This window comes from Schistocerca cancellata, chromosome 2 (assembly GCF_023864275.1).
Source record: "Schistocerca cancellata isolate TAMUIC-IGC-003103 chromosome 2, iqSchCanc2.1, whole genome shotgun sequence".
Lineage (NCBI taxonomy): Eukaryota > Metazoa > Arthropoda > Insecta > Orthoptera > Acrididae > Schistocerca > Schistocerca cancellata.
In genome coordinates, this window is record NC_064627.1 from 303,137,029 (window position 1) to 303,281,207 (window position 144,179).

General features: G+C 43.3%; 1 pseudogene; it reads left to right on the forward strand.

Annotated features, from left to right (window-relative positions):
* Positions 1–107,487: 107,487 nt before the first annotated feature.
* LOC126164342 (5S ribosomal RNA) lies at positions 107,488–107,605 on the forward strand (annotated as a pseudogene).
* Positions 107,606–144,179: the final 36,574 nt, after the last annotated feature.

Below are 144,179 nucleotides of genomic sequence, written 5' to 3' on the forward strand. Positions count from 1 at the left end.
TGCAGTTTGTTTTGATCTTCTGATGACTTTATTAGTCGATAAACGACAGCGTCATCTGCAAACAACGGAAGACGGCTGCTCAGATTGTCTCCCAAATCGTTTATATAGATAAGCTACGGGAAAGGGCCTATAACACTACCTTGGGGAACGCCAGGAATCACTTCTGTTTTACACGATGACTTTCCATCAATTACTACGAACTATGACCTCTCTGACAGGAAATCACAAATCCAGTCACATAACTGAGACGATATTCCATAAGCACGCAATTTCACTACAAGCCGCTTGTGTGGTGTAGTGTCAAAAGCCTTCCGGAAATCCAGAAATACGAAATGGATCTGAAATCCCTTGTCAGTAGCACTCAACACTTCATGCGAATAAAGAGCTAATTGTGTTTCACAAGAAGGATGTTTTCTAAACCCATGTTGACTGTGTGTTAATAGGCTGTTTTCTTCGAGGTAATTGATAATGTTCGAACACAATATACGTTCCAGAATCCTGCTGCATATCGACGTTAATGATATAGGTCTGTAATTTAGTGGATTACTCCTACTACCTTTCTTGAATATTGGTGTAACCTGTGCAACTTTCCAATCTTTGGGTACGGATCTTTCGTCGAGCGAACGGTTGTATATGATTGTTATGTATGGAGTTAATGCATCAGCATACTCTGAAAGGAACCTAACTGGTATACAGTCTGGACCAGAAGACTTGTTTTTATTAAGTGATTTGAGTTGCTTCACTACTCCGAGGATATTTACTTCTACGTTACTCATGTTGGCAGCTGTTCTTCATTCGAATTCTGGAATATTTATCGTCTTCTTTTGTGAAGGCATATCCGGAGGCTGTGTTTAGTAACTCTGCTTTGGCAGCACTGTTTTCGATAGTATCTCCATCGCTATCGCGCAGGGAAGGCATTGATTGTTTCTTGCCGCTAACATACTTCACATACGACCAGAGTCTCTTCGGACTTTCTGCCAGGTTCCGAGGCAAAGTTTCGTTGTTAAAACTGTTATAAGCATCTCGCATTGAAGTCCGCGCTAAATTTCGAGCTTCTTGGAACGATCGCCAAACTTGGGGATTTTGCGTCTGTTTAAACTTGGCATGTTTGTTTCGTTGTTTCTGCAACAGTGTTCTGACCCGTTTTGTATACCAAGGAGGATCATCTGCGTCGTTTGATAATTTATTTGGTACCTAATCTCTCAATTGCTGCCGATACTATTTCTCTGAATTCAAGCTACATCTGGTCTACACTTACATTATTAATCTGTAAGGAGTGAAGATTGTCTCTCAGGAAGGCGTAAAGTGAATTTTTAATCTCCTTTTTTGAATAGGTATATTTTTCGTTTATTTTTGGAGTATTTGGGGACTACAATATTCAATCTCGCTACGAAAACCCTGTGTTCACTAATCCCTGTATCCGTGTTGATGCTCGTTATTAACTCAGTATTATTTGTTGCTAAAAGGTCAAGTGTGTTTTCACAACGTTTTCTATTCGCGTTGGCTCATGAACTAAATGATCGAAATAATTTTCAGAGAATAGATTTAGCACAGTTTCGGATGATGTTTTATGCGTACCTCCGGAATTAAACCTGTATTTTCACCAACATATCGAGGGTAAATTAAAGTCACCACCAACTATAATCGTATGAGTCGGGTAAGTGTTTGAAATCAAACTAAAGTTTTCTTTGAACCTTACAGCAACTGTATCATCTGAACGGGGAAGTCGGTAAAAGATCCAATTATTATTTTATTCCGGTTGCCAACAATGACCTCTGCCCATCCTAACTCACAGGAACTATCTACTTCAATTTCGCGACAAGATAATCTACTTCTAACAGCAACCGCCAACCGTGTTTAGCCTATTCTTTCGAAACACCGTTAGATTCTACACAAAAATTTCCGTTGAGCTTATCTCCGGCTTAAGCCAGCTTTCAGTGCCTATAACTACTGAGCATCAGTGCTTTCTATTGGCGCTTGTGGCTCTGGTACTTTCCCAACACAGCTACGACAATTTACAACTGTTATTCCAATGGTTCCTGTACTTGCGTTCTTCCTGTGTTCGGCCTACACCCTTCGTGACTGAAGCCCTTCTTGTGTTTTCCCGAGACCCTCTAACCTAAAAAACCGCCCAGTCCACGCAGTCCACGCCACACAGCCCCTGCTACCCGTGTAGCCGCCTTTTGCGTGTAGTGAACTCCTGACCTATTCAGCGGAACCAGAAACCCAACCACCCTTTGGCGCAAGTCGAGGAATCTGCAGCCTACACGGTCGCAGAACCGTCTGAGCCTCTGATTCAGTCCCTCCACTCGGCTCTGTACCAGAGGTCCGCAATCGGTCCTGTCTACTATGCTGCAAATGGTCAGCTCTGCTTTCATCTTGCAAGTAAGACTGGCAGCCTTTACCACTTCTGTTAGCCGCTCGAACCCAAAGAGAATCTCTTGTGATCCAAAGTGACACATATCGTTAGTAGCGAGGTGAGCAACCACCTGCAGTTGGCCGCACCCTGTGCTCTTCATGGCATCCAGGAGGACCCGTTCCACATCTGGAATGACTCCACCCGGTATGGACACGGAGTGCACATTGGTTTTCTTTCCCTTCTTGGCAGCCATGTCCATAAGGGCCCCCATAACGCGTCTAACATCGGAGCTCCCGACTATCAATAATCCCACCCTCTGCGACTGTCCGGATCTTGCAGGCTGAGAGGTTCGTTCGCCATAGAGGATGATCCAATTAAAGTGTAGGCAAAATGACTAAGGCTTGATTTACATGGTAAAGCACCACAAGGCACATGAATAATATTTTACCTGTGCTAGACAGCCCAAGTAGGGACCATAGCCAGAAGCAAATCGTCTGTAGAGCTGCAATTTATTACTTCCTTTTACATACGTCTTGCAAATGGAAAATCCAGGAAATTAGAACCAGTATGGAGGTTTACTGACAATCACTCTTTAGGTTCAATGCTGAGTTTTCTTAAATCTATGGATTAATCAGAGGTAGCGAATGTTAGTTTTGGTAGAGTAGTAAATTACGTGGAACACCTTATTTACGATTCGGCAACCAATTTATTGTGATTGGATTATTGCTAAGTTGACGATTGAACGATACAGGGAAACTTGTTTATTTATGGTAATTCACTAGAAACTACGGCTAGAAAAGGCTATACCTTCCCAGAGATTTTTGCTACTGGCACGTGCAACTGCCGTCAACAAAAATCATTTGCTGGTGGTAGGCATTCTAATCATACACCTATGCTAAGTGCATTTCAAACATGGGAAAATGCAGGGGCGAATGTTGATCTAGCTGAAACTGCTGTCTGCGAAGCTTGAATTACACAGGGAGTAGGCTTCTCTAAGCAGCCATTGGAACATTTCGCTAGTTAATCAATAATTCCTATGTGTGGGATCACGATCGTTGAAAACATTTAGTTTTTGCAGTATATATCGTTTTATTGTGTACGAATGCAACATACATCTCAAGCTACGACATAATACCTCTACATTTGCTCACTAGATGACAGCCACTGCATTAAAGACGTTCTGTGTAATGGGGAAGCTTTACTACTGCAAAAATTGGAGGGAGTATACTGTGGGCAGCATACTACTTCCTCGTACACATGTGTAGTGAAATGAGTACAACGAGAAATTATGGATGTTTACCAACGGCTATTCTTTCCATGTGAGCAGGATCGGTGCTAGATTACTTTTGCCATGGGCCGTAAGATGGTATGTAGGAGTGTTACGGACCTTATTTCTCAGTACAATCCCGAATGTTGTATAAGTTCGTTAAGAACATAAATTATGTAAACCACTCAGGCATCTACGGGGGCCGGATTTGCGCAGTGTGCGTATGGCGATGTGGCCTACACTCTACCGTCATCAAAATCTGGTCTCATACAGGTTCTGTACTTAGCATACTATAAATAAAATTAGAGGCTGGTTTGATCATTGCTCTGGAGAATCGTAAATCTCCCTCTGCCTATGTTCTCACCGTTAAAAAAACTGTTATCTTAGACATATACAGCATACTGCATATTCCCGATTTTGAAAACGCAGTTACTTTATTTTTATCAGCAGTTCTGATTTTGTAATTGTTACATCATAGTTTTAGCAGTCGTTCAAACGAGTTTGTTGATAGTATTACAAAACACATTTTTCCTATGTTATTTTAACTACTTACTTTGCAGACGCGTCGCTGGGAAGCCTTTACACATCCTCAGTTAAGCCCCAATCAATCACCAAGCGATTTCTGTATTTTTGGAGCTCTGAAGTATGACGTAGCCGTCGATTTACTTCGGACGAAGATGTGCACGCCTGAGTACAATCGTGGTTCCATGGCAACTGAAAACATTTTTCCATGTAGGTGTTGTCCGTCTTGTATCACAGTGAGATAAATGTGTTAACAGTTATTGTAATTACTTCTGAAATAATAAACAGTTTACGTACTTCTTTCCATCTGTCTCATTTTCATTTGACAGCCCGTTACATACACTTACGTGATCAACAAACATTACAGTTTTGGAAGAGTGTTCCAGGCCGGCCGGAGTGGCCGAGCGGTTCTAGGAACCGCTACGGTCGCAGGTTCGAAACCTGCCTCGGGCATGGATGTGTGTGATGTCCTTAGGTTAGTTAGGTTTAAGTAGTTCTAAGTTCTAGGGGACTGATGACCTCAGCAGTTAACTCCCATAGTGCGCAGAGCCATTTGAAGAGTGTTCCAACATTCCTGGCAGATCGTTTATAGAGCCCTTAAACATAAGGAAGACAAGCTCCAAATTTTGAGGCACACTATAATTTAATGTTTCTCCTCCCCTCTGAATCTCAAATTATTGCCAACTCAGCGAGTGGAAGGGGTATGCCTTTAATACCACAACTTTTAGTTTATCTATCAGAACTTTCTGATGTACATAGACAAAGGCATTGACAAGATCACATAAAACGCCAACAGTTTAGATTTTCTTGTTTACTTCTACTAGAATTGACTTCGTGAGATCATATACTGCATTCTCAGAAAAGAATCCTTTACACAAGCCAAATCTAGCTGCTGTTAAAGTGTTATTGTCACAAAGATGGTTCAGTATCGTGTTGTAAGCTACTTTCTCAAAAGTATCTGAGAACACGGCGAAGAGGGAGATCGATCTATCATTTGGGGTGAGTGTGCACTTTTGTGCATTGTTGTTACGCCTGCATGTTCAAGTGAATAGAGTCTGGTGACGTCCTAATAGGGCTATCCGTGGTATAATTCTCACTGCAACACATCACACAAATATTCGGTCATGTCATTGCAGAGGAAGCATTCCGGCTTTGCCTTAAGCGATTTAGCGAAATCATGTGAAACTTAAATCTGAATGCTTGGACGGTGACCCGAACCGCCGACCTCTCAAATGTTGGACCAGTGCATTACCACAACACAATATCGGTCAGACAGACGAAAGATGGCCCTAGGCCAAGTCGCGTGCTACCTTCTCTAAAACAGCAGTAAAGTTCCTGTGTGACATATAAAAGTTCCGAGAAATGAAGTTGTTTCAGTTTATGTTCTAAAAGTCGTAAAAAAAAGTGTTCAACGACACGTAGAAGACTATAAAGTACCACTCGAGACGTGAAGTTTAAACATATGGCTTTTCTTCGAAGGAGAGGAGGAGCAACACATGTTTTACTCACATTTATATTCGGAAACTCTCAAATGTCCTAACTCCATTCCGTGCCATAAGGTTTATTACGGTTTCGACATCGTGACTGCTTCTCGGAATGCCTGTGAGAGACTGGGTGTAACATACATCGCTGTTTTCCTCGATACTTAACTCACTTTTGTGCAAATTTTCTTTTGTCAGATGATAATGCATAGGATTTTGTCTGAAGATAGGAGTAGTATGCGGCAGGAGCTGTAGGTCTGAGAACTCCATATACACTCCTGGAAATTGAAATAAGAACACCGTGAATTCATTGTCCCAGGAAGGGGAAACTTTATTGACACATTCCTGGGGTCAGATACATCACATGATCACACTGACAGAACCACAGGCACATAGACACAGGCAACAGAGCATGTACAATGTCGGCACTAGTACAGTGTATATCCACCTTTCGCAACAATGCAGGCTGCTATTCTCCCATGGAGACGATCGTAGAGATGCTGGATGTAGTCCTGTGGAACGGCTTGCCATGCCATTTCCACCTGGCGCCTCAGTTGGACCAGCGTTCGTGCTGGACGTGCAGACCGCGTGAGACGACGCTTCATCCAGTCCCAAACATGCTCAATGGGGGACAGATCCGGAGATCTTGCTGGCCAGGGTAGTTGACTTACACCTTCTAGAGCACGTTGGGTGGCACGGGATACATGCGGACGTGCATTGTCCTGTTGGAACAGCAAGTTCCCTTGCCGGTCTAGGAATGGTAGAACGATGGGTTCGATGACGGTTTGGATGTACCGTGCACTATTCAGTGTCCCCTCGACGATCACCAGTGGTGTACGGCCAGTGTAGGAGATCGCTCCCCACACCATGATGCCGGGTGTTGGCCCTGTGTGCCTCGGTCGTATGCAGTCCTGATTGTGGCGCTCACCTGCACGGCGCCAAACACGCATACGACCATCATTGGTACCAAGGCAAAAGCGACTCTCATCGCTGAAGACGACACGTCTCCATTCGTCCCTCCATTCACGCCTGTCGCGACACCACTGGAGGCGGGCTGCACGATGTTGGGGCGTGAGCGGAAGACGGCCTAACGGTGTGCGGGACCGTAGCCCAGCTTCATGGAGACGGTTGCGAACGGTCCTCGCCGATACCCCAGGAGCAACAGTGTCCCTAATTTGCTGGGAAGTGGCGGTGCGGTCCCCTACGGCACTGCGTAGGATCCTACGGTCTTGGCGTGCATCCGTGCGTCGCTGCGGTCCGGTCCCAGGTCGACGGGCACGTGCACCTTCCGCCGACCACTGGCGACAACATCAATGTACTGTGGAGACCTCACGCCCCACGTGTTGAGCAATTCGGCGGTACGTTCACCCGGCCTCCCGCATGCCCACTATTCGCCCTCGCTCAAAGTCCGTCAACTGCACATACGGTTCACGTCAACGCTGTCGCGGCATGCTACCAGTGTTAAAGACTGCGATGGAGCTCCGTATGCCACGGCAAACTGGCTGACACTGACGGCGGCGGTGCACAAATGCTGCGCAGCTAGCGCCATTCGACGGCCAACACCGCGGTTCCTGGTGTGTCCGCTGTGCTGTGCGTGTGATCATTGCTTGTACAGTCTTCTCGCAGTGTCCGGAGCAAGTATGGTGGGTCTGACACACCGGTGTCAATGTGTTCTTTTTTCCATTTCCAGGAGTGTAGCATTTAAGTCAGACGTCCACTGACAGCGCGTTGTGACATACCTTCCAGCGGCAGCTATGTATAATGTTCACAATGTGCCCCTAACACATACTAATGCGAAAATATTTGGGCGTTTTATAACGTATTAAGTTATCTTTCGGCAAAACAGATGCTAATAATTTCATCGCAGTTGCAAATTCAAAGTAAAAACTGATGCTATGCGTCCTTTTTCTTCTCTGAAGTGAGAGTTTAGCAGCTGCTTATTCTATAATGGAATACAACTTTGAGAGGGATAACTTAATTGCGTATACCAAGACATGTTTCCGTACCTGTACGGTGGGGAACAGCGTAGCTGAGCTTGGGAAACAGTACTGCTATGCTCAGGACGCGGATTCTATTCCCGGTCCTTCCTGCGAATTTTCCTTGACAGGAGGACTGGAACGGGGTGCACTATGCCTCATGATTCCAGCTGAGGAACTGCTTGAATGAGAAGGGCTGTCTGAATTTAGGGCCGGTGAAATATTCACCGCTAGGGATAGGATGCAGGAGATTTGGAGCAATTTCAATTTGGTATACATTATTCTTACTAACTAGAAAAGAATGCCGTGTGTGTAAGAGTCTAAGAACCCCAAGCGATGGGGTCGGGATGAAAATGAAAACATATAAAAATAATGGAAAACGACTAATATAAATTCGAGTCCACAGGTTTCAAAATCCAATGAAGATTGGCGCCATCCCTAGTGACATCGTACGGGCGATATTGAGTGGATTTACGATCACTGATTCTTCTAAGACAACTTGCGACTTACTTGGTCAAGCCTAGGTTATCTCAAGAATTCGTTCGTTTAACAGGAATGGAAATTAAAGATAACCTTCAAGTTTTTTGTCAAATCGCTGTAACAGCGCTTTAACAAAAGAAAGTGCTTTGTACATTCATTACTCTGTTTGGACTTCTTAATATTACTTATTTTTTAGGAAGTGAGGTAGCGGGTGATACATTTTATCAGCAATAGCTTGCAGCATTTAGCCTTTTTAATAGTAGATGATGTAATTCAACAACATGTTTCAAGAGTCCATATTCCCCTAATCAGGTTGCTAATAACAAGTTTGTGGCATTCGTCAAATAAAATATGTTTTATTTTATTTTATTTAATGTACGCCAGGGACTGAGTATTCGCAACCTGATGATCAGATCATTTTCTATTGAAACACGTAGCTGAACTATATAACGTATTATTAAAGTGGTTGAATGTAAATAACCATGACTGATGAAACGAATAATTAAAATTGCTTTTACTCAATATTCAGTTTTGATACATTTTCTTGTCAAACAGAAAAATGTAGATAAGAAAGTAAGTGGACAGTGCTAGTACAACCGGCAAGTATAAAACAAAGAAACGTAGAAACACATTCTTTCTCGAGGCCTGATTTATCTGTATCACTCTAACTTGTTTCTCTCGTGATACAACGTCTCTGGAGTTTTCTAAGACACCAGACGTCTATGATCCTTGATCTGTTTTCGATTTTCCATAATGTTGATCCTTACACGTTTTTGACGAAGACAGTTTATTGCTACATCCACAACGGCATTGAAACCAGTATCATTCTTCGCTTAAAACCGTAGGCGTGCAAGCTTATCATCACTCCTAGCTATATCTCGTCTATTGATTACGGCACTGGGGGAAATATGACGCGTCGCTAATTTTGTCATACGTTGCATGTCAGTCAGTGCCGAATAAGAGTCTGCAGCAGTGGTCCCCACGCAAAAGTTGGCAGTGAAGAGATCTAAGGGGCCATTCCGGGTCCGTGAAAGATTTGGGACGACATTGGGGATCAACCGCAGCTCCACTGGACAATACTCGCAAGAATGCGCTGAAATGTTTCTTAACACTGAAATAATAGAACACATTTTTTCAAAACACAATTCTAAATATATTTTGAGGAAGATGAATCCTTATTGTAAGTAATTATTAGAACACCATACATGGTGAGTTACCAAGACATTGCACTGCAAATATTGCGGAAACGGAAAGTCGCAGTAATGTGCAGTTTTCACATAATGGACTGTTAGTCAGGGGCTCTTATTCTTAGATAATCAAGGAATTTGTAATAATACTTACAATATGTATTTTTGTGCAAACGTACACTTTTTAAATAAAATAATGCCAAATGTTATTAACAGAGTAAAAGTAGGGTAAATTAGAATGTCAGTGGTGTTTGTTGCAGGATTCTAGTGCGAGTCGTTTACTATATATCGTATTTTGACACCTGTACAACACCTGTGATACCACACACTACAGAACAACAAAAATGCGCATACTAGTTATGTGGATTCTGACCAGTAACGGGACAATTGTCCATCACAGGTCGTTCTGAATGATCGTAGGCAGTGACAATGTACGCTTCCAGTTTGGTACATCTACATCTACATCTACATCCAAACTCCGCAAGCCACCTGACGGTGTGTGGCGGAGGGTACCTTCAGTACCTCTATCGGTTCTCTCTTCTATTCCAGTCTCGTATTGTTCGTGGAAAGAAGGATTGTCGGTATGCCTCTGTGTGGGCTCTAATCTCTCTGATTTTATACTCATGGTCTCTTCGCGAGATATACGTAGGAGGGAGCAATATACTGCTTGACTCTTCGGTGAAGGTATGTTCTCGAAACTTTGACAAAAGCCCGTACCGAGCTACTGAGCGTCTCTCCTGCAGAGTCTTCCACTGGAGTTTATCTATCATCTCCGTAACGCTTTAGCGATTACTAAATGATCCTGTAACGAAGCGCGCTGCTCTCCGTTGGATCTTCTCTATGTCTTGTATCCACCCTATCTGGTACGGATCCCACACTGCTGAGCAGTATTCAAGCAGTGGGCGAACAAGCGTACTGTAACCTACTTCCTTTGTTTTCGGATTGCATTTCCTTAGGATTCTTCCAATGAATCTCAGTCTGGCATCTGCTTTACCGACAATCAACTTTATATGATCATTCCATTTTAAATCACTCCTAATGCGTACTCCCAGATAATGGCTGCAGTAATACGTCGTTGCATATCATCGGTTGTGATTGATATATCCTTGCAGACAGCGCCTTTCATCGTTTCCCACAGGAGAAAGTTTACAGTTGTCAAATCCGGGGAATGGGCCGAACAACGTACAGATCCCCTGCGTCCAATACAACGATTTGGGAACATTTCGTGAAGACATACCACAGTCCTTCGTGCGCTATGGGCTGTACAGCCATCATGTTGGTATCATAGGTTCTTCCTAGCCTGCACTGCAGAGGAATGTCTTCTAGCGTCCATCGTGGATAGTAAGTTAGGAGGCTGCAATACTTGTGAGCGTTCATTATTCCATCTATGAAAAACGGGGCTATAAGCTGATGGTTCACTATCCCACACCGCACGTTTACACTTCATGGATGCTGACGTTCCACCTGACAATGCCGGCGGGGATTACCAACAGGCCAGTAGCGCATGTTTCGGCGGTTTCCCTGGCCAAGATTGGTAAATGTGACTTCATCATTAAACAAGATACATGATACTTCTGTCTTAATGTCCATGTACAGAAGTTAACAAGATTCTTATAATGGTTTTCATGCAGCTCTTGACGGAGGGAGATGTGATACGTATGGAACCTTTGTCGATGGAGAATACGTAATACACTTGCCTGACTCATGCCACTTCCTCGTGCGACAGCGCGGGAGCTAACGTCAGGATCAACTGCCACAACAGTAAGAACATAAATTTCCCCGTCTTCTGTTGTCAATTGTTTTCTTCTGTTATGTTGTCTAGATATTGCACTACCACTTTTACGGAACTGGCTGAAGAGGTTGATAAATAACTGCCAAGATGTTTTGTAGGGCGGGCAACCACAGCCAAACTTCGACATTTTTCCGAAGAAAATTCCGCACTGGCTGTGTGAATGATTTTTATTAAATCTGCGTCCGGTTTCGCACCACTTATTGGTGCATCCTCAGGCAATATCCGCTATTTATAACATGGTAACGTTGAACAGTGTCCTGTAGCCACTCCCCACCATTCACGTCCAATATACCTTCATCTGGTGAAAGCGGTAGTTAAAATTTAAATCTTTTTTTAAATTTTTTTAAATGATGGGAGCGACGCGGCAGTGGACACGGCCTGACTGGCTGGCCGAAACCCGGGTTTCCTCTCGACGTGCGCGGTCATTGCCACTCCCATCATTATAAAATTTTTTTAAAAGATTTTTAAATTTTAACTGCCTCTTTCACCAGATGACGGTATATTGGACGTGAATGGTGGGGAGTGGCTAGAGGGCAATGTTCAACGTTACCATGTCATAAATAGCGTATATTGCCTGAGGATGCACCGATAAGTGGTGCGAAACCGGACGCAGATTTAATAAAAATCATTCATACAGCCAGTGCGGAATTTTCTTTGAAAAAACTGCCAAGATGGTTGATGTCTATTGGGATATTTTGCCGCCTACATTGTATAAGAACGAAGTGCATCGTTCTACACTCTCCATACACCATGAGCATGTTGGCTTTTTCTGCATTGCTAACTCCCATAGTCCACTCACTACCCACTGCTTGGACTGTCACACAGTAACTGGCTAGCAAGTCGCAATGTACTCAAGGAACAGAGAAGCACACTGTAAGCAAACATACATCTTATCTAGCAACACCGCTGGTCGAATACCAAAAACAGCTGTTGGGAAGGAAACTTTTTAAGAAATGATGTCTCGTAAACGACTTGCACTATAATCCTGCAATAAACACCACTGGCATTCTAATTTACCCTAATTTTAGTCTGTTAATGTCAATAGGCATTGTTCCATTTAAAAAAGCGTAAGTTTGCACAAAAATACACTTTCTAAGTATTATTACAATCCGATTGTTGGCTAACAACTTGAGCCCATGACTATCAATCCAGTCCGTGAAAAGTGCACATCCATAGCACTGTCCATTTACGCATATTTGCGATGCAAGTTTAAGGTGATTCACCCTGTTTTATCTGCTCCTAGGGTAGTTGAAAAGGTGACAAGCATAGCAAAAAGCAGTGGTTTAAGAAACCAAAAGAGTTAAAGATTTTTCACCAGTCATTTCACCATCCAACTGTTGCTGGTATAGTCTTAGCGGCATCAGAACAATACGAAAACGGCTTACGTGCCTCTTATATTTCTTACCTCTATGCCCGATTCTTTGCAAAATTGAACTCGCATCTATAAAATAGCTCCAAACATCTGATTATTTTAGAAACGAGTTAATGTGTGTTAAGTATTTGACATTACTCGTGAAAAATCCTTTATGATTGAAGATGCAAAAACCCCGTTATGCTGAGTTTGTTAGTTTAGTTTTATTCACCCGTAGACTAATGAAAAAATAAAACTATCCTAATGTTTATGCTGTCATATCTCTTTGCTGTGTGTCATACAAAGCTGTGCATCTGCAGGTACCTTATTATTTACCATTCTGATCATGTCATTGTTTTTGTGTAAATATATATGTCGCTAATAAATATTTTTGTAAAATAAGTCCACACCCGCACAACCCCAGCCCAGACTCTACTCCACCCAAATCCAGTGCTACAATTGGTAGCAGAGTGTCGTTGTGCGTTGTGCCACCATGGTGCCCACAGGCTTAGTCTGAGAACAGTACGTCTACATCAACATCATACTCAGCAAACCACCTAGTGGTGTGTAGAGGAGGGTACTTTCGGTACCACTATCTGATCCCTCCAACCTTGTTGCACTCGCGAATAGTGCGTAAGAAGAATGATTGTCGGTAAGCCTCTGTATTGGCCCTAATTTCTCGAATTTTCTCATGGTCAATACGCGAGATGTATGTGGGGGGAAGCAATATGTTGTCATTTCCCAAAAAGTCATAATTCTTGACCATAAAACATGTTCCATAATTCTACAACAGATTGACGTCAACGACATAGGTCTATAATTGTGTGGATCTGTCTTACGACCTTTCTTAAAAATTGGAATGACCTGCGCTTTTTTCAAGCCGTTAGGTACCTTTCGTTGCTCAAGCAATCTGAAGCTACGGTCGCACGTTCGAATCCTGTCTCGGGCATGGATGTGTGTGATGACCTTAGTTTGGTTAGGTTTAAGTAGTTCTAAGTTCTAGGGGACTGATGACCTCAGAAGTTAAGTCCCATAGTGCTCAGAGCCATTTGAACCATCATGGAGGTCGCATTAGTCCACAAATTTTTCGTAAGTGAGACACCGTCACTTGGGCAGCTGCGTTAGTTGAAAGCTTGTGCTAAGAATTCTGTCAGCAGGGTTATTCATTTGTTGTTGTTAGTGAAAGCAGGAGAAGAGAGGCAGGCGGTGAGTCAACTGCAAGATAAGACAGAGGAGATGGAAGTTGTAATCAGTTTTTTAGTTGTTTGGTTGTTTTTGTATCCTTGTTAATGTGCAAGAGGAACTGGTTGTTTTCTATGTTAGTAGACTGTTCAGTTATTGGCTGGCAGGAATTTTTTTCTTTGTTGGTCACTGCATGGGGTGTTTTCTGGTTGCTGTGCAGTACATGGAAGGCAAGATCAATTCCAGTTGTTTTTAATCACCACATTATTTTTGTGTGTGTGTTGGGATGTCGTGTCACTGCCATGGCTTGTCATGTTTGTCGGATATTCTTAGCGTTGTAACTGTAGCGTTGTTTCCAGTATGTCTCTTCACTCTTCTGCTGAGAGGTGACGACCTATTCAGTCGAAGGTGGGGAGGAGTGGAGGATGGACAGAGGAGTTGCGCATCAATTTGAAATTCGCAACATGTTATTCTTCCTGCCTTCCCAGCCATCCGTGACACAAATCCTCTGGCATCAGTAGTTTGGCCAGAAGGTGCGGTTGGTGGCATTTGAGCTGCAGCTAGCCCTGGTCTGAGACGAGCTGGTATGTCATGACACGGTGCAAGTCACCTTCTCCGCTTGGAACTGTGAACATATCCTGGGAGCCTGCAGTCCATCAGTGCTGGACAGGACTTGGGATGTTGGCTGAGATGGAAGCTGGCTGAACCTGGAGGGGGTAGACAGTAGACCAGAAGACGCGGCAATGCCAACTTCGGCCTTTACTGAAAGCCGCAGTGGCTACCGGCGGACGAGTCATGGGGCAGTGCTGGCCTTGTACAAGGTGCTGGCCTAAGTCATTTTGGATGAGATGCGCCAGGCCTAAGCTGTCGCAGTGATCTGCAGTGGAAGCTGGAGAAACTGGTTGGTGGCCAGCAACCAAAATGGCGTCGGCAGGGACCTGGTTTGCCATGGAGCTGAGCAATCTGTGGAATCAACAGTCGACTTGGCGTAGGGACGAACTTTTGTGGACATCGTTTACCTAGAGGTTCAAATGGTTCAAATGGCTCTGAGCACTATGGGACTTAACTACTGAGGTCATCAGTCCCCTAGACCTTAGAACTACTTAAACCTAACTAACCTAAGGACATCACACACATCCATGCTCGAGGCAGGATTCGAACCTGCGACCGTAGCGGTCACGCGGTTCCAAACTGAAGCGCTTAGAACCGCACGGCCACACCGGCCGGCTTACCTAGAGGGCAGTAATTGTCTTTTACCAGTAGCCAGAGGAGACAGAAACCACAGCTAGATACAGATAGGAGTGGCTTTGTGACTATTGTAAATATGGAACACTAAAAATGTGCCTTAGTGGCCGGCAGTGATTCACAGGCAGTTGACAAGTCGTCAGATTCAGAGTATTTTACGGCAGGTACTGTGTATAGTGAAGTGGCTGATGTATGTGTTTTCAGTATGACGTGTTTATTACACTCGCAATATTGCACAGCGTGGTCATGAGGGCAGAATGGCGCATTGCGATAGAGGGGCGAGCGCTACTGCTGTAAATAGAGTTCTGTACATTGTTTTTTATCGCGCTGAGTGTGTATCAAATACTGTATGTAACTATAATTTATTAGAATTTTGTTGCTGCTGTTGTTTGTTGGAGAGGCAGTTCGATATCTGTGTTGTCTGTAGTAGTAGTAGTAGTAGTAAGTAGCTGGTGGGCGCCCATGGTAGGACAGATAGATTCTATGGTGCTTTCACTCGTATATCGTACTATATTGAGTCAGTTGTAAAGTCGTGTGTGCCTGTAGGGCAGAAATTATGTACATTCCATTCATTTGTTATTCCGCCTTGGTACCCCCCTTCGTGTCACTGGGGCTGAATCAAAATTGAGTTGTGTTTACTATTTTTATTATAGTGTTTTTTACTTATTCTGTTATTGTCTGATGCCTAAATTACACACGAGTTAGCTCCGGGATGTATAACATTGATTTATTATTATTGTTTATGATTCTGTTCATCTAAATTTGTATGTTTTGTAACGGCTCCCAAACTCAAGGTCCTCGGCGGTAATTTTGGGGCAGCCACCACAAATTGTATAAAGTGTGGGTAGTGACCAGGATGTAGCTAGGTCTGTTGGCCGAAAAATAATTAATGACAAGAATTGCGCCAGCTAGAATGAAGAGATAACTTATCTTTATTTCTGACGAAACGTGCACCGGCAATACAAGTCCAAGTAATATCCAAGAGTAATCCGTGTACTGAGCCTAGTCGAATACAATAGCAAATATCACACTGCAGTGGCTCCGCTATAAACTCCACGAAAGGCTAGCAATAGACAATCGACAATAGACTGTCCGTCTCGGCAGAGGGCGCTGCGGACCCGAGCTCAGCCGTGGCGCGACCTCTTCCGTCGGCGGTAACGCCCTGAGACGCCGACGGCCGCGACAGGAACTGTGGCCAGCGATGTCACGGTCATGGCGCGCCTGCGCGAGTTGGTTGGTTGGTTGGTTGGATCCGTGGATACAACAGTATGGAAATATTTATGTCGTCAATAATTTCTTTAAAATAGACCCAAATCTGCGCAACCCCCAACTCAACGCACGTTACAATAGCCACAGTTACGGTATTTCTTTCTGATCTTAGGCCGGTTTAAACTACGAAATACGCACCATATTCCATTACCATTGTCAAAACTTCAATTAAGATCTTGACCGTGGTCTCAAATCGGCCAATGTCATGCGCCCCTTAAAGTGTGGCAACAGTTTTCCCATCACCTTCGCGTCCGCTGTACTCACCTTGACAGATTTTTTGAGGTACATACGATCCTCTATTCCAACGGAATTCGGGTGCCTTCCCCAGTTGCTTCCCTGAGAGAATTCTCACTGGTGATTTGTGGTAATATGCGAACAACGTTGGCATTATTTCTATGAGCAGCACAATCCAAGGCCGGTTGCTACCACATGTATTATAATAAAGTGTACCATTCGTAATCGTGCAACGGCCTGGCCACCTCTCATTGTTGTGTCTTCTGTTTAATATCCCTTAAGGATTCACCCTACTGCTGTTTGGCGCTCCCTTTAAATAGCGCCGGGAATCACGCAACGTAGAAATTATCCCTCGCGATTTATTACTCTTCTCACGTCCACTATCTCATTCTCTTCCGAATGAACATCTGACTCACACCGTCCACAACGACCTCGGACGTCCTGACGTGCTAAACCTCGAACTGAAAAGTCGAACTTCGTGTAGCGCACCTAGCAGTCCTGCTGAGCACCAAGGGTGTGCCAACACTCAACTCAACGGGTTTGTGCTCCAGGTTAAACCTGAATTTTTCAAAAGCAAACAAAATTGACACAGCATGAAGTTCATAAGCCGAATACTTCTTCTCCAATGGGGAGAACCCTCTTCAAACATATGAGTCTGGCGCCACCCCTCTGGCTACTCCTGAAACAGCACCACCGCAACTCCTGTCGTGGAAGCATTAGTTCTCACCATAAATTCCTTATCTAAGTCCGGTGTGGATAAGAGAGGAGGTCTGGCTAGCCTCCTTTAATCCTTCAAATGCTACTTGTATGGTTCTAACCCCATTAACATTTACAACCATTCTTACGTAATTCATATCGTGGTCTAGCCAACTGCGCGAAATTCGAAACAAATTTCCACAAAATATTAACCTCAGTATCTCCTTGGCGTTCCTTGCCGGCGGACAATCTCTAACAGCTTACGTAAGTCCAGGACCAGTCCTCACTTGTTCTGGAGAAACAAAATGTTCCAGAACCCAAATGCCAACAAACTGGATTTTTACGCTATCCGATTTAACCGTCAGTCCTACCTTCATAAGGCGCACGAAGACCCTTCTTAAGTGTCTCATATGTTACTCCCAGTCTCTATTAAAAATTATTATATCGCCCACGTAATGATACACAAACTCGAATTTAACACCACGAACCAACGCATATAAGACTACCTAGCCAGTTGCGAGATCAAACAGCACCCGATTTAATTGAAACAGGTTCCAATCTGTGACAAACACTGACATCTGCTTAGATCCTCCGTCTAACATAATTTTGTCGTCAACAATAGCAATTGTCCAATTGAGCAATGTCCGCTAGACAAACACGAGCTCCAGAGAGTCAACCGTGAGAAGGGATAGGGACTGTGACAGATGTAAAATTCTTTTGGTATAATAGAAGGACCGACATTAGAGAGGAAATCTGCTCTGATGTGAATCAGAGTAACCACGGATACTACTGTAGTTGGTATCAAAATCTGTGATTAGGGCCAGTACTGAGGATATTCTGGTAGCTATTGTTCTAGATACAGGAGCGACTGTCAATGTGATTTCGATCAGTTTTTTCAACAAAGTATTTGGAAAACCCATCTCCCTTTCCTGTACATAACTGAAAGGTTATTGGAGCCGTTGAGCCGTTTACATGAAAACGAGAAATGTAAGAATACAGGGATGGATGTTAGTGAAACTAGAAAACCTAGAGATACCATGCACCTGTCTAATAATTGAATGCTTGATTGTTGAATGTATTCTGGGCGTTTATCTGTGAGAAGGACACAAAGACTGGCTTCTCTACGGGCAAAGTTTCCTTCATGATCGGTGAGCTGTTACCATATTCTTTTTTTTTTTTATTCACCAAAAACAGTAACAAAAATGGCTACAATGAAATGACAAATAAGGTGACAGATAATTGCAGTCATAAATTACAGCATTCAAAAAATTTGTCTTTAGCAGTAGCACAATTTAGCACCTTCACTGTCACCTTCAACTGGTGGCAGATCAACATGCACATTTTCTTCTTCTGCAGCCGGTTCCTCATCATCATTTCCCAGACCCAATTTAATCATGGGCAGTAGCCACGGACAGTATAACCACGGACTGTACTGCCGAGGTTTTCGGGTAAACTTCATTATAAAGGAAAATCGCAGGACAAGAGCGCTTCTGGTTAAATCAATCCAAGTACTTGGTGTCACGCCAAAAGTAGAACAGAACCTTACTGGCGAGCAGAAAGAGCAGTTGTTCAACTTATTGAATCAATATGCGAAGGTGTATGAAGAAAAACCTTGAATAACACGATGATATGCATATCACTTTTATGTATTTCCGTACAAAACCATTTGCCATGGTTTGTATACTGTCCCGTAGCCACAACGGGCAGCAGTAGATGAAGAAATCAGAACGATGCTCGAGTGGGAGTTAATCGGACCAGTACAGAGGATGTTCCACGAGCTTAACCAGTTCGTAAGGATGTATCGTCGCCTTGAATATCACTATGGATTGACTATATAAACTTATTTGAAGATATAGTTAATCACCCGCCTCATTTATCGGCATAGTACACTAGGAAGGAGCAAATGTTTCGCAGGAGGCCAAGAAATGAATGGTTCGACAAGATTCCACCGATTCCCTATGACAGAAATCAGTGGAAGAAATGTTGGAAAAGGTGTCATCAATTTGACAGGCAAAACATTTAGAAGAAGGCATAATTTCGAGATGAAATTGGTAAATATCCAAAGGTATTAATCAGGTGAGAAAGTGGTAGTAAGAGGTCATTTACACTCATCACTCTTGGACGAAGGGAACAAAAAGTGGCTACAGTGGCATATGGGACGTTTTATCGTTTTAAGGATTTCCAATCCTGGCGTATGACTATTAGGGCACCCGGATAATCATCGATCTAAGTTCATCCTCATTAAGGCTTAAGGAAATGTTATTCTTAGTGGGATTAGTGTGCATTATTTTAAGAACATACTGTCAGTTTGAATGTTTGAGCTGAATATTTATATTGGTGTAATGCATAAATTAGTTTTCACTGATTTTCCAGTACGATTAACATGTATGTTCGGTTTTGAGATTATATGACACATATTTGAATATTGTTCTCTGCAGTAGTTAAGAATTATCCTTTGAAGTACCCAGAAGCTCATGAATGATCTTTGAATTTTAAGTAGATATGAGTATACTCATGGTCCTTTTTCATAGTGATTAGATCTCCTTACAACCGAAGCACATTGTTATTACAGTTTAGCGTAAGGGAAAGTTTTGTATTTATATAGATTGCACGATTCTCCCCTGATAATCTTAAGATTACTATTTTCTGGCCATATAAACAAGAGTAATGAACTCAGTAATCCACTCTTACTTGGAGTATATTTGGACGATGATAATTACTGGTTTAGAAGTCCGTCTAGCTTGCGTTTAAAGCTGCACCTAGCTTGGTACAGGTGGGACTTGTCATGGAGGTTGCTGTGATGTGTTGTACACTCTTAAGTCCGATCCTTCTTCAGAGTCCCATACTTCGTTTCTGACTATCAGTGTTGGATCTGGTGCTCAATATATTTTGCATTGACTGCCACTGAGCTACTTGCTCCAAATATCAGGTCACTGAACCGAATTCGTGAGGACTCTGGGGTGCTTGGTTCAGTTGTTGCAGTTGTCATGACTTACGGAACTTTTAAATCAGAACTTCCATGAGAGGCAGATTAACCTAAACAAGTAGAGCAACGAACTTCAAGTTGAAGTCTTGTTGATTTTTGTGTGATAAAATGTGGATAGAATCGTGATCATACGCGAGTGCAGTGTCATGAAGAAGGATAAACACTCTGGTGCGCACGAAGTGAAACGAGTGACAGCCAATTGTGGTGTCACCGCCAGACACCACACTTGCTAGGTGGTAGCCTTTAAATCGGCCGCGGTCCGCTAGTATACGTCGGACCCGCATGTCGCCACTGTCAGTGATTGCAGACCGAGCGCCGCCACACGGCAGGTCTAGAGAGACTTCCTAGCACTCGCCCCAGTTGTACAGCCGACTTTGCTACAGATGGTTCACTGACAAATTACGCTCATTTGCCGAGACGATAGTTAGCATAGCCTTCAGCTACATCATTTGCTACGACCTAGCAAGGCGCCATTATCAACTGCTATTTATCTTGTGATGCCTGTACCGTCACACCGATGTTCACCAATTATAGATTAAAGTTAAGTATTCCAGCAGCTACGTATTATTTTTACTAGACTCAACTCCTTTAACTGTTCCAGACCTCACGCCAGCCTGCGTGAGCTTAAACGCATGCCTTTCGCCTACCGGTCATAGTGGTTTGGCTGTCTTGCCAAGTCACAACAAATTGGCGACGAGAATTTTGCGTTCGTGTTGATTTAATTGTGTCATGGCTTCGCCACAATCTCCAGATGTACTGTCCCAATTTTATCGCTTGCAGAATCAGCAGACGCAGGCCTTATTGGATGCCCTTGGACAGCTCGTCCAGGGTCAACGTGCACTGCAAAACGATGCGGCAGCTGCAGCTTCACCACTACCGCAGCCACAACACGCAGTTGCACCACCTTTTCGTCCTTTTGATGCGGCACAGGAAAGCTGGACGGAGTGGTCACGCCAGTTTGGATTCCATATCACCGCCTACAGAATTCAAGGTAATGAGTGGCAGCCTGTTCTCCTTTCCGCCGTAGGCGTCCAAACGTACCATGTGATAGTGAAATTGTTTCCCCGACGCGACGTAGAAACTCTGTCCTGCGACGAAATTTTGTCTGCATTAGATGCATATTTCAAAGAATCAGTCAATGTAGTTGCCAAACGGTATACCTTCTTTTGTACAAAACGTACGGCAGGTCAGACTAATAGGGAGTGGGTTGCAACCTTGCAAGGCGTTACTAGGGATTGTGCTTTTGAGTGTCAATGTGGACTCCCGTATTCAGATACTATAGTGCATGATGCAATTGCACAGAATGTTTCTAATATTCGTATACGGGAACAGATTTTGAAACTAGTCAATCCCTCCCTTCAACAAGTGATAGACATATTGGATCGGCAGGACACACTTGACCTTGCTCAGGAATAGTTTGAAACTTCGCCACCCATGTGTCACGTTCACCGGCCCGCCGGGCGAGCTGCACGGAACAGTAAACAGTCCTCGCGCCCGGCAGCGCCAATGCCGCCTGGCTCTCAGCCACATGTCCCACGCCAGCATGCAAGTACAGTGAAACCATGCCCGTGGTGTGCTACTAGACATTCGCGTGAGAATTGCCCGTCACACCAAGCTGTTTGCTTTTTCTGTAATAAAAAAGGACATGTTCAAAGTGTTTGCCAGAAAAAGCTCAGATCAGACACTCACAACCATTCCAGGCCCTTTGCTTCGCGCTGGAATCGGAATCGAACTCAGGATACTCAGGCTCACGACGCTTCACACATGGAAATTCATATAGTTCATTCCACTCCGCCCAGTGCCACTCTCTCTCACAGTGACTGTGTTCGTCCCACAAATAGTGTGCGTCGACATCGCTGGAAATCCCGTCCTGTCGCAAGTGATTCTGTACAACCAGAGTCAGTTCACGTTGCACGAGACTGTCGCTCTTGTCGTCAGCAGGACAATAAACTTTTAGTGGACTTGGACATTAACGGTACAGTGATACCGTTCCAGCTCGATACCGGAGTTGCAGTTTCACTACTCAATCACGACACGTACAAACAGCTGGGCACACCTCCGTTGCGTGCCACAAATGTTAAGCTCACTAGTTATTTTGGACAGGCAATCCCTGTGTTAGGACAGTGCAGCCTTATTGCAACATACAAGGGACAAACAAAACTTGTGTCATTTTACATACTTCGTTCTTCTGCTGCAGTGAACTTGTTTGGTTTCGATTTATTTCAGTTGTTTAACTTGTCTATAGTCAATCAGGTCCTATCAGTGAACCAGACTGTGCCTTCAGCCAGTGTTTCTCGTCTATGTGAAGAATTTGCAGACATTTTTGCACCGGGCCTCGGTTGCGCTAAGAACTATAAAGCACATTTGGAACTGAAAGTCAACGCGCAACCGAAATTTTTCAGAGCGCGCAATGTTCCCCACGCATTGTGTGATGAGGTCGCAAAAACGTTACACGATTTGGAATCACATGGTGTAATTGAACGTGTGCAGGCTTCTCTGGGCATCACCCTTGGTAATTTTGCAAAAACCTTCCGGAAAATTGAGACTTTGTGTGGACTTCAAGGCAACAGTCAATCCACAACTAGTGACTGCAACTTTTCCTTTACCCTGCCCGGAAGATCTTTTTGACAAACTGTGCCCGGGTAAATATTTTTCGAAGTTGGACCTAGCAGATGCGTACTTGCAAATACCGGTGGACGAAGAATCCCAGCGCGTTTTGGTGGTTAACACGCATCTTGGTTTGTACCGATTCAAACGATTGCCATTCGGGTGTGCATCCGCCCCTGCAGTGTTTCAGCAATATCTGCAAACTGTTTGTGCGTCGGTCCCTACTGCAGCAAACTATCTGGACGATATTGTGATCTCTTGAAAGACGGAAGAAGAACATTTAGCCAGTCTCAGAACATTATTTCAGGTCTTGCGACAAAATGGTCTTCGCTTGCGGAAGGACAAATGTGTGTTTTTTGCTCGTGATTTGCCATATCTGGGACATGTACTTAATGCCAAAGGCATAAATCCCAGTCCCGAGCACTTCCGTGCCATACAAGACTTGCCTTCGCCGCATAATTTGAAACAGCTACAGAGTGTGCTGGGAAAAATTAATTACTACCATAAATATGTGCGCCACGCCTCTTCCATTTCAGCTCCGCTTCATCGCTTGCGCCGTAAGGGTGTTCCGTTCGTCTGGACGACGGAATGCGAACGCGCCTTTCGCCAGTTGAAATCGGCGTTGCTTTCCAATACTTGCCTTACGCCATTCGATCCCCGGAAGCCCCTTTTGTTGATGGTGGATACTTCGGATTTCGGGATCAGTGCTGTGCTTGCGCACAAAGATGGATCGCACGATCGCCCTATTGCCTTTGCGTCCAAATTGCTCTCGTCTGCGCAAAGAAATTATTCACAGATCGAGAAAGATGCATTGGATCTCGTATTTGGTGTTACAAAGTTTCATGATTTCTTGTATGGTCGTCACTTTACCATCATCACCGACCACAAACGTTTGACATCGCTTTTTCATCCGACCAAGCCTGTACCTCCACGTACAGCGCAGAAATTCATTCGCTGGTCTATTTTCCTCTCGCAGTACCGCTACGATATCTTGTATCGGTCCACTGCTAAGCACGGAAACGCTGATGCGTTGTCCCGTTTGCCTGTTGCTGAGGATAGAGCATTCGATTCCTCCGAACTTGCTTGCATGTTCATTGATTCGGAAACCGATGACGTGATAGAATCGTTTCCGATTGATTTTCGTCGTGTAGCTACAGCCACAGCTGCCGACCCTGTCCTTGCTACCGTTTTGCGTTTTGTTGCTACGCAATGACCCTTGTCAAAGTCACGGATCGAGGATCCGTTGGTTCGCCGATTTTTTGCTCACAAGGAGAGACTTTTTGTACGACGTGGTGTTTTGCTGTTGCGTTCTGATAATGATCAGTCCAGGGTCGTGGTCCCACGTTCGTTACAGTCCTCTGTCCTACGGCTTCTCCACCAAGGACATTGGGGTATGGTGAGAATGAAACAACTTGCTCGTCAGCACTGTACTTGGTTCGGAATCGATGCTGCGATTACACAAATGTGCTCTTCTTGCATGGTGTGTGCCGAACAACAATCCGCACCACCGCAGCAATTCTTTGCATGGCCGAAAGCCACTTCCCCTTGGCAACGCTTGCACATCGATTTTGCTGGTCCATTCTGGAATGCTCGATGGTTGGTTGTGGTCGATTCATATAGTAATTTTCATTTTGTTGCCCGGATGTCTTCCGCGACGTCTTCTGCCACCATCCAAGCGTTGTCCGCTATCTTTTGCATTGAAGGTCTTCCACAGACTATTGTTTCCGACAATGGCCCACAATTCATGTCCGCAGAATTTCAGTCATTCTGCCAGGCCAATGGCATTCAACATCTGACGTCCGCGCCGTTTTCGCCACAGTCCAACGGTGCCGCTGAACGTTTGGTCCGGACTTTCAAGTCACAGATGTTGAAGTTGAACAAGTCGCATTCTCGGGAGGACGCGTTATTGCTCTTTTTGTCCTCGTATCGCTCTCAGCCTCGAGATGGTCCCTCGCCGGCTGAGTTGCTTCACGGTCGTCCTCATCGCACCTTGATGTCTTTGCTACATCCGCCGCATCAGGTTCCTGTGCAGCGGCAGACACCTGCTTTTGCCCCAGGCGACGTTGTCTACTACCGCAACTATCGAGGTTCACGGCGTTGGCTCGCAGGGCGCATTCTTCGCTGCCTCGGCCGCGCGATGTATCTGGTTTTGGGGGCCTCCGGTGAGGTGCGTCGGCATCTCAGTCAGCTGCGCCTCTGTCGTCGCACGGGATCTGCCGTTCCCCGTCTGCTTTCAGCGACGGTGCCGTCCGGTCAGCGCCCTGGGGACCCATCTACTGGCTCGCCTCAGCCCCAGGTGTTACCGACGCTGCCTTCCATTTTGCCCCATGGCGACGCGCCGCCACCGCCACGCGCCGCCGATCGCTTCCCGTGATCAGTTGTCCTCCGCCATGGAACTCTTGCCCGTTCCGGACCATATGTCGTCTTCGCCCGTCGGGTGCCCCGACTCGATGGAGGTCGACCCTTCGGCTCCTCCTGTCTCTCTACGGGCGCGTACACTGCATGTGGCGTGCACCCTGGACTAGGTTTTCAGGCGATTCCTAGCTCCCCTCGGACCGAATGGCAGGGTGTGGGTGGCACAGCCTCGCCTGTTGTTAGGCTCCCCACCTCGTCGCATACGTCAACATGGGGTCCTCCCCACGGCGGGCGGAAGCCTTATAACACAACCGTTCGCCGATTTGCGGGGGAGGAATGTGGTGTCACCGCCAGACATCACACTTGCTAGGTGGTAGCCTTTAAATCGCCCGCGGTCCGCTAGTATACGTCGGACCCGCGTGTCGCCACTGTCAGTGATTGCAGACCGAGCGCCGCCACACGGCAGGTCTAGAGAGACTTCCTAGCACTCGCCCCAGTTGTACAGCCGACTTTGCTACAGATGGTTCACTGACAAATTACGCTCATTTGCCGAGACGATAGTTAGCATAGCCTTCAGCTACATCATTTGCTACGACCTAGCAAGGCGCCATTACCAATTGCTATTTATCTTGTGATGCCTGTACTGTCACACCGATGTTCACCAATTATAGATTAAAGTTAAGTATTCCAGCAGCTACGTATTATTTTTACTAGACTCAACTCCTTTAACTGTTCCAGACCTCACGCCAGCCTGCGTGAGCTTAAACGCATGCCTTTCGGCTACCGGTCATAGTGGCTTGGCTGTCCTGCCAAGTCACAACACCAATCGCTCAGGAATGCACCTCAACAATCGGTTCTCAGAAACAGTGTTGCTGTCGCCGATGTGGCGTTATTGCATATATTGACCCTGTTTTGTTTGACATATCTTTGAAATGTACCGCGGACGCTCTGTGAATGTGCTGTGTGGGCTTTAAGCAATTTACCAGCGAAACTACAATTATAAATTACAGTCTAATTACAACCCAAGGAAAATTTATTATGCATAATAGTCAACTGTATAGCAGACCTCACTCGAATACAGGACACTCAACATATCTGACAGCTTAAAATAAAACAGATTATTCTGCGGACATTATCATTTACGAACTAATCCATTCCCTTAAAGATATTTACGTAAATAAAGTTTTGCTCATTTGTATTCTGAGTACCAAACAGTCTCTAACATGACGATACAGCAACTGCAATACTTCCACGTCCTTTAAGCAAAACACTTGTTTCTGCTCACCCAATGACACCATATTGTATCAACATTTCATAATCTCGGGTATCGAATCTACTGAGAACTCCTGATTACTTAGCATTCCTGGTAAAGAGTGCGGCAACCTAACGAACTGTGGCTTCTTCGTTTCACCGTCTCTTTATATCTCTACTTTCTCTGTCTGGTTAATATCCTCTGCCAGTATAAAATTTCCCTGCATGAATGCTGCTGCAAATGAATCACTAATTATAACATGTATCCACACTGTCCTGCAATTCACTAACTGCCTGCCGACATTCTCCTTCTTTCACTAACAACAATATATCGTTAGTCCTATTGATGTAAGGTGTAGCCCCAGCTTGCAATAATTGCAGTTGCCCATGGAAAGACGTCCGACTTTCAAAAATCTGAAGAACTAATTTCTTCTTCATGAGGGTCATCCTAATGTGGTCTATTTCGCTACTCACGTCTGTTTCTCTCCTGCTTCAACTAGAATCCGTCACCTATGACCTGCCAAATTTGCTGGGACAACTCAGCCATAGTACCCAAGGGGACGGCTCATGAATGACCACTTCACATATTTATTCGTTATTGCACAGCCCCCTCCCCCCCCCCCCCTGCCGCCCCTAGTGGCCATGTCTGAAACAGCACACAGGAAAGTAAGCCAACATTTCTTACTATTCTAAAACTAAAGCAATGGGCACCATACCAGCGGCACACAACCACACTCTACTCTGCGTATCAATTGTAGCACTAGATTTGGGTGGAGTGGATGTGGGCAATTTCAGCTCGAAATTATGCCTTCTTCTAAATGTTTTGCCTGTCAAATTGATGACACCTTTTTGAACATTTCTTCCACTGATTTCTGTCATAGGGAATCGGAGGAATCTTGTTGAACCATTCATTTCTTGGCCTCCTGCTAAACATTTGCTCTGTCATAGTGTACTATGTTGATAAATGAGGCGGGTGATTATCTTCAAATAATTTTATATAGTCAATCCATAGTGATATTCAAGGTGACAATACACCCTTATGAACTGTTTAAGCTCGTGGAACATCCTTTTTACTGGTTCGATTAAGTTCCACTCGAGTATCGTTCTGATTTCTTCATCTACTGCAGCCCGTCGTGGATACGGGACAGTGTACAAACCGTGGGCAATGGGTGGAGGCTTAATCTACAAAGCTTTTACTAACGATTTAAATATTTCCATATGACCAATGTGAGAAGGCCAGAAAGTTAACAAATAATAATTAATCAATAGCATAGAGCCCATTCCTAATCTTGAATAGTTTGGGCATCAGACAATAAAAGAATAAGTAAAAAACAGTTTAATAAAAATCATAAAAAACTCAAATTTGACTCAGTCGCCATGACACATACAAAGGGCACAAAGTTTCAGACAGCTCAGTTTTACAGAAGTACTGTTCACCTAAAAATCTTGACATTATCTCTTCTGCCCTCGAAATGGAATAGACCTCAATATCTAATTGTTCATTTATAGTTGATTTAAGGTCAATACAAACAAAGTGAGCCACTTAGTTTTGTAACACTACCAGCGGTTTTTCTTTCGTTTATTGGCTTACGGAACATCCCCATACAGCCAATTCAGCACTAAAATGTCAGTTATAATGATACCAATGCAAGGACAACACAACATCCAGTCCCTGGGCAAAGAAAATCTCCAACCCGGCTGGGAATCGCACGTAGGCCTCTTCAGTTAGCAGTCTGCTGTGTTGACTGCGCAGTTAACGAGGCTCTACCAAAGGTTGGATCCGTCAGTTGTGAGGTCAGTTCGAAATGCTGCAGGCACTATTCTAGCTCTAAAGTAATGAGGTACTATAAGCTACATAATTATTTGCACATCATAGGCCCGATGAAAGTAAGTCTGAAAATTCGGTGCGTAGGGAATCAAGCTCATAGAATTGCACCACTCCTGATATTACAATCTGGGCTCCCTCGATACTGTTGTTACAGTGAGGTTGGGCAGTAGAGAGACCACATGAAGACTAAGTCAGATATGTGAGGCTTCTTTATTGTTGTTTGGGCCTTGGATGTCGGGGTTTGAATAATGGGTGGTGTGACGAAGATGAACTTTATGAGTTCCGCTTATGCTGTCTGTGGCGTTTATGGGAATGCCACTACATGGAATCTATCTCACTTACACCATATTTTTATGTACTGTTTTCGATACTTTAAACAGTGTTTCAGAAGATACGGTGCTTTCCTCAAAATAGTGCTGTGTTTATCTGACATTTCAAAAGTTCTTTCCAGTGTTAACACTTCTCTGAGAGCAGGATTTGTTAATTTCAGTGTCTGTGCACATACTTCTTTATCGGCTACGTGTACAATTATTACATCATGCACGAATGATTCAGCATATGATTGTTTACAGTTTAAAATTTCACACAAAAATCGACACTTATGCATCAGCCGCTTGAAATCAGTTCCCACGCATAATGACTGGTGTGACTTCTTGCGAAAATGGAAAAATGTGAGCGTAGCTGCTACAAAATATGTTTGTTGCTCGTAATGCTTGGAGAGCATAGCCAAATTGGAACACTCAGGTTTATTGAGAGGATGTAATTTTTGAAGAAGACAGTGTTTGGGGATCTTTATAATTATTGACCGATCAGGCCACAACAGCATCCACCACCCCCATTCTTCGCGCCATTTCATCCGGAAGAAGAAGACTAGCACTCATACTATACACATCTGTAACTCCACTTCCAGGCGAGTAGCACAACCACCGTTACTAAACAGAGTGCATTTCTATAACGCGCTAATCCCCAAACACTGTTTGATGGGATCTGATAGGATGTAGAGACCAGGAGAGACTCTCGAAGCGTGACTCATGATGCCATTCTGTCCCCGGCTTATAAAGCTGCCTGCGGCGGAATACTGTTGGAACTATTTCTCTGTCACGTGACACACGGACGCGAGTATGTTCCTTGTGCGGCACCCGCTGCCGGTTTCGTCTCCTACTATCCGATCTCGGCGGCGTCGTCTCGTACTTGTGACGCTGAGGCGTGCAGGGGCAGTGGTGGCGGCACGCGTGATGGAGCTGCCCGAAGGGTTGCCGGTCTATTAGGCGAGAGCCTGTGACATGGCAGAAACTGTGTGTTTGTTTTGAGGCAGCGTAACTGAGAGCGAAAATTCCCCAACTATATTCACCTAGTATATGATAATGAGAGCATTTAGCGACTTTCAACAAACTTTAACCATTATTTCAAACGTTTCCTAAACTTTTTCGCACTTACATGCTTAGATTCAAATACTTAACACTTTAATTTCTGAAACTAATTTGTACTCGGAAGTTGAAATCCTGTAAGAATAGAGGTGTACTGTTTGTGCCTGTTCTCTTACCGAATAGACTAAACGTGATGACGTGTAAAAACTTCCTTACGTCATGAGTTGCCACTTTACTACAATATCTGGCATATACTCTCATCGTAATGGAACTCACACCCCCATATTTTACCCATCAGGTATCACCTAAATCTGGCATTCAGTAACTAATTGATCAGCTGCACAGAACACGTTCATAACCTGCCAAGGTAGCCATATGTTTATGTGCTTTATGTGTTTGGATAGTTACATTATAAACGGTCCTACTCTCATCAGAGCACACAATAACTTCTTCAGAAAGATTGCGCAATGATACCAAGAAGTAATAGATTTTTTTAACTTTTTTCATTTAATATTTTAATGTACAGGGCTATTACAAATGATTGAAGCGATTTCATAAATTCACTGTAGCTCCATTCATTGACATATGGTCACGACACACTACAGATACGTAGAAAAGCTCAAAGTTTTGTTCGGCTGAAGCCGCACTTCAGGTTTCTGCCGCCAGAGCGCTCGAGAGCGCAGTGAGACAAAATGGCGACAGGAGAAGAGAAAGCGTATGTCATGCTTGAAATGCAATCACATCAGTCAGTCATAACAGTGCAACGACACTTCAGGACGAAGTTCAACAAAGATCCACCAACTGCTAACTCCATTCGGCGATGGTATGCGCAGTTTAAAGCTTCTGGATGCCTCTGTAAGGGGAAATCAACGGGTCGAACTGCAGTGAGCGAAGAAACGGTTGAAGGCGTGCGGGCAAGATTCACGCGTAGCCCGCGTAAGTCGACGAATAAAGCAAGCAGGGAGCTAAACGTACCACAGCCGACGGTTTGGAAAATCTTACGGAAAAGGCTAAAGCAGAAGCCTTACCGTTTACAATTGCTACAAGCCCTGACACCCGATGACAAAGTCAAACGCATTGAATTTTCGGCGCGGTTGCAACAGCCCATGGAAGAGGATGCGTTCAGTGCGAAACTTGTTTTCAGTAACGAAGCAACATTTTTTCTTAATGGTGAAGTGAACAGACACAATATGCGATTCTGGGCGGTAGAGAATCCTCACGCATTCGTGCAGCAAATTCGCAATTCACCAAAAGTTAACGTGTTTTGTGCAATCTCACAGTTTAAAGTTTACGGCCCCTTTTTCTTCTGCGAAAAAAACGTTACAGGACACGTGTATCTGGACATGCTGGAAAATTGGCTCATGCCACAACTGGAGACCAACAGCGCCGACTTCATCTTTCAACAGGATGGTGCTCCACCGCACTTCCATCATGATGTTCGGCATTTCTTAAACAGGAGATTGGATCGGTCGTGGTGGAGATCATGATCAGCAATTCATGTCATGGCCTCCACGCTCTCCCGACTTAACACCATGCGATTTCTTTCTGTGGGGTTATGTGAAAGATTCAGTGGCTCAAATGGCTCTGAGCACTATGGGACTTAACATCTTAGGTCATCAGTCCCCCAGAACTTAGAACTACTGAAACCTAACTAACCTAAGGACATCACACACATCCATGCCCGAGGCAGGTTTCGAACCTGCGACCGTAGCGGTCACGCGGTTCCGGACTGCAGCGCCTAGAACCGCACGGCCACCACGGCCGGCTAAAGATTCAGTGTTTAAACCTCCTCTACCAAGAAACGTGCCAGAACTGCGAGCTCGCACCAACGATGCTTTCGAACTCATTGATGGGGACATGCTGCGCCGAGTGTGGGAGGAACTTGATTATCGGCTTGATGTCTGCCGCCAGGGGCACATATCGAACATTTGTGAATGCCTAAAAAAACTGAGTTTTTGTATGTGTGTGCAAAGCATTGTGAAAATATCTCAAATAATAAAGTTATTGTAGAGCTGTGAAATCGCTTCAATCATTTGTAATAACCCTGTAGTTTTAACCGATGCAATTCAGTTTTGATCTTTACCATAATCTTTAATACCACTCTTCGCGCCATTTCATCCGGAAGAAGAAAACCAGGACTCATACTATACACATCTGTAACTCCACTTCCAGGCGAGTAGCACAACCACCGTTACTAAACAGAGTGCATTTCTACTACGCGCTAATCCCCAAACACTGTTAGTCATGGGAACACATTTGAAATACACGCTTTATCTACATCTACATTTATACTCCGCAAGCCAAGTGTGTGGTAGAGAGCACTTTTCGTGGCACTGTCATTACCTCCCTTTCCTCTTCCACTCGCGTATAGTTCGCGGGAAGAACGACTGTCAGAAAGCCTCCGTTCGCGTTCGAATCTCTCTAATTTTACATTCGTGATCTCCTCGGGAGATATAAGTTGGGGGAAGCAATGTTTTCGATACCTCATCCAGAAAAGCACCCTCTCGAAACCTGGACAGCAAGCTACACCGCGATGCAGAGCGCCTCTCTTGCAGAGTCTGCCATTTGAGGCTGCTAAACATCTCCGTAACGCTATCACGCTTACCAAATAACCCTGTGACGAAACGCGCCGCTCTTCTTTGGATCTTCTCTATCTCCTCTGTCAACCCGACGTGGTACGGATCCCACACTGATGAGCAATATTCAAGTATAGGCCGAACGAGTGTTTTGTAAGCCACCTCCTTTGTTGATGGACTACATTTTCTAAGGACTCTCCCAATGAATCTCAACCTGGCACCCGCCTTACCAACAATTAATTTTATATGATCATTCCACTTCAAATCGTTCCGTACGCATACTCCCAGATATTTTACAGAAGTAACTGCTACCAGTGTCTGTTCCGCTATCATATAATCATACAATAAAGGATCCTTCTTTCTATGTATTCGCAATTTGTCTATGTTAAGGGGGTCAGTTGCCACTCCCTGCACCAAGTGCCTATCCGCTGCAGATCTTCCTGCATTTCGTTGCAATTTTCTAATGCTGCAACTTCTCTGTATACTACAGCACCATCCGCGAAAATTATCTTGTGTGATCTGTCTAACACGCTTCATAGAAAAGGGTAAAGACGAGTATCGTTCACAAATAATATATTTCCATTCAGAAACTTTAAGCATGATCCGAAAGTTGTTTCATCCCACATTTGCCCCCGATCCCAGCCTATGTTCTGTCGCTACCAACATCGTGTATGAAAAGTTGAATTCTACTCTTTCTTCACTCATCCTTTTTTGGAGAAGTAAAATCAATTAACAGTTTCCTCGTTCAAACACGCTACATTTGAGAAATAACCTTTTATTTTTGGAAACAAATGTTATTTACTCTTAGAATTTATGAGAAGTAAAATTTTTCTCTAGTTAAAGTAGCAACCGGCGCCAGTTCCTTTCCACGCCCATTCAATCAATTGGTAGCGCACTACACGTGAAGGTGAGGATACTTATGAGAGTCTCGTTTGGGCACACTGTCCTTTGTCAAATGTGTCCACCACAGCGTATGGGAGGTGCACATAAGAATTTGCGGGAATTATTGTTTTTTGGGAAGTATTTTTATTTATTGGTCTACTTCAGTGCCATCCCCTTCAAAATAGTCACCATTAGATACTATAAAACGATTCCAAAGCCTTTTCCAATATCCGAAACACTTCTGGATTTGGAACTTAGAGACAGCTTTTAGTTCTCTCGACTAGGCGTTTTTAATCTTGGTTATGCTTGTAAAGCGACAGATCTTTAAGGTTTCTTTCTACTTCTAGGAACAACAAACATCACATCGGGCCATGCCTGGCGAATATGGAGCGGTACTGTTTTTAGCCAAAAAGTCATGAACAAGCAACGAACTGAGGGCAGGTACATTATCACACTGTAAAAGCTATTAATTTTTTTGCCACAAATTCTGGCCTGTTTTCGGATTTCTTCATGCAAGGGCGTTGAAGTCGTAAGCAGTACTCCCAATACATTGTTCGATCTTGTGGCAAGAAGTCATGGTACGCTATGCGATTACAACTGAAGAACGCATTGCACATTTGACTTAACTTGTCGAGGTGAATCAAAATGCTTCCACTGGGACGGCAGAGCTCCAGTTTCGTCATCATATTCGCAAATCCGCGTTTAACCATCTTTTACGACATGATTTAGTAGTTCTGCATCGCTGTTGACTTCATCTAAGGACTCTTGAGCAACTTGCACTCGCACTATTTTTGTCCGAAATTCAACAATTTAGGAACAGGTTTCTTTGTCAGTCATTGCATATTTTGTGAATTAAACAGTCTAGATCGATAAACGAAATGCCTTTTCTTATTACGACGTTTCGACTTCTGTCATCATCAGATAAACATAATTAAGATGGAAGGAGCGCAAAGAGAGACTGGCGTTTGTTATGAAACATCAAAGTCCAAATTTTCGAGAAAAACCTTCAGTGTCAATATTTAAATCTATACCTAATAGGGGCGTCAACTAACATTGGGTTCAAAAATTATATAAATATGTAAGCTGTAGCGACAGATGGTGCTGGTGTGGTGGACGCTGCCTTCACATATTCCTTTTATTATGTTCTTATATTGTACTTATAAGAAGAAAAATTTACTTTAAATTACAAATGTACACAGTCGATTCTAAATTTTATAAGTGTAAATGGAACGGATAAACAGAATAATAAAAAAATGAAAACGAATACTGAAGGCAACGTCCTCCACACTAGCGCCAGCTGTCCATTAGAACTCATATCTCTGTATAATTCTTGAACCAGTTGTCAGTTGAAGCCCCGATTAGGTATCGGCAATACAACTGACACTGAACCTTGCTTCGCAAATACAAAATAACACGCGTGTCACTCTTTATGTTCCTGTAATCTTAATTACAGACATCTGACAATGGCAGATACCGAAACTTTGTAATGAATGAAGACATTTTATTTAGCGATCTAGATAGCTTTATACATAAAATATTCATGATGATCGCAGACTTAACCGCAAATTTATTACTTTTGTTAATAAACAAATTTCATATCCAAAACATCGGAAAAAATTTCACGGATGAGTCAGTATAGCATCATCATCAACTTTTTTGATTGAGATTCCCCCCTCGTTCATAATCTGTTGTTTCACTTTTTCCACGATTTCATTGACTGATCATGTGCTGGGGCGTCCAGGTTGCTCGTCATCTTTAATGTCTTCACTGTCTCTTTCGAAACGCCTTAACTACTCGTAAATTCAATATTTAACATTTCTATAACTTTATTGCGCTTTATTTCGTTTTTATAGCAAAATTTAATACAAATTTTCTGATCTATTTTTATACAAGATGAATAGTCACCGATACTACCAAAATACATGTAATCTGTTTGACAGAAGACTAAATATCTGATACGACCAACACAGCAGAGATATTTTCCAGATACACTATTTGATCAAAAGTATCCGGATACCCCCAAAGACATACGTATTTCATATCAGGTGCATTGTACTGCTACCTACTGCCTGGTACTCCATATAAGCGACCTTTGTAGTCATTACATGTCCTGAGAGAGCAGAATGGGGCGCTCCACGGAACTCACGGACTTCGAATGTGGTCAGGTGATTGGGTGTCACTTGTGTTATACGTCTGTATGCGAGATTTCCACACTCCTAAACATCCCTAGGTCCAATGTTCCCGATGTGATAGTGAAGTGGAAAAATGAAGGGGCACGTACAGCACAAAAGCGTACAGGCCGACCTCATCTGCTGACTGACAGAGAGCGCTAACAATTGAAGAGAGGCTTATGTGTAATAGGCAAACATCTATGTAGACCATCACACAGAAATTCCAAATTGCATCAACATCCGCTGCAAGTACTATGACATTAAGGCAGGAGGTGAGAAAACTTGGATTTCATGGTCGAGCGGCTGCTCATACGCCGCACACCACACCGGTAAATGCAAACGACGCCTGGTTTGGTGTAAGGAGCGTAAACATTGGACGATGGAACAGTGAAAAACGTAGTGTAGAGTGACGAATGACGGTACACAATGTGGCGATCCGATGGTAGGGTGTGGGTACGGTAAATGCCCGGTAAACGTCATCTGCTAGCGTGTGTACTGCCAACAGTAAAATTCGGAGTTGGCGGTGTTATGGTGTGGTCGTGTTTTTCATGGAGAGGGCTTGGACCCCTTGTTCTTTTGCGTGGGACTATCACAGCACAGGTCTACATGGATGTTGTAAGCACCCTCTTGCTTCCCACTGTTGAAGAACAATTCGGAGATGGCGATTGCATCTTACAACACGATCGAGCTCCTGTTCATAATGCACGGCCTGTGGCGGAATGATTACACGACAATAACATCCCTGTAATGGACAGACCTGCACAGAGTACTGTCCGGAACATTCAGAACACCTTTGGGATGTTCTGGAACGCCGACTGCGTGCCAGGCTCACCGACAGACATCGGTACCTTTCCTCAGTGGAGCACTCCGTGAAGAATGGGCTACCATTCACCAAGAAACCTTCGCGCCCCTGATTGAACGTATGCCTGCGAGAATGGAAGCTGTCATCAAGGTTAAGGGTGGGCCAACACCCTATTGAATTGCAGCGTTACCGATAGAGAGCGCCACAAACTTGTAAGTCATTTTCAGCCAGGTGTCCTGATACTTTTGATCGCATAGTGTTTGTTTACAACGAAAAAATTCTCGAATATCGGACTAACATAGCACGTGAAATTACAAAATTCCCGTTACGGTTTTAAAACACACTTCCTACTGTAACAGAGGACAGGAATATGCTGTCTCGTTATTTACTGTCATTTTACGAAATTTACGAACGTGTCGTAATTACCATTTGACCAGGAACCACCACAACATGTTCTTAACCTACGTGTACACTGTTACAAATATGGGAAATTATTCGATTAAAACAGAATCTGAGATCCGAATGTTGACGAAGGCGTGTTTGGACATGGAAATGAATTACTGAAGCAAGAACGTCTGGCGATACTCACCCCCGACGGATCGCGACGTACTGTTGGCGGCAGTGACCGCTCTGGCCACGGCGCCCAGCCTGGGCGCTGTCTTCAGCAGAGGCCGCCGCGCGGGAACCGGCGGCACTGGCGGCGGCGGATGTGGCGGCTGCATGTCCAGCGGCTGCTGGAACACGCGTCACCGTGTCAGCACTCATTCTCTGCAGACCTACCTAACGACTGGGATATTCACCAAACTTACCGTTCCCTCCATATCTACAGGGCGAAGAAAAAGTGCCATACTTAGCGGTCGGCATGCGTTTCCTCATCCAATCCAAGACAGAAGCGTATCTAGCAAAGCATAGTCCCACCAATACGTTTAATAAAAAATGTGACTTAATAAACGAGGCTCTGGTAAGGCTGTAACTGCGTGCAGCGTGGCCAGGAACAGGCAGCATGACACAAATGAAACCAATAGAAAATAATAGTGGATACAGAAGCATCGTCTGCACTCTATGAGCTACAAAAAACACAATAGGTAGGCCACACTAGGTTGCACATTATACTACGCACAATAATTCCACTGTCTCGTTTGACGTGTAGGCTTATCTTCAAAGAGCCGGTACGCACACATATGAGCAAGGTTCAGTGTACAGAAGATGTTAAGCAACCCATCTTGTATTTGCAAACACTTCCCCACTCACTGGATCGTACTTTGCTCGGCCCAGTCAACATAACTGCATCCCACGTTGCCGAACCGGTATGCACGGTAGCTATTAGGTCTTTTACATCCATGGGTGGAGTACTATAAACTTGTTCATTTAAGTGTCTCCACAAATAAAAATCTAGTGGATTAAGGTCCGGGGAATGTGGAGGCCGGATTCCATGGAAAACCTTCATTTAAATAGATACGCACGTTCATTCCAAGTGTGGCGAAACATCATTATGCTGAAACCATAGCCGTTGCCGAAAACAAAGCGAAGTTTTCCATTGCGGCAGACAAAGAACTGCAAAGACGCCTACGATACAGGGGTGCATTCAGCTTGTCCGGCAATAGGTAAGGGCTCAAAAGCACTCATCCCACGATCCCAGCCAGAGGTCTATACCAAAGCGTGCCCGAAGTCTACGTTCACTGGTGACATATGGATTGTGTTACTCCAATAATCGATGTAGTGGAAGTTGAAAATAACTTCACGACTGAAGGTAGATTCGCCAGTCCATATCACGTTATTTATAAAATGTTCGTTATCTCCCACTTGGGCCGGCCGCTGGTGGCCGAGCGTTTCTAGGCGCTACAGTCTGGAACCGCGCGACCGCTACGGTCGCAGCTTCGAATCCTGCCTCAGGCATGGATGTGTGTGTTGTCCTTAGGTTAGTTAGGTTTAAGTAGTTCTAAGTTCTAGGGGACTTATGACCTCAGCAGTTGAGTCCCATAGTGCTCAGAGCCATTTGAACCATTTGAATCTCCCACTTGGTGCAAAAGCCATTCATAAGACTGTACTCGTCGAATGCAGTCTTATGGGCGCTGGTGTCGAGTTAACGTGTAATGACATGGATGTACTTCTTCATGCTGTAACACTACAACAACCAGCCTTTGAGACATCTGGAACTGTCTTGCAGTACCACTTCACTCAGGTGTTTGGTGAATGGTTTCAAGAATTCCGTTCTCTGTTTTTATCTGTCATCTAGCACTGGACGATCTCTGTCCATTAATTGTGGACGAAGATTACCGGTTTCTCGAAGGCGTTGCTCTAGGCAGAGAGAAACATTCTTATCGGTATGGCGCCTTTGAGCGTACCGTGCAACATATGCACGAGCAGCAACAGCAGCAGTTTGGCTGTAGGATGCACCAAGCACCAAAAACTTATCGACGTATTCATCGTTTGTGTACTCCATCTGGAAGCCACTCTACATGAACTTAACAGGACCAGTTATGACTCTGTACTGCGTTGTTAGTACAAATACGCATGGACTTTAATGGATCCCAATGTCGTGTGCCAGACTACCGTCATGTGACAAAGTGATGTCTTGCTTATAAAGGACGAGAACTAGGGAACGGACGTGCAAGAAATAAAAAAGGGAACCAGGAGAGGATTCCAACTATAGCTGGGTCTGATGAGCCAGCAGTCTACTCAGTGACCTACGACGGCTGGTTCGGTAATGCGGGGTGATGCACGTTCTTCTGCACAGTGTTATGCGTTTCAACACGTGACAGTGCTGCCAGTTCCTTGTTTTCATATACGTGTTTTCAAAATGCACCCGATTTGATTTTGCTACATAATATTTTGTCTTGAATCTGGATGAGGAATCGCATACCGATCTCCAAATGCGGCGTTTTGCCCTTGTCCCGTTGCAGAAGTCTCCCGTTAGTACTCTCACAGCGTCATCTATGAAGCCAACGGCAATGTCATTACTAAGATGTCAATTTCCGACTTCCCTACACAAACCTCACAAATCTATAATGCTATTTTGCAATATTAACTGATACTTTAAGAACAAAAAGAGTTTTAAGTTGGCAAATGTTTTGTTTATTCCATCTTTGGCGTCTATATAAGTTTTGGAGGTATCCACACCCACTAGACGTTAAGGTAACATATACGTAAAAGTAGTTGCATAGGCCGTATTTTGTTAATAATCAAAATAAAAGATGATATAGTGTAACATTATTGTTTAAAATGAAGTGAAGTGCCACAAGAATGTGGCAAGTGGCCGTTAATAAAGCTACGTCGGAGACACAGTGCCGAGTTAACCGCCACCGAATTCAGACGCGCTATACCGTTTCACGTTACATGTTAAGGTTTCCGCGGAGTATTTATTCTGTTCCTTAATCGAGCTGTAATTCAGGGCACAGTCATATGATTTTATTGGAAAAATTCCAATAACGAACAAATGTACACGTTTTCTGATAACAAATATTCGTCGATACCATAGAGGCCGCTTGACCGAATTCCTCAAACCGAGTCTGCATTCCACTGTAGAGAGGAAAGCTTCAAGCAGTCTGACTAGTCGGGGATCCCTCACGAAATTTTTGTCATTTTCATTGGCGATGTAGGAACGTTCTGAATAAATCACAACTCTCTACACAGTTAAATAGTTAGGTGCGTTTATTAATATGCTTATTTCACACAAACAACTGTAAGAAATCGAAGTTTCCTTCCCTGGCACAGGCGTTCTGCGCCTACTTTAAGTTCATCCATTTAGTAATGATTGTTCTGTGAACAATAATATTTTAAACTAAATTAATTTCTTCTTGACGCACACACCAGCAATTTCTCCTGGTTTTCTTATTAACCCAAGTGGAGCAGTGTTAGAATACAGACCACATGGCTTGTTAGGGCACGTAACAAACATCCACCTCCTTTTCCCATCTATGGGATACAATTCAGTTGCTTCCTACGAAGCTGTCTTAGATTAAACAGCAATGCCTTGCACTTATGCAGCAGTTTATACAATAGCAATGATCCGATCGATAGCAGGGAATGGCATGCAATTATGAAGACAAATTTAGTAAGTTACTACAAGTAGCTGTTCATTACAACATACACCAACAAAATATACAGGGTTATTACAAATGATTGAACCGATTTCACAGTTCTGCAATAACTTTATTATTTGAGATATTTTCACAATGCTTTGCACACACATACAAAAACTCAAAAAGTTTTTTTAGGCATTCACAAATGTTCGATATGTGCCCCTTTAGTGATTCGGCAGACATCAAGCCGATAATCAAGTTCCTCTCACACTCGGCGCAGCATGTCCCCATCAGTGAGTTCGAAAGCATCGTTGATGCGAGCTCGCAGTTCTGGCACGTTTCTTGGTAGAGGAGGTTTAAACACTGAACCTTTCACATAACCCCACAGAAAGAAATCGCATGGGGTTAAGTCGGGAGAGCGTGGAGGCCATGACATGAATTGCTGATCGTGATCTCCACCACGACCGATCCATCGGTTTTCCAATCTCCTGTTTAAGAAATGCCGAACATCATGATGGAAGTGCGGTGGAGCACCATCCTGTTGAAAGATGAAGTCGGCGCTGTCGGTCTCCAGTTGTGGCATGAGCCAATTTTCCGCGGGCTACGCGTGAAACTTGCCCGCACGCGTTCAACCGTTTCTTCGCTCACTGCAGGCCGACCCGTTGATTTCCCCTTACAGAGGCATCCAGAAGCTTTAAACTGCGCATACCATCGCCGAATGGAGTTAGCAGTTGGTGGATCTTTGTTGAACTTCGACCTGAAGTGTCGTTGCACTGTTATGACTGACTGATGTGAGTGCATTTCAAGCACGACATACGCTTTCTCGGCTCCTGTCGCCATTTTGTCTCACTGCGCTCTCGAGCGCTCTGGCGGCAGAAACCTGAAGTGCGGCTTCAGCCGAACAAAACTTTATGAGTTTTTCTACGTATCTGTAGTGTGTCGTGACCATATGTCAATGAATGGAGCTACAGTGAATTTATGAAATCGCTTCAATCATTTGTAATAGCCCTGTACAAAATAAGTTACGTAGAATTTTCTTTACATATATATCACAGATTATGGTAACATTTTAATATATTATAATTAATCTTTCAAGTGCACTGATGATCTGGGCCTCAACGAACATCTAATATTCCTACCTCCAGTTTAGTCACACTGTTCGTATAATACGAGGTGCATTCAAGTTCTAAGGCCTCCGATTTTTTTTCTCCGGACTGGAAAGAGATAGAAACATGCACATTATTTTAAAATGAGGCCGCGTTCATTGTCAATACGTCCCAGAGATGGCAGCACTGTACGGCAGATGGAATTTTACCGCCAGCGGCGAGAATGAGAACTGTTTTAAATACTTAAAATGGCAACGTTTTCCTTACTTGAACAGTGTGCAATCATTCATTTTCTGAATTTGCGTGGTGTGAAACCAACTGAAATTCATCGACAGTTGAAGGAGACATGTGGTGATGGAGTTATGGATGTGTTGAAAGTGCGTTCGTGGGTGCGACAGTTTAATGAAGGCAGAACATTGTGTGACAACAAACCGAAACAACCTCGGGCTCGCACAAGCTGGTCTGACGACATGATCGAGAAAGTGGAGAGAATTGTTTTGGGGGATCGCCGAATGACTGTTGAATAGATCGCCTCCAGAGTTGGCATTTCTGTGGGTTATGTGCACACAATCCTGCATGACGACCTGAAAATGTGAGAAGTGTCATCCAGGTGGGTGCCTCGAATGCTGACGGACGACCACATGGCTGCCCATGTGGCATGTTGCCAACCAATGTTGACGCGCAACGACAGCATGAATGGGACTTTCTTTTCGTCGGTTGTGACAATGGATGAGACGTGGATGCCATTTTTCAATCCAGAAACAAAGCGCCAGTCAGCTCAATGAAAGCACACACATTCACCGCCACCAAAAAAATTTCGGGTAACCGCCAGTGCTGAAAAAATGATGGTGTCCATGTCCGGGACAGCGAGGGCGTAATCCTTACCCATTGCGTTCCAAAGGGCACTACGGTAACAGGTGCATCCTACGAAAATGTTTTGAGGAACAAATTCCTTCCTGAACTGCAACAAAAACGTCCGGGAAGGGCTGCGCGTGTGCTGTTTCACCAAAACAACGCACCCGCACATCGAGCTAACGTTACGCAACAGTTTCTTCGTGATAAAAACTTTGAAGTGATTCCTCATGCTCCCTACTCACCTGACCTGGCTCCTAGTGACTTTTGGCTTTTTCCAACAATGAAAGACACTCACCGTGGCCGTACATTCACCAGCCGTGCTGCTATTGCCTCAGCGATTTTCCAGTGGTCAAAACAGACTCCTAAAGAAGCCTTCGCCACTGCCATGGAATCATGGCGTCAGCGTTGTGAAAAATGTGTACGTCTGCAGGGCGATTACGTCGAGAAGTAACGCCAGTTTCATCGATTTCGGGTGAGTAGTTAATTAGAACTTGAATGCACCTCGTACATTACCTTTTTTTGCCTATTGTCGTACGAAGCGGACATATAGGTATTTTGAGCAATGTAGGTCTTTTTAACGATTAACGCGGACTCAAGTTCAACCATCACATATCTATTCATTAACACTTTCCAGTTAATGTTTATCAAACAATCACAAACTGTAGCACTTTTGCCATAATATCGATAGCGTCTAGTCTAATATTACCGACTTTTCCAGCTGCAGCACTAAAATAACTGACAAAATTAACATTTGGTATTCCCTGCTGCAGATACACTCGTCCAGTAGCAACAGAAATCGTGCTCCGAGTGCCGGGAAAACATTATCAAACACAGCTGTTACCAAACATCTTTAGTGGTGTCATAGAGATGAACTGATTGCTCCATTTCTGCGAATCTATTTAACCTCAGTGTATCCGTCTGTATTAACAGGCTTACAATTCTGAATAAATAACATTAACTCAAAATATATACTTGTTTGAGTAAAGGAAACTAAAAATAATGTATTTTATAGCAGATCATTGTCGTCTTTGACTGTGGAAATTACTTTGTTGACAAACTCTAGAGTTGTAGGTTCAGCCTTTGGCCATTTTCAAGCAGAACGATTTCTTATTTCAACTCGTGCCAAAATTGTTCCCCTGGGAAAAAGAGCTCAAATGCTCACATTGCATTTATTGAGAGTATAAATTATTTTTCACAATAAAAGGCGAGATATCAGTCCCACACAAGAAAGCATGTTTTTTCTGAAGGCATTATGTAACTACTTGGTTATGAACAATGAACAGCTTAACAATCTGCTGCGTGATGCATAATGTTCGAATTGTCCTACACACGGTACTCAGTATTTCCCAACCATTGGTCGCTAACATGCTACTGATATCTGCTCCATCAGATCAATATTGCTTTGATCTGTACAGTTTACAGATCTACTAGGATCAAATATCATCAAGAAATGTGAGAAGATCTACCGACGTACCGAAGTGGCTGTGATAAAAGACTCAAGTCACGCCATCCACATATATATTCCTGCATGGAGAGAAGCAACTTTTTAAGACCGACTGCTGAGAAATAGCTTCAGAGAAAACGCTTGCAAAATATATTTTCTGATCAACCAGCAGATTAGATTATTTTAAAGGAGCGGACTACTCATTTAAACATTATGGTGGCAATGTTAAAACTAGAGACACGATTTACAGATGGGCGTCATTGGAATATGACCGCCAGATCAAATCATTAACAGCTTCAGACTGCGAGGCTTGACTCTCCGAGACATTATCCATTCAGTTATGATACTCTCATTCTAAACGATGTTTTTCAATACAAAAACCGTAACTAGAATTACAATAAACAAATGTGTTAATTTAGTTACCTTGAGATTGTAGGCTACAGATCCGAAGTTTCAGCAAAAAGTCTTGATACCGAATTTGAGAATAAATATTTTCGGTCGCTTACTGATGCAGAGCATGATACAGAAATCCACCCTTCTTACCAACTACAGTTCTCCCTTTCCTCTCCGCTCCCTCTTCAGTTACAGAACTCCAACTTCAAATGCACGTATGAGGCTGGTCACTAAGCTGATTTTATATGTTTATAACCCTTCATTTTTAACTCATCAGCTATCAACAATAAACCTCTAAGACTGAAAACGTAGATTCACAGACCGTTCTCGTGATGAGGAATGAAGGGTTCAATAAAGAAAAAGATGGTATTAATGGGGTCTTAATCTGCTCTTGTACATTGTCGACTCCCACCGTGCACACCGTGTTTAGATCGTCACCCTAGACAAAATTTCTCCAATTTTCCCATTACATCACAAAGTTGTTGTTCTCGGTTAAGTTTCTCATAATTTTGTTTTCTCTTCCAATGTTTAGTTTTAGCCCGAGCTTTCTGTTGATTTTTTCATTTGGTAGCTCTATTATCCGCTTCTTGCTTTTGCCGATAAGGGATTATGTTGACTAACATTAATTTCATCTGTCTGAATTTCTATTCATATAACGAATGTTTTGTTTCATTTCCTCCAAAAAATATGCTTACAATATTTGAATATGTTGTTGCAGTTCTTTACACCGAATTTTGTTATTTTCACTCGGCTGTTGTAGATTTTGTATATATTATTTGCCTCTCATGAAACTTATAGCCTATCCCTCTCATTGTACACTGAAGTTCCTTTCCTAGCTGCAAATATCCCATGAAGACGTCGTTTCTCTTTATGTTCCCTTGTTAACTTCACCGTAAAAATTCCTTTCCAAGTGTTTTCGCATTCCAGTCTACAATGTTAAACAGATCATTGTACAGAATTTCGTAATCTTCATTTCATTATTGTAGTCACAATTATATGAATGGTATCACTTTTACCTGAAATCTTTTTTTTTCCCTTTGCAACTGAGAAAAATGCTTGGTTTGAAACAAGTCGTCTTTTGTCTTGCACACCGGTATAAGTAATTGTTCCTACCACTAAATGCCATATCAGTGTTGGTAGCGCTGAGAATGTCCCATTCACCCCTCTACTCAAGATAAGTCAAAAACATTAGTGTTGTGTCAGGTTAAAGGAGAGGCTCGTATCACATACATTCCTACGTCCTGATCTCTTCATTAATAGCTACCTGATCCAACTGTTACAACTTCCATTTAGTTACTTTCAAGTCTCCATTTCATTGATTTTACTTTTACATCTTTGTATTTGCCATTCATCCAATTTAAAACAGGTTCATATTGATGGAAGTTTCTAGTGTCTTGTACTTGTTCAGTTTTCTTCTTCTTCCACGACATTATGTTTCTTTGCTTCTGGTTTTCTGATAAATAATTCCTTTTTTGGCACACCTTTGGTATATTCTGACACTGTCTTAATAAACAGTTATTCGTACTGTATCTTTCATTTTTATTCTTTTCAACTTTACTCATGATTTTACCATAATTACGTTAAAAACCAAATGCCTATCTACAGCTGTCTAGAATTGCTTGCCTAATGTATAATCATATCACCGATGGAACTAAAACTGATATCTTACTCTATATATTGGTGTTTTCAAAATGCTGTTGTAGTGTGATTTCCGAAGAGTGCATTTGTTAAAACTTGGATAATCATATGTATGAATTCCACAAGTCTTTCATACTTTTTCATTATTCTTATTCGATAATCTTCAGTTATTCTTTCTCATTTTCCTCATCGAGATGCAGCTTTCGCATCTCGAAGGAAATATCTCGTGCTAAATTACACTTATTGTATTAGGTCTTCAGTTTCTCATATTTATTTTTACGAGACAAGCATGCACATAAATAACTTAAGGATCTGCTTTACATAGGTGCTACAGCAGATGCTACGGCCATCTCTTAGGATGAAAAAGGCTAAGTGGACAGATGCAGTATGAAACGAATGCAAGGATAGATGTGTAAGAAAAATCTTTACCGGAGTAAGAGACTAGTGTGAAATATGGTACGACATATGGGAACAGTTAAGGTGGCCTCTGAAAGATCAGTAAAAGGAAAAATTATGGAGGAGAGAATGATTATAAGAACTCGATACGGATCGCCGAAGACATCTGGTGTAGTAAATACGTAGACATATATTCTTAAGTATAAGATAAGAACAAATAGAGAGCGTCATTAAAGCAGTAGAATGACTAATGACTGAAATGTATGAATATGTACCCCTTATTATTTTGTCAGATTACTTAATCTTGTTTCGCTACATGTACGTTCCACTCAGAGTGCATATACAGTTAGGTTTTGTCTGGCCAATGTAAAAACGTTTTGGTCTTTGTGTTTCTTATATCAGTGTCATTTCTTAAAAACCTGGTAAGTTTATTACTGATTTTCCTTTCATTTCATTAATGGATATCTGCTTCAAATTGCATTGTTATATCGGCATAAATCAAAACAGTTTCGATAGGCATACACATTCTGCTACTTCTGTTTGTGTTGTTTTATGCAAGTGTAAATTAGTATATGAATCAAATAAATGCTATATTCTCAAAATTACATTGTTGTATCATCATACATATTATAGTAGTTCAGTCTGAGTTTGTTTATGCAAGTGTCAATTAATATATGAGTCAAATAAATGGTAATTGGAAAGGAACTTACTGACGAAACTGTGATGAATTCATAAAGGTTACATGCAAGTGACTGAAAATCTGTTGCGAAACAAAAAATGATGAGCTCTATTATCTTAAATTTGATGGCTGAGTAGAGCTGGTAATACTCCATGGATTGTGGGAAGGGAGGATTTATTGGATGAGGAAAGGCAGGAAGGTATAAATATTACTTAAATGTAGTGTAATAGAGTAACTTACCTCTATGACAGATTAAACAATATTAATTATAGCCTAAAATATTAAATTAACAATATTAATTATAGCCTAAAATATTAATTTTTAAGAGCCCCTGAGGCGATACTTCCAATGGAGCTAGAGCCATCCAGTAAAAAGTTCTGAGATTCATCCTTAACTTTCACTATTTTATCCACAAGACATTTAATGCCTTCTGTCAGAGTGAGGAACACATGTTTGCCCAAGTATGTAACTCCTTTTCGTACTAATGTTAATCCCTCAACATAAAGGTAACTAATGTTGTAATTATCCTATGCACTTCTTTTAAAAGGGAAATGTTCGTACCTCTTAAGGACATTAGAGAAAGTATTTATTAAAGAAACAGTTCTCAAAATACAATGTTTTTCTGAATAGCTCTGAAATGTGATCCAGGACTAACACCAGATGATGGTGTACCGAGAGATGGCGAGGTACGCCCCTATCAAGCACTCAGGTACAGGAGCCACGCAAAGACGCATAGAAAGTAAAGAAAGAGGGTTTAAAAATGAACCGACAGAGATTCGTATGTTTTCCTATCCCTTGTGTTCGTATTTTCTCCCTACGAGAAACCTTTTCCTTTGCCCGAGACTCAAATGTACATTGTTGACAATATCATTTCGTTCAAGCACTATCATAGAGAAGCGACAACAACCGAAAAAACGTCTAACGCTGCTAAAATGTTTTATATGGCGACAATGTCCTTGTTTCACACGGCTGCAGCCCACAAAGCTCGCTCATGTTCGGCAGCAGAATCTTGCTGCTGCTTCACTCAGACTAATGGATGCTGTAATAAATACGCTGTTAGACCGAAGACGCCCGATTTCTGCAGACTGAGGAAGAATGAGACGCGACGTCGAAGAATAAATTTAAAAAGATACAGGGAATATGTAACTTACTTGACCCTCCAGCCAGTACTTTTCCTGCTTCCACGGAATTACAAGGTAAAATTATAATAAGAGCACAATTCTTGAAATGCAATAGTTTCTCATCTCTCAGTCATAACCTTTTTTCTTTTAGCTTTAACCGACATATTATGCACTATTACTAATTCCTGAATAGCAAATAAAATCGGTGCTTCATCACACACTAAGTGATAAAAACTATCCTGACACCCCCCCAAAACATACGTTTTTCATATTTGGTGCATTGTGCTGCCACCTACTGCCAGGTACGTTACATCAACGACCTCAGTAGTCATTAGACATCGTGAGAGAGCAGATGGGGCGCTCAGCGAAACTCACGCACTTCGAAAGTGCTCAGGTGATTGGGTGTTACTTGTGCCATACGTCTGTACGCGAGATTTCCACACTCCTAAATATCGCTAGGTCCATTGTTTCCGATGTGATAGTTAAGTGGAAATGTGAAGGGACACATACAGCACAAAAGCGTGCAGGCCGACCTCGTCTGTTGACTGAATGATCGCCGACAGTTGAAGGGGGGTCGTAATATGTAATAGGCAGACATCTACCCAGACCGTCACACAGGAATTCGAAACTGCATCAGGATCCACTGCAGGTACTATGACAGCTAGGCGGGAGGTGAGAAAACTTTGATTTCATGGTCGAGCGACTGCTTATACGCGCACATCACGCCGGTAAATGCTAAACGATTCCTGGCTTGGTGTAAGGAGCGTAAACATTGAACGATCGAACAGTGGGGAAACGTTGTGTGTAGTGATGAATTACGGTGCATAATGTGGCGATCCGATGGCACGGTATGGGTGAGGCGAATGCCAGGTGAACGTCATATGTCAGCGTATGTAGTGCCAACAGTAACATTCGGAGGCGGTGGTGTTATGGTGTGGTCGTGTTCATAGAGGGGGCTTGCACCCCTTGTTGCTTTGCATGGTACTATCACAGCCAAGAAACCTTCCAGTAGCTGATTGAATTTATACTTGCGAGAGTGGAAGCTGACATCAAGGCTACTGGTGGAACAACGCCATATTGAATGCCAGCATTACCAATGGAGGGCGCCACGAACTTTTAAGTCATCTTCAGCTAGGTGTCCGGATACTTTTGATCATGTAGTGTATATCGCACTAATACCAATGGACAGTAATTGCCATAAAAAACAAGATACTGATTTGATTTTACTGTCCATTTTTTAGAAAGTTTATAGAATTCATAATGTGTTTACTACAATTATACATATGTTTTGTTGTGTGCAATATTTTCCATCAATATAGTTGATTCACGTAATATATTTCTATAATGCTTCATGTGTATTAAACTTATTTAGAAAATTATAAAATTTGCTAAATCTGTGTAGAAAATATTGCACAGGTGGTTTGTGGATGATGAGAAGGGGAGACGGTAGCTTTCGCAATTCTGGCAGGGGCCCAGAGTCTCTTTTGTACGCCTCAGCGTCTGCATATCATTTTATAACACATTTTTGCATTTTGAATTTTTTATTTATGTATGGAGCGTTTCCCAAAACAGGATTACGTTATTCATAAAGAAGAGAAATATTCTTGACTCGCAGTTCACCTAGAGGTGTAACGATGCTTACTGAAAATGTAGCGAAGCTAAAGGGCTTCCTTAAATTTAGAGTGCGTATTTTCCAATCCTGCCTGCGATCCGCCTGTAGCTCAAAACGTAATATACACTCCTGGAAATTGAAATAAGAACACCGTGAATTCATTGTCCCAGGAAGGGGAAACTTTATTGACACATTCCTGGGGTCAGATACATCACATGATCGCACTGACAGAACCACAGGCACATAGACACAGGCAACAGAGCATGCACAATGTCGGCACTAGTACAGTGTATATCCACCTTTCGCAGCAATGCAGGCTGCTATTCTCCCATGCAGACGATCGTAGAGATGCTGGATGTAGTCCTGTGGAACGGCTTGCCATGCCATTTCCACCTGGCGCCTCAGTTGGACCAGCGTTCGTGCTGGACGTGCAGACCGCGTGAGACGACGCTTCATCCAGTCCCAAACATGCTCAATGGGGGACAGATCCGGAGATCTTGCTGGCCAGGGTAGTTGACTTACACCTTCTAGAGCACGTTGGGTGGCACGGGATACATGCGGGCGTGCATTGTCCTGTTGGAACAGCAAGTTCCCTTGCCGGTCTAGGAATGGTAGAACGATGGGTTCGATGACGGTTTGGATGTACCGTGCACTATTCAGTGTCCCCTCGACGATCACCAGTGGTGTACGGCCAGTGTAGGAGACCGCTCCCCACACCATGATGCCGGGTGTTGGCCCTGTGTGCCTCGGTCGTATGCAGTCCTGATTGTGGCGCTCACCTGCACGGCGCCAAACACGCATACGACCATCATTGGCACCAAGGCAGAAGCGACTCTCATCGCTGAAGACGACACGTCTCCATTCGTCCCTCCATTCACGCCTGTCGCGACACCACTGGAGGCGGGCTGCACGATGTTGGGGCGTGAGCGGAAGACGGCCTAACGGTGTGCGGGACCGTAGCCCAGCTTCATGGAGACGGTTGCGAATGGTCCTCGCCGATACCCCAGGAGCAACAGTGTCCCTAATTTGCTGGGAAGTGGCGGTGCGGTCCCCTACGGCACTGCGTAGGATCCTACGGTCTTGGCGTGCATCCGTGCGTCGCTGCGGTCCGGTCCCAGGTCGACGGGCACGTGCACCTTCCGCCGACCACTGGCGACAACATCGATGTACTGTGGAGACCTCACGCCCCACGTGTTGAGCAATTCGGCGGTACGTCCACCCGGCCTCCCGCATGCCCACTATACGCCCTCGCTCAAAGTCCGTCAACTGCACATACGGTTCACGTCCACGCTGTCGCGGCATGCTACCAGTGTTAAAGACTGCGATGGAGCTCCGTATGCCACGACAAACTGGCTGACACTGACGGCGGCGGTGCACAAATGCTGCGCAGCTAGCGCCATTCGACGGCCAACACCGCGGTTCCTGGTGTGTCCGCTGTGCCATGCGTGTGATCATTGCTTGTACAGCCCTCTCGCAGTGTCCGGAGCAAGTATGGTGGGTCTGACACACCGGTGTCAATGTGTTCTTTTTTCCATTTCCAGGAGTGTACTTTCACTATTTCATTGTTAAAATCGATTATGGCTTTAGATTCGAGACAAATAATAAATTTTACGTTCCTTACACTACCAAAATTTATTAATCCATTTGCCTTCAGCCGTAGATTAATGCTTTCCAGCTGTTCATTGGCTGCCTATCAGTATTAGGACCAGTATCATTTACATACAGGGTGCCCCAAGAGGAATAGTCAATATTCAGCGATATGACAGGAACGATATTTAGAAGCAAAAAGTATAATAAACACGGACTAAATTGCATACCACACGTGCTATGAGCACTTCATCTTCGATTAAATGAAATGATCGTATGGCAATGATTGGCTGGAATATTCCCTTCGGGGTTCGGCTGCAATATTGCAAGTCTTTTTTAGTTGATGCCATTTCGGCAACTTGCGTGTCAATGATGATAGAGGACACAGCACCCAGTCCTCTGCCTGGAATCGAACCCGGTGCCACTTGCGTGATAGGTGGTAACGCACCACTGCGCTACAAAGGCGGACTTCATCTTCGATAATGTGAAACAAGTCTTATTGCAAGCTCTTTGCTCTCCTTATTTTGAGACGTGGTAGTATAGACCAACACAAGGAAAAATGTCCTGTAAACATTGGTTCTAAAATGGATACTTTAAGAGCTATGAGCACTTGCTCATTTTCGCTGCTGTGAAACACATTTCTTCTACCGAACATGTGCTCATAGCTCTTAAGACATGAACCTGAGGGTCCATGTTTACTAGACAATTTTTTCTTGTTTTTCTTAAGTTATCCATTTTAGAGCCCATGTTTACTAGAATTCTTTGCTTCGAATGGTTACTCCTGTCATATCCCTGACTACTGACCATTCCTCCTGGAACACTCTATATAGCACGACCTACAACAGACCGAGAGTAGTAACAACCTACTGTATACCACGGATCAAAGAGGCTCCACGCGAAACCGGAAGTGTCTTTTGGGTTGCCTGCACAGCAGGGATTAAGCGGCGAGCGATGTATGACCAAAACGTTAATTCCGGTGTGGCCCACAGAACATGAACGATGTCGCCTTATTTGCGGCATTGGTTGTCAAGTGGGCGGAAATAGAGCGTTGTTTAGTATCATTTCGCCGGCTGCGTAAGTGTGTGAGCTGCACGCACCGACAAGGGAGTCGACCTCTGTCAATTGGCCGATCTACTTCCGGAGCCGACGACCAACCTTCTACACCATATGATCAAAAGTATCCGAACACCTGGCTGAAAATGACTTACAAGTTCGTGGCGCCCTCCATCGTTAATGCTGGAATTCAGTATGTTGTAGGCCCATCCCAAACTTTGATGACAGCTTCCACTCAAGCAGGCTTACATTCAGTCAGGTGCTGGAAAGTTTCTTGGGGAGTGGCAGCCCATTATTCGCAGAGTGCTGCACTGAGGAGAGGTACCGATGTCGGTCGGTGAGGCCTGGCACGAAGTCAGAGTTCAAAAACATCCCAAAGGTGCTCTATAGGATTCAGGTCAAGACTTTGTGCAGGCCAGGCCATTACAGGGATGTTATTGTCGTGTAACCACTCCGTCACAGGCCGTGCGTTATGAACAGGTGCTCGATCGCCATCCTCGAATTGCTCTCCATCAGCGGGAAGCAAGAAGGAGTTTAAAACATCAATGTAGGCCTGTGCTGTGATAGTGCCATGCAAAGCAAGAGATGCAAGGCCCCCCCCACCCCCCATGAAATACACGACCACACCGTAACACCACCGTTTCCGAATTTTACTGGAACATAAGAGTTTCTTGGACCACGACCTTAGATCCCGAAAGGCTTAGCAGCAACTATGTCATCCGGTCGTGAAAGCCTTAATTCCGTAAGTTAAATTCATATTCGACATTATCAATATTTTTCGAAAATTTTTCTTCCTATTGTCAGTCTGCATTTTATATCCTCTCTCATCAGTCTTTTTACTGCCCAAATAGTAAAGCAATTCTACTATTTTTAGTGGCTCATTTTCTAATCCAATTCGCTCACTATCGCCCGATTTAACTAGCCTACATCCCATTACCTTGTTTATCTGTTACTGATGTTCGTCTCATGTTTTTTAAGACATGATACGTTCAGTTAAAATGCACTCCAAATCCTTAATCGTCCCTGACAAAATTAAAACTTCGTCGGCAACCTCAAAGTTTTTGTTTCTTCTCTCTGAACTTTAAATCTCTTACAACAATTCTTTTTGTTCTCCATTACTGTTGCTCAATGAACAGATCGAATAACATCGGTGATGGTCTACAGCCCTGTATCACTTTCTTATAAACTACTGCTTCGCTTTCTTTGCTCTTCGACTTTTATAACTGCAGTCTGGTTTCCGTAGAAGTTATACATAATATTTTGCCCCATTTATTTTATTTCTTTTGCTACCAGTATTTCAAAAAATGTGTTCAGTTTTTTGCAAATCTACAAATGCTACGAACTTTGGCTTGCATTTCTTCACCTTATCGTGGAGTTCGTATTGTGGTGGCTATATATAATGTTGATAATTTTTTATTAATTCTGATGAGTCATGAGTTTACAAATTCTATTGTTCAGTATATCATCTTCTCGACCTTTTTTTAACTGTTGGCAATAACTGGTTAGGTTGATAATTATCTTGTTTCTGGTTTTTTTTTTAATCACTTGCAACAACCGTGCCTTGAAATACACCAGAGTGGAAAGGTTCATTTCATATGTACCTTGGTACATTATAGAACTCATATGGGCGTATTTGATTATTTTGTTACTAATGTAATAGAAACTGTCGTACATTCATTTTTAAGAGCGTTGGCAACGTAGAAAATTTTATTATGGATACATATGATGCAGTTGAATTTCATCGAGTTTGCCTTGGAACACTTGAACGGAAATAGAGCGTTGCTTAGTATCATATCGCCGGCTGCGTAAGTGTGTGAGCTGCACGCACCGACAAGGGAGTCGACCTCTGTCAACTGACGGATCTACTTCCGGAGCCGACGACCAACTTTCTACACCATGTGATCAAAAGTATCCGAACACCTGGCTGAAAATGACTTACAAGTCCGTGGCACCCTCCATCGTTAATGCTGGAATTCAGTATGTTGTAGGCCCATCCCCAACCTTGATGACAGCTTCCACTCAAGCAGGCTTACATTCAGTCAGGTGCTGGAAAAGTGTCGCTAAAAGGTCAAGTATGCTTTCGCAACCATTTACACTTCGAGTGGGCTCATGAACTACTTGTTCAAAATAATTTTCTGAGAAAGCATTCAGTACCATCTGTTGGTCGGGGTTCGCCGACTAAACTGGAGGTCGGATCTATGTTTATTTATCCTCTGATCGTTGAGACCTGCCTAATGACGGTTGCCGGCAGCGAAGCCTGAATGCACTGCGGTTGACGCGGAACTCTGTCCAGACCTTGAACAACATAAAGCTGCTGTGCAGTTGGTAGTTGTTGGTCGTGATGGCCTTGATACTGTTGATGTTGTAGGCCCTGGTCGTGTAATACATGATGCGATGAGGAATAAATTCCGGAAAGTTCTCTGGATTATTTACAATATTCGTTTCCTTCCATAGTTTTTCTACGCTATGTTACTGCTTCAAACACGCGTCGTGGCGTGGTTTTTTGTGTCCTGCACCCCTGTTACAAAGTGCGGTAATAGTTTGTAGCACTAATTCTTACAGTGATATTGTGGATACAGCAATAACTTAGTGAACAGACTTCTGAACTCGAACTATGATATTGCAACGTCTTAAGGCTAATACGCTTACGGAATTTTTTAATCCACAACATGATCCTCTTGGAAGGAAAGTCGGCTTTGACTATACTAGTTCTACGAAAGGTGCAGTAACCACAGGAGATCAGAGAGTAGGCTATCTACAAAGGAACTTTTCAAACAAAAGACACCGCTTCTGTTTGCTTTTCCGTCGTAGGCAAACCAGTGATACGAAAACTATAGTGTTGTGATGATGTCAAGAAAGGAACTTGGTTTAATTCAGAAACGCCCGACATCGTATTCCTCGCGGCTCTGCGAAGTGCGCGCAGCAAGTACGCCTATACACTGCTTCCCTGCCATCTTGCGGACGGGACGCGAGGTGCTTGCATGGGGCAGCGCTGTAGCGAGCTCAAGAGGCCGAAGTAGAAACCAATGAAACTTGCTCGTAGAGAGAGACAGAGAAGTTTAAAAAAAAGTTTAACGGTTGTTTCAACCTTAATGACAAATTCAAGTGCCTCTACTACCTTTTTCGTGTATATAAGTTAATCTCTTAATAACTTGTACAGCGAAATGGGTGTGAAGCATTCTATACTTTAAATAATTCAGTTAGTCAAATGACAAACTGAGAAGGAATTTAAAACTTTTGTGTTCGCTGCCATTACAGCAATGGAAGAAATCAAGTCAGACGTAATAAAAACTGAACGATTTTTAGTCTTGTGATGTCCTTAGGTTAGTTAGGTTTAAGTAGTTCTAAGTCTAGGGGACTGATGACCTCAGATGTTAAGTCCCATAGTGCTTAGAGCCATTTGAACCATTTGAGCAATTGAACTATACGCACCATCTGTAGCACCTAGTTTCGCTCCGATGACAGCGACGGCGTGACATGAATAATTGAGGTGTGCACGACACCTATTCCACGACTGCTCAACCGCCGACCACGACTTACGGAGACTGATAGGAGTTGGGTTCATGGAGTGCAGTTCCCTCCTGATATTGTCCGTGGTTTCTCGTAATAACTGACGTAAGGTGACGTATAGGCCCACAAAAGTACCATCATTTCCGTGGGGTGCACCTCGCCCGTTCTCACACAAGAGATTGGGTGATTCATTGTCTTACTGAAGGTCCAGATCAGCTGAGGTGTACTGAAAGCACACATAAGGATTTGCGTGAAAGGGCAGTAGGTTCCCGTATCGTTCGCCAGTAACAGTCGATAACAGGAGCATCAGAGGACCCGTTTCATTTCAAACAAACATCATATCTACATCTGGATTTCGCAAACAACCTATGATGTGTGACGGAGCGTACACAGCGTACCAAAATTATTTCCGTTTTTCCTTTTCCGTTCGTGGATGGTGTACGGCAAGAATGTACTACTCTCTATATGCAGTAGCTTCCCCAGTTCTGTTCTCGTGGTCATTACACCACATACGGATTTGAGGAAATAGCGTGTTTCGTGACATGACTTGGAACTTAAGAGTCCGTGAAATTTGATATTAAAGCTATTCACGTAGCATCTGCCAATGTGCATATCTGTAATACAAGCAGGCTAAGGGGACTGATGACCTCAGATGTTAAGTCCCATAGTACTTAAAGCCATTTGAACTATTTGAACAAGCTGGCTAAATAAATCGCAGATCAACGATGAAACTTATAGCTCTTTTTTTTTAATCCTCTATCTCCTCCATTAAGCCTGTATGATAAGGCTTGAACCTTAAATAGGGCAAGATTTACGTGCTCGTTCCCCGTAAAACCCTCCGGTCAGACGCTTCTAGTAATATATTTTTTTGTGCTGGTTCTATTCATTTATAACCGGTCTATTTACACTTTCCGAATTTGCGACGTGAGTGTTGGTGAACATCGCCGGCCGCGGTGGTCTAGCGGTTCTAGGCGCTCAGTCCGAAACCGCGCGACTGCTGCGGTCGCAGGTTCGAATTCTGCCTCGGACATGGATGCGTGTGATGTCCTTAGGTTAGTTAGGTTTAAGTAGTTCTAAGTTCTAGGGGACTGATGACCACAGATGTTAAGTCCCATAGTGCTCAGAGCCATTTGAACCATTTGATGGTGAACATCCGCATACCTCCTTTAAATCCACCTTGTAAACAGCCGACTTTGTCTTTATTGGTTGCAAGCAAAGCACTGAAGCTACTCTGTGCGTTCGCAGTTTGTTGTGCAATGTACTTTTCTAACGGACCAGTTTGTTATGAGTACAATACTTCTGCTCTGTTACCGTTGTTCTGCATCCACACCCGCAGAAAATTCATTGTAGGTTTTACTGTGTATAAACAATGTGTAATTGCAGTTTACATATTTCCTTATATAAACTTTGTTCCTTGTTGTCATCAGCGTAAGTTTGATATCATCTCTTTAGGAAATGAATAAATTTATTTTAAATGAAGTGTTATGAATGCGTGCGTGATGAGTATAAAACAATGGAAGCAGTTTGTGGAATTTGCTACTAAACAAAATTAATTTCGCGTTACACAATATATTATTTTACGGTTGGTCTAGGCCCCTATTACCCATTCCCGAGGCAGGAGTCGGACCTGCGACCGTAGCAGCAGCGCGGTTCCGGACTGAAGCGCCTAGAACCGCTCGGCCACAGCAGCCGGTAATTCAACTGCTCGGTATTGTAAATAAGCGTTCGTGACTTACAGTAAACAGGATCTCCTGAGGTCACTGCACCTTTCGTAGAACTAGTATAACCAAAGCCGACTTTCCTTCCAAGAGGATCATGTTGTGGATTAAAAAATTCCGAAAGCGTATTAGCCTGAAGACGTTGCAATATCATAGTTCGAGTTCATAAGTCTGTTCACTAAGTTATTGCTGTATCCACAATATCACTGTAAGAATTAGTGTTACAAACTATTACTGCACTTTGTAACAGGGGTGCAGGACACAAAAAACCACGCCACGACGGGTGTTTGAAGCAGTAACATAGCGTAGAAAAACTATGGAAGGAAACGAATATTGTAAATAATCCAGAGAACTTTCCGGAATTTATTCCTCATCGCATCATGTATTACACGACCAGGGCCTACAACATCAACAGTATCAAGGCCATCACGACCAACAACAACCAACTGCACAGCAGCTTTATGTTGTTCATGGTCTGGACAGAGTTCCGCGTCAACCGCAGTGCATTCAGGCTTCGCTGCCGGCAACCGTCATTAGGCAGGTCTCAACGAGCAGAGGATAAATAAACATAGATCCGACCTCTAGTTTAGTCGGTTGTGATTGGAGTGCATGTACAGAGTGACCCAAAACTCTATTAAAATTCGAAAATACACTAATTAACGGAATAATGTTGGTAGAGAGGTAAAACTTGACATACATGCATGAAATGACATGAGGTTTTATTGAAACCAAAAATGAGTGCAAACACCGACCAACAGATGGTACTGAATGCTTTCTCAGAAAATTATTTTTAACAAGTAGTTCATGAGCCCACTCGAAGTGTTAATGGTTGCGAAAGCATACTTGACCTTTTAGCGACAAATAATCCTGGGCAAATAGTGAGTGTTGTGACGAAAACAGGGATTAGCGACCACAAGGCAGTTGCTGCTAGGCTGAATACCGTAACACCTACAACCATCAAAAAGAAACACAAAGTATATCTATTTAAAAAAGCTGATAAAAATGCCCTTAACGCCTTTTTAAGAGATAGTCTTCACTCCTTCCAATCTGATCATGTAAGTGTAGAAAAGTTGTGGAATGTTTTCAAAGAGATAGTATCAACAGCAATTGAGAGATATATACCACATAAATTAATAAGTGATGGTACTGAGCCCCCATGGTACACAAAAGGGGTCAGATCTTTGTTGCAGAAGCAACGAAAAAAGCATACCAACTTTAAAAGAACGCAAAATCCCCAAGATTGGCAAAGTTTTACATAAGTTCGAAATATGGCGCGCACTTCAATGCGAGATGCTTTTAATAATTTCCACAACGAAAGTCTGTCTCGAAATCTGGCAGAAAACCCTAAGAGATTCTGGTCACACATAAAGCACACCAGTGGCAAGACACAATCAATACCTTCACTGCGCGATAACAACGGTGAAGTCACTGATGACAGTGCCACTAAAGCAGAGTTATTAAACACGGTTTTCCGAAACTCCTTCACCAAAGACGACGAAGTAAATATTCCTGAGTTCCAATCAAGAACAACTGCCAAGATGAGAAACATAGAAGCAGATATGCTCGGTGGAACAAAGCAGCTTAAATCACTTTTAAAGGCAAGGCCTCCGGTCAAGGATGTATACCAGTCGGTTCCTCTCAGAGTATGCTGATAACATAACTCCATATTTAGCAATTATATACAACCACTCGCTCGCAGAAGGATACGTACCCAAAGACTGGAAGATTGCTCACGTCACACCAATACCTAAAAAGGGAAGAAGGAGTAATCCGCTGAATTACAGGCCTATATCACTAACGTCGATTTGCAGTAGGGTTTTAGAATATATATATACTGAATTCGAACATTATGAAGTACCTCTATGAAAACGATTTACTGACATATAGTGAGCACGGACTGAGAAAATATCGTTCTTGTGAAACACGACTAGCTCTTTATACTCATGAACTAATAAGTTCTATCGACAGGGGATGTCAAATTGATTCCATATTTTTAGATTTCTAGAAGACTTTCGACACCGTTCCTCACAAGCGTCTTCTAATCAAACTGCGTGCCTCAGTTGTGCTACTGGATTCGTGATTTCCTGTCAGAAAGGTCACAGTTCGTAGTAATAGACGGAAAGTCACCGAGTAAAACAGAAGTAATATACGGCGTTCCCAAAGGATGTATATTCTCTTATGTATATTAACGACATAGGAGACAATCTGAGTAGCCGTCTTAGATTGTTTGCAGATGATGCTGTCATTTACCGTCTTGTAAAGTCATCAGATGATCAAAACGACTTGCAAAATGATTTAGATAAGACATCTGTATGGTGCGAAAAGTGGCAATTGACCCTGAATAAAGAAAAGTGCGAAGTTATTCACATGAGTACTAAAAGAAATCAGCTAAATTTCGATACGCGATAAGTCACACAAATCTGAAGGCTGTAAATTCAACTGAAAACTTAGGGACTACGATTACAAATAGCCTAAATTGGAACGATCACATAGATAAATAGTGGGTGGAGCAAACCAAAGGCTGCGATTCATTGGCAGAACACTTAGAAGGTGCAACAGGTCTACCAAAGAGACTACTTACACCACGCTTGTCCGCCCTATTCCGCAGTATTGCTGTGCGGTGTGAGATCCGCATCAGGTGGGACTGACGGGTGACATCGAAAAAGTACAAAGAAGGGCAGCTCATTTTGTATTATCGCGAAATAGGGGAGATAGTGTCACAGACATGATACGTGAATTGGAGTGGCAATCATTAAAACAAAGGCGTTTTTCGTTGCGACGGGATCTTCTCATGAAATTTCAATCACCAGTTTTCTCCTCCGATTGCGAAAACATTCTGTTGGCACCCACCTACATAGGGAGAAATGATCATCACGATGAAATAAGAGAAATCAGTTCTCGTATGGAAAAATTTAAGTGCTCGTTTTTCCCACGTGCCGTTCGAGAGTAGAACGGCAGAGAGACAGCATGAAGGTGGTTCATTGAACCCTCTCCCCGGCACTTTATTGTGAATAGCAGAATAATCACGTAGATGTAGATGGCGCTGAAGAGCGATACGCCAATGACGCCGAGTGAGAACACTTAAAACTGCAGAATTTGGTCTACCTCAAATCCTAGAACTATCGTGGAAACACCAATGCACGCCGAGAAAGTGACGATATAGTGTGGGTTTGCCACATCAATCATTATCGGACTTTTTTTTTCTTTAAAGAAATGCGCGATGCTGCTTTTTAAACTGTCAGCATGCCGGTTGCGAGGTATATCGAATATGTTACATAATCGCATCACCCAAGGCATGGCTAATAACCACTTCCTGGAAGGTATGTCTTTGATGCAGGATGGCGCTCCACCTCATACTGCTACATGTGTGAAAGATCTCTTGCGCGCATCGTTTGATGAGGATCCCGAGCTGAGCTGCCTTGTCCGTCATGCTTGGCCTCCCATGTCCCCAGACCTCAATCCGTGTGATTATTTGGGGATCCCTGAAGTCGCAAGTCCATTCTGGAACAATGTGTCCCACAAGGGTACCTCTTCGACAACTATGCCTTCTTCGATTCTCCGCATACTTACAGGATTTGAAGGTCAGCGGCACGACATCAACTTCTTACAGCAGTGTAATGCAATTTTAAATGTCTTGAGTTGGTTCAAATGGCTCTGAGCACTATGGGACTCAACTGCTGAGGTCATTAGTCCCCTAGAACTTAGAACTAGTTAAACCTAACTAACCTAAGGACATCACAAACATCCATGCCCAAGGCAGGATTCGAACCTGCGACCGTAGCGGTCTTGCGGTTCCAGACTGCAGCGCCTTTAACCGCACGGCCACTTCGGCCGGCCAAATGTCTTGAGTGGATGACGTTAGTGTGTTTTCCAATCTTGTAAGGCAAAATATTGATTGAAAATACGGGAACTGATAAATAAAAAAAATGTGGTGAACAAGTCTGGGAGAAACTGCTTTTCACTTTCATTTAAGTTCAATTTTTATTATGAAATTAATATGTAATTAACAAACATTAAACCGCAATTTTTAATAAAAACTACACCTCTTGGTTTTAAATTACTGCTTGTATGAAAATAAATTATACCTTTATACAGCGATGCAAACTCTAGAACTACAAAAGCATTTCACTTTCTTTATAATGATCAGTATATTTGTCTCAACTTTTAATTCATTTTAAGTACTTTAAGTATTCTCCTTTTTCATGTGATTAGTAATCAAAAATAAGATAGCTATTTTATCAGAAAAACATAATCCAATATTTCTCAGATAACATTTCAATTTTTTAATAAATATGGGCTTTCAATAAAGGCAAAGAAGAAATGTTGTTGCCAGCAAGCTTCGAACCAGTCACTTTACGACGAGAAGATTTTTACGTTACGAACTCAGCTGGCTACGACTATGTTAATATATTAACAATGTTCTTCTCGGAAATATTGTAATCTTCAAACGTGATTTTTTTTTAGGATTACGTCACACTGTTTTAGGAAACTGAACCCCGGCGATTGAGCTTAATGTCCTATAGGTATGAAGAAAATCGGAGTGGACCAGTGGCTCGACTTTTGTCGTTGATAACCTCGTTCCTCTAATTCAATTGTTCAAGAATTCATTTCGCCTGCGTAACAAACTGAACAAAGAACCCACTAGACACTATCCAACACGTAACCTGAGGTTTCAGTGCATTCCGCTAGAGAATAAGAAATCTGGCTGGTTGTGTGATTTTCACTTCAAAGCGGATATGAGAGTATGATATCACACCCATATTTCTCATTTTATCTGTGCAAAATAGCACTTTAGTCAGTGCAGCTAATAAGAATATAGGTGCTTTTTTCCCCATTTTGTACTCCAGGGAGTTAAGCTGGCTGTTTGTGACCCGGCCCACGACAGAGCGTTGGTTCTTTTCAGTGAGATACTGGGCGCGTTGGAAGGGGGTTCCCAGTGCCAGCGTTTTCCTTACAACCAAGAAAACCTCCCGAAAATCTTTGTCAGAACCGGCGGTCGCCCAACGAGATATCACATTAGTAACAAGCAACACCGGTGATGATGAGAGTTCATAAGTTTATCCGGTACGTCATATCAAGATGCAGGCACACATATCATCGCATCATCTACAATAATCAAACTACGAGGACATTGACTGTTACGATTCACGTGCTATTCCAGACAGTCACACACATTCTATAAGATTCAATATTGGTGATCTAAGGTGAGTCGAAGTGCTAATAGATGCCTGAGTTCGTCAAACCAGGTACATGTGCGCGCAACTCCATGAAAGGGGCTGTTCTGATCTTGGAAGATCATCGCGAAAATGTAGAAGAATGGTAAATGAGAACGTATAAATAAACGTTCATGCTCCGGTAACCTGAATGAGTAGGCCCAAGTCATGGTACGAAAAACACCCCCGAAACAACAGCATCCTGAACTAAACTAAGCACTTCAAACACTGCAGGTTAGAAGCAAAAATGGTTCAAATGGCTCTGAGCACTATGCAGGTTAGAAGCCTCGTTGGGTCGTTGGCACACGCAGTACCTTGCATCATCTGAAGAGAGACACAAACACGCCTCAGAGTTGGTTGGACTGTCAGTGAGAAAGGACCTTATATTCCTGCTGCAGGTAAAGGCGAGTACATCGTTCGCTTGCGAATTATATTTACGAGCTTCAAACAGGAGCGACTTAATTTCAATTATCTGTGTGGATACTAGTACTGTTTTTTTTAATTTCCTTTGTTTTAGTGTGCTTACTAGGCACAGTCTTCCGTTCTCGCAACTGTGTGAAGTACAGTTCTACCCTCTTTGGTATGGACAGGAACTGTGATAGCTGCGATCAGACGCGATCCGAGCTAGTGACCCTTCACGTACAACTCCAGGTGGTGCTGGCTTTGGTCACACAGCTTGAGACTGATGCCAAAGAGTGTCACTGAGGAGGGCCGGGAGTTGGGATTCAAGAAGTATTCAGGACGTCCCAAGTCTCCCTCGATCGGTCCACTACTGCGATCACCCTGGATACTGCCCACACTAAAGTCGATCCCTCACTCGCGGTCGAGGGCGTGATCGCTCCAAGGTGTGCCAGGAGGCAAAAAACTATCTGGGAGGCCAATTAGAGGGCTGCCCTGGTTCGTCTGACTAACCGTTCCAGGTACTGTCTGTGGCTGACGAAGACTCTGAACCAGATGTTGTCGCTGGCACTGATCGAGAGGAAACCTCTCGGCCCACAAGGTTTGGGCATTCGCAGAGGATGGGATTACTAGTAGCTGGGAGCTCCAACGTTAGGCCCGTAAGGGGTCCCCCTTAGGTATACGACTGCCAAGAAGAAAAAGAAATCGAGTGTGTACTCTGTGTGGATACCCAAAGGAGTCATTCCAGGTGTGAAAAGGCTGCTTGTGGATGCCATTAAGAACACAAGGTGCAGCCAACTGCATGTGGTGGCTTATGTCGGTGCTAGCGATGTGTGTCGCTTCGGATCTTAAGATGTTCTCTCTGGTTTCAGCCAACTTTCTGAAGTAGTAAAGACTGCCAGTCTTTCTTGCGAGATGAAGTCGGAGCTCACCGTCTGCAGCATCGTCGACAGAACTGGCTGTGGTCCTTTGGCACAGAGACGAATGAAGGGTCTGAATCAGAGGTTCAGATGGTTCTGCGACCGTGTAGCCTGCAAATTCCTAAACTTGCGCCAAAGTGTGGTGGGTTGTAGAGGGGACTGAGTGGAGGGAACTGGACGGTTTTTTAGGTTAGAAGGACTCGTAAAAATACAGAAAGAGCGTCAGTCTAAAGAGTGCAGGACAAATGCGAGAAGGTAGACCTAGAAGCAATTGGTATTATAGTCGTAAATTGTCGTAGCTGTGCTGGAAAAGAACCAGAACACCAAGCGCTAATAGTAAGCACTGAAGCTCAAATCGTTACAGGTACGGAAAGCTGGCTAAAGCAGGAAATAAGTTAAACGAAATTTTCACAAAGGACCAAACCGTGTTCAGAAAAGATAGATTAAATATACTTGGTGGTGGAGTGTTTATTGCTGTCAGAAGTAGATTAATTTATAGTGAAATTGAAATAGCTGGTTCCTGTGAGTAAGTATGGGTAGAGGGTTGACTTAACAATCAGAATAAATTAATAATTGGTTCCTTCTACCGTCCACCCGACTCAGATGATACAGTCGCTGAACAGTTCAAAGAAAACTTGAGACTCAGTTCAAATAGGTACCTCTCTCATACGATTATAGTTGGCGGTGACTTCAATCTCCCCTCGATTTGTTGGCGAAGACACATGTTTAAAGTCAGTAGTAGGCATAAAACGTCGTCCGAAATCGTTCTCAGTGTTTTCTCAGAAAATTATTTTGAACAATCAGTTGAGGAGCCCACTCGAAGTGTAAATGATTGTGAAAACATACACGACCATTTTGTAACAAATAATCATGACCAGATAGGGAGCATCATGAGAGATACAGAGATCAGTGACCACAAGGTTGTTGTAGCGAGACTAAATACCGAAACATCAAAACAAACCAGAAATAAACACAAAACACATCTATTTAAAAAAGCAGATAAAAATTCGCTTGACGGCTTCCTGAGAGACAGTCTGCGCTCCCTCCAATCTGACTGTGTAAGTGTACCACCATATGTGGTTTAAATTCAAAGAAATAGAATCAGCGCCAATTGAGAGATATATACCGCACAAACTAATAAGATATGGTGCTGATCCCCCATCGTGCATAAAACAGGTGAGAACATTGTTGCAGAAGCAATGAAAATAAGCACACAAAACTACAAAAAACGCAGTACCCCCAAGACTGGCAATTTTTTACAGAAGCTCGAAACTTAGCGCGAACTTCAATGCGAGGTGCTTTTAATAGTTTCTACAACGAAACTCTTCCTTGAAAAGAAAATCCGAAGAAATTCTGTTGTATGGAAAACACACAAGCGTATAGACACAATCAATACCTTCACCGCGCGATAACAACGGTCACGATAAGGCTGACAGTGCTACGAAAGCAAAGTTTACTAAACACTGTTTTCCGAATTTCTTTCGCGAAAGAAGATGAAATAAATATTCCTGAATTCAAATCAAGAACTGCTGCCAACTTACAACACACAAATCTAGACTGCAAATTCAACTAAATACTTAGGTATTACAATTATAGATAACTTAAATCGGAAGGATCCCACAGATAATGTTGTGAACAAAGCAAACCAAAGACTGCGATTTATTGGCAGAACACTTAGAAAATTGAACAAATCAACTAAAGAGACTGCTTAGACTAAGCTCGTTCGCCATCTTCTGAAGTATTGCTGTGCGGTGTGGGACTCGCATCAGATACGATTGACGGAGGACACAAAAAAAATTCAAGGAACGACAGATAGTTTTGTATTGTCGTGAAATAGGGGAGAGAGATCTACGGATATGATACGCGAACTGAGTTGTCTGTTATTAAAGCAAAGGTGATTTTCGTTGTGGCAGAGTCTTCTCATGAAATTTCAGTCACAAACTTTGTCCTCAGAGCGTGAAAATACTTTTTTGGCGCCCAACTACATATGGAAGCATTATCATCATATTAAAATAAGAGAAATCAGAGCTCATACGGAAATATTTAAGTGTTCGTTTTTCCTTCGCGCTCTTCGAAAGTGTAACGGTAGGGAAATAGCTTGAGGCGGTCCGATAAACACTGTGCCAGGCACTTAATCGTGAATTGCAAAGTAATCAGATGGATGTAGATGTAGGTGCCCTCGGTCAGTTACTACGCAGGTTTTATTGTTTGGCACATTAAAGACATGCAGATTTTTTTGCACCGCTGTGAGCAATGGCCCATGCAAGGGTCCCGGCTCCAAATGTTCGTTGCACGCAGGGCCCTCCACAATGTTAACTCGGAAACTGGTTGCGATGTACCTGCGTTCACTGACAGCAGCAATTTCTGCGGCATTTCAAACCGGCTCTCATTGTGAAGGGTGACACTTGTCTCTGGTCCCCGTCAGTTACACTCTTTTTACGACCACTGTTCTCAAGCAGTGTTACACAGCTTCAAGTGGTACTTTATTCCTTGTGGACACGTTCGACGCGTCGCATTGATACACCAATAAATAGGGTAACTGCAGTTACTTGTGGTCAAGGGCACGTTGAAACATGACGGATCCTTTATGATATTCGGTCACGGCTTCACGTCGACTCATCTGACTGCGCTCATTCCATACAGTCAACTGGCGCAAACACACCACACCACTGTCATGACTTCGTTACTCGTGGTGCGTCACATGGCCACCTGCTACCAGTTCTGCATCTAGAGCAGTACAAAGCGACCAATACACTCTTTTAAGGAGATCTATTTTGTCCAGCGAGTTTATTTTTAAAATTGTTTCTGGAACAATGTTGAATGAGTGAGTGAGCATGTGTGATTGAATGTAGAAATAGCTACATAACGGTGCAATTTAAATAACGTAGATAACATCTTTCGCCAGCAAGAAATCTCAAATATTTTCAAAATACAAGTCAAGGCAGGCAAGGTAGCCACGTTCACGATGCTCGGCTTCCCATCTCCGTCTCCCTGCACAATTTTTACTCTCTACAGCTCCCTCTAGTCTAGTACCATGGAAGTTATTCCCTGATGTCATGCTGCACCTTTTCTCAGAAATTTCTTCCTCATATTAAGGCCTGTGTTTGATACTAGTAGCCTTCTCTTGGCCAGGAATGCCTGTTTTGCCAGTGCTAGTCTGATTTTGATGTCCTCCTTGCTCCGTCCGTCATTGGTTATTCTGCTACTTAGGTATCAGAGCTCCGTAAATTCGTCTACTTCGTGATCCTCAATTCTCATTTTAAGTTTCTCTCTGTTCTCATTTCTGCTACTTCTCGTTGCTTTAATCTTTCTTCGATTTACTCTCAATCCATATTCTGTACTCATTAGACTGTTCATTGCATTCAAGAGATCCTATAATTCTTCATCACTTTTACTGGGGACAGCAATGTCATCAGCGAATCTTATCTTTGGTATCCATTCACCTCGAATTTTAATCCCACTCGTAAGTCACTGCTTTTTCGATGAACAGCTTGAACAGAAGGGGTGAAAGACTGCATCCCTGTGTTACCTCCTGTTTAATCCGAGCTCTTCGTTCTTGGTCTTCCAGTCTTATTGTTCCCTCTTGGTTCTTATGCATATTACATATCACCCGCCTTTCCCTGTAGGTTCCCCTAATTGTCTCAGAATTTCGAAAATATTACACCATTTTACATTGTCGAACGATTTTTCCAGGTCGAGAAATCCTCTGAATATATACTGATTTTCTTCAGTCTTGCTTCCATTATCAAACGCAGCGTGAAAACTGCCTCTCTTTCACCTTTATCTTTACTAAAGCCGAACTGATCATCATCTAATAGATCCTCAATTTTATTTTCCTATGGCATTAAGACGCGTTTACTTGCAAATACATGTAAAACGCAGTTTAATATCATGAAAAGTTAATCAAATCCGAGAGCATGGTAAAGCCGACTATCACATACGAACAGGCTCTTAGTACATCCTATCGCCTATCGTGAGATTGGCTCGTAGCCGAAATATCTTGCTTACATCGTGAAACTTCGTAGTCTTTCGTAGATCTTCGGTAAGTTAACAATATTCATTTGTTTACTGAATTTATTAGTTTACTGCACAGTATTATTATAGTAGTGAAGCTCTGATGAGCTACAGGCTCCTTCCTGTACCAGTTATTGCATAGGAGGGCTTTAATCATTAATATTCATTAAAGTAAAACTGTCCTTTCACGCCAGAACGCTAGTGATTCCCCTAAGTGTTACTGCCGAATAAGATCTGTGCTCAAGACTCGTGTCCCTCTCCCCGCTCTCGTGATTCGTCATCTCGTCATATGATCCCGTCGCTACCTCTTGTCTCCATGGAAACCAGCTTCCTACTCGCTGCTGTCTTATTCTGCAGCACTGCTAAACACAGCGAATTGACTTCGACTACCTGCAGAGTTCCAGCAAACGTAAAATTTAAAAAAATACATACCCTTCAAAGCGAGAAAACCTGGCATTGTTCTGAAAACCACCATACGTTTACCTCACGAACTGTGGATGAGACCCTCCTTTCTGCGGTAACGAATTGCCTTCTTACCAGTTTTGCTATTTACTATATGTTCGCCCCGACTAACCTTACGGAAGAATAGTCCAGTTGGCTTGTATGACGGACCAAATGTAATTTCAGGGCCGGTCGGGGTGGCCGAGCGGTTCTAGGCGCTACAGTCTGGAACCACGCGACCGCTACGGTCGCAGCTTCGAATCCTATATGTGTGATGTCCTTAGGTTGGTCAGGTTTAAGTAGTTCTAAGTTCTAGGGGACTGATGACCTCGTAAGTTGAGTCCCATAGTGCTCAGAGCCATTTGAACCATTTGTAATTTCAGGTCGTCACCTGTGTATACTGCCAGTTTTCCCGTTTTATTTTAGGGGTTATTCGATGACGGTACAGAGCGGCATGTGGTTAATACGAAGTGCATTCAAGTTCTAAGGCCTCCGATTTTTTTTCTCCGGACTGGAAAGAGATAGAAACATGCGCATTGTTTTAAAATGAGGCCGCGTTCATTGTCAATACGTCCCAGAGATGGCAGCACCATACGGCAGATGGAATTTTACCGCCAGCGGCGAGAATGAAAACTGTTTTAAATACTTAAAATGGCGACGTTTTCCTTACTTGAACAGCGTGCAATCATTCGTTTTCTGAATTTGCCTGGTGTGAAACCAATTGAAATTCATCGACAGTTGAAGGAGACATGTGGTGATGGAGTTATGGATGTGTCGAAAGTGCGTTCGTGGGTGAGACAGTTTAATGAAGGCAGAACATCGTGTGACAACAAACCGAAACAACCTCGGGCTCGCACAAGCCGGTCTGACGACATGATCGAGAAAGTTGAGAGAATTGTTTTGGGGGATCGCCGAATGACTGTTGAACAGATGGCCTCCAGAGTTGGCATTTCTGTGGGTTCTGTGCACACAATCCTGCATGACGACCTGAAAATTCGAAAAGTGTCATCCAGGTGGGTGCCACGAATGCTGACGGACGACCCCATGGCTGCCCGTGTGGCATGTTGCCAAGCAATGTCAACGCGCAACGACAGCACGTATGGGACTTTCTTTTCGTCGGTTGTGACAGTGGATGAGACGTGGATGCCATTTTTCAATCCAGAAACAAAGCGCCAGTCAGCTCATGGAAGCACACAGATTTACCGCCACCAAAAAAATTTCGGGTAACCGCCAGTGCTGAAAAAATGATGGTGTCCATGTTCGGGGACAGCGAGGGCGTAATCCTTACCCATTGCGTTCCAAAGGGCACTACGGTAACAGGTGCATCCAACAAAAATGTTTTGAAGAACAAATTCCTTCCTTCACTGCAACAAAAACGTCCGGGAAGAGCTGCGCGTGTGCTGTTTCACCAAGACAACGCACCCGCACATCGAGCTAACGTTACGCAACAGTTTCTTCGTGATAACTTTGAAGTGATTTCTCATGCTCCCTACTCACCTGACCTGGCTCCTAGTGACTTTTGGCTTTTTCCAACAATGAAAGACGCTCTCCGTGGCCGCACATTCACCAGCCGTGCTGCTATTGCCTCAGCGATTTCCCAGTGGTCAAAACAGACTCCTAAAGAAGCCTTCGCCGCTGCCATGGAATCATGGCGTCAGCGTTGTGAAAAATATGTACGTCTGCAGGGCGATTACGTCGAGAAGTAACGCCAGTTTCATCGATTTCGGGTGAGAAGTTAATTAGAAAAAAAATCGGAGGCCTTAGAACTTGAATGCACCTCGTACACCTTTCTCGCTGGCCGTGTCAGTGACAAATTTCGCAACCAGAGCCTTTACATAGCATTCAGGTAGATCGTCATACCCACCTCTGTGCAGTGGCTCTCGACACGTAAGTTGGAATCATGGTGGTGTAACAAATTTCCATCTGTGATGTTTGGCCGGAATTTGAGGAACAGATATGTGGCGAGCTAAGTTCCAAACCTCTTCGCAGAGTCTCGTGGACTGAGGTCATGTGATAATGTTGACTGTGATCCGTCCGTTGGATAGCATCGTTAGGATGCCCTTAGTGCTATTAGAGTTTCACTCTCTCACTTCCATTCATCCATAACAACACAAACACAAGACTAAACTGCATAAACTCCCGTCATAATCAACCACACGACATATTTACACATTTTGTGCGTTACAGGCCAGAAGAAATGGTTCAAATGGCTCTGAGCAGTATGGGACTCAACATCTTAGGTCATAAGTCCCCTAGAACTTAGAACTACTTAAACCTAACTAACCTAAGGACATCACACACACCCATGCCCGAGGCAGGATTCGAACCTGCGACCGTAGCAGTCCCGCGGTTCCGGACTGCAGCGCCAGAACCGCTAGACCACCGCGGCCGGCCAGGCCAGAAGAAGGCACGTTCATTAGGACCCTGTCGAGGATGGCAATGAGGGATTACAGCATCTGTGACTTCTACCATATCCTGAGCAAGCGACCCTGACTTTTGAACCTTTTCACTTCAGTTCAAGAGATCGCATAGACTCTGCTCCATTAATCGTACGAAAGAAAGGTTTTGTATGTACTGCTAATCTGCACCCCACATAAAAGAGCGAGACACGCTGACCTGTCATGTGCAGACTGTTCTAAACATTAATCAAAATATGACTGCCGGGGCGGCATTTCATTCACTCCAGATGGGGCTTGCGAGTATGAGGTCGTACCGATGCCTGCTACTCATACTGATTACACATTTCCTTTGAAGGTGCGAATGTATTCTCGAACCGTCCCTTGGAACAGAAGCACGTTGCTAAGCGCGTCGCGGCAAAACCAGATACGTGGACATTGTAGCTTTCGTTCAACATCATTTATTACAGAGTGCGCAAGCGTTGCGCCCTATACAGGGTGTTACAAAACGGTACGGCCAAACTTCCAGGAAACATTCCTCACACACAAATAAAGAAAAGATGTTATGTGGACATGTGTCCGGAAACGCTTAATTTCCATGTTAGAGCTCATTTTAGTTTCGTCCACCTACGCTCAATGGAGCACGTTATCATGATTTCATACGGGATCCTCTACCTGTGCTGCTAGAACATCTGCCCTTACAAGTACGCCACAACATATGGTTCATGCGCGATGGAGCTTCTGCACATTTCAGTCGAAGTGTTCGTACGCTTCTCAACAACAGATTCGGTGACCGATGGACTGGTAGAGGCGGACCAATTCCATGGCCTCCGAGCTCTGCTGACCTAAACCCTCTTGACTTTCATTTATGGGGGCATTGGAAAGCTCTTGTCTACGCAACCCCGGTACCAAATGTAGAGACTCTTCGTGCTCGTATTGTGGACGGCTGTGATACAATACGCCATTCTCCAGGGCTGCATCAGCGCATCAGGGATTCCATGCGACGGAGGGTGGATGCATGTATCCTTGCTAACGGAGGACATTTTGAACATTTCCTGTAACAAAGTGTTTGAAGTCACGCTGGTACGTTCTGTTGCTGTGTGTTTCCATTCCATGATTAATGTGATTTGAAGAGAAGTAATAAAATGAGCTCTAACATGGAAAGTAAGCGTTTCCTGACACATGTCCACATAACATATTTTCTTTCTTTCTGTGTGAGGAATGTTTCCTGAAAGTTTGGCCGTACCTTTTTGTAAAACCCTGTATATTATATAGGGCCGCTTAAAGGCTGTCCTCTGCAACCTCACAAGGAATGCGCAACTTGGTCCCGCAAACTGACCGACAGCTCTAACAACATTACAATGAAGTAAAATGCTACTGAGACTGTTTTCGCAATCAAGACATATAAATTGCTCTAATTGCGTGGAAATTATGACTAAAATTGAAATACAGGGAGCCTGGAAAGCCCAAATAATCCCTATGGCCCTCTCTCGCGTATTTCTTTTCAGATAGGCTTCATTTTTATATAGGAAAGTGTACATGTTAATTTAGACCTCCAGTTTCATAGGTCTTCACTTTTGCTTCCACTTTTCTAAGTCTCTTCGCTCCAACAGACAAACAAAGCCCAGCTTGTCAAAACATAATACGGAAATCAAATATTCGCTGTCTTCCGTAAAAAGTCCCTGATGTAAGAAATAGAAGTGTTCTGAAGAATTTCGCCTTTCAAAACTTCCGAGCAGAACATCTTCTCAGATCGCTTTCTGAATGCCTGCTGCCAAGTGTTGGTTGTGACACGGAAGCCGGCAAGTGGGCGTGCCAGCGTGCCGTTTGGTAATTGTGCAGAGTCGTTCGAGTCTGCCAGTTGCTTTCAGTTCTAGACAGGCGGCCCTCCGGAAGCTTCCGTGCTGACGCTTTCATCGGCGAAGCCAAAGTTTGCCAAGTTTTATATCTCTCTCAGCGGCTACAGTATCGTGTGGCTTCACGGCCCGAAATAGCTTTCCCAGTCAGTCCACAACTAACGGCAATATCACAAGAGAATTCTTCAGTATGCAGTTCAGTGTAGCGACAGAATGCTTTTAAATTTTTGGTGTGTTACGTTAACGAGGGCTTCTGACTGTTAACCAGTTTTCTTCCTGAGTTTGTTGTAAGAATTTTATTTTCTCTTTGAGACTCAACTAAGGGAAAGTAGGAGAGAGGTAGTGGCGGGATTGCAGCTGAAGTATTGTCAGTCATGCCTGGATAGCTCAGTCGATAACGGTGTTACTTGTAATAGGCAAGTGGTCTGAGTTCGAGTGCCGACAGTTTTAATCTGCCAATAAATTTCAGAACAGAGCACATTCTGTTGCAGAGTGGAAAATTCATTGAAAAAAACTTTAACTAACCACATTATCTTTTATCAACACCTAACCTTTTTTATATCGATTTATTCGCAGTAGTAAATGACTGGTTATGTACTTTTATCTGTGAGAATAAAGTCATAGCGATGCGGTTACGATAACTAAGTAATTAGACTATTTATTTATCTAGGCGAAATTTTTTGCGCCCATGATCACTGGCAGAACCAAAGTAACTGCATTACGCAACAATTCCAAGGTACGTTGCGAACATGCCAATCAGGCATCAGGAAGAGAGTCAACAGTCGACATATAAACGTCTTGGACAACCCTATTGAGCTAATACAATTTATTTTTGGCCTTGTCAAATGTAGAAACTGTTGCACACGTGACTAAGTAGGCAACAGGGAGCAGAGTGGGACTGGCCTACCAGTGCACCATCCTCAAGCTGAAAGTTTCTGGTGGCACAACTGCTGATTCTAATATGGGTTTCTTAACGCAACAGTTATTTCATTCAGGTGCATCTCAATATAGACGGCCAAACATATCATTAGATGGTTCAGATGGCTCTGAGCACTATGGGACTTAACAGCTATGGTCATCAGTCCCCTAGAACTTAGAACTACTTAAACCTAAGTAACCTAAGGACATCACAGAACACCCAGCCATCACGAGGCAGAGAAAATCCCTGACCCCGCCGGGAATCGAACCCGGGAACCCGGGCGTGGGAAGCGAGAACGCTACCGCACGACCACGAGATGCGGGCAAACATATCATTATTGACTACCTGCATACTGTAAATTATACAGCAATGCATTAGCGAGACACATAATAGTTTGATGCAGAAAACAGGCAAAGTTGCAATATTCAGTTTTTTATTTCTTTAATTGAATTTTGCAACTTTGACTATTTCCTACATCAAACTGGTTAACACCAGGTGCTCTGCTGTTACCAGCCCATCACGATGGCAATTCATAGGCACATAATAATTCTTCCATTTAATTGATGAAGTCTTCCATTTGTAAGGTATGCGACCATTCAGACTTGGAAAGTACTAATTCCATGTAAACGTCTTGGTCACTAAAAACTTTACTTATAGCGCGTTTCGATTAATCATCAGATAAAATATGCTTAAGAAAGCTCGTACAAGTGAGCAATACAAGAAAAACGTACAATATCATGTGCATTTGCCATTACGCGTATTTGCAAAAGATGGCATTTCGAGATATCGCATGCCAGTCTCCTCTTTAAAGCATGTTTGATCCTTTCCCAAACCAACCACATCTGATGGGATAATCAACAATGCCTCATGTCATCATGGTTTTTTTTCATTTCTGTGTAATGGAAGAGAGAAAATCCGACCAAAATATGACGTTTTACCACATATCGTACAAATATCTGACAGGATTAGCTAAACATTTTGTATAACAGGAATAAAAACGTTTTTCAACTGGTCCAACAGTCCAATGTAGGACACAAATCTGACCCCATACCCCACTACCACCAACTAGCCATACATTTAAAAAAATGGTTCAAATGGCTCTGAGCACTATGGGACTTAACATCTGAGGTCGTCAGTCCCCTAGAACTTAAAACTACGTAAACCTAACTAACCTAAGGACATCACACACATCCATGCCCGAGGCAGGATTCGAACCTGCGACCGTAGCAGTCGCGCGGTTCCGGACTGAAGCGCCTAGAACCGCTCGGCCACCGCGGCCGGCCAGCCATACATAAAAAACAGTGCAACGATTGCAATAACTTTTACATTGGACAAGCCGGTATAAAAATTTATACACGACCTAAAGGACATTCTAACATCGTCAAAAGCAACCCATCGACATTTCATACACATTTAAAGGATGAAAAGCATGTATCAGACGAAATTAAAAACAGTGTTACTGTTCTACACACAGAGAAGAAGTGTAGATACATGGATCTCATGGTATAGTTGGTAACTTTTTCGTGTCATGCTAAAGATCCTAATTTCATTTTGAATAAACAATCTGAATCGAAAAATAAGAAATATATTCCAAAATTTCTTGATATTTTATTACAAAGATAACACTAGTCATAATGGCAAATCTGTGCTCTTCTGTTTTATATATTCTTTGGATAATTGTGTAATTGACAGTCCATGCATCTACCTCTGCGTAACAAAAAATATTATTCGTAACTATTACATTGTGACATTTGCTTTATGATATATATGAGCCGTGTCGGGTCGTATCGATTTCTCTTCCGGGTGACTTCCCCTGTTTGGTTTCTCGTCTGGTCGTCCGGTGGCGCTGCCGCCGCGCCGCGGCCGGTGGGCGGATTTTTTGTGACGTGCGAGTTTCGTTTGGATAGAGCTGGGAGGAAGTTGGGGCCCTGAGATGAAGCAGTCGGCACGACGGTTGACCGATTCCGCGGGAAGTGTTCAAAGGCTCCATTCCGCGAGAGCCTGATAGGTATTGGTTTTCCATTGGAAGTGTTTTGCCGCCGACCCCCTTTGTGTTGCCTTCCGTCGAAGTGACCTCTTGGTAACAAGCTGTCAGTTGGCGATTCACTTGCAACACCTTGCCCTGTATGTGCTTTCATCGGGAACGGCCGTTGGTCGGTCGGTCGGTCGTCTCAGCGGACGGCGTGAATTGGGTCATTTGGCCGCTTCTTGGTTCTGTGTGGCCCTGATTGCTTGTAATTCCTTCCTGCTGCACAGTAACTGGTTTTGGTATCGTTTGAGTTGCTTGTGGTATTGGTTTTTGGTGGATCTGTGAAGGGATCCTACTGATAAGAGTCCTACTGGGACAGACACGGCCATTATTGCTTTAAGTTGTTAAGCTCTTTTTGTCTTTCTTTTTTTATTGTGTGTCAGCATTACACAGACCATCGAACTGGGTGACCTTTAGCCCTAGCCACACAAGGAGACGGCTGTCATGTAGCGAACACTGTGGACTCTTTATGAATGCCGTATATTGGTAAGATGTAGTATCTACATATACATCTACATCCATACTCCGCAAGCCACCTGACGGTGTGTGGCGGAGGGTACCCTGAGTACCTCTATCGGTTCTCCCTTCTATTCCAGTCTCGTATTGTTCGTGGAAAGAAGGATTGTCGGTATGCCTCTGTGTGGGCTCTAATCTCTCTGATTTTATCCTCATGGTCTCTTCGCGAGATATACGTAGGAGGGAGCAAAATACTGCTTGACTCTTCGGTGAAGGTATGTTCTCGAAACTTTGACAAAAGCCCGTGCCGTGCTACTGAGCGTCTCTCCTGCAGAGTCTTCCACTGGAGTTTATCTATCATCTCCGTAACGCTTTCGCGATTACTAAATGATCCTGTAACGAAGCGCGCTGCTCTCCGTTGGATCTTCTCTATATCTTCTATCAACCCTATCTGGTACGGGTCCCACACTGCTGAGCAGTATTCAAGCAGTGGGCGAACAAGCGTACTGTAACCTACTTCCTTTGTTTACGGATTGCATTTCCTTAGGATTCTTCCAATGAATCTCAGTCTGGCATCTGCTTTACCGACGATCAACATTATATGATCATTCCATTTTAAATCACTTCTAATGCGTACTCCCAGATGATTTATGGTATTAACTGCTTCCAGTTGCTGACCTGCTATTTTGTAGCAAAATGATAAGGGATCTGTCTTTCTGTGTATTCGCAGCACATTACACTTGCCTACATTGAGATTCAATTGCCATTCCCTGCACCATGCGTCAATTCGCTGCAGATCCTCCTGCATTTCAGTACAATTTTCCATTGTTACAACCTCTCGATACACCACAGCATCATCTGCAAAAAGCCTCAGTGACCTTCCGATGTCATCCACCAGGTCATTTATGTACACCACAGCATCATCTGCAAAAAGCCTCAGTGACCTTCCGATGTCATCCACAAGGTCATTTATGTATATTGTGAATAGCAACGGTCCTATGACACTCCCCTGCGGCACACCTGAAATCACTCTTACTTCGGAAGACTTCTCTCCATTGAGAATAACATGCTGCGTCCTGTTATCTAGGAACTCCTCAATCCAATCACACAATTGGTCTGATAGTCCATATGCTCTTACTTTGTTCATTAAACGACTGTGGGGAACTGTATCGAACGCCTTGCGGAAGTCAAGAAACACGGCATCTACCTGTGAACCCGTGTCTATGGCCCTCTGAGTCTCGTGGACGAATAGCGCGGGCTGGGTTTCACATGACCGTCTTTTTCGAAACCCATGCTGATTCCTACAGAGTAGATTTCTAGTCTCCAGAAAAGTCATTATACTGGAACACAATACGTGTTCCAAAATTCTACAACTGATCGACGTTAGAGATATAGGTCTATAGTTCTGCACATCTGTTCGACGTCCCTTCTTGAAAACGGGGATGACCTGTGCCCTTTTCCAATCCTTTGGAACGCTACGCTCTTCTAGAGACCTACAGTACACCGCTGCAAGAAGGGGGGCAAGTTCCTTCGCGTACTCTGTGTAAAATCGAACTGGTATCCCATCAGGTCCAGAGGCCTTTCCTCTTTTGAGCGATTTTAATTGTTTCTCTATCCCTCTGTCGTCTATTTCGATATCTACCATTTTGTCATCTGTGCGACAATCTAGAGAAGGAACTACAGTGCAGTCTTCCTCTGTGAAACAACTTTGGAAAAAGACATTTAGTATTTCGGCCTTTAGTCTGTCATCCTCTGTTTCAGTACCATTTTGGTCACAGAGTGTCTGGACATTTTGTTTTGATCCACCTACCGCTTTGACATAAGACCAGTGTATGTATCCAGTGGAAATTTTGAACGAGCAGTCCGTCTTAACGCCGTCCGAGTACTGGATTATTACCTTGGATTAATCTTTTCTTTAAATCTTACCCTCTTGTGTGACTGTTTGTCAGTGTACTGGAGCTACAACTTTGCCCCCGCCGTTTTTTCTCAAAGTTCGAGGCTTTATTGTGAACATCTTACAAAAGATTTACTTTTCAAAATATTGGCCATCGCTGGCCACAAATTTCTCCCAACTTTCAGGCAGCATACGAATCCCGCGGCGGAAGAACTGGGCGTCTTTCGAGAAGATCCATGCATCGATCCAATTTTGCAATTGTTCATACGACAGGAAGCGCTGGGCAGTCAGGTCGTGTACCACTGAACTAAAAATTTGGTAGTCAAAGGGAACGATGTCAGGAGAATACGGCGGGTGGGGTAGAACACCCCATTTCAACGTTTTCAGATATGTTATGGCGGGTTTTGGGACATGGGGTCAAGCACTGTCATGCTGCAAAATCACCTTTTCATGTCTATCGCTGTATTGCGGTCGTTTGTCTTTTAGTGATCGTCTCAAACAGATCAATTGCTTTCGATAACGATCGCCTGTGATTTCTTTGCACATGTCGGAACACTGACCACGGTAACTTCATACTCCAAGTAGCTTCACTATTCAACACATGCACATTTCAGACAAGCAGCGCAATTATCGTTTACGTGCGTAGCGTCCGAAAAAAATTATGGTACTTCGACACTCGCACCGGCTAGGTGTCTCGATTCTCCTCAGTTCTAGGAAATCATTTGACATTTAGGCCTTCCAGTAGGTCAGATTCAAGAACAAACTGCAGGTATTCTCAATCAGCGCTTCCGGAAGGTGCTGCAAGCCCGTCAAAAGCAACCCATCGACATTTCATACACATTTAAAGGATGGAAAGTATGTAGCAGAGGAAATTAAAAACAGTGTTACTGTTCTACACACAAAGGAGAAACGTAGATACATGGATCTTATGGAATAGTTGGAAATTTTTTCGCGTAATGCTAGAGATTCTAATTTCTTTTTTAATGAGCAATTTGAATCGAAAAACTTTACTTTCAAACAGCATAACATTCTAGACAAGTACCGTGATTATCATTTATAAGGTATAAGCGTCCGAAAACTTACGGTACGTCCACACTCACACCAGCTGGCTGTGGTTTCGAACGGTCTACCATAGATCCCCAGTAGCAAAACTCTCCCGCCACTTCGTCGTTATCACATATTTATCGAAGAACAAAGGGGTAATTACAGTTAAAAAGCCTTCACGTCTGCCAGCCGGAGTGGCCGAGTGGTTCTAGGCGCTACAGTCTGGAAGCGCGCGACCGCTACGGTCGCAGGTTCTAATCCTGCCTCGGGCATGGATGTGTGTGATGTCCTTAGGTTAGTTAGGTTTAAGTAGTTCTAAGTTCTAGGGGACTGATGACCTCAGTAGTTAAGTCCCATAGTGCTCGGAACCATTAGCCTTCACGTCTTTCATTTATGTTACATACGTCCTTGCACGATAGTCGGCGTATGCCAGAGCAGGAGGAACTGACACTCCCAGCCAAGTCACATACCCCTGCTAATTCTCTCGAAATCTCATCACCTTGCAACAGCAGTGCTCCGTAGTTACAATGCTGGCTATGTAGAGAGCTATCACAATGAGAAAAAATAGCACACTAACGTTCAGGGAAAAATTCACCATCATGTGAATGCTTTCCTACAGATATTTTTTACGATCGTACTGCTTCTAGTGATTTGTAGTCAGTGACGTAATAGAACTCTATAAGATCTCTTTGGCTATCTTAGATTTAATAGTTACATTTGTTTACATTCGGCTCCAACAGCCACCGATACTCAGTCCTCTGCAAATCACTAGAGCTTACCGGTGCCGCAACCCTTCTAAAGACAGGACCCCACATCTACGAGTAAATACATATCACGCAAATTACTGCACGATGTAGACTACTTTGCAGCACTATTTTGAATATCTTCGTTCTTTTCTAGTCACATACGTAATGATCGAGCAAAATTGTCTGTGTGCCTCTGTGGCTAGTGATAAATACATTACCTTCTTTCCACGTGCCTGGTACCGCATAATCTCATATGGCACCCGGGTACAGCGCTATGCAATACCCTTGTCTAATGCGCTGCACTACCTTGCTCGAAACCACGTCCACACAGTATAGTCTACCAGCCAGCTAGTGTACTGCATCACACCACCCGAAACAGCGTCAGGTTCAGCGCTATAGTCTACTGGCAGCTAATGCGTTTACCAATCTATCTGAAACCACATTCGCATTGTTCCCTGCCATCCACTTAATTCGCTGTGCGTAAGGGTGAGGTCCACGAGGGGCAGTCCCTCCCTGCCAGATACGTGTGTGTGTGTGTGTGTGTGTGTGTGTGTGTGTGTGTTTTCGGTTCACTTGTTTGGTATATGTACTTCTATGTGACTCGTCACGTCTGCTTGTTCTGCAGCCTTTAGCTTCTTGGTAGGACGAGTCAAACTGATCAACACTTTCAAATGTGTGTTGTGGCTTTAGCAGCTATCTACGTGGTAAATTTCTCAAGTTCATCTGTCAGGGCTGAAAAACCATGTCTCCTACATGATGATGAGACTGTGATGGCAGCAGGAATGGCAAGTAAAGATGATGATGAGCAGCAAGAAAGCATATAAAGGCGCGTGATCAAAGCATATCAGTTAGAAATGGCCGACGTTAAAAACTGCTGTCCTGATGCGGTAGCTGCCTAGAGTATCGCAGTAGCTACCAGTTCCTACAATTCTTTTTCCTACAGCTTATGCTTATTTTCTTAGAATTTCAAACATCTATTCAGCATCTGATTGTAAATCTACCTTCCTGGCGGCAATTGTGTCACAGACCTTGTAAGTAGGCTGTTTATGTTTTCTTTATGTAAGTAGGCTGTTTATGTTTTCTTATTGGCAACGTTACGTAGCGCTCTATATGAAAATCACTGGCTGTGCTGTGTGCAGTCTGTGGATAGTTTGCATTGTTGTCTGCCATTGTAGTGTTGGGCAGCGGCAGCTGGATGTGAACAGCGCGTAGCGTTGCGCAGTTGGAGGTGAGCCGCCAGCAGTGGTGGATGTGGGGAGAGAGATGGCGGAGTTTTGAAATTTGTCATGAACTGCTATATATATTATGACTATTAAGGTAAATACATTGTTTGTTCTCTATTAATATCTTTCATTTGCTAACTATCCCTGTCAGTAGTTAGTGCCTTCCGTAGTTTGAATCTTTTATTTAGCTGGCAGTAGTGGCGCTCGCTGTATTGCAGTAGTTCGAGTAACGAAGATTTTTGTGAGGTAAGTGATTTCTGAAAGGTATAGTTTAATGTTACTCAGGGCCATTCTTTTGCAGGGATCTTTGATAGTCAGATTGCATTGCGCTAAAAATATTGTGTGTCAGTTTAAGCACAGTCTTGTATAATTGTTCTAAGGGGACGTTTCATAACCTTTCCCACTTCTAAAAGAATGCGATAGTAAGATGCTTGATACTGGTCATATGTTGGAAGAAATTGTGAGAAGCAGTACCAGAAAATGTAGCTCTTAGGCCTTTCGGGGATAGCGGTATAGAGGTGGATGTAGGTCAGATACAGCACGCTTTCTCTAAGTGGTTCGAATGTCACATGTGAATAGCACGATAGAAAAAGTGATAACTGCCTGCCTTAGTAACCTGAACTGTTGAATTTCACCTCCTGTAAAATGCGGTAGCTGGAAAGTATATAAGGACCCTCGATCAAACCAAATAAATCGTAAATGGCTAACGTTAAAATGGCTATTCTGATGGAGCAGCTGCCTGGAATATAGCTGTAGCCACCAGTCCTTACAATTCTTTTTCTTAGAATTTCAAACATCTGGTCACCACCCCATCAGAAATGTACCTTGCTGCCTTGCTGGCAGTGACCGTGTCACAGACTTTTTCCGCTTTTGTAGGAATGTGACAGGAAGATCCCTCCGCTAAAAAGAACATTGTTTTTAAGCTTTGATTTAAAACTATGGAAATGGACTGTTCGAGTTTGATCATAAGTGCTAGCGACACGGTAGTATATTCCAAAAACCAGTATGGAGTGTATACGGTGCGGAGAACTCTAGTGTTAATACAACATTTATTAATATGGAAATGCCGTATGACTAGGGCCTCCCGTCAGGTAGACCGTTCGCCTGGTACAAGTTTTTCGAGTTGATACCACTTCGGCTTCTTGCGTGTCGCTGGGGATAAATGATGATGATAAAGACGACACAACACCCAGTCCCTGACAGGAGAAAATCTCCGGCCAAGCCGGGATTCGAACCCGGGCCGTTAGGTAGGACATTCCGTCGCACTGACCACTCAGCTACCATGAGCGGATATTTATTAGTTATGAAGGGGAATACCCTACACAGCGTCACTGTACTTAAATAGCCCTGGCAGTCGTTTGGCGTCTGTGTTACACGCAACTGATTCCAATGCACTTTAGAATTACTTGGTGTTTTTTCTTCGCGTTCAAATTAAATTTCGAAGTTATAATGGAGTGTATATGCACGTATATGACATGGAAGGCTCTAGTTTTAATGGAACATTTGTTAATGGCGGGAGGGAGTACCACACATAGTACCACTGTACTTCAATAGCTCTGAGAGACGTTTGGAGATTAAGTTAGATGCATGTCTTTCCATTATACCTCTGGGTTACCCGAAATCTTTTTTCGCCCTATGCAAGTTACATTTCGAAATCAAAAGGAGATCTATATGCACGTACATGGCATGGAAGACTGTAGTTTTAATGGCACATTCGTTAGTGTTGGTAGGGTGTACCATACACAGTATCAGTTTACTTAAGCAGCCCTTACAGACGTTTGGTAACTATGTTACATACACCTTATTCTACTCCTTCGCTGGATGGCCTGTATTTTTCTCGTAAGCAGATTAAATTTAGAAATCAGCATGGAGTATATAAGCGAGTACATGGCATGGAAGACCCTAGTTTTAATGAAAAATTTGTTAATAGTTGGAGGAAGTAGCATGTATAGCATCACTGTACTTAAATAGCGCTGACTGACGTTTAGGAACTATCCAACAATATTTTGCTAGTAATTTTTTTTGTTTGCTTTGAATTCCACATTTACAGCAAACAACACCTGTTGAAGTAGGTATACCATCTTGCACCCTCGTTGATCTTAGAACGATTGAGTGACCGAAATCACGAACAGCACATCTCCATCCCAACGGTCACACTATCTTAAGCAAAACAACACCAGCGCATACCACCTCCTGCAGACCATGTGTGTTCACAGCACGTTGTTGCTTTAGAAATGCGTCCTGTGATGCCTCTCGAGCTGTTAATTTTAACGTAGAAACACCAACTCCAGTGAGTAATTGCTGCCCTAACACTACTGATGTCGAAAACGGGAATTCCAAGACAGAATGTGTTACTCAGCCGTCAACCGCCCCTCAGTATATACAAGGTACGTCAGTTTGCCACACAGCTTGTAACGTATATGCAACCAATATGTAACGTAGCTACAACAAATGTTCGTCTGTGAAAATGGACTCGATAAGCAACCTGAGCTACCAGTAAACGGAATCTAACCTGCATTACACAATGTGCGTGTTGTACGAGTGTCAGTTTCACTGTCCTTTAAGCCCTCAACAGATTGTTATATGAAAAACTTAAAACTAACATTTGGATAAGCTATATGACCGCAGGGGTAAAATACAGGGAGCGAAGGGCTACTTATGATTTGTACAGAAACCAGATGGCAGTTACAAGAGTCGAGGGGCATGAAAGGGAAGCAGCGGTTGGGAAGGTAGTGAGACAGGGTTGGAGCCTCTCCCCAATGTTATTCAATCTGTATACTGAGCAAGCAGTAAAGGAAGCAAAAGAAAAGTTCGGAGTAGGTATTAAAATCCATGGAGAAGAAATAAAAACTTTGAGGTTCGCTGATGACATTGTAATTCTGTTAGAGACAGCAAAGGACTTGGAAGAGCAGTTGAATGGAATGAACAGTGTCTTGAAAGGAGGATATAAGATGAACATCAACAAAAGCAAAACGAGGATAATGGAATGTAGTCGAATTAAGTCGGGTGATGCTGAGGGAATTAGATTAGGAAATGAGACACTTAAAGTAGTAAAGGAGTTTTGCTATTTGGGGAGCAAAATAACTGATGATGGTCGAAGTAGAGAGGATATAAAATGTAGACTGGCAATGGCAAGGAAAGAGTTTCTGAAGAAGAGAAATTTGTTAACATCGAGTATAGATTTAAGTGTCAGGAAGTCGTTTCTGAAAGTATTTGTATGGTGTGTAGCCATGTATGGAAGTGAAACATGGACGATAAATAGTTTGGACAGGAAGAGAATAGAAGCTTTCGAAATGTGGTGCTACAGAAGAATGCTGAAGATTAGATGGGTAGATCACATAACTAATGAGGAGGTATTGAATAGAATTGGAGAGAAGAGGAGTTTGTGGCACAACTTGACGATAAGAAGGGACCGGTTGGTAGGACATGTCCTGAGGCATCAAGGGATCACAAATTTAGCATTGGAGGGCAGCGTGGAGGGTAAAAATCGTAGAGGGAGACCAAGAGATGAATACATTAAGCAGATTCAGAAGGATGTAGGTTGCAGTAAGTACTGGGAGATGAAGAAACTTGCTCAGGATAGAGTAGCATGGAGAGCTGCATCAAACCAGTCTCAGGACTGAAGACCACAACAACAACAACAACATATGACTGCGTATCTGAATATGAATTTACAAGTGATACAGAATATGACTTGTGCATTGGAATTTACTGGATTAGAGTACATGACATGTTGTGGTGTGTCAGTGTCTCTGTTTGAGCCCTAAGTTTTGCACTCACCTATTTTGTTGACTCCTTTTTCCATGTGGTTTACAGCAATTCGCAGCAACATGCAGCAGCAGCAGCAGCTAAAGCTTATTGTTACTCAGAATGAATATAATATAAAGGAGTTTGCTTGGTTCCTGTTAACTACTAAATAACTTGTGAGGAGATAATTACAATGACATAGGTGTCAATACTGGCTGAGTGCCAAATTAATACATTATTTCAATTTCAAAGTTACATTAACCTTTAATAACCACAGCATATTATTTAGATTTGGAGGATAATTATTATTATTTGGAGGGTAAAGAGCCTTCTTTAATTGACAAGCAAAGCATGGGATTATTGCAAACTCGAACTAACCCTGCAATTTCTTCTGCACTGTGCTTGCTAATTTTACCTGAAATTCCATCTTCAAGAATAATGAAGCCATCTAAATCTCTCCTGGCTATATAAATGAAATCATGTCTTGAGTGTGGTAGGATCTGTCATCACCGACGTGAGAGTAGAGTGACACGTTTTTTGTCTCCGAGCTCTCGACTGACACTACTACTTCCACTCTCGCAGAAAGACCTTTTCTTACAGCAATGCTTAGAATCGCGCTCCCCTGTTTCGCCCTCAGATATCGATATATACAGAATGCAAAGAATAGCGGTAAGTTGACTATATTGTTTTCAATCTAGTGGAGAGTTCTAACACACTCATTACAATCTTCCCCACTCTATGTGAACAAGCCACACCTTCGTACCCCACTATACATTCTCAGTTTCCAGCATAGCTTTGAGGTCATTGTCAACTGCTCCCTCGACATTAAAATGCATATACCCGTTTGTGGTTAAATGATACATACTGGTGAACAGTAACATCGACACGACAGCTCGAAACTACATAGTCGCTCTCTAGAAATCCTGTGAGCCCACATCTGTTCATATTATGTGACTTATCTGCGAAGCAAAAGCACAATATGGATGCTGCTAGGATCGTATAGGTTGACATACTCCATTCGAATATGTGACAGAAACAAAAATTTCTCGAAACATAGGGGTGGATTAGAGTATGTATTGAAGTATATATGCAATTATTTACTCCATCGACGTGTGAAATTTGGATAAAAAGATAATCGATAATATTGGTATGGTGTACCGTCCACCATACAATGTATAGCAGCTTGAAGTGTATTTGTTTCAGATGTGGGATGTTCGTAGTTGATGGAGTAGTCTGCAAGTAGACGGGGAGACCTGTGGTGAAGTTGGTTATTGACCTGAACGTATCTAAAACAACTGCTCATTTAGAAGACTAGAAATACCCATACAGCTGTCATCTGAAGCATTAACTACCGTGAAATGCTTAGCAGTAAGCATCTGGAGCGAGTTGAAGTAAAATGCATACTTTGGGTTGGGATTAATTTGTTCGAATCTTAAGGAAAGCAACCCAAGCACTAAAACTGACAAGTCGATGAGCTAAAGCAAAAGAATGTCAGGCTCAAATTCATTTGCCTGGATTTTTAAGCGGGGTGTGATCCACCCACTAGGAAGTGGCGGTGTATGAGGCGAGTGACCGCAAATCCCGTCGGTATATCACCTAGACACTGTTATGCTAAAATTCGGATCGAGGTGTAAGAAGTAATACGATGACTAATATGCTGGAAGAAACATTGACATTGATTTGGTCCGGCTCGTACTTGTTTGTTAATTGTCTCTATACACGATAGTTAGATAAGCGTGTAAGTACTGGATTTGCTTCTAAATAAATGATTACCACTATGCATTACGTAATACCCATGCCCCTGCTCTAAACGGAATAGATGATTTATCATGGTGGATTCACTACAGAACAGCGCAGGGGGGAGGGGGGGGGGTTTAAAAAGTAGGCACTGCTGTGCTTAAATCTCAATTTTTCCCCCTACTCTTCCTCCGAGTTATTCATGGAGGTGTGAGGCTGTTGCACCAATGTAAATGATTTTAATGGACAGCGTCTTGGAAACTCTGTGATAATTTTAGATTCGTATTTGGAGGTATGTTCCATTTGGAAAAAAATATGTTTTTCGCACGAAACATTAAGCTGTCAATGAGGAATCTGACACCAGTACACTGTCGTATTTCTAGCGTAGTAATTACAGAAATAGAATAAAAGAGAGTAGGACGCGTACAGGGACATATTTATGGTCAGTCATTAGATTTCGATGAATTGCAGATGTAACAGATTTTCTTTGTGAGGTTCTCGTATAATAAAGGTGCAGCAGTAAGGCCTTTATTGGTCATTGACAAGCTGTATCTGGCGTAGCGATCATATAGGAGACTAGTGTATATACAGAGGCATATAAACATTAATTTTTGCTCGATCATTACGTATGTGACTAGAAAAGAACGAAGATGTTGGTAATACTGCTACAGCGTAGTCCACACCGTGCAGTGATTTGCGCAATATATATTTAGATGTGGGGTCCTGTCATAGCAGGGTTGCGACACCGGTAAGCTCTAGAAATTTGCAGAGGATTGAGTATCGGTGGTCATTGGAGCCGAAAGTAGATAAATATAACTTTTGGATCTAAAATAGCAGAAGAGACCTGCAAGAGTTCTATTACATCACTGACTACAAATCACTAGAAGCAGTACAGTCGTAAAAAATATCCGTACGCGAGCATTCGCCTGATGGTGAATTTCTCCCTGAACGTTAGTGTGCTATTTTTTGCTCGTTGTAATAGCTCTCTACCTAGCCAGTGATGGGTAGAGCTAGACAGCCTGGTAACAATGGAACGCTGCTGTCGCAACGCGATGGGTTTACGAGAGAATTAGCAGGTGTCTGTGACTTGGCTAGGAGCGTCAATTCTTCCTGCTCTAACATACGCCGACTATCGTGCAAGAACGCACGTAACATAAATAAAAGACGTGAGGACTTTTTAGTTATAATCACCTCCTTTATTTCTCGGCAAATGTGTGACAAGGAAGTGGCGGGAGGGTTTTGCTTCTGGGGATCTACGGTGGACCATGTGAAACCACATCCCCCTGGTGTGTGTGTGTGTGTGTGTGTGTGTGTGTGTGTGTGTGTGTGTGTGTGTGTGTCTGTGTGGACATACCATAAGTTTTAGGACGCTATACACATATAAATAATGATCACGCTACTTGTCGGAAATGTTATGCTGTTGAAATGTAAAGTTAGTGTGATTAGTGTTCCGACATATCACCAGACGCGTGTGGGAAGTGATCAGACTACTAGTCCTGTAAAAGATTACGGATTTGTAGCCGTAAGGGGAGGATAGATTTAACGTGGGGCATTGCGGTATCAACCCATGCACAGCTTTTTCTGACCGTAAGGGGTAATAATTTCGTAAACAGCTACACAATATAGCAATTCAAGGATTCTACTGGATCTGCTATAGTGTACATCAGGGTAGGCAATATGACTGTAACATCATGGACACGCAGAATGCCCTCTCGTCGGCTCCCCATAGCAAATTCTCACATGTTCTTTGTCGCACTATCGACTGCGACATTTATAACAGTACACTAATACATATCTGTGACGTCTTTCCAACCCTTTGGTCTGCAGATGCGCTGTTGATTATCACACTATGCCGGACGCCAGTGCTTTACAACACTGTTTAAGAGAATCTTGGCGGTATGCAGCACCATCCAGAAACGCTGATTGAAAATATCTGCAATATGTTCTCGAATCTGATTGGCTGGAAGACCTAAATGTCGAATCATTTTCTGAAATGAGTGTGTGTAGCCTGTTTATATGTTTGTATGTCGGCAGCTCTACAGACTGTATTAATATCGCTGACAGCGCTCTGCGCCCTCGGTAAGAGACCCTGTGGTTGGACGGACTTGCAGTTAGCAGTTAGCGAGCGGACGGCTTGGACATGTGTCCTTCGTGGAGACTCACTGTTGGTAGGACATGCATTGTAAAATGACGATGGGTGTAGCTGGTAATGTTTGGGTAGTGGAATTATTGACAACTATATAATTTTTTGAACTGGATGTCACATGTATAAGGTAAAATCTGCTAAATACATTGTTTACTCTTCAACAAAATCTTTCTTACCATATGCCTCCTAGTAGTTAGAATCTTTTTATTTGGGTGGCTGTAGTTGCTGTTTGCTGTAATTGCTGTAGTTCGTGTTATGAAGATTTTCTGTGAGGTAAGTGACTTATGAAAAGTATGAGTTATTGTTAGGATTTCTTCCAATTCAGGGCCATTCTTTTGTGTTAATTATTTGAAGTCATACTATCATTGTAGAGCAGTCAGATTGCGTTGGACTTATATATTGTGGGCGATAAATGAAGATAAATGAATAGGTTAAGTTTGAGTTGTCAGGGAAAATGTTGTAGAAAAGTGTTTGAAATGTTAAAATAAGGCGCTACAGTCTGGAGCCGAGCGACCACTACGGTCGCAGGTTCGAATCCTGCCTCGGGCATGGATGTGTGTGATGTCCTTAGGTTAGTTAGGTTTAATTAGTTCTAAGTTCTAGGCGACTGATGACCTCAGAAGTTAAGTCGCATAGTGCTCAGAGCCATTTTTGTTAAAATAAGTAAACACTAAGAAGTTTCACCAGAACTTTCATCTAGCGGTAAAGATGGAAGTTTCACTCAGTAGCAGCAGTTGCATTCCGCAGTTTAAGTAAACACTAAGACATTTCACCTACTCAGTTATTTCAGTTGACACACACAGAGAAGTCTCATGAGGAGAATTGAGACACCCAGCCTGTGTGAGTGTGGAAATACAATTTTTTTCGGACGCTGTACACATATAAATGATGATTGTACTGCTTGTCTGAAATGTGTGTTTTCGCGGTCAGTGTTCTGACATGCGAAAAGAGAATGATGAGTGTGGGAAGTGAATAGGCTATGTCCAGAGGTAAGGGGATATAGATTCTCCGATTTGTATGGGGAGAATTGCGATTTCAACACATGTCCAGCAGTTGGGGTAAGAAAGATTTATGTCCAGTCATAAGGAGGATATAGATTTACGTGCGTAATTGATTTTTCCAGACCCACAGTCGTCATGATGTGTTTCCAATACTTCACTCATTGTAAAATGTCACCAGGTTGGGGCTGCGCTCATAGTATTTAATTTAATTACACTGATAAATGTATGGCTGGTTTCCTAGGACAACTCTGCTTGGTTTCCAGGCCAATTGCGGTGTAAGCTGGTGGATGGAACAAATGGGCATTGCCAGCTTAAGTCGCGAGCTGCCGCTGAGCCTCTCGAAATGGTCAGGCGGAACATGAAAGTGCAGTGACGTAACAGTTGACCTAACCGTGTCGCACTCTGGTGAGTGAATAGCAAACTAGTATTATGTGTTGGGCAGCCTTCGCAATCGCGTGTGTTGCTAGTATTCTCTGATTTTTATGTCGAAATCTAAGAAGATTCAATATGACGAGTGTTTGCGCTGGACGATTATTCCCTGGCCCCTGAGCGTCTGATGCAGCTCTAGATGTGCACGCATGTGCCGGTGTGGCCAGCACGGGTGTAGATCCCTCCCAGCCGGCACGTTTGTGGCTACCTGGCAGTCGGCATACGGCATGCACTACACGATGACAAGTGCATGCAATCGAAACGCTGTTTCGCCAAATATGTTTAGTGGATACGTTGTGGTGGAGGAGGGTACTTGTTGTCTCAAATGTCTCTGTATAGGATCCCAATACATGGCGAGTGTTTCTGAAATTGAATTACTTGATTGGTTTTTGTCTCTCCTTACACATAGGGATGGACCATGTCACTGTTTGCAATGTGATCCCACCGATGTTGCTTGGGGCGCTGAGATCGCTCGCTAATTGATCGGGGGCCTGAGCACAAGGCCTCCAGACACCGTGGGAAGCAGTCTTGTTGTTGCGGCAGTCGCAGCGGAGGGGGTTATTTTTCTAGCACCACGTATCTGCTTGGAACTGTTAGTGGGCGCACGTTTTATAGAGTCCATTTGCGGTGCATGTGTTAGGTGGTGTTTGTCGCGATCTTTGTGAAACGTTTATGTCTGTATTAGCGATGCTTTTTTGTGATATGTTATTCCCACTACCAATCTGTAGCACTGTAATGAAGCAGGATATCACATCTGATGTTTGTGGCAGCGGAAAGCTAGTGCTTCCTACCATGTCTTACCTGTCAGTGCAATTGCGGAAAGTGTTACCATCACCTTGTTTTGTTCAGGGATTAGTGTGACATCTGGTCTGTGTGCCTATGAGCCAGCGCTGTGTGCAAGCCTTGCTCCCAACCTATGCTGGAATATGTGAGGCGGCTGGCATGCTGCAGCTCCAGCATGTCTGTCCTTCAGTCGGTGTGAAGACGCAATTGGAAGGTTTTTTCGCTGGATATGGGTTGTGGTGGTGAAGGAGGGTGCTTGTGTAATCACATTTTAGTTCTTAAACGGCCTCAGATAAATGGCGAGTGTTTTTCCCACAAATTGCAATATTCCACACAATCAGTTTGATAAGATGCTTCCCGGTCATGGACTGTGCGGCTCGTCCCGGTGGAGGTTCGAGTCCTCCCTCGGGCATGTGTGTGTGTTTGTCCTTAGGATAATTTCAGAATGAGATTTTCACTCTGCAGCGGAGTGTGCGCTGATATGAAACTTCCTGGCAGATTAAAACTGTGTGCCCGACCGAGACTCGAACTCGGGACCTTTGCCTTTCGCGGGCAAGTGCTCTACCAACTGAGCTACCGAAGCACGACTCACGCCCGGTACTCACAGCTTTACTTCTGCCAGTATCTCGTCTCCTACCTTCCAAACTTTACAGAAGCTCTCCTGCGAAGAGAGAGCTTCTGTAAAGTTTGGAAGGTAGGAGACGAGATACTGGCAGAAGTAAAGCTGTGAGTACCGGGCGTGAGTCGTGCTTCGGTATCTCAGTTGGTAGAGCACTTGCCCGCGAAAGGCAAAGGTCCCGAGTTCGAGTCTCGGTCGGGCACACAGTTTTAATCTGCCAGGAAATTTCTTAGGATAATTTGTGTGTGTTTGTCCTTAGGATAATTTAGGTTAAGTAGTATGTAAGCTTAGGGACTGATGACCTTAGCAGTTAAGTCCCATACGATTTCACACACATTTGAACATTTTTTTTAACAGATGCTTCCCGCCAAATATGCAAGCAGTCAATCAAAAGCACTCATTATTTCCGGGGACTAAATGGATTGTAGGATCGATGCAGTAGGGATTTTGACCTAATTACACCAGTACCCACAAATAGGATGTGAGGTACCACAATTGAGTTATTTCCCACCAGGAAGTAGCCTTGTCTACCGCAAACTTATTCAGTACAGAATATACATCAGTATATCGTTGACACTGATTTGAATTTCGTGTCATGAGATCCTTCCTCACCAGCACAAATTCAGTCTTCTTCCCGCCAATTTTCATATGGGGGAGGGTAGGGGTGAAGTGGGGTAGAGTAGGGTAGGGCAGGGCAGGGAGATTTCAAAGGAGGGAGATAGTTGGCTGAGAACTGGAAAAATGCCTCTTTCCCCAGAGGGGCGGGAGGATGAGGAAGGGGGGGTGCAGAGGAGGGGATGGTTCTTAGGAGGACTGATAATCAACAGGTGGTCGTAAATCAACCTCCAGGTCCTCATAAAGAACTTAGCAAAACATTAGGCCAATGGGGAAAGTGAGTGGTTTAATTGATTAAAGTTAGCATATCAATTTGATATTAAAAGTGCATGAGGACCCACTTCCTACTATTAGCATGGACAGCTGATGAATGTTATAGCGTCACGTTCAACGATGAATCAGGATTCAAAAATACCCCAGATAACCATTGTCGGCGAATATGGTGGCGACATGGGGAGAGGTACCGTTTTTCCAATGTTTTGAAGAGGCACAACAGTGTTAGTCCTGGCGTCAAGGTGTGGGCAGCCATCGAGTAAGACTTCAGAGTAGTCACTGAAGGGACTACGACAGAACAGTGGTACATCATAGAGATCCTGCAGCGGTACATGTTACCTCTCGTGCGACGCTATTGTGGTGCTATTTATCAACAGGACAATGCTCGTCTACGTATAGCATGTACCTCTCTCACTGTTTGCGTGACAGTGAGGCACTCCTGTGGCTAGCAAGATATCCAGACCTGTCGACGACTGAATGTGTGGCACCAGCTCTGACGTCAACTGTCCCAGTGCCAGTATACAGGACATCAAGGACCAGTTACAACTGTTGTGGGACAGCTTGCATCAGGACAGGATAAACTGCTTTCCCCACAGTATCAGTGAATGCATCCAGGCCAGAGTGGATGCAACGTCATAATGGTAAGTGGGGTCACAATGCCAAGTTCTTTATGAATTTGACGTGATTTTGTAATCACATAACGTACCCTCTAGTCCCATAAAGTTTCATTTCGTTCTCGTGCCCTTCTCTGTGCTACCCTTTTTTTGTCGAGCAGTGTATTTTCTGGGCCAGTTTTGTTTTGCTCACCCACTATGTGACGGTCAGCAGAAGTTTATCGTCAATTTTCCGACTGGATACTGTCGGGCTCTTTCCCTTTGTTACGTTAAAAAGGATGTGGAATAGAAATACTGTCCAAGTATACCTGTACTTCTTCACGATCACCCAGCGACGATTCTTTCCTTTAGACAAAAGTGTAGTCAAACAGGAATCTCAGGCTGCCTGTTAAACTTTTTAGTACACTTATAACGATAGTCACTGTATTGTGCTTCGTTGAGAAAACACGATAAAAAATCCGTTTCTGTTGAACATTCGCCTTCGCCTACAATGTACTGGGCTCTATTACTGAAAATTCCGACGAGCCAGTTCCTTATCTGTGAAAATATCGCGTATATCTGAATCTTCGTAGCACAATGTGAGATCTATCCATCATGGATAAATAAATCCAGTGGATCTGGCTATCAAGTCTTTCACGACGTAATCCTTTGTAAAAAAAGGATGTTCTCAGTTAAACTGTCACAACCGGTCACAATCCGAAAAATTGATAGCGGAGAAAATAAAAACATAAATGGTCGCAGTTTATCATTAAAAAAATATTTTAACAGAAAATAACGTAGCCAAGTTAACTGACAACTTTTTATCCTGTGGGTATACTTTTATCAGTTGATTCGTTTATTTCCGAGTTGCAGGTCCATTGCTGAGGTAATATTTAGATTTGGATAATGAACACCAAAATATATCTGAATCACTTGAATATGACTGCCTTCAGCGTTCATACCAACAATCAGAACAAAAATACAATCCACCTGAAGTTACAATTTATTGCCACTATTCCTTAGAGTCGAGAGCCTTCCAAATTCACCCGAATCTGTCCCCCAACTTCATCTCAGGCTGCGTCTTTTGTAATAGTCCTTTGTTACGTCATTATTATATTAGATTCATATGTCTTTTAATTCGAATTATTTTTGTATATTTTCTAATTATGCAGAAAGGCAATTTTATGGAAGATTCACTGCAACCAAATTAAAACTAGAGTCCTTTATAGGGTGCCTGTTCCATCGCTTGCAGATACATACGATGGGATATCAGGAAGCACGAGACGTCAATTTTGGGATATGTTTTATGATCGCATATTACATTTCTGGAAACAGAAACCAACAATTATGTGAAACCCAACTCGCTCTGTTGGTCCAGGAGAACCAGAAACCATTATATACTTGCGCTTAGGTTGATACCATGTTTCTTGATTTCAGGAAGGAGTTCGATACAGTTCCACACTGCCGCTTAATGAACAAAGTACTATCTTAGATAACAGCAGACCAGCTGTGTGATTGGATTAAAGAGTTTGTAGCAAACAGAACACACCACATTCTCAAATGAGGGAAATTTTCGGGTGCAACCCAAGGGAATGTGGTAGAACCATATATATAAATGACCAAGTGGATAACGTCGAAAGTTCCACGCGGCTTTATGCAGACGATGCTGTTCTATACGGAGAAGTCGCAACGCTAGAAAACAGCAGCGAAATGCAGTAAGAGCTGTAGACGATCGACGCTTGATGCAGAGATTGTAAGTTGACCCTGAACATAGGCAAAAGTAACGCATTGCGCATAAATAACAGAAAGACCAGTTATTGTTTGATCATAAGATTGCGGAATAGTCGCTGCAAGCAGTCACAACTATAATATACCTAGGAGTATGCGTACTGAGCGATGTACAGTGGTACGACCACATAAAACTTATCGCGGGCAAGGCGGATACCAGACTGAGATTCACTGAAAGACCCCTCAGGGAATGTAGTCTAACCATAAAGGAATGGCTTACAAGCACTTATTCGACCAGCACTCTAATATTGCTTGTTAGTCTGGGATCCGTGCTAGATAGGGTACTTACAAGAAACAGAGAAGATTCAAAGAAGGATATCACCTTTCGTCACAGGTTTGCTTACTGACAGACGCTGTAAGAGATGCGTTCTGCCTCACGATGTAGTTTACTGTTAAAGTTCAGAGAAAATTCTGTAGCGCCGCAGAGTAATTTCGGTATACATACCTAAAGTTTTTAAAGTTCTACCCGGGGAGCTCAGAATCGAGAAGGTCTACTCGGAGTCAGTGTGCCATTCGCAATGTCAACATGGCGCACTGTCCATGCAGCGGAAAACAGGACATCGCGAGTATTGCCACACAACCTCAGAGTGAGGGTAGCAAACGAGCAGACGCCACAGTAAAACATAACATGGCAGTATGAAATAACGCTCTGCAACCTGAAGTGACACAGCACCACTGCAATAGTCAGGCGTTCCAGAAAGAGCCGAGCTCGACGACCCAGAATAATATTATTGAACCACGAACGCGAGGCAAGGAGCACTGAAGGGACCAATAAACGAGTGCAAATGCGATAATGCACCAAGAGCGACCGCATCATGGGTGTGGTCTCGGCTCTTTAAATACACTACTGGCCATTAAAATTGCTACATCAAGAAGAAATGCAGATGATAAACGGGTATTCACTGGACAAATATATTATACTAGAACTGAAATGTGATTATACACTACTGGCCATTAAAATTGCTACATCGCGAAGATGACGTGCTACAGACGCGAAATTTAACTGACAGGAAGAAGATGCTGTGATATGCAAATGATTAGCTTTTCAGAGCATTCACACAAGGTTGGCGCCGGTGGCGACACCTACAACGTGCTGACATGAGGAAAGTTTCCAACCGATTTCTCATACACAAACAGCAGTTGACCGGAGTTGCCTGGTGAAACGTTGTTGCGATGCCTCGTGTAAGGAGGATAAAAGCATACCATCACGTTTCCGGCTTTGATAAAGGTCGGATTGTAGCCTATCGCGATTGCAGTTTATCGTATCGCGACACTGCTGCTCGCGTTGTTCGAGATCCAATGACTGTTAGAAGAATCTGGAAACGGTGGGTTCAGGAGAGTAATACGGAACGCCATGCTGGATCCCAACGGCCTCGTATCACTAGCAGTCGAGATGACAGGCACCTTATCCGCATGGCTGTAACGGATCGTCCAGCCACGTCTCGATCACTGAGTCAACAGATGGGAACATTTGCAAGACAACAACCATCTGCGCGAACAGTTCGACAAAGTTTGCTGCAGCATGGACTATCAGCTCGGAGACCATGGCTGCGGTTACCCTTGACGCTGCATCACAGACAGGAGCGCCTGCGATGGTGTACTCAACGACGAACCTGGGTGCACGAATGGCAAAACGTCATTTTTTCGGATGAATCCAGGTTCTGTTTACAGTATCATGATGGTCGCATTCGTGTTTGGCGACATCGCAGTGAACGCACATTGGAACCGTGTATTCGTCATCACCAACTGGCTTATCAGCCGGTGTGATGGCATGGGGTGGCACTGGTTACATGTCTCGGTCACCTCTTGTTCGCATTGACGGCACTTTGAACAGTGAACATTACATTTCAGATGTGTTACGACCCGTGGCTCTACCCTTCATTCGATCCCTGCGAAACCCTATACTTCAGCAGGATCATGCACGACCGCATGTTGCAGTTCCTGTACGGGCCTTTCTGGATACAGAAAATATTCGACTGCTGCACTGGTCAGCAATTCTCCAGATCTCTCACCAATTGAAAACGTCTCGTCAATGGTGGCCGGGCAACTGGCTCGTCACAATACGCCAGTCACTACTCTTGATGAACTGTGGTATCGTAATGAAGCTGCATGGGCAGCTGTACCTGTACACGCCATCTAAGCTCTGTTTGATTCAATGCCCAGGCGTATCAAGACCGTTATTACGGCCAGAGGTGATTGTTCTGGGTACTGATTTCTCAGGATCTATGCACCCAATTTGCGTGAAAATATAATCACATGTCAGTTCTAGTATAATATATTTGTCCAATGAATACCCATTTATCATCTGCATTTCTTCTTGGTGTAGCAATTTTAATGGCCAGTAGTGTATTTCAGGCAGAGAAAATACCTGTAAAGATGCTGTTAAGAAAGGGACAAATAAGCGTGGCTGGATGACGACTTAGAAATAACACGTGACTCAGCCACTCTGTGACACATTAAGATTGCACATCAAGCATTTTGGGAAGAGTTCCGGACACCGCACAAAATTTTAAGACACGAACTACACTCGCTTCGTTAGGAGCCAAAATAGAGGGAAGACCCAGTTCAACTCTCAGGTCGTCATATAGAACACACTCGGTTAAAAGATGTCGTACTGACAGCTGTGTCCCGCATCTCTGACATACGGGGGGCTCCTCCCGACGTAAGAGGAAGCCGTGTGTCAGTGGACGATGTCCCACTCTAAGCCGAGTAAGGGCTACTTCTTCACACCGTCGCGGGCGGAAGGAGGTGATCCATGGTCGCACTGAAGTTTTGATGGAACGTAGTTATTCAAGCCACTGGGACTCCCACCAACATATGGCCTTCCTGGTCACAACTGAATTGACAGCCCGCTGAGGGACTGAACAGCTGGAAGGAGGAGGAAGGGAGCAAGCCTCTTTAGCAGCAGCATCAGCGAGTTCGTTTCCTTGGATGCCTAGGTGCCCTGGAACCCAGCAAAAAATGATTTCCTTGTTTTGCCTGTGCAAGAGAAGGAGAGCGTCCTGCACTTGTTGCACCATCCAGTCTGCTGGGTACATCTGTCCAACACCGAGAAGGGCACTTTGAGAATCAGAGAAGATGATAAATTTTTTGTCACGGCGCCGTCTCATCTGCTCCATTGCCCTCAGGGTAGCAAACAATTCCGCGTAATAAACTGAAAACTGCTCTGGGAGCCCTGTCCTGAGGACAGTGTCGGGTAACACGACAGAGCAACCGAAGACATCTCCCTGCTTAGAACCGTCCGTGTAGACGGTAATAAAATCTGGGTGGCTACGTAAAATTTCATTAAATTTAATTTTAAAAACATTGTCTGGGGTACAATGCGTCTTGTAAGCAGTCAGTTCTAAAAGCAATCTAGGCCTTGGTAGTAGCCTGGGGAATGCCCTACTACATCTTAATGCCCTCCACCCGTAATAATTCAAGGCTCTCCCTTGAATGGACCCCAAATGGCCTTGTTGCTTGTGGTCGATGATCTAACAGCCGTTCCAGTGGCGGGTGAAAATCGTAACTGGATGCTAGCAGTGCCGGCCGGTGTGGCCGAGCGGTTCTAGGCGCTGCAGTCTGGAAACGCGAGACCGCTACGGACGCAGGTTCGAATCCTGCCTCTGGCATGGATGTGTGTGATGTCCTTAGGTTAGTTAGGTTTAACTAGTTCTAAGTTCTAGGGGACTAATGACCTCAGAAGTTGAGTCCCATAGTGCTCAGAGCCATTTGAACCATTTTGCTGGCGATGTAGGAACGGACAATGCCCTATATGCTTGGCGTACCACGAGAAGGAGATGTCGAATAGACAGCGGAGGCTTACCAGCCTCTGGACACAAACTAACCACAGGGCTCGTGCGATAGGCCCCTGTTAACAGCCTAATACCCTCATGGTGAACTGCATCCAGCATTTTAAGGTATGAAGGCTTTGCAGGCCCATAAATCTGGCATCCGTATTCAAGCCGGGGTCGCACGAAGGTCTTATAAAGTTGGAGCAGACATGCTATGTCGGCTCCTCAAGACCTACGACTAATACGTTTAAGGAGATTTAAGGCCTTGGGTTGTTTGGGGGGAGGAGATCAGACAGCGAGGTGACCGGTCTCATCGGATTAGGGAAGGATGGGGAAGGAAGTCACCCGTGTCCTTTCAAAGGAACCATCCCGGCATTTGCCTCGAGCAATTTAGGAAAATCACGAAAACCTAAATCAGGATGGCCGGACGCGAGATTGAACCGTCGTCCTCCCGAATGAGAGGCCAGTGTGCTAACCACTGCGCCACCTCGCTCGGTCCCATTCTCTGTGCATGGCCTGCAGCACACAAGGCGGCCGCAGTTTCCTGGTTCGTAACAATACGTTCCTAGAAGAGTCAACCAATGTATTGTTTCCTCCTACGTATATTTCGCAGAAATATATAAAATGATACACGACCAAGTATGGCTCATCTGCCCACACGTTATATAGCTAATTTTAAAAATACGTGGAATTTTACTTACCATAAAATCATGTAAGAGAAGATTTAACAATATCTTCCTAATAGCGTTACTATATTAAACAGCACTTAAATGTGTAGAACTCAGCATATTTACAAATGTTACACAAAACCCAGTCTCATGTCTCAAGACAACAGAAAAAGCAGAAATGTCCGGAAAAAACTTATGACAGTTTCTACTACGTATTCCTTCATATGATTCTAAAATCGGTCACTATATTGAAACGCCGACCAGAAACACAGCCTGTATTCATAGGTACTCTATTGTCAAGGTACAACACTCTTCCCTAGCCTGCTGTATCGTTACATTTGAGTGACAGTAAACGTTGCGGCTGTGTGTGTTAGACTGTGGTTTTATCTTCTCCCATGAGGACCCGGATTTAATTCTCGCGATGCCATGGATTTTTCCTTGGTGCAAGCACTGGAATGAGGTGCACTTTGCCTCGTGATGCCAACTAAGGAACTACTTCAGTAAGAAGAGTGGCTCCAACGTGTGGGAAGCTGATAGTGGCTGGGACAGCGTTGTGGTGGCCCCAGACCCCGCCATACTCCATCCGAATGACGTCACTGGCATAGGATGACACGGCGGCCGGTCGGTACTCAATGGCCCGACAGGACCACTAGACGGATTTTTAGCTGCACTATACAACACGCTATCTCAGTTTGACCAAACTTTGCCATACCTCATTTCCCCTCAGTGAATAGTCAATAGACAGCTCATGTTTCTCGAGATATAGTTTAGCTGCTGTATGAGTGTGAATTAATACCCCGTACAAACTCGTCTGTACTTTATCGATGATTTTCAAGACCCGATGAATAAAAGTCTAAAATTATGGATGGACTCATAGGTGTTCATGTTACGAAGTGGAGCAGTTCGTGGGACAGAGAACGTGACGTAGTGTAGAGTTACCTCATGCCTCAAAGGATGTAAAGGTCATTGTAGTTCACAAGCAAAAGAAACTAGTTGTGTAGCAGACAAAAGCAGGGACATCCCACAAGCTCGAAGGCCGGAGAAGATTTCGAATCGAATCATAAAATATTACCTATTAATTCCACAGGAGTAAAGAAGATAGACCTCGCCGCTTGACCGTCAACAACCGCCAATGGAAGAGAGTAATCATTAGTTGGAGTGTAAAGAAGTGAAGCTTGGTAGAAATATTGATCCAGTCTTTTCTTCAACAACGTTGTATGGACAACAGATGCAGCGCCTTAGGTCCGGGGTGGGTGGGGGGATCAAAATTATACAGAAGGTAGAAGATTCTCTTTTTAATATTTTTGGATAGGAGTCTAATGCTCGTAGATGGTTACTTCTGGTGCTTCGAGGTCTTGAATGAGGACGTGCTGGTAAACCTCCTACATTTCGTAGAAAACAACTGTGTTCTTGATTGACTTCGGTGTGGTTTTTGAGAAATAACACACAATCTTGTATTATGTGCATACAGTGTTCACCACCCAGCTGATGCCTGGTTATTGAACATGGAACATTACTCGCTTCAGTAACATACAGACGTGAATCTAATGTATATGTGCAGCAGAATATTGACAAAAGATAGCGTGTTGTCTGATGTGGAAAAACATTCTTCAATAAGAGACCATAATCTTTAAAGTGAAATGCGCAAGCCGAAAAATTAGTAGAGTACCGTACTGCTGGAGCAATAATTATATACACACTATATACAAAGTGCACAAGCAATGGAGTCAAATGATTTTGGTAGCTGAATTCAGTTCTATCAGTGGACTATCTAGCGCAGTAGTGGTTCAAATGCCTCTGAGCACTATGGGACTCAACTGCTGTGGTCATAAGTCCCCTAGAACTTAGAACTACTTAAACCTAACTAACCTAAGGACATCACAGACATCCATGCCCGAGGCCGGATTCGAACCTGCGACCGTAGCGGTCGTGCGGTTTCAGACTGTAGCGCCTTTAACCGCTCGGCCACTCCGGCCGGCAGCGCAGTAGTGCAAAGCAGTACTACCTACTTAGCGTATTCTGAACCCGATAAGGCGTCTTTCAATGACGGTGTTTTCAACACACGGAACAGCATGAAATGATGAAAAACCACCAGCATTGTCAACTTGTAGGCTGGATTTATACAATATCAACAAGATGTATACCAACTTGACAAACACGTGCCTCCCACGTATTGCTAATTCAAGCTCTCGTGATATCTGTAACGTCCACTTCAAGTCATCGTCTAGAGTACTCCGTTTAAGATTCTACGCGATGTATACAGGTTTGTCCATTGATCGTGATCTGGACAAATACCTCGCGAAATAAGCGTCAAACGAAAAAACTACAAAGAACGAAACTTGTCTAGCTTGAAGGGGGCAACCAACTAGCGCTATGGTTGGCCCGATAGATGGCGCTGCCATAGGTCAAACGGATATCAACTGCGTTTTTTTAAAATACGAACCCCAATTTTCATTGCATATTCGTGTAGTACATAAAGAAATATGAATGTTCTAGTTGGACCACTTTTTTCGCTTTGTGATAGGTGGCGCTGTAATAGTCACAAACATATGGCTCACAATTTTAGACGAACAGTTGGTAACAGGTAGGTTTTTCAAATTAAAATACAGAACGTAGGTACGTTTGAACATTTTATTTCAGTCGTTACAATGTGATACATGTACCTTTGTGAACTTATAATTTCTAAGAATGCTTGCTGTCACAACATGATTACCTGTAAATAGCACATTAATGCAATAAATGCTCAAAATTATGTCCGCCGACCTCAATGCATTTGGCAATACGTGTAACGACATTCCTCTCAACAGCGAGTAGTTCGCCTTCCGTAATGTTTGCACATGCATTGACAATACACTGATGCATGTCGTCAAGCGTTGTCGGTGGATCACGATGGCAAATATCCTTCAACTTTCCTCACAGAAAGAAATCCGGTGACGTCTGATCCGGTGAACGTGCGGCCCATGGTATGGTGTTTCGACGACCAATGCACCTGTCATGAAATTTGCTATTCAATACCGCTTCAACCGCACGCGAGCTATGTGCCGGACATCCATCATGTTGGAAGTACATCGCCATTCTGTCATGCAGTGAAACATCTTGTAGTAACATCGGTAGAACATTACGTAGGAAATCAGCATACATTGCACCATTTAGATTGCCATCGATAAAATGGGGGCCAATTATCCTTCCTCCCATAATGTCGCACCATACGTCAACCCGCCAAGGTCGCTGATGTCCCACTTGTAGCAGCCATCATGGATTCTCCGTTGCCCAACAGTGCATATTATGCCGGTTTACGTTACCGCTGTTGGTGAATGACGCTTCGTCGCTAAATAGAACGCGTGGAAAAAATCTGTCATCGTCCCGTAATTTCTCTTGTGCCCAGTGGCAGAACTGTATACGACGTTCAAAGTCGTCGCCATGCAATTAATAGTGCATAGAAATATGGTACGGGTGCAATCGATGTTGATGTAGCATTCTCAACACCGACGTTTTTGAGATTCCCGATTCTCGTGTAATTTGTCTGCTACTGATGTGTAGATTAGCCGCGACAGCAGCTAAAACACCTACTTGGGCATCATCATTTGTTGCAGGTCGTGGTTGACGTTTGAAATGTGGCTGAACATTTCCTGTTTCCTTAAATAACGTAACGGTCCGGATACTTGGATGGTGTCGTCCAGGATAAAGAGCAGCGTACATAGCACACGCCCGTTGGGCATTCTAATCACAATAGCCTTACATCAACACGATATCGACCTTTTCCGCAATTGGTAAACGGTCCATTTTAACACGGGTAATGTAACACGAAACAAATACCGTCCGCATTGGCGGAATGTTACGCGATACCACGTACTTCACGTTTGCGACTATTACAGCGCTATCACAAAGCGAAGAAAGTGATCCAACTAAAACAGTCATATTTCTTTACGTACTACACGAATATGTAATAAAAAAATGGGGGTTCCTATTTAAAAAAACGCAATTGATATCCGTTTGACCTATGGCAGCGCCATCTAGCGGGCCAACCCTAGCGCTATCTGGTTTCCCCCTTCAAGCTAGACGAGTTTCGTTCTTTGTAGTTTTTTCGTTTGATGCTTATTTCGTGAGATATTTGGCCCGGTCATTATCAATGGACCACCCTGTATAATTCCCTCCCTTAGGGTAACTAATACAACACGTATAACTTAGTAGTCAGCTGCCGTATTTAACACCGCAATTTTATGAGAAGCAGATTGCTTGCGTCGCCTTGGGGCTGCATGACCTACCTGGAGACTCCGGAAATAGCCCTGGTCCCGTGCTGTGTCGCTTGCCACTAACACTCCAGGAGGGCCGACGAAGCGCGGAAGAGCGCGCGCACCTCTACACACAGAGAGAAAAGGTCGTTTCTGCGGGTCACATCGGTTACAGCTACGGCTGTTTAACTTTGCAAAGCCCTGTTTACAACCAAGAGAACACAACGAATGTTCAACAGCGTACGAGAATTTTCTCTGGTATAAACACGCGTGAGTAAACGGCATTCGGTCGTGTTAGGTTCGCATTCGCTTGTGTTCGCTCGTGTTCCGCTGGTTGTTGTTGGCGTCTTCTCCGCTTCGGCGCTAGCAGTACAGAAAGCTTTAGTCTGCTGTCTTGTCTACTTTTGTTGGTTTTGACATTTCTTGAGTGAATAATTCAGTGGTAAAAGGAGAATGTAATGCTGCCAATTGAAAACTATAGATATCATACGTGCTTCTGGGAGCCAAGAGATTCACAACCCGAATGCCGGAGGAAAATAAATACGAGGGTTGTCCAGAAAGTAAGTTCCGATGGGTCGCGAAATGGAAACCACTGGGGAAATCCGGTAAAGCTTTGCACAGATGTGTTGGGCAGTGTCTCTAGTATGCCCATCGATCCTGTCGCGTCGCTCTTTTCAGTTCTGAGTGAACAGTGAGCACATAAAGATGGGTAGGGGGTAGTGTCTCGCGCCAAGTATAAGGGCCTCGTTAGAGATATCGCCTGTGCCATGCAGCCCACATAACACAACTGTCGAGCAGTTCCTTCTTCATGCCAATTCTCGGCCGCACACTGCAGGGGCAATGAAGACGTTCCTGCAGCGTTTCTGATGAGAAGTGTTTGATCACCCCTAATATAGTCCGTAATTGGCTCCTCCTGAGTCTCATATCTGCTCACAAAAACCACTGGCTAAGAAAAAATTTGTCCACAGACAACGAGCTGTAGACCAGTGCAGATAACTGGCCGAAAGCAAAGGCTACTGCTTTCTATGACTAGGATATTGGAAAGTTGATACAACATACGACAAAACGTGAAGTTGGAGCGGCGACTATGTAGAGAAGTAGATGGAAGGTGTACCTAACTGTCGCAAATAAAACGTTTCTGGTTTTCACTGTGGTTTCCATTTCGCGACCGATCGGAACTTACTTTCCGGACAACCCTCGTATGATACGAAAATGCTGAAGCACTCAAAGATCCTACTGATCCTACGGGGTGCGTGAGAAGAGGATAGTTTCATTAGATGCTTGCATAAGGATGGAACGGAGTGCAGAAGCACGTTACAGGGCAGAAATGTATTAGGGACAAATGTAAAATTTTCTCAAAGTCCTCCCCAGCCAGCACCAAGCCAGGCAAGCAAGTCTAATGCCCAATGTCTCAATCAAAACAACAAACAGGCCGAAAAATGGTATTTCGGAAAACAGAACAAACACGAAATCAGTGAGGAGGTACATCAAATTCTTTCGCAGTTGCGAATATGGACTACCATAAGCTGTATGATGGAATAAAAACGAAAATTTGTGCCGGCCCGGGACTCGAACCCGAGTTTCCCGCTTATCGCGAGCAGTCGGCTTACCATTAGGCTATCCGAGCACAACGCACTGCCAGACCCCAACCTCCATATATCGTCAATCATGTCTCTCCAACCTGCGCTGATACATTAGTACGTATATTTCTGAACAGGGGAAACATTTTACTTGATAGTCGCTTGCCAGGTGTCGGCGGCCAAATATCACACTGCAGTGCCTGTATTATTCTGAATTACGTTGCAAAGTTTCTTCGGATATCGTTGATGTCTGAGGGAACATTGGATCGTAATTCGTAATAATAGAAGCACTGCAACATTGTATGACGAGAAGTCATCACGTCAATGTAACAGCACAGACTTAAAGTTTCACATGAATACCAGTCAGCCTGCTGATATGGCGGAAAGGCAACAAGCTGAAGCCCTGAAAGCCATTCTTACGAAATAGAGAGGTGGCGAGACCGGAACAGTAGGCCACATTCGGTCATCACCGGCCCGACGTAACTTCATTGCCTCAAACCAGTATTAACAAATACTCAGGTTTCCGAGCCTTTGCAGAATCCTTACGTTGCAGTACACCAGCTAGGAGACCGAACGTGTGATACTCTGCCACCATTCATCAAGATGATTTCCGCCTCTGAGACCGCCACTTGTGTGGTCTACCATACTCGATTTCTGTGAGCTGCCGACCTCCCAACCACTGATGAAAAGACTTGGAGGCTTCTACCTATGGATTGCTGAGCTGAAATGTGTATGGGGCATCGACCACCCGTATCGCAGTATTTGGGAGGCACGCTAACCACTGCTGGCCCTGACTGGTACTTGTAAGCAGTCAGCGACATCCCCAGCTATCCGTGGTGCAAGAGGTATGCTGTGAACCATCTCCCCACGAAGCAGAGTTGCTGACGGATTATCGGAGCACACAGCCTTCGACGTCGACGAGAATGCTCTGGTCTTCATACTGGTCAGGCACGCCTGTCTTAGAGGCTACGTCGTTCGCCCCCGAGGCATGCCACTTGCCCGACACCGTTCAAAATGGTTCAAATGGCTCTGAGCACTGTGGGACTTAAGATCTGAGGTCATGAGTGCCCTAGACTTAGAACTACTTAAACCTAACTAACGTAAGGACGTCACACACATCCATGCCCGAGGCGGGATTCGAAACTGCGACCGCTGCAGCAGCGTGGATCCGGACTGAAGCGCCTAGAGCCGCTCGGCCACAGCGGCTGGCCCCGACACCGTGATTACGAGCGTCGGATACCAAGGGCGACGGCCGCCAGCGCTCACTGGGCCAACATCAGCAACTTCCAAGGCTATATACTGAACTGCCAGTAGCCTGGGCGCCAACACAGAGAAGAATACCTGGTTGTAAACTTAAAACAATAAATTCTTGTTCCATTAAGGTTGTACCATTAGTGCCCAGCGTGCCTACTGGCCTACTCCACCACACTTCACACTCCTTCATCCCGACAAAGGTAGAGGCCTCAACCCAGGCTCCTACAAGCACAAGCTTTGTAACTATTTTTATTAAAATTGAAAGGATAAAAAATTTTCTTGAAAGTAAGAAAGGTCGAAAATGTATCTTCATTGATGGGAAAAAATAGCAACATCAAAAAATTATTAATGTGGACTAATGAAATTTTGGGAATACATTTGTCTAGGTAACAAATTTGGGTGATTAAGATTCCAAGATCACAGGTTAATGTAAGCGAGAGATTAGCCATCGCAAATGAGATATTTTGGCATATTAATAATCGGTGTAACGCCGGAATGTTGAATGCAAGTATGCAGACATGCATACATTGTGTTGTACAGGTGCCGGATATCAGTTTGTGGCATGGAGTGCCGTGCCTGTTGCACTTGGTCCGTCAATACAGGAACGGTTAATGTTGTTTGTGGATGACGCTGGAGTTGTCGTCCGATGACGTCCCATCTGTGCTCGACTGGGGACAGATCCGGCGATTGAGGAGACCAAGCCAACATATCGACACTCTGTAGAGCATGTTGGGTTGCAACAGCGGTATGTGAGCGAGCGTTATTCTGTTATAAAACACCCCCTGAAATTCTGTTCCTGAATGGCAGCACTACAGGTCGAATCACCAGACAATTTTGCAGTCAGGGTGCGTGGGATGACCACAAATGTTCAAATGTGTGTGGATTTCTAAGGGACCAAACTGCTTAGGTCATCGGTCCCTAGACTTACAAACTACTTTAACTAGCTCTAACTAACTTAGGCTAAGAACAACATGCACACCCATGCCCGAGGGAGGACTCGAACCTCCGGCGGGAGGGGCCGCGCAGTCAGTGAGATTGCGGCGTCTAACCGGGCAGCCAATCCGTGCGGATGACCACTAGAGTACTCCCGCTGTCATATGAAATTGCATCCCCGACCGTAATTCCAATCGTAGTTCAGTGTGTCTGGCAAGCAGACAGGTTGGGTGCAGGTCCTTAACTGATCTCCTTCTAACCAACACACGTCCTTCACTAGCAACGAGGCAGAACCACTTTACATCAGAAAAGACAACGGACCTCCTCCCTATCCTCCAGTGAACTCTCACTTGAGACCACTGAAGTTGTAAATGGCGGTGGTTTGTGGTCTGTGGAATGCACTCTACAGGGTGTCTGGCTCGGACCTGCCAGTGATGTAACCGATTTGCAACATTTATTTGTCGCTGTGGTGCCAACCGCTGCTCAAATTCCTGCTGCACATGCACAATGTAGTACCTGGCACATTCATCAATTATATGCTTTGATATTCCTGGCTGTAGCCGCCAGTATTTTATCTTGCTAGAAGCTCGTCTTGATGCAGCTGGATACACGTGAAGTAGCATATGGTACAAAAGTGAAGTGAGGTACAAGCAGCAGATGGTACAGTATATACCATTCCCGTGGGAAAGGCCGCCAATTTACTGTAAGAGTCTACCGTTTTTGTTTATTAAATTTCACTAGTTTTGAGAAACGTAAGAGTAAGGATGCCAACGGCCTTGCCACAGTGGTAACACCGGTTCGCGTCAGATCACCGAAGTTAAGCGCTGTCGGGCTGGGCTAGCACTTGGATGGGTGACCATCCGGTCTGTTCAGCGCTGTTGGCAAGCGGGGTGCACTCAGCCCTTGTGAGGCAAACTGAGGAGCTACTTGACTGAGAAGTAGCGGCTCCGGTCACGAAAACTGACAACGGCCGGGAGAGCGGTGTGCTGACCACGTGTCCCTCCATATCCGCATCCAGTAATGCCTGTGGTCTGAGAATGACATGGCGGCCGGTCGGTACCGTTGGGCCTTCATGGCCTGTTAGGACGGAGTTTAGTTTGAGAGTAATGTGCTTCGGACATCTACGGGTCTCTTTGGCCTGGGAGACGAAGTACTTCGGCTGCGCTAGTCACACTATATCGAGTGTTCTTCAGAGATGGACGTGTATCTCAGTTTCGGACGAACATGTCGTACTCTATATCGGAAGTTGTCAGAAAAGTTGCCATACAACTAAGAAAGCTATGTCGAGTGTTGTAAAAGACAGTGTAAACGTGAGAATATTTGAATAATAACCAAACAGGATACATTAATGACAGGTGTCGCCTATCATCATTGTCAGTACTACAAATCTTGCCCTCTGTAGATACAGAGACTAACCTGGGCAAGTGGCATCCCACAAAAAAAGCACAATCACAGGTTCAAGTTCAAGATGACAGCATAGCAGCCTCCGTCGAAGAAGATTCCACGACCGACGAGCTGTCTTCTGCGCTGGGAACACAACTTTAGAAGAAGACAGGATGGTAGAAAGAACGGTTAGGGACTCTTATTCTACTCTACAGATCTCTCCAGCTTCCAGATCTGACTTTCAACACGACAACGTATAATTTATAATGATCAGAAATAATTCACTTTTTAGTTGTTAGTATAGAGATGTCTTGTTTGCTTCTACACATACGTGTACTCGTCAGATCATAAGCAGAAGGATCTTTTCAGACACTCCCTAATCGTACTGAATGGTAAAATAAAAATACAGTTTTGAAACAAGCAACTCAGAGATAGTCGTTGCACAGCTTCCCACGAACGTCACTTTAGTTCTGGGACTGGCTGTTGAATGTGTTTGTGTCTCTTCGTTTCTAAAACGTCTCGTTCTATAAAATGCAAGAACTAAAACATTCAAATTATTAGAAAGCTAATACTTAGATAAATGAATGGGTGGTGCAAGACGAATCACTGCAAGTGAAGATATTTAATGAAAATTGCTTATTATTCGATTGATCGACATTGGTGATCTGGTTGTAAGGTTCGAGCCTCCAGACTGTAAGATCGCGGGATCGTATCCCGATCAGGCAGCACAATTTTACACTTCCCATTTACGCTAGTCTTCACCTCTCAATGCGTGGAAAAATACCAGAAACGCCACGTGGTTAGGATACAGCGTTAAACTGTAAGATTATTGGGGGCGGTTAAAGGCACGCAACGCGACGTCCACTTGAAAGAAAATGCAAACAGGCGGCAGAACATCCTTCTTGAGAGATTCTCGCCCAATAATGCCATATGAATTTACCTTTCTTATCATTCTACTGACGTAGTTTAATTGGTCAATGATAGACGATTATCGTAAATTGCCGGAACAGCTAGTCTGATCACTAAATTGTCCCATACTTCTAGCTTCTTCCCTTTAAGTTTCAAAATGATTACACAATTATTTTGCGAAGAAAGGGATTTGGGATCTGGAAGTCACGGTGCTAGAAGAGAGGCACTATTTGGGCCGTTAGACGCAGGAATCCGAGTTTTGCGACAATCTGGAGCCGGCACCTAGGTCCCGTCCGCTGCTTTCTGTATGATGTGGTCGCGTCTTGCCGGCTGTGACGGGTGCTTGCTCTTGGCTTGTGTCAGCTAACAGTCGCCCCCGCAATTCCTGTTTCGTAATACTTTTTTACTTCATTTAGGAACCATAACGATCGTAAATTATAGTTTTAACAAAAAGTCCAGATCGCAAGAAATTATTTTTTATTCCGTTAACCGTTCTCGGTCTATACAACCGTACTCAGAAAAGCGGCTCAGATGACGTGAAGAGAAGGTTCAGCAGCTACAGCTGCTGTGAGTACCATCTGGCACTTGTCACGAACCTCCACTTGGGCTGTTAGCCAAAGCCAGGTGGTGGGAAATCTGTTGAACTGACGAATTTGAATTGAGAAACTATATAAATCCGCTAAACTCAGTCTTTGAGGCTACGCCTCGGCGGTCAGCGCTAGGCGTTCTTCGAGAGCCATGAGCAGCTCTCAGACGTGGGGGGAGATCGTCTCCTCAATGCCACAGCAGCAAAATTCTCTGCTCTCTAGTTTCCTGTTATGCCCTTGCTACATTACACTGCGGGTGACCAGCTGCTGCAAGGAAATGTTTCCTTCATGTGTTTTCCATAAAAAGTCTCGTTCCGTTTAATTGGTCAATTCGTCACCGTTTAATTAGTCAATTCAACAATAAGCAATAACTTGACATTCGACATGAAAAAAGGTAATGCCATGAATTTCAGTTTGAAGATGGAAAATGATACTTATAAAGACATTATGAATTAAGTCCAAAAAGCTGCTTCTTTTTTGAGATGTTTATTTAATCACGACAGGCCTGTTTCAGCACTATCGCCATCATCAGGCTATCTGAAAGTAATGGTTTTATTATGTACTATTTTCTAGTGCAGACGGTAGCCTACTTGTCATATATGAGATTGACAACCATACATTTATGGAACAACGACTAACTGAATTTCTCAAGGGACAAAACAAGAACTACTTACGACGAACGAACAAAGGACTCTAGTTCTCCCTTTTAACAATAGTTGGTTTTTTTTTGCGGCTGTCGTTGGAATCTGGCGGTGGCCAGCTGCGCCGTAGATGTTATCTTTGTCGCAATGCAATTCTGTGTGACAGCTAGAATGACCACCAGCGTCTATTAGTGTTTTATGTGTTAGTATTTTGTTACCTGGTCTGACAGCAACAGATGTTGAGAGATCGCTGTGAGGGACACGGAGATGCCGTGTACGCGTGCGAAACAGCGTGTCGGCACCTGACAGACTGTCGATCATCCATCCAAATTGGTCTCTATCTGCAATATCCAGATTTCTGGGGAATTCGGATGTCACAGTGGCTCGATGTTGGACTGAATGAGCACGTGAGGGCAGCATAGCCGTCGTCAAGTTTCCGGTCACCGGCGTCTGACCATCGCAAGCGAGGATCGTCGCATTGCGCACAAGCACATCGCAATCCATTCACATCTGCACCTGCCACGCGAACTCCCTGCAACATTATGTGATGCTGTGCGCCAATGATCGGATACTAGCAGTAGCCGGACTAGGAAATCGTCGTCCCATACACGGGCTGCTACTAACACCATAACACAAACGCCTGCACTGGGAGTGGTGTCGCGAGAGGGAAGCATGGACTGCGTAGTGCGTAGAATGGCGTTGCATTGTGTTTTGCATTACCTCGAGTGACTATCGTCGGCGAGTACAGTGACAGAGTGGTGCTACTTCAGGAATCATCGTTCAGGGAGCCATCGTGCATGACTTCAGGTCACGGCTGGTTGTAACTGAAGGAACCATCAGGGCACAACGGTATGTCACGGACATCCTGCTTCCTCAAATGTTACACCTCATGTGATAGTTTGGTGGTGCCATTTTGCAGCAGGACGGTTCTCATCCACACACTGCACTTGTCTTTACAAACTGTCTGCGAGATGTTGAGATACTCGCATGGCCAGCAAGATCCCCATATATGTCCCAAACAGAATATATGTGGAACCAACTCTATCCTAGGGCCAGAATCCAGGATACCAAGAACCAGCGACAAGAGTTGTGGGCCAGCATGCCTCGGGAGATGATACCGTGGCCTTATGACTGTCTTGTCAACCGAATCAGCGCATTCATCCCGGCTTCAGGAGGTACATCGTCATAGTGATAAGAGTGTTCATAATGCCAAGTTCTTTGCAAGTTTGACTCGTTTTTATAACCATCACACAACCTTCTACCCACGACGTTTCATTTTGTTTCCTGCTACCCTTCTGGGATCTCTGCTTTTTTTTGCCAGGTAGTGTATATCAAGAACGAGTAAATATAAAGAGGTGTTATCTTATTACAATTTGATAAATTTGTAGAGATGATACGTCACTGATGTGCTTTTCGAACCTCTTTTGGATCTTTCTACAACATAAGATGTCAGTCTCAATGGAGAGAAATCTTTAGACGTAAAAGTAACTTCGGGCTTATCTCAAGGCTGTGTTACGGGACCATTGCTATTCACAATATATGCAGGGTGTCCCAGAAGGAATGATCAGTGCCGGCCGCGGTGGTCATGCGGCTCTAGGCGCTCAGTCCGGAACCGCGCGACTGCTACGATCGCAGGTTCGAATCCTGCCTCGGGCATGGATGTGTGTGATGTCCTTAGGTTAGTTAGGTTTAAGTAGTTCTCAGTTCTAGGGGACTGATGACCACAGATGTTAAGTCCCATAGTGCTCAGAGCCATTTGAACCATTTTGAATGATCAGTATTTAGGAATATGAGAGGAACGATCATTCCATACACAAAGTTTAGTAAACAAGAGCTCTAAAATGCATATCTTAAGAGCTAAGGGCATCTAACGTAATGCTTATTTTGGTGAGCTAATCGTCCATCCAGTATTGGCGTGAGGTGAGGTGAATTTGTTGCTTGGCTGAACTCTAGCGGGCCCAGTGCACAGAGCACGCTGCGGCCAGTCCAGCTAGTTGACTGATTTCTCAGATGTTAGTATTGCACTATAGCTATTATCTCTGAAAGCTATGTAACTGTATCTATTTTATTTCTTGATTTATTATGGTTTTTATATCTTTTTATTACACAAATGTTTGTCAAAACATCATATTCCCCACATTTACACAGCAAGTGAACAAAACATCAGTATCTCATATTTTGTCATACTTATTTCTTAGTTAATGAACTATTTACTATTTTGTGAACAACTTTATTTAAATGTCGATTGCAAGAGCTATTAAAAAAAACTGTGTTAATTTAAAAGTAGTCAATTGTAAGTGTTGGCGGACACCACAATTGAAAAGAGAAGCGAAAGATGATTCTGTTAAGAAGGCATAAATAATTGTTTAAATAATATTTAACGGCAATCTGACGTCACTTACCGTGAGAGCACTTGCCCAAAAATACTGCCTTATTTTTATATTGACCAACCTTTATTTATAATTATTGTAAATTATCGTAGTGTGACACAATGTTTATAAAATTTCTTTATTAAAATATTGTTGTAATATATTAGCTTAGTCTGGAAGTGGTCAGGTGAGTCAAATCATGACTTTAGCATGTAAGAACGTGGCGTTTTTCGTGGGGATGCCCTTTACCCAATGGAAAAGCAGACAGTAGCGGAACACTACAGGAGTCAAGTGGAGACTTGGACTTTTCGAGTGAAGAGCTCAGGGAAGCTATTCGTGACCTTTGACATTTGTGCAGGAAGCAGACAGACCTGCTCATGGTAATGTGCGTGATTCGAACGAGTAGGTGATAGATTCTGGGCGGTGAACAACCGCTATGAGACTTTAATTTTCGAGGACACTTTTCGGACTTTATGTTGAGCTCTGATAGAAGGCAGACATATCTGCAATAAAGTGTCTGATTTGGTCGTCTAGATGTTCGATTCTGGGTGGTGATTGGGTGCCACCACACTTTAATTTCTGAAGAGACTTTATATTTAGAGAAATCTGTTTGTGCTCCAGAGTAGCTTGATTTACGAAACTGAGAACAGGCAGAGTGTGCGTTACTCTACTTTGCATTATGTGCGTTAATTTGTGACTCATCATGTTGAATGAAAAGTTTTGAGCTGGTGAATGTTCATGTATTGTGATTATGGAATGGACTTGGTTTTTGCGTATCTTTGATGACTGTTTTGTTTGTGGATATTGCTACCATTCTCGTAATGCTCTCAAAGTAACTTTACTGCATTTGATGTGGGTATTTTCTGTCTTCATTTCAAGTGAATATCGTAGAACCGCTTCCCGTTTACGTATCCTTTCGTGAATAAATATTATTCAACATAACCTTCTTTCTTCCAAATCTATTACAGACGTTAGAATAGAACACTTGTGATTAAATTATGCATTTAACTTTTGTTTTGTATTTATGTGTATTTTATTAACAGTTCTAATCAATGTATAGACTATTTGACTGCAGGATCACAGCTATAGATTATTATTTGCAGCAAGTTAGCTGGGGAGCATGAAAGCAGACATGCGCGGCTCTGCCCTATGGCTACATCGAGATATTCTTTATAAACAGAGCCATGCACAGCGCAAGTACCTAAAGTACGAATAATAGCAGGTGAAGACGCAGCTGGTTTGTTCATATGGATTACTGTTTAGAAGAGCAACTTCCCCAAGCTGCAGTCGTTAGGTACCGTCGCAGGAGCTTCTTCATTTTTGATACTGTGAAACAAATCTTTTCTACTGCAAGCTCTTTATTTTCCATGTTTTGAGAGGTGGTAGTACGGGCCAAATCAACAAAATGCATGCTGGAAGTTCATAGAAAGTGTCCATTATTTATGTATTCTAAAGCGCATATCTAAATAGCTAGGACCACTGGTTCATCTTCGCTAAAGCGAAACACAACTCTTCTACTGAAGAAGTGCCCACAGCACTTATGGTATGCATACACAATTTGCTACACAATTTTTTCTTGTTTTGGTCCATATCACCTCCTACCAAAGTTTGGAAAACAAGGAGCTTGCAGTAGAAGAGATTTGTTTCACAATGTAGAAGATGAGGAAGTGCTCATAGCTCTTAAGGTACGCATCTTAGATCCCATGTTCATTAGATTCTTTTTCTTCGACTGATCGTTCCTGTCATGTCCCTGAATACTGATCATTCCTCCTGGGACACCCTGTACAAATGATCTAGTGGATAACTTCGGAAATTCCGTGCGGGTTCTTGCGAAAGATGCTGTTGTATGCAGAAAAGTCACAACGCTAGAAAATTGTAGCGAAATGCAGGGAGAATTGCAGAAGATCGACGCTCGGTGCTGGGACTAGCAGTTGACCCACTACATAAAACAATGTGATATACTGCGTTTATATGGACTGAAAGACCTATTCCTGTAAGATTACACTATTACAGAACAATCACTGGAAGCAGTCACACCAATAAAATGTTTAGCATTACGCGTACGGAGCGATTTAATTGCAACTGTCCTCATAAAACTAATCACAGTTATGCCAGATGTCAGACTCAGATTAACTGGAAGAATCTTCAGGAAATGCAGTGCACCCACAAAGGAGGTTGCTCACAAAACCCTTGTTCGACCTGAATATTGGGCATCAGTCTGGAGTTCCTACCAGATAGAACTGATACAGGAAAAAGAGAAGATCCGAAGAAGAGCAGCGCATTTCGTTACAGTTCATTTAGTAAGCGCGAAGGCGTCATCGGGATGCTGACCCAGATCCAGTGGCAGCTGCTGTAGAAGAGGCATTCTGTATCCCTTATCATTTAGCTACAATATAGCAGGTCAGCAACTGGAGCAGTTAATTCCATAAATTATCTGGGAGTACGCATTAGGAGTGATTTAAAATGGAATGATCATATAAAGTCGATCGTCGGTAAAGCAGATTCTAGACTGAGATTCATTGGAAGAATCCTAAGGAAATGCAATCCGAAAACGAAGTAGGTTACTGTACGCTTGTTCGCCCACTGCTTGAATACTGCTCAGCAGTGTGGGATCCGTACCAGATAGGGCTGATAGAAGAGATAGAGAAGATCCAACGGAGACCAGCGCGCTTCGTAATCGCGAAAGCGTTACGGAGATGATAGATAAACTCCAGAGGAAGACTCTGCAGGAGAGACGCTCAGTAGCTCGGTACGGGCTTTTGTTGAAGTTTCGAGAACATACCTTCACCGAGGAGTGAAGCAGTATATTGTTCCCTCCTACGTATATCTCGCGAAGAGACCATGAGGATAAAATCAGAGAGATTAGAGCCCACACAGAGGCATACCGACAATCCTTCTTTCCTCGAACAATACGAGACTGGAACAGAAGGGAGAACCGATAGAGGTACTCAAGGAACCCTCCGCCACACACCGTCAGGTGGCTTGCGGAGTAAGGATGTAGATGTAGATGTCGACTTTACGTTTAAGCTCAGAGAGCATACGTTCCTAGAAGATACAACAAACAAAATAAATATTATTCCTTCCTGCTACGTATACCTCGCGAAGAGAGCATGGAAGTTAAATTAGAGAGATTCGAGCTTACACGCTTACCAAAAATCGTTCCTCCCCCGAATCATCGTGACTGGAACAGGATAAAAGGGAAATGAAAGTGTAATACAAATTACCCTCTGCCAGACCCCGTAAGGTAGTTGGCGTAATACATACACATTATAAAAATGCATGTACGTATACGTTTATGTATGTCCCATACATCCTCCTAAGCCACTGAACCAATTTCAACCAAACTTGGTACAATTATCACTTACCCTCTGAAAAGAATCGCTGTGTTGGAAGCAATCACCTACCTATCAAGGGGGAGGGGGTGAGGGTGAAAAGAGTATGTAGTCCATGACGCACGAATAGCCAGAATTAATTCACGTAGTATCTGTGAATGAGTGCACTTAGTGACTTTGCAACAGATTTTGTATATAATTTCAAACCTTTACGAATCTTTTTCTCACTGACAACGCCGAAAAAGTGATGACAGAAAAAAAGCTATAGATTTTTCACTATTCATGCAGTAAGTCAGCAGCATCAGGCATGACGCTTTAATTTTTTATTTCTTTACTACTAACTATATTCGCGACACATTTTGCAGACAGATTCATATATACCACTCTATATTGATGAAAAATTATATCATTGTATGACACATAGTTCATGAGATACTCAATCACATACACTGAGCTGCGTAGAAACGAAACTGCAGTGTGAGATTCACTAGAAATGCTGATGAACTATGTGCACAGGTATGTATTATGTATGTAAAATATATGTGACATGTGCGTGCGTGGGGAAAGCTACATGTAAAAAAATCTCCTGCCAAACCCCTGGCTCGATTTCAACCAAACTGCTTCACATACTACTTACTGTCTGGAAAAAGATACTATCGGGGTTAGAACCGGAAACCTCCTATTGCGGTCGGGTGATAACGTGGAGAGAGAAGGGAGTAGTAGGAGATGGACAGAGACAGGAAGAGGAGGAGGGGGAGGAGATGGAAAATGAGAGGGAAAAGGAGAAATTGGTATAAAGGGGAGGAAGTGGAGATGAACAGAGAGAGGGAGAGGATGGGAAGGTCAGGGAGAGAGGGAAGAGGAGATGGACAAAGAGAGATGGAGGAGGAGATAGAGGGAGAGGAGGAGATGGACAGAAGGGAAAGGAGCAGATGGACAGAGATACGAGAGAGAAGGAGGTGGACACAGAGAGGGGAAAGGAGGAGATGAACAGAGAAAGGAAAGAGGAGGAGGAGATTGCCAGAGAACGGGGGATGAGGAGGTAGGAAGGATGAGGAGGTAGGAAGGGTAAGGAGGAGATAGAAGGGAAGGAGGTGATGGACAGAAGGGGAAGGAGCTGATAGCCCAAGTGCGGGGTAGGGCGCGATGGACAGAGAGAGGAGAAGGAGGAGATGGACTAATAGGCGAGTGGAACAAATACATACCCCGGTAACACCGGGTACATAACTAATATAGATGTAAATGTAGATCTTGACGGCAACTCATTCCGCTGCCCAGTGTCTACATCCATGAATGCAACGGTCGCAGCTATACGTTCTGTTCAGACAGGACAGACCGCTATTCGTACGTACTGGGGCAGCATTATTAAGCACTAGGTAGCCCAGAACGAGGGTCAGGTCAGCCACAGGTGGATTTTGATCTATGGACTAACCAGAACTGGTACGGCTGTTTACACATTTAGCGGCGAGATGAACGGCAGACTTTGAGCGTCTGGAATTGCGCCCCTCTGATTTATTGTGGGCAATCAGCTGGGCCGGTATCGTATCGCGTGCACGTCCGACCCTCTGATACAGTCGATAGCGCCCCAGCGATTACTCGCTTTCACCGTATTACCGGAAGCTATGGCGCCAGCTACAGAGATAAAAAAGAGAGAGAGAGAGAGAACGTGAATCATATATCGCTACAGAATCACGCACGCTCCAACTCACGCATCTCATTTCTTTCTGTGCACGAAAGTCACGGAATACACAGGAAGAAGCGGAGGAATTGCAGCGTAACACATTGCTAATACACAATGACTGAAGTTAAACACTATGGTTAAAAAAATATCACCACTTCAGCTCACGTCACTACTGAGAAAGCGTGAAACGCGTGAACGCTTGCGTCTTATCTCTACAGCACTTCTCCAGCGGCAGTGTATGGCAATTACCACCATGTGTGGCGTTGGGTAGCTGAAAGACAGCTTTAGGCGTGAACGCCGTACTGACTGCCCAGATAATGTTGACTCACACAATATGAACGGCACCAACCTCAAACGACTGCACCACAGTACACCTTAAGGACATATTTCAATGCTTCTCTCTCTCTCTCTCTCTATCTATCTATCTATCTATCTATCTATCTATGTATCTATTTACACACTTTACTGTTCCTCCAGTTATAGTCTCTCGCTACCCCGATGTTACTATAGAATTCTCTTAAGGGACGATGATCATCGTTCCAGACCTCTGTTCTATTATTTTAGCTCTGAACAGTTGAGCTCCTTCCGGTAGACATAAAACCATTATATGAGTGTGCTACAATAACCGCACCAATTCAAACAAATTCTCTTCTTGGTCGCCTTTTTATTTTATTAGCTACATAACTTTGTGCGTTTTTTTACGCCATCACCAGGATCATATTAAGAGTACACAAGATACACAGTAGTTTGTCATCAGGTCCAGCGTACAACCACAGTAAAAACTAGTGCCCTATTCTGTGGACAGTACTACACTGGGATTACTGAAGACAAGTCTCCTGTTAATACAATTCTGATGGCGGCTTAAGCTGAAACACGCGAAGTTAATAACATAAGAAAGCGTAGGAGGCAATTAATTATATTAATTAGCTAGGCAAATTGTTTAACGCAAACGTTTACTGACTGTATAGTCCGTGTCTCAGCATTACAGTGTCCAGCATGTTTAAACAATAAAAAAAATAAAAAAACTCCAATAAAGGAGAAAGTGAGATATATCAGTAAGTTGCGGGTACCATTCGAAATTACTACTCAACATAATCTGCGGTCTATCAAGGTCTAGTTATTCTCTCAGGAAGGTTATTATTCATCTGCACTATACTAAGCTTTCTGTATTTTCTTCCAAGTAGGTATTTCCAATACCCACAGACGTCCTCCTTTAATTAAAACCTCAAGTTTAGAGCGAATTTTCACTCTGCAGCGGAGTATGCCGTGATTTGAAACTTCCCGGCAGATTAAAACTGTAGCCCTTGGTCGACATGTGCGCAACCGAATGCGATACCCAAGCAGGATTCACGACCCACTCTCACAGCCTTACTTCAGCCAGTAATACTTCTTCTATCTTGTGACCTTCAGAGATATCCTGAAAACGTCCCAGGTTCGAGTGCCGGTCCAGTACGCGCTTTTTATCCACCAGGAATTTTCAAAACTTTAAGCTGTTCGCATTTGAACGAGTAACTCAAAATTAAGTTTGTTTCTATACCTGAGAAGCACACAGAGTGAAAAACTCAAAACGCTTTTTCCTCGTTATTCAATGTTTTCACTGCCACCTATTTTGCCTCTCGTGTCAAAGCTGTCCCACACGAACTTCACTGGTCAGTGGGTTGCACACTTCGACTACAGATAGCAGCTTTAGTCTCAACTGTAAGCTACAAACTGTTGTGATAGGCCTCTAAGGAACAAAGAAATACAATTAATTGGTACACCTTGTACGATGTTGATGTCTTGCAACATTTCAATCAGTCCAAAAGTGGACTGCGTTGTTACTTGTCTCGAAGAACCTCCCTTTTTGAAACGCTTGCTGACGGTAGTCCTCAGGTAAAACCAGAGAAGGCCAAGGTCACTAAAATCAACAAGAAGTAACGTTACTTTTCTTTTTCTCCATTGTCACAATTGTTCCCTTGAAACTAAAGTCAACGGAGGATTATTACACGTGTTGCAATATGTAGTGCTGGACGAGAAGCGGAAATGCGAATTTACATTTTAATGTGCATCATTCTGTTATTTCTATAACACATGTTACCGCTACGGCCGCAGGTTCGAATCCTGCCTCGGGCATGGATGTGTGTGATGTCCTTAGGTTAACTGTGTTTAAGTAGTTCTAAATTATAGGGGACTGATGATATCAGAAGTTAAGTCCCATAGTGCTCAGAGCCATTTCAGCCATTTATAACACATGTTTATCTTAGTCAACAATTACCGCTCTCTCTAAAATCTGAAAACAGTTATTTTTCAATTTTACTATAGCAGCCGATACAACGAGAAGATAAATTAACCGCACAAGAACACTATTAACTCAAAGCTCTACTTTCTCTCTGTTTGTCTGTCCCTCACTCCCTCCCTCCCTTCTTCTCTCTCTGTCTTTGTCTCTGTCTGTCTGTCTGTCTCTCTCTCTCTCTCTCTCTCTCTGTCCCTGTTGATTTGGTCTCAATGAACGAAATAAATGTTCGACTTGTCAGCGCACTTCATTTGCTGTATTAAATAGCAACTAAGAGCAAATTAGATGCAGTGTACAGAAAATTGTACCCCTTACTGGCTGAATCGATTAAACCGCGTATTTCGGGTGCACAAGAGACAGAATTGCCGTATGCTAGACACAAACGAAAATTTAATAATGTTCTGTCACGCTTAGATGTTGCTAGTCTTTAGAACGGAAATTTTATGGAAAAAACTTGAAATAAACATATAATGCTCACTTAGTAAGGAGACAATATTTGCTAAGAGTGAATTATTGAACTGTTTTGAAATGTACAATGGGCTCCTTCGAGGCGCTGTGATTTCATTTCATGTCAACTGTTTTAAATTATGTGATAGATTTCTTGATGCCTTCAGCTGCCATTCTCTCTATTTCATATACGACTGTACAGTTTAAAGTATTTTATGGATGACTTTTTAGTACTTTGATGCCGCCAATTACGGACGTAATACAGTGATCGTATTTATATTTGTACATTCAAATTGCTCATGTTACATAACTACTTTTAGACATGTGCATGCAAAATGGTATGACGAAATACAAATAGAAATACGATGTAAATATGTTTTCTTTTTTTCTAATTCTGTTTCAATTTTTTATCGACGCTGCCTCCCACTAATTTACTTTTTCGCGTTTTCTAGACTCGCTTCAGTACGTATTGCCTCCTATTTTTAAGCACAGTCCCCGCTACACATCGACTTATGCAAGCCATTTTCTGGCCCTCCGACTTTATAGCCCTCCCTCTCCCCCTCCGCCGCCTCCTCACTCGGTCGCCTTGCCGTTATGGAATGGCATGACAGGCGGCCATATCAACATGTTGCTCCGCGATTCCCCGTTGCCAGCCCATTTCTGCGGTCACCTGCCAGATGTCAGGCTCTGCTGACGAACACATTTCCTTCAAACAAGTATTCCGTAATGTTACAGCTGTCAGCGTTGGCGTCCGCAGAAATTTATTCATGAAGGGGCAAAATTCTAAAATTCCCATTTTCCATATAAAAGAATTCGGTGAATTTGAGAATGTAACGTGCTCCAAGAATTGAATTTAACAGGATGTGCTTTAAACGCACAAACGAGTGCTATTTACCCACTCAATATCTTTCAGGTGTAGGCCTAGTACTATGACATCTAAATGGCAACATTTCATTACTATAAGCGAAGTACACCTCTTTATACTGTTAATAGGAGTATCAATAACACTTTTTTGATTCATCGATGTGAAGTTACACATGTCGTATGATTAAATTAGTTGTGTCCAAAGAGTTATCCACAAAAAACTATTTTTATTTAAGTGCCAGTAATGTTAGGGTGATACTGAAAATTAAGATAATTAAATTGAAAAAAAAATTAAAATGTCTGACAAAATCCTGTTGCTGGAAACAAAGAAAACCAGAATACACTCTTCAAAGTGTAGAACATTTCGGAGACTGTGTTTATTCCTGGTTTAAAACCTACTCAGTCCACTAATTACGGTAGCTTAATAACTTTATACAACGTAATACAGATGTACATTCGATAAGTCAATTGTGATCAGGGATTGTTTAGTAGTGCACATGGGGCCATGGTGAGTCATGTTGTTGTGCCACAAATCTCAATGGAGCAGTACATCTAAATCAAGTGTTCATGCCCAGAATGTTTTGAAAAATAGAAATAAGCGTACGTAGTTTATCCTCCAGACGATGACGTGTGAACGCAGGACGCGACCGCATTTAAACGCAAAATGTGGACAATTCTTTCTGTACAAAATGATCATGTGTGACGTCATATCTCCGGAGCTACAGGTCGTACAATGATATAATTTTGTAGATACATCCAGCGACATAAGTAGATACTACATGCGAAAAGTGTTGCAAATTGAATAAGCAGCAAAGAAATAATAAATTTAACCGTCTTACATGTTGCGTCACTTCTTCACATATCTCAGTATTTATGACATATCTTGTGAACTATGTGTCGTACTATGATATAATTTTGCAGCTACATTCAGTGGTATATGTGAGTATTGTCTGCAGAATTTTTCGCGAATATGGTGAGTAATAAAGAAGTAATAAATTAAAACGTCACGCCTAATGTAGCAGTTTTCTCCACGAACAGCAAAAATGAAGTAAGCGATAAACTTTTTTCCTTTCACCACTTTGTGGGGGTTGCCAGAGAGAAAAAGTTTAGTGAAGCTATGAAATTACATGTAAACAATGTTGCAAGCCACTAAGAGCTCTCATTCTCAAATACAGGATGAACAAAGATGTTTGCGCATAGTGGGCTGCACTTCTTTTTCGCCCCCCTGCCCACATCGTTTATAGGAAGATGTTTCTTACAGCCCACAGCTATTATTTCCAGATAGTCAGTGATATTTGTATGAAGTGTGGTTGAAATCGATTTAGTGATTTAGAAGGAGATGTGTAACATACAGGCACACATATAACATAAATACATTTTTCGAATTTAATTTTGCTCTCATTTTTAAGCTATCTAGTGATAAAAAGATCATTTCAATCAGTGGTATTGGTGATGAATTCTTCTCGGGTTATCAGCCGAGTGGTGGCGTCGTCTTGTTGCAACGTTTCAATGAGTTTCGTACCCATCATATTCTGGCGAAGATGACTTCGCCAGAAGAGAGAAGAATTCATCAGTGGCATACGCCGAGAAAGACTGCATTCGCATATAATGGTATTTGTTTCAGCTGTAATACATTATCCTTCCTATATTAGTAAATTAGATTAACATATATCTTGTTTGGATATACCGAAATAATCAGCAACCATTTGCAAAAACAAATTTAATTTCTTACCCAGTTCCAGGCACTTAGTGCTGTTATTCAGAAGGCTGTACAGGAAAATGTACCACCAATAAGTAGAAGTTGGATAAGAATGTTAAAATTAAAGACAAAAAGGTTTAAAAAATTTAAAACATTAAACTGGCAAACAGTAATTTGGTGGATGCTTGTAACAAATAAATTAAGGAAGCAATTAATGCTAGTGAGCACCTATTTAACCCTAAAGATAAACATAAACTTATTTACATCACTCCTAGAACTTCTTCACTAACACCAAAAGTCAACATTCATAAACAACACTGGCCCATTAGAACAATACTTAGTTCTATTAACACAGCTGCTTATCAGCTACGTAAAAAACTAAAAGTTTTATTAGACAAATTTTCTAAAAACAAAAACACTTATATAACAAAAAATCTCAAAGGATTTATTAAGGCTTTTAGCAACATTAAACAGCCCAACGTATCTATCTTATCATTTGATACCGAAAATTTGTAAACCAATGTACCTATTGTGGAAACGACTCAAATCACAAAGAAAAATTTTTAAACAGAAAATATTCCCACAACTAATTAAATGGATGGATTTATTTAGTTTATTGCACACTGCACTTAAATACAATACTTTCTCCTTCAATAATATACTAAATCGATCAGAAGAGGGATTAGCTATGAGCAACTGCCTTGCTGGATGTGTAGCTGATATGTTCATCGACATGTTGAAAAATATAGATGATACATTGATGATATCTTACTTATGTACTAAGGGCCAGCTGCAGATAGTCCGCACATTCAGGGAACTTTAAACAGCTTGCATAATAATATTCATTTCACCTATCAATCACAAAATGACACAGGCAGTAATAATTATTTAGATCTTTCCAGAAAGATAAAAGACAATAACATTCCCTGTACGTATGTGAGAAACCTGCTAGGAGACTCTTAATTTATTGTTTTAAATTTGTAATTTCACTAAAGAGCCACATTTGTTGAATCTGCAACCTAATTTTTTATTTAAGACATTTCCCTTCTTTTTCCTTCCCATCTCGCCCAACTGCCTCCCCCTCCCTCCTCAAACTGTCTCTCAACTGTTCTACTATGATTAGAGTACTTCTAATCTGTCTCTGATACATAATTAATCATCTTCCTAAGATATTGATAATTATTTATAAGCATGTATTACCTTTTATGGGTACAATGTTATCATTCAGTGGGCCACAATTAATGCTACAATCATTTCACTACAATTATACTTAGTAGGATATACTCAGCATTTTACAATTACTAAGTTATCTTCAATAGATTGCAGAAAGTTTGTATAATCAGGTAGCAACCTATTACCTTGACAGCTACACCTTATCCATCATAAGAATCTAGCTGTTATAAGCCTAATTTTTTCACTTGTTCCTGCTTATCACTTCTCTCCCTTCTCCCCCTTCCACCATCCCAAAACGTCGTCCTCTCTATTTTACCACATTATTACACTCCCCCCCCCCTCCCTCCTGACCCTCCTCCTCCAACCCACACAGTGCTGCGTGACATGTGGCAGACACAGTTCCACCTGTGAGTTTGGTGACAACAGTTGTTACATGAGGGACCGCAGGACGTCAGAAGCAAGTGCAAGCTGTATCTGGGGTAGTACATAACTGAAGATGTGTGTAATAAATGGGGCTATGGTACTCGGTGCTCTGTGACTGACGTTGAAACTTGTAGTGATTACTGGTTACGTTTGAGAAGAATTTGAGTCACTGCCTTCAGAAAGGAATGAGGCTCGCATAGCATAGATATGGTAGGATGCTTCTTTTCCTGGAACGTCGTAGATGGATGTAGTATGGATGGACCGAGTCAAGGAACTCTTTTGTGGTAGGCCTTATGAGTAATTCCGCATGGAAGGGAATTTGCTGCTCTGAACTGACGTCACTCATTATTTGTTGTCGCTCAGTTTTTCCGCAAACTCATGGGCGATATTGTTGGTCTTTGCCTTGTGGCTCTCTAAGCAATACAGAACTCACATAACGGAACAGACGTTATTGGTGGTTGTTTGCCTATCGGGTTAGTGCGTATGCTGTGGTGCGAGTGGTGACTGGGTTATAGTGCATTTTTGGCATCAAATGATTTTCACCTAATTGTAGAGTGCTATCTGTGTCATTGGTCCTCACGTGGATTTTTCTGTATCGTGCTGGGCAGCAGGAACTGTATCATATAGTATCTCTGCTTCAGATGAACCTTAGGTATGGCAACTAGTTTTCATCTGTCTGGACAGTAAACACAAAGCTCTGAAAAAATAACAGTGGTCAAATGAGTGGAAATGTACCACGCTGGCGACGGAAGATGTAACTGCATGTACCATTTCGCCGATGTTTGCAAGTTACGTAAAAATGTTTGTTTTTTATCTGGATGAATCTTATGTCCTATATTAAAGTGCTTAAATTTATTAGTGAATGAATTTGATTGTAATTTTGGATTTTAGTAATATTGTTGTTGCTTTCAGATTTTAGTAATGCTATTACTGGTATTAAGTTAAAATTTTGGAACATGAGTGCAAGGGGCCCTCTGTAGAAAATGATAGAGATGTGTGGAAATATAACGACTGTGAGTACATGAAAGATGCACACTAAAATCTGTGTTTGAATAATTCTGAGCTGCGACTCCTTTTTGTGGGTTTATATTAAAGACAAGGTGTACAGAAATAACCCCAAAACCATTGCCGAACTGAAAACAGCCATTCATGTCATCGACAACATCGACGTTCCGACACTTTAGTGAGTCATACAGAATTTCGCTATTCGTCTGCGCCACATCATAGCCAATGACGGCAGGCAAATCGAACATGTCATAACCTAAATCTGAATATCTGTAGTGACGTTTACACGTTGAATAAAGCGTGTGCACGCCTTAGTTTGTAACTATTTTACGTTTTTTCATGTAGTTCAATAATTGTCACCCAGTATATGTCTGGAAATAGGTATTAAGGAACCTGTGTGGTGCCGCTTTCGAATTTAAGCGGAGATGAAGCATCGTGATCACTGTCTTTCTGTAACGGCTTAATGTTCATAACCGTTCCTGCTCCGGAACTGAATAGTATTATGTTTTCTATGAATATTTTTTATGAGTTTCGTAATTTATTATATAAAAGTAATATTACTGTTTTAATAAATGTCACTCTGGACTCATTTTCCGAGTTTAATTTCAGTAGTTGAAGTACCATGGCACAATAGTTTAGCTTCTCTCTTTCTTTCCCTCATTCTGTGTATTTGAAACTAATTTCCCCCTTCCCTCTACCCCCTCCGTCTCAAATTTTCCTTACTATTGGCCTATTACGACTGCAGTGCCGTATAGACAGCCACTGGTGTATAATTGGAATCCCTATGTGTAGATAATTACATATCCTATTACCTTTGATAGGTACAATATTACAATTTGGTAAGATATGGTCGTTATCAACTACTTATTTGCAGTTATATTGAGTAAGTTGCAGTCAGTAGGCTGTGATCAGTACGCTATTTTCAATAATTCACAGTAAGTAGCTATAATCAGAGGGTCAATAATTTTCGACTTATAATGAGTAAATTTCTAGTAGTATTTTTCGCACTATAGCTTGGCCATACACTGCTGCATTTAGTTGCTGTTAGTTATCTGTATACAGCCACATTTAAACAGCTGATCACACATGCAATTAGTCCACCTTTTACTGTTAGTACATATATTACACGTAGTTAGCTTTTTAACTTTTTTACACAGATTTTTAGTAAGTTGATCGTCTATAGTTATAGTTGTTAGGCATGTACAGTTCTGAGTAGAGAAGCGTTTTCAATTATGTTTAGCCACTTACATTGCCAGGTGGTTACCACTTACTGCTGCAGATACTAAACCGTCTACAACTTGCAAGCAGCGATTTATTTTTGCTACAGGTGGTTAGCTCTACGCAAACAATGACCTACAGACGTTCTTTTCTTAAAGTTACACAAGCTCTACTCTAAAGTTATAAGGAATGGTTATTGTTAATAAGGTCTTTCTTTTATCATTAACGGTCAGGTAGTCAGACCTATGGTACATACTTCCTATATATATTTTGTGAATGTCGCTAGTTATACGAGAATTTACTTCACGAAGCATATTTGGGACTTCACATAGATTTTTGAACCAGTTATTCCACTATATCAAAAGTATTCAACGATGCCCACTTTTTCTTCCTCCCATAGTTAATTTTGACTCTATGTTTTAGCTTCTGACTATTAATTGTTTCTCCACTAACTCCATCTATTGCTTCTCCCCTTGCTGCATCTCGCGCGCTGTTTGCGAGGCCGTATTTCCTGCTGACACGCTCTTGATATCTCTACACCAGTTCAGTGACGTGTTCTAAAACTTAAGTACAATGCAAATTGGTATAAAAGCCACTATTTACAATTCTTTCAAGAAACGTACTTGCAACCATGATACATTCCAATGTTAGCTGTTTCTCTCTAATAGAGTTTTCCTCTATACATAGTCACTTTTCGATACTTAATATTAGACAGTGGTTGAGAATTATCTCTCCTTTTACTCCAGTCATAGGTTCCAGCCCCATGACTCACTTCGCACTTTGTTTTTGTTGACAGGTTCTCTATTAGCATGCTACTGACCTCACTACGGCTGTTTGGAGATTAGTTCCCAAATTTCCCATCCATGGCGCCACTTGCCGTTGGTATTAGCTTAATTTATGTATCATTAGGTTTTTGCATTACATATTACACTGCTTATGTGCACTTACATACTAGTTTCTGTCTTACAACAACTACAGTTGTGTACAGTTTTGTTTTGTTATTTTGTAGGACTTTGAAGAACAGTTGAACGGAATGGACAGTATCTTGAAAGGAGGATATAAGATGAACATCAACAACAAAAGCAAAACGACGATAACGGAATGTAGTCGGATTAAATCAGCTGACGCTGAGAGAATTAGATTAGGAAATGAGACGCGTAAAGTAGTAAAGGAGTTTTGCTATTTGGGAAGCAAAATAACTGATAATGGTCGAAGTAGGGAGGATATAAAATGTAGACTGACAGTGGCAAGAAAACATTTCTGAAGAAGAGAAATTTGTTAACATCGAGTATGGATTTAAGTGTCAGGAAGTCCTTCCTTAAAGTATTTGTATGGAGTGTAGCCATGTATGGAAGTGGAACATGGACGATAAACAGTTTACTCACGAAGAGAACAGAAGCTTTTGAAATGTGGCGCTACAGAAGAATGCTGAAGATTAGATGGGCAAATCACGTAACTAATGAAGCGGTACTGAATATAATTGGGGAGAAGAGCATTTTGTGGTACAACCTGACTAAAAGAAGGGATCGGTTGGTAGGACACATTCTGAGGCATCAAGGGATCACCATTTTAGTACTGGAGGGAAGCGTGGTGGGTTAAAAATGGTCGAGGGAGACCAAGAGATGATATTAGTAAGCAGATTCAGAGGGATGTATATTGCAGTAGTTACACGGAGATGCAGAGGCTTGCACAGGATAGAATAGCATGGAGAGCTGCGTCAAACCAGAACAACAATAGTACTTTCACCCCCCCTCCCTCTCCCCCCAGCCTGAGACCAGCTTCAAGAAATGCATATCATTAGGTGATTACCTTTAGTACAGGTGTGACGCTTGCACTTCTTGCTTGGCTTCCTTATACCATTTTTGTACAGGCACCATGGACCAAATGTAAGCATCTACGAGCTCTTATTACAGTAATTGATTCATTATTGCACTACTTATTGCTCTTGTATGTTTAGGACCACAGAAATATGCTGCATGCATCTTATTGTTGACACTCGCAAATAATGCGGTAGTTATAAGTGTGTACCATTTTTTATCTTTAAATTTTTAAGTTTGTTAAAACTTTTCGTCATTGAATTTAATATTCTTATCTAACTTCTACTTATTTGTGGTATATTTTCCTGTGCAGCCTTCTGAAGAAGGACATTAAGTGCCTGAATGCGGTTAAGAAATTAAACTTCTTTTATGCAACTAGTTGCCGTTTGTTTCGATATATAAAACTACAGTTTCTCAAGACGAATAAAATACTAAATTTTGTTTGGAGCTATAGGAGCGCTCCCACCCCTCAAGCACCGCCATTTCGCTGCAGCCCCCCCTACCACCCCTTTTTGAGTCACCATCCTCTCTAAAAGTGCACCCCCGCTATCCCGGGAGGTAAATACCCTATTTAAGAACCACTGATCTGTAACTAGTTCTGTGTTCTTCCGTCGTACCCACCATATAGCATGTAACGTCTCAACCTCTAGGAGAAGTCATCTGGCCATGTTGAACTCTGTTCTGGATTCACTTAATGGAACCTGCGACGTTTAGAGTATACCGGTCGTCTTATCTCCCGTAGGTTCCTTATGAATGATTTTAACTTAGTAGGTCCTACATTTCGTTGTTATACTGTGTCGCAGAGTTACTAAATACAGCCTTCCGAAATACCTTCACCAAAGAAGAAGAAGTAAATATTCCAGAATTCGGATCAAGAACAGCTGCCAACATGAATAACTTAGAAGTAGATATCCTCAGAGTAGTGGAGCAACTCAAATCACTTAATAAAAGCAAGTCTTCCGGTCCACACTGTATACCTATTAAGTTCCTTCCAGAGTATGCTGATGCAATAGCTTCATACTTAACAGTTATATACAACCCTCGCTCGGTGAAAGATCCGTTCGCAAAGGCTGCAAAGTTGCACAGGTCGCACCAGTACTCAGAAAGGTAGTAGGAGTAATCCACTGGATTACAGCCCCATATCATTAACGTCGATACGCAGCAGGATTTTGGAAGATACACTGTGTTCGAACATTATGAATTACCTCGAAGAGAACGGTCTATTGACACAAAGTCAACATGGATTTAGAAATCATCGTTCTTGTGAAACACAAGAAGTGTTGAGTGCTATTGACAAGGGGTTTCAGATTGATTCTGTATTTTTAGATTTCCATAAGGCTTTTGACACTACCACATGAGCTGCTTGTAGTGAAATTGCATGCTATGGAATATCGTCTCAGTTACGTGACTGGGTTCGTGGTTTCCTGTCAGAGAGGTCACAGTTCGTAGTAACTGACGGAAAGTCATCGAGTAAAACAGAAACGATTACTGGCGTTCCCAAAGGTAGTGTTATAGGCCCTGCACTGTTGCTCGTCTATATAAACGATTTAGGAGACAACCTGAGCAGCCGTCTTAGGTTGCTTGCAGGTGATGCTGTCGTTTGTCATCTACTAAAGTCATCAAAAGATCAAAACAATTTGCAAAACGATTTAGAAAAGATATCCGTATGGTGCGAAAATTGGCAATTGACCCTAATGAAATGTTTGAGATCATCCACATGAGTGCTACAGGAAATCCGTTAAACTTCGGTTACACGATAAATCTGTCAAATTTAAAGGTCGTTAATTCAACTAAATACCTAGAAATTACAATTATGAAAAACTTAAATTTGAAAGAACACTTAGAAAATGCTCAGGGGAAAGAAAACTGAAGACTGCGGTTTATAGGCCAACACTTAAAAAATGTAACAGATTTACTAAAGAGACTGCCTACGCTACTCTTATACGTCGTCTTTTGGAGTACTGCTGCGTGGTCTGGGATTCTTACCAGATAGGATTAACGAAATACATCGAGAAAGTCCAAAGAAGAGCAGCACGTTTTGTATTATCGCGATATAGGGAAGAGAGTGTCTCTGACAAGATACAGGATTTGGGGCAGACATCATTAAAACAAAGGCGTTTTTCGTTGCTGCCGAATCTTTCCTCGAAATTTCAATCACCAACCTTCTCCTCCGAATGCGAAAATATCTTATTGACGCCGACGTACGTTGGGAGAAACGATTAGCATAATAAAATCAGGGAAATAAGAGCTCACACGGAAAGATATAGATGTTCATTTCTTTCTAGCGCTGTTCGATGTTGGAATAACAGATAATTATTGTTAAGGTAGTTCTATGAATACTCTGCCAAGGGCTTAAGTGCGATTTGCAGGGTATGAATGAAGATGTGGACGTAGATATTACAATACAAGTGTCGCTCTTCTCCCTGTGTTTGACAATTAGGTCGTAATTCTACGATAATGTCTTTCTTCCTTTATAATAATTTCTTTCGATGGCTTTGTAGGAATCAGAACTCTTGGCTTGGGCAGGTCACTTAGGGAAGCTTCGACTGAACGACGCGTTGATGAGACAGCCGAAATTTAGCTATTGGGCACGATTTCTGTGGCAGGATCATTTCTGGGCTAAAATTCCAAATTTCCCCGAATCATTTTTTCAATACGAGAGATCAGATTTTATTTTACTAGTTTTCGTGGCCAAAAATTAAACTCTTGAGTTGCCATTCCGTTTATGGCTTATTATTCCAAGTTCACCTCGGATTCCATAAGTTTAAGCTCTTGCCGTCCCTGTAAATTGCTTCTTCCGTCATGTTTCCGAACCGGGCAACGTGGCGTAGTGGTTAGCACACTGGACTGGCGTTCGGGAGGACGACGGTTCAAACCCGCGTTCGGCCACCCTGATTTAAGTTTTCGGTGATTTCCCTAAATTACTTCAGACAAATGCCGGGGTGATTCCTTTGAAAGGGCAAGGCCGCGTTCCTTCCCCATCCTTCCCTAATCCAATGGGACCGATGACCTCGCAACTTGGTCCCCACTCCCCAAATCAACCAACCAATCACCCTTCCCTGCCATGCCGATTAGCTGTGCGATAACCCGACGTATGCGAGAAATCTTCGCAGCAACACGCTTCGAAATGTTGCCACTGGAATGTAATATAAATAGACGTTGGTACCAACGACGCATTTTGTTTCAGAACGAAGGCTCTTTACAATATGGACTTGAATCAAGACACTATGAGAAATTCGTAAAGTACTGTTCTGCATTGGAATAACACAGAAACGGAGCTTAAATATTCAGCATAAGTGTTAGAATGTGAACCGGAACTTAAAAAATGTTAATAAAATGAACTCTCTTTTTGGTTTAGGGTGAATGACGAACGCACAGTTACGTGACAAATTCTAACGCGCACGTTGCACTCCGTAGCACTCAGTCACGAAATGGGAAACGGCTCTGGAGCCCAAGAACTCACTGACAATAGCGGAGATTCTTGGGTGGAGGGGGGGGGGGGGGGCGAGCGAGCCATGGATAGCAGCGAAAGAGGAGCAACATTACAATAATTCTGTTCTTTTTTCCACTTTCTCTTACGCGATTCCATACCCCATTCTTTCCAAAGGAACTCAGAGTTTTGTTTTGCTTTGTTTCACGGCGCAAAATAACTAAGGTCATACGCTCCCCGTCGGCCGAGGTGGTCGAGCGGCTCTAGGCGCTACAGTCTGGAAACGCGCGACCGCTACGGTCGCAGGTTCGAATCCTGCCTTGGGCATGGGTGTGTGTGATGTCCTTAGGTTAGTTAGGTTTAAGTAGTTCTAAGTTGTAGGGGACTGATGACCTCAGAAGTTAAGTCACATAGTGCTCAGAGCCATTTGAACCATACGCTCCCATGTCAGAACCGTAGAACACGAAGGCGAAAAAGGAGTTAAAAGCGTCTACAAGTTAAGCCCAGTCGACGGAAGGAACGACAGCTAAAACAGGGACTTTCTCTTGGATCAAGAGCCTTAAAATACGCCATAACGACAACGCAGGTCCTAAACTAAAGATTAAATGTCATTCGCCATATTGCTACGACGGATAAAAAGTAAAACACGGTCGAAAACCCGCGCGTCGTTCGCTAAAACGCCCGATAGCTCAGACGACAAATATAAATTAGAACGTAAGTGGTTAAAAAAAGGGCATTCCATCAAGAAATGACGAACCGCCAAAGGCTGGGGACAATGAGAACAAAGTGGTGGGGGATCACCACATAACAAGTGGCGATGGCTAAAAAGGCAGTGCCCAATACACAACCTAGCTAAAATGATCTCGCGGCGAGAGGGTCTAGAGGAGTTCAGCCAAGCCGCTGGGAGAGATTTAATTCACGGAGCTTGTTTCCATGAAGGGAAGACAAGTGGTGACGCCAAAGTGGCACCAACTGCTGATAGACGGCAACACAGAGATCATCGTAAGGAATGGAAGAACTAGAGGGCCGAGGTACGAGAACTGCAGCGTTGGCAGCTGCGTCAGCAGCCTCGTTTCCAGTCAGACCGACACGACCAGTAACCCACATAAACATCACAGTGGCTGGCTCCATCAAGAGTGAGCAAGTAAAAGCTTTCCTGGAACCGTTGCACTAAGGGATGGACGGTGTACAGCACACAGTGATTTGTAACAAAGTGACTAAGAAGATTTACACTGCTGGCCATTAGAATTGCTACACCACGTAGATGACGTGCTACAGACGCGAAATTTAACAGACAGGAAGAAGATGCTGTGATATGCAAATGATAAGCTTTTCAGAGCATTCACACAAGGTTGGCGCCGGTGGCGACACCTACAACGTGCTGACACGAGGAAAGTTTCCAACCGATTTCTCATACACAAACAGCAGTTGACCGGCGTTGCCTGGTGAAACGTTGTTGTGATGCCTCGAGTAAGGAGGAGAAATGCGTACCATCACGTTTCAGACTTTGATAAAGGTGGGATTGAAGTCTATCGCGATTGCGGTTTATCGTATCGCGACATTGCTGCTCGCGTTGGTCGAGATCCACTGACTGTTAGCAGAATATGGTAGGTTCAGGAGGGTAATACGGAACGCCGTGCTGGATCCCAACGGCCTCGTATCACTAGCAGTCGAGATGACAAGCATCTTATCCGCATGGCTGTAACGGATCGTGCAGAAACGTCTCGATCCCAAAGTCAACAGATGGGGACGTTTGCAAGACAACAACCATCTGCACGAACACTTCGACGACGTTTCCGGCAGCATGAACTATCAGCTCGGAGACCGTGGCTGCGGTTACCCTTGACGCTGCGATGGTGTACTCAACGACGAACCTGGGTGCACGAATGGCCAAACGTCATTTTTTCGGATGAATCCAGGTTCTGTTTACAGCATCATGATGGTCGCACCCGTGTTTGGCGACATCGCGGTGAACGCACATTGGAAGCGTGTATTCGTCATTGCCATACTGGCGTATCACCTGGTGTGATGGTATGGGGTGCCATTGGTTACACGTCTCGGTCACCTCTTGTTCGCATTGACGGGACTTTGAACAGTGGACGTAACACTTCAGATGTGTTACGACCCGTGGCTCTACCCTTCATTCGATCCCTGCAAATCCTTACATTTCAGCAGGATAATGCACGACCGCATGTTGCAGGTCCTGTGCGGGACTTTCTGGATACAGAAAATGTTCGACTGCTGCCCTGGCCAGCACATTCTCCAGATCTCGCACCAATTGAAAACGTCTGGCCAATGGTGGCCGAGCAACTGGCTCGTCACAATACGCAAGTCACTACTCTTGATGAACTGTGGTATCGTGTTGAAGCTGCATGGACAGATGTACCTGTATACGCCATCCAAGCTCTGTATGACTCAATGCCCAGGCGTATCATGGCCGTTATTACGGCCATAGTTGGTTGTTCTGGGTACTGATTTCTCAGGATCTATGCATCCAAAATGCGTGAAAATGTAATGAAATGTCAGTTCTACTATAATATGTTTGTCCAATGAACACCCGTTTATCATCTGCACTTCTTCGTGGTGTAGCAATCTTAATGGCCAGTAGTGTATTTCCGTAAACAAACACTGCCGGCCGGTGTGGCTGAGCTGTTCTAGGCGCTTCAGTCTGGAACCGCGCGACCGCTACAGTCGCAGGTTCGAATCCTGTCTCGGGCATGGATGTGTGTGATGTCCTTAAGTTAGTTAGCTTTAAGTAGTTCTAAGTTCTAGGGGACTGATGACCTCAGAAGTTAAGTCCCATAGTGCTCAGAGCCCATTTAAACAAACACTTCTACTCCTCCTACAGGCTCTCAGAATTCGTTGTGTTTCAGAATTCCATTTCCCAGAGAATTTCCGGTTTTCCAGATTTTACAGGCTTTCTTTGGTCTGGCATTTTGATCTATCATGTTTTGTTTCTTTTCTCACTGGTTTATTGAGCGCGTAGCCCCCTGGAGTGGATCTGCAGTCGGTTGGGTGTCGATACGTGCTAGGAGGAGCCCGAAGCTCGGAAGGGCTCCCAGCTGTTCCGTCGAGAGCCACGGTGTCTGGCACGCACGCCCACGACGCATTCAGGGTCTCGCGTGCGTGCGTGCATGCGCCCATTCTGCCCCGGGGAATCCCCTGCCGTTAAAGTCGGCAGGCGCCGCGAACAGCAGCCATCTACACCGCTGTTCGTCACCAATCCCACTACGCTTCTTCCGCTTTAATCTGCTCATTGTTCAGTAGAGATATCCAAGTGTAACTCGCCATATTTCAGGGCCGTTAACTTCAGCGGACGTCACAGAATAATACTGCTCAAACAGACAGACTTTATCACATTATTTAGAGACACTCTTACATCAAAGTAAGAAATGCGAGAAACGTCCTTCTCCGTCTGAGTCAGTGTTCAAATGTGTGTGAAATCTGATGGGACTTAACTGCTCAGGTCATCAGTCCCTAAGCTTACACACTAGTAAACCTAAATTATCCTAAGGACAAGGCACACACCCATGCCCGAGGGAGGACTCGAACCTCCGCTGGGATCAGCCGCACAGTCCATGATTGCAGCGCCCAAGACCGCTCGGCTAATCCCTCGCGGCTTCTGAGTCAGTGATGACTTCTCCGATATCGTTGTATTATGCGTAGTTGGTCCCCTCGCAGACTCATTCTGAGGTCAGATTCGAAATAATTGTTTCCCCCGTCTTCTGACTGGTTTGATGAGGCCCGCTACGAATTCCTCTCCTGTGCAAACCATTTCATCTCAGAGTGGCACTTGCAGCCTACGTCCTCAATTATTTGCTGGATATATTCCAATCTCTGTCTTCCCCTGTAGTTTTTGCCATCTGCAACTCCCTCTAGTACCATGAACGTTATTCCCCGATGTCTTACAAGGTGTCCCATCACCCTGTCCCCTCTTCTTGTAAGTGTTTTCATTGTATTCCTTTGCTCGCCGATTCTGCGGAGAACCGCAGCATTCTTTACCTTATTTTCAACATTCTTCTGTAGCACCAAATCTCATATCCTTCGATTCTCTTCAGTTCCGGTTTCCCCACGTCCACGTTTCACTACCGTACAAAGCTGTGCTCCAAATTTACATTCTCAGAAACTTCTTCTTCAAATTGAGGCCTGTGTTTGATACTAGCAGACAGATTTTTGCCAGGAAGCTCTCTTCCCATGTGCTAGTCCATTTCTTATGTCCTCATTGTTTCGTCTGTCATGAGCCAGTTTGCTTTAAGGTAGCACAGTTCCTTCACTTCATCTACTTTTCGGTCCCCAATGTTGTCGTTAAGTTGTGAGGTGCCGGGGCTAGCAGTGTATTTAACACTAAATTCTTCTCGAATCTTCATATGGAAATGATGCTCTAAGCCCTCCCTTTTCTAACTCCTACTTTTGCTGTTGCACATGGATTAAGAAGAAACGCGAACTGACTGTAATCGACCCTGCAAGTGGAGTAGAAAAGAGTTTGGCACCTGCAATAATTTAATTTGATAGACATTAATTAAACAAAGGAAAGTTTCAGTAACGTAGTGAGAAATGAAAGGGTTGCTCTACCGATTAACAGAATGAAAGTTCTGTCCAAAATACCAATTTGATTTATTATGAATAAACTCAAAATCAAAAACAAAACACATGAAACATTTACAATACATCAAATTGGATCAAATTGGATACTCAAATAAATGCTGTGAAAGTGAAGTTGTCCATAAACTAGATTGTGACATTTATGACAAAGTGGTATGTGGAGCCAATTCCTTGCAACTCAAATCTTAAGAGAAACACCCAGCCGACTCAACATTAATTCCTGCTACGGTAGTGATAACTCAGACAATGAACACCCAAGACAGAACAAAGTTAGAAAAGACGAACAGGCGCGCTCTGCTGAGCTCTGATTATCACAGTGCAAATTCCCTAGTCTGCCGGTGCTGCGGACGTACATTACCAAGCTGTCTTCTTAACTGTAAGTACACGATCTGGCGTACCAGAAGCGATGGCTGGTTGCTTCGACGTCCCGTCGTGGTGATGATAATTTCGCGAGTATAGCCCGAAACAAATTGTCCTGGTCTGGTTGTTCCAGACTAAAGACTTCCTATCAATACAAATGCGCCTCTGAGGGAGACGAAGAAGGCTCGCCGCACAATCACTGACGGTACAGTGATAGATTTTAACAAGCGAAGTGACACAGTAACTCCGATACAGTCAACTTTAGCCAAAACTGCCCAAGACAGACAACATAGGCCGCTTGTATGCAGAACGCTCAATTGCCAACTGTACTCGGAAAGTTACGTTGAAGTCGAAACTTCAGCAACTTCGTCAAACAGTTACAATCAAATAAAAGTATATTAGGCAGCCAACGGAACGCAGGCTGTCCAGAGCAGCGAGAGCTCAGTCTTGCAACCTACTCCGGCAGAAAGGCGAGAGCCGGCTCCCACAAGAGCACCTGTACAAACCGAACACAGAACATTCCTGCCCAACGACAGTGGCCGTGGTTAAACGTTCCAATCAGCAACTCGAAAACCGGCGGAAAATTCCACTCTATTGCCGAAGCACTACCATTCCACCAATGGAGATTCTTGGCGCCAATTTCTGCGCCGATTTTCCTACGTCATGGAGCTATGCCCTGAGCAAACCAATCACAGTTACGATTTTGCAGAAAACGCGTGAATTTGCCCGCCAAGACTGCCTGGGTACACAAGTTATTCCCACGCCTCACTGGTAGCCTGCCAGAAAGTGTTTTCGCTAAGTTTCTGCAAAGTAACGGAATCTCTAGCCCAGCCACTCCTTCAGGCCCCTGCGGGCGTGTCTCTGCCGCTATTATCACAATGTCGGCGTCTGGAAAGCATTCACTCGACTACCTCACACCCGTTGGCTTAACCCTTTCAAGATCAGCAGTCCCCGCCTGTCACCGGACCACCCGGATGACGAGAGACGCTGCGTGGGAAGTCCACGTGTGAAGGCATAGCAACTTTTCACCGCATGCAATTAGAGAGGAAAATCGAATTGAGTAATTAAGATAGAAATATGAGAGGGGGCTTCTGCCACCTCTCAACGTTTATCACTAATCTCCTTTCTGCTACTCCTCACTATTTTCGACTTTCGTTGTTTTACTCTCTCGACCCATTGTGTGTGCTCGTTAAACTATCTGTTCCATTTACCCCTCCCTTTCTCTGACGACGGAAATGTCGCCAGAGAATTTTATGATTGATATCCTTTCACCCCAAATCTTAACCTCACTCATGAAATTTCCTTTTTCCGTAACTGCCTCTTCGATGTACAAGCTGAACGGTAGAGGAGAAAGACTGTGTCCCTGTGTACACCCTTTTTAATCTGAGCACTACCTTCTTAGCCTTCTATTATTTTTCTTGCTTCTTGATTCTTGTACATATTGTACTATACCCATCTTTCTTTTGCTTATACCTATTTTCTGACAATTTTAAAGATATTGCACCATTTTACGTTATTGAACTCTTCTTCTAGCCCGACAAATCGAATTTAGAGATACCCACAAGTCTTGCTTCCATCATCCCCAGTGACGTCTGAACTGCCTTTCTGCTGCACTTAACTGCTTATTATCTGTTAGGTATCATATATCCAAAACATTCACATTTACTTTTAAAATTACGATATTATTTCGATGAAGGAGACTTGCTATTTTAGTAGGGAATGATTGATTATATTACCAGTTGTAAGAACCCCGTTTGCTGGTTTCAAGCAACGTACATGCGAAGAAAATGTCGTTTATATATCCAACTGTCAATCCATCACATTCACAGTAAGGATTATTTTTACATCTGTTCGGTGAAGATGGCTGGGGAACGGTCCATGATTAAATATTATGCGGATTACGGAGTTTAAAAATTTTTTATTCGCTTTAACTTTGTGGAACCTTGGGTTCTAAAATATATCGGCTGCATTTGTCCATAATATTTCCATTTGATGCGTTTCCATAATACATATTCATCTTCCTGGTCTTCTGTATAACGTAGTATTCAGGTCTGATGGCGGAAGTTTGATGTAATCAATTGAAAAGCAGTCTTCGCTGAGTCATCGACTATTTCATTATATTTAATGTTAGCGTGACGCTTTATCCACATGCTTTCTTCCCACCATTTTTGTTTTCCTTGATGGCTTTCTTAATATCCATTAACAGTGGATCAGTTTTCTGGAGAAGTGCTGGCGTCTCCGTATCTTGGAGAGTCGCCTAAAATCCGTTAAAATTTACTGTGAACTTTCTTATGTTACGTGTAAGTACAGCCTTGGATCCAGCAGAAAAAACTAAAACTCTCACTAGAAAGTGAAATCATTGCTTCATAACCTTGGTCACAACAAAGCACAGACAGAAAAAAAGAAATTATGGTTAGGTGATCAAGATCAGAATGTTTTCTGTTTTCATTTATTACATGGCTTAATGCGGGTGTCCAGTTTCGCTACAGATGACAAATCAGTCAAATTATGTGACCCATACACACTTATTGTCCCACAGTTATGTAAATGACTTTAGAAAAATCTAACTTTAGTCAATGGATGGGACTCTGTCAATAGTTTGGCAGCAAAAAGAAAATAACCCTATTAATTCGAAAGTAAGCATTTAAAATGTGGTGGACCTAATCTGTGACAGACGTTATGTAGTGAGAGAATACGGTCACCTTTTGCGACGTGGTAGGTTCCACTGCAGACTCAAACCACATCCATCCCGCCCAACCGGCACCCAGTCGCAGCCTGGAATGGAATGGATCACTGGGGGTGATGGCAGGAGAAGGATAGGAGGGGAGGAGAGGGCTGAAGTGGAATTGGAAGGGAGTATGGGGGCTGGAAGCTGGCTGCGTAGGCTGGACGCCAGCTGGGACAGCGCTGAAGTTGCAACAATTGCGTTTAGTCTGAGAGCGATGAGTTCATTAATTTGATAGAATTTTGTAAACTCAATCAAATGAAAAAATTGTCGATACCTTGCTGATGGAATATTAAAGATGTTAATCTGACTTTGCTGGATTCTCTAACTGTCGCTTCTCTTCCTTCTCTCAGATAAGCATCCAACCTCAAGAGCAACTTCCATGTTGCCAAGACCGTGGTAGTGTTTGACTTTGGACTTCTCGTCGTACTGCAGACGCTTCTTCTGAAACTTGAAGTGTAAATATATTGAGATAGGTGGGACGGTTAAAGACAAGAAACAGTTAGGGTGAATTTTAACGTAGTTCCGATACATTCTTCAACACAAACGAAATTTAAGGCAGGCTTTCCATTATGGGAGCCACGAATCCACAATACCAGACAGTGGAAATGGACCTGTTACGCAAGAGAAAATATTGAAACTGAAAAAGTGTTAAAAGTGGAAAGTAGTTTGCTTACTTCAGCACATAATATGTTAAAATGGAATGAGAAGATGGCAGCACACAAAGCAACTGTTATGCGTGGGTAGACAACAAAGAAAATGATTTGAATTTTAAATGGTCGCGATGGAAAAAACTACATACACACACACACACACACACACACACACAGAGAGAGAGAGAGAGAGAGAGAGAGAGAGAGAGAAAAGGGGGGGCGTCAACAATCTGCCACGAGACTTATAGACATTTGTTGAGAGGGCTGACGTAGTTTGTTTTTCTTTTTTCTTTCTTTTTTTTGGAGGGGGGGGAGGCATGTTGCTTTTTGCCGGAGAAGTGACAAATGTAAATTGGGAATACAATATCATATATACATACAGCATAGAAATTACTTAAATGCGAGTTAAACTTCCTGATACACTTTGCACATTCACACACTCAACACAGTCCATAATCACAACGCTCACGCTCGATCTTAGGTGTCTGTCTTATTACTGGATATCTACTTCTTGCAGAAATGGGCCATAACGTCATAGTCCGTTCTGGAAAGCTGCCGAAACAGTTCCGTCACAGATGTAGGTTGGGGAATTCCTGCACTGATCAACGCCTTGAGACACCTGCAGGTTTGTCTGTCATAACGTGAACACCCTAGTATCACTTGGTGGAGATCTGAAATCTCAGCTGGGTGGACTTTGCAGTGAGGAGATGGCTGAACATTCATGCTACAAAGATGTGGAAGATAACATCCATAACCCAGCCGGGAGCTCGTTACAGTAATACTACGACGTCCAGATAGTATGATACAGCAGCACCCGGTTTTTCGCGGAATACCCGGTTGCAATGCCACGTTAGGTCTTCCATTGGACTGTTGTAAGATCCATTCTTGATGAACTGTTTTCTTTGCGCCAGCAATAAAATCTGTTTGTGGAAGTCAAGCGTAGTAAGGTTATCCATCAATCACACATCGTTTCGACAGGTATCCCGCCAACTCGTTACATGAGACACCAGAGAGTCCCTTCATCCGTAATAACTGGACACGTTTATGCCGACTTTCACATTGGTAGATTAACTTAATTACATCGAGCACATGGCGATTAGTGTTGGAGCCCCATTGCTGCTTTTCGAAGGTTTTCCAGCGCACTCCTCGAATCGGAGACAATAAGGACGTAGTGGTTTGCCAGCTCAGCGAAAGCTCGCAGGTGGCTGGTGGGTCGTGACGCCGACCCCAGGCGTGCTTGGCCTCATCTCTAGCTTCCGATGATCCCATATTCTCACAACATGAGTGAATTAATAGCTAGGCTAGACTCTGCCAGTCAGAGATACTGTTATCTAGAGTGGGGAAGACTTCTTTGCCAATCTCCATGTTAACAAAGAACGAATGAGTAACTGCAAATGAATGAGACACTAGCCGGAATCGAGTTGCTGCTACGGTCGGAGGTTCGAATCCTGTCTCGGGCATGGATGTGTGTGATGTCCCTAGTTTAGTTAGTTTTAAGTACTTCTAAGTCTATGGGACCGACGACTTCAGGTGTTAAGTCCCATAGTGCTTAGAGCCATTTGAACCATCTGAATCAGACACTACTGAGCAACGAATGAGGTGGGATGCAGTGTCTCCTGGTGCTTTATAACGTGGGTAGTGTGCTCCCACTGCTAGAACCGCGGCCCACGTTGGAAGGACTTTTTAAGTTTTAAGCGTGTCCCTCTCCACGTGGCGTCAACTTGAGGACACGTAGATAAACTTCTCCCTCCGCGACTGGGTAGGCCACGAACAAAATTTGAACGGAAACTGGCCGATGTCATTACTGCGATTTTTAAGAAAAGTGGGTTATAGTTATTACATAATTATTCAGACATCACTGTCGGATGGTCATATCCTCCCACAACAAATTGGTAGTTTCAGAATTTATAGTGTGAATAATTTCCTAGGAGAAATTTGCATATTAACTTTATTTACTTGTTCAATACATGAATAATCGACCCTTGGTCGCTATCAACCGATTCGGAATTTCGTCAGCTGTTAGGATTTGACATTGGTATTTGAGTGAATTGTTTTATAATTTGCTCTTTCTTTGTGTGGGCTGGATGTGACGGTCGACTTGGACTCCCCAACATGAGTGTGAATCGCTCCGGAAAAGTTTATGGCCTACAAACTTTGCCACTGTTTAAAAAGTGGACGTGTAGTCACACTACATAAGTGCGTCTATCATGTTATGGGTGTTTTTGATGTGAAATCGTGAAAATACGAAACCCAGTGTTTCTAAAACAATTCTTGCTTCATACTGACAGCACGTTTTTTGAACCCAGACGAAGCTCATGTGGAACTGAACTGCTTGCCTCAGCAGAGAGAGCTCCTATTCAAATGTACATAGAATATTATTGCAAATTAGAATTGTCTGTATCTTCTTCTATACCTGTATATTATACGTCCTCTGTCGCAGTTTTTATCTGTATTTTCAGGATAAACTCAGCAGCTATTGTAGGGATTTTGATGCGGTTTTCTGATTCATGATGCGGTTTTCTGATTCATGAGGAAGGTTTGTGTATATCTATAGACATCGTAAAAAAAGGTCCCCTGCAGCGTTTTTATGCCTGGGTGTGGAGGCTAATTACAGGACCTACTGCAGGGATTTTTATATAGTTTTCACTGACAGATAGATAGATAGACAGATAGACTGACTGACTGACGAGCAAGGTTTGTATATACAACTAAATACTATAAACAAGTCATCCAGGTGTAGATGTTTAGGGCTACCTGTGTAAAGCCAGGGTGGATCGCTAGTATACGATACATAAGTCCAAGAACATTCCATACATCCGAAACGTAAAATCGTCAATAACTACAGCAGCCGGTTGTCGAACCGAAGATCTTCACGTCGCCAGTCGGTGAGCATGAAGCATGGCGGATAATGCACAGCTTGAGGAAATATAAACCAACAGAACTTATCCCCCTACCCTACCACAACCCTCCACAGCTTTGACGGCTTTATTCTTAACCTTGGTATTTTTGGAAAGGGATGCTCATGGGTGGCAAACTGCAATTGGTACAACTTACAATGGAGTTTCCTCTTGCAAAGCTCAAAAGCTGTTGAACAGATAGCAGAAGAGTTCTTTCGCAGATAGGGAAGATATTCAATTCAGATAAGCTACGGCTCCTCACTTGCTCTGCACTGCTGGCTGGGCTCAGGAGAGGCGATCGTTTCGCCTGAGCGTGCTGGCTGCATTTCTCAGCTTAACGGGAAACCGCATGCAACGCCCATCTCAATCTCCAGACGGAATCCATTCCGATATTAGTTACGTTCTTATTGTCAGAGTTCTATATCAGTTTCCGCTACTCGTTGACGATACAGTGGACATTTAACTTCATTGCTATCTTTCATATCACCTAGTTTCATTGCCTATGAAGTGCAGTTTTGCTGCCAGAAATAATTTCGCAACACACTCTTTCTTAAACAAAGCCAGTCAAATTGTATGTACGGTGCGAGTTTCTACAGTGTAAAAAATGTGATTGAAAATCTATTAAGAACTAAGCGAATGCCATAATATCTATGCGACCTAGCGGCGTCCCTTGCTGTGGTGTATTAGGATAGCCTTACAGAAGTCGACTGAGCTAAACGACGTTAAATTGGAGTGACAATGCCAGACAATGATTTGTCTTTGTTTCTTTTAAAAGCACTCCGTCTTCAGGCCACGAGTGGCCTACCGGGACCATCCGACCGCCGTGTCATCCTCAGAGGAGGATGCGGATAGGAGGGGCATGGGGTCAGCACACTGCTCTCCCGGTCGTTATGATGGCATTCTTGACCGAAGCCGCTACTATTCGGTCGAGTAGCATCAAGAGGCTGAGTGCACGCCCGAAAAATGGCAAC